Raw genomic sequence first — 144,179 nt, 5'->3', positions numbered from 1 at the left:
GGCAAGATAGTCCCTATTACTGTAATGCTCTGGGTAAATGGGAAGCCTCTTAAGATGAAAGTTGATACAGGGACATTAGCTGCTGTGATCGGTGAGCGTACATATTGGTAATTGAGTGAAAGAGTTCAACAATTGAATTTGAAGAGTACTGTGGCCAAGTTAACAACTTATACTGGAGAAGTGATAAAAATAGTGGGCACCGCAATGGTACCTTGGGCAACAGACTGTCCAACTCCCACTGATCATAGTGACGGATGAAAGACCAAGCCTTCGTGGCTGTGACTGGCCTAAGAAAATCAAGTTAATTTGGACCGATATTTTCCAAGTGCAGGAAGGAAGATTGCTCATACTGATGAAGAAATATGAGAGCGTCTTCAAGGATAAATTAGGCAAAACAAAAGCCTGCAAACAAAAATTTCTGTTGACCCAGAGGTGACTCCTGATTCTTTAGGGCAAGACCAATACCATAAGCTTTATGAGAGAAAGGAGACACTGAGTTAAAGCAATTAAAAGAACGGAGCATTATCCAGCAGGTTCTGTTCTCAGAATGGGCAGTACCAATAGTTCCCACATTGAAACTAGACAAGACCATCCATATGTGTGGTGATTACAAGTTAATAGTAAATCAGGCTGCCAAATTGAATAAATATCCAATCCTGAAGATTGAAGACCTGGATGCAAAGCTGGCTGGAGGTCAATCTTATACAAAGCTGGATATGAGTCACGCATATCAGCAACTCGATTTAGATGACGTTTCCCAAGGTTATGTCACGATAAACACACGCAAAGCGATGTTCCAATGCACACACCTGCCTTTTGGCGTGTATCAGCACATGCAATTTTCCAGAGGACAGTGGAGTGTCGGCTGTCGGAGCTGCCACGAGCTATAATATATCGTGATAATGTTCTCATAACTGAATCAACAGAAGCTGAGCACCTAGCTAACTTAGGGGAGGTGCTAAAGAGACTTCAAGAGGCTGGAGTTTGCCTCAAGAAGGAGAAATGTACTTTTCAAGCCACTGAGGTAACCTACTTGGGGTACCCTTTAGATGCACAAGTATTACCTCATGGAGGACAAGATCAAGACCATAAGGGAGGCACCGGCCCCCCAAAAAATCTGAGCTCAAGTCAGTTTTGGGAATGGTAAATTACTGAATTTGTCAAAGTTATTGGCCCTCTTGGATATTCTGCTAAAGAAACACCAGCATTGGCTCCCCAGATAGAAACTTTCAACAGAGTAAAGCGATTGCTGCATTCTTCAAACTTGTCACTACATTTCGACCCATCTAAGGAACTGACATTTACCCGCAGTACAATGTTGTCCCATGAGATGGATGATGGATCTGAAAGACCAATAGACCATGTCTCATGAACCCTCTCAGAGGCCAAAAAAGGCTAATCACAAATGGAGAAAGAAGAATTATCAATAGTTTTTGGTGTCAATAATTCTGCCAGTATTTATTTGGTGGGCACTTTACCATTGTTTCTGACTACAAACTGCTCTTGGGTCTTTTATGTTACTACAAACTGCTCTTGGGTCTTGTGCCTTCGCGACACACGACAGCGCAGAGTCGCTGAGCAGAAACTGATAGCCAAGTTCCGCACACACGCGGACGGCCTCAACCGGGATATTGGGTTCATGTCACACTATTTGTAACGCCCACAGTTGCGTGGACCTGCAGAGTTTCACTGGCTGTCTTGTCTGGAGACAATACACATCTTTTTAGCCTGTCTTGATGCTCTCTCCACTCCCATTGTTTTGTTTCTTAAAGACTTGATTAGTTGTAAGTATTCGCATTCCAACCATTATTCATGTAAATTGAGTCTGTGTCTTTATAAACTCTGTTTGTGAACAGAATTCCCACTCACCTGAAGAAGGGGCTGAGAGCTTCGAAAGCTTGTGTGGCTTGTTGTAGGGAAATATCCCTTTACCAGTGCAGAATAGAAGTTGAGTCGCAAATCAAGGTTCAAAGCGTGTCTTTATTGTACAATTGCTAGGATCCTAGGGAGATCCAACATAACCCGCTCCGTAACAGTGGGCTGGTCAGCTCGATCTCAATCAAATCACATCAGCGGTGTATCTTTATAGAGTTTCAAATTCGAGCGGGAACATTTAATTTGAGCGGGAACATTGGCTATATGTGTGTTATCTTATGTATTAAAATGGTCTATCAGTTTAAAAAGTCCCCAGGAACTTTCATCGATTAGCATTTGTATGGTGTGTGTTCGTGTTAATGGGATTACTTGGTCCTGCCCCGGTGTCTAAATGCGTTTCCCATTATCTTCTCTATGTGTCCTCTTATCTGAATTGATCTTATTGTTTCGTGTCTGTGTTTCCTGCTTGTGAGATTGAGTGTTAATGTCATCCTGTCCTGTTGGATGTCTGGAGTATTTCATTCTAATCTTTTATTTTTATATCTTAGTTTATCAGATTTTTATGTCTGCCTTGGCCGAATTTGTAATATTTCAGTGATAGCTTGGTTTTGATAACCCACTCTATGTCTCGTTTCGTAGAGATCTTGATCGTCCTTGGCCAGTTTAAAATGCAGCTGCGCGCTGTTGCTAGGCAGATTAGGGATCTTCCGTAGTCTTTGAAATTCGCGAGTCTCTCAGCTGTGCAGGGGGGGACCCGATCGAATATCCATCCGGGGGTGCCCCTCTGCATTGTTGGCCCGTTATGAGTGGTGCCAATTAGTCCAATAAGTAAATATGTTTGATGATACAAAATATGGTTTTCTGGAAAATTTCCTCCTTCAGGCTTTTGCTACCAAATAAACCTGTTGGACTTTAACCTGGTGTTGTTAAACTTCTTACTCTTTTAAAGAAGGCAAGGTCATTCCCCCAATCAAATCAGTAAGAATTCAACATTGGGTGTTAATTTGGTCCACCTACGAATAAACATTCAAACACTAACCTGGAACATACACTGCAAATGCAGACGTACTTAGCCACCTACCTTTACAAGAAAGTGTTACAGCAACTCCAGTACCACAGGAAGTTGTCATGGTGTTGAATTTTATGGACACCTTGCCAGTCTCGGTGAAGCAAATCAGGTATTGGACCAGTCGGGATCCATTTCTGTCCAAAGTAAGATGCACGATACTCAGATTGGACCCAATGAGCCAGTCTCTGAAGAAATGAAACCATTTGTTCCCCACAAGGGTGAACTGAGTTGCCAAGATGGCATCATATTCTGGGGAGCAAGAGTAGTCGGTCCTGTATTAGGCTGAAAACTGCTTCAAATGGAATTACACAGTGCTTATCCAGGCATCTCAGAGATGAAGATGCTCACCAGAAGTTGTGTGGTGGCCTGGCATTGATGCCAACATCAACAACCTAGTCAAGCACTGTGTACAGGGCCAGCTGCAACAAAAGGTTACCTGCTGCAGCTCACTGCACCCTTGGGAATGGCTTGGATGGCCATGGGTACGAGCCCAAATTAATTATGTTGGTCCATTCATGGGCACAACATTTCTGCTCATTGTTGACACATGCTCTAAGTGGATGGTCGTTTTTGCATGCTACCATTGATCGATTACGCCAATATTTTTCCACCCACGGAATAGATGAAGTAATAGCGTCTGACAATGGAACAGTATTCGCAATTGCTGAGTTTCAAAACATCACCACACTCAATGGCATAAAGCACATTAGAATAATACTGTACCATCCAGCATCCAATGGACTAGCTGTTTGAGCCATCCAAACTTTTAAATGTGGCCGGAAGAAGCTTCCAGGAGGGTTTCTGTACTCAGAGTCACCTTGGGAGCTGATTGCAGCCATGAAGCTGCAACCTGTAAACAAACAAGTTGTCTTTTCTCTGAACTGGTGAACGAACATCTTTACAATAACCTTTTGGACCCAAATATATCGCAAGCTGATGAGAGTACACCTGACACACTGAGAAACTAGAAAGGTGCAAATGTAACAATTTAAATATTGACAAGATTGTTTCATTTATCACTGCAATGCACAAGTTGATCACGGGGTGGGACCGGAACAGCTATAAACAGGCCATGCACTGAGTAGCGAGTGTGCGTTGTCATAATGTTTAAGGGCATTACTCTCAGGGCACAGTAAAATACAGATCTATCATAACTCTTTAAGACAATGTATTGGGTGGCCATCCCTGTAAAATGTTTTTCTGTTGATAAGAGATTGATTTCAGAATGTTTGATCGTTTAGATTTGGAGTTTGTGCCACTGTTTCATGTGGTTTAACATGAACATTATTGAAAATGAATTCAATCTTCCAAGGCTGAGTTGTGCACTATTTCCAAAAATATCAGTATTAAAATTTCTGCAGGAAATTTGTAACGCAGTGGATCCTCAGCAACCCTTCAGTCTGTATGGAACTGAATTGTGTTGGAGTGAGATTCAGTGATCAAGTCAGGCGTAGGAGGAACAAACATAGGTGGATTATTTGACAGCCATGAACAAACGCTGGCTAAACCCTGCATCCAATGATGGAGATACACTGACAGAACTAACAGTCAGCTGGAGGAAAACATTTCACAAGCAGTGAAAGTAATTAGATTCTTTTGTTAAAAAATGTCAAAACATAAACTTTACAACTTTACGCAAGGTAATGTTTTGACAGGGGAAACAATGTGTACAAAGGGTTGTTTAGTTGTGCCATTCGCATAAGCAGGGGCATATCTTCCCCTCACAGTCATGTGACCATATATCTTCAGATGAGTTCAATAAAAATCTTTCACTGAGCACACACCGATGAAGATTGCTGTCCTTATACTTGCAGCATGGTGTCAGGAGAGTGGCAAAAATAGATTTTTGAAACTTGCAAAAGGAGCAGAGAAGACACTGAGATCATAGGAGCACAAAAGTTCAAAATCTGCAAACAGTTGCTGAACAGAACGAAGGAAAACAGATGAAGCCTGCAAGAGACAAAAGAAAAGCACAAACAGGCTGCAAGTAAATTTACTGTCAGTAGAAAGAGGGAAACACAGACAAAGGCTGCAAGTAAATACTGAGCGAGAAAACATGGCTGCAGTAAATTTTCCAATCCCACCTCCAGTGTCAGTGAAAAATGGTGCATGGCAAAATTAGCAGTTTTTGCCGCCACAACGGCAAAACTATGAGATTGCAACAAACTTAATTTAGAAGCCTGAAATAATTACAGTAGCCACATTTTTAGCACTGCCAGGGAGGGATCTGCTATAAAGTGTATACTACCTTAAATCTAACATCCTCGGAAAGAAAAAAAGGAGCAGGGATTTTGAAAGCCTTGAACATACATTTTGAACCCTGAATGAATGTTACATATGAAAGGTATGTATTCAACACTAGAGATCAGACTGAAAATGAGACCATTGAATGATGGTACATCACGGCAATAATGCAGCTAGCAGAATCATGTGAATTAGTTTACATGTATTACATACATAGGTGAATAGCAGTCAGACATGCTACACTCTTTTAAAAAAAATAAAGTGACAGATGCCAATCAAAGCAGATGCTCTGGATTTCCTATCATGCAAACATAAAAATAGGAGCACAAGTAAGCCATTTGGCCTTTCAAGTTTGCTCCGCCAGTCGATAAGATCACGACTGATCTGTGTGTTTGAGTTCTACATTCCCATCCATCCCCAATAATCTTTCATTCCCTTGTTGAACAAGAATCAATCTACTTCCACCTTTTAAAAAAAATTCAATGATCCCGCCTCATAGCATTTATGTCTAGCCCAGTTCAGTTTCTGGTCAATGGTACCCCCCCAGGCTGCTGATAGTGGGGATTCAGCGATAGTAAAGCCATTGAAGGGCAAGGGGCGATGGAGTGAATGTTATTTGTCACTTGTCAGCCCAAGCCTGGATATTGTCCAGGACTTGCTACATTTGGACATAGACTGCTTCAGTATCTGCAGAGTTCCAAATGGTGAACATTATGCAATCATTAGTGAACATCCCTACTTCTGACCTTTTGATGAAATGAAAGTCATTAATGAAGAGCTCAAGTTGGTTGAGCTCTTCATTAGGACACTCCCCTATGGAACTCCTGCTGTGATGTCCTCAAACTGACATGATTGACCTTTAACCAACACAGTCATTTTCCTTTGTGCCTGGTATGGCTCTAACCAGCAGATGATTTTCCCCCTGATTCACATTGATTCCAGTTTTGTCAGGGCTTACTGATGCCATACTCTGTCAAATGCTGCCTTGATGTCAAGGGCAGTTACTCTTACCTCACCTCTGGAGCTCAGCTCTTTTGTTTGAATCAAGGCTTTAATGATGTCAGGAACTGAGTGACCCTGGGGAAACCCAAACTAATCATCAGTGTGCAGGTTATTGCTGAATAAGTGCCGCTTGATAACACTGTTGATGACCCTTTCCATTGCTTTACTGATGATCGAGACTGATGGGGCAGTAATTGGCCGAGTTGGATTTGTCCTGATTTTTGTGTACAAGACATACCTGTACAATTTTCCCAGTCAATGGATAGGAGGCCAATTTGCATGATGCAAATTCATGCAAACCTCCCATCCATTGACTCTGTCTATTTAATCCTTCATTTTGATGAAACAGAGGGAGCTATAAGTGTGGTTCAATCCAGCAGATGTCCTTATTACTGCAGAGCAGGCTTTCAGGGAGTGTTCACAAGGTTTATTCCTTCTTGCTTGAGGAAAGTGTCACTGACAATGAGGGTCTATGCGTAACAGTTAGTGCCGGAGCTGTACTATCAGAAATTCCAAACCCTCAGAAAACGGCCTGACCAGACATACCTGGAATTTGAAAGGCTTAAGCAACTTGCTTTTGACCAGTGAGTGTGGCACTTAAAATAGAAGTCACTTACGAAAACTTCTGTGAAATAATTCTCCTCAAGTTTAAAACTCCATATCCCTTCCAATAAGAACACACCTGGTGGAGTAGAGGGTCACAGGGGCCAAATAGGCAGCCACACTGGCCAACAACTGTGAGCTGATCCACAAAACCTTTGTTCCAGAAGAGACCCCCCCCCCGCCCCCCACCCCACCGTTCCCAAGCACCCATGAGAGGAGGAAATTCTGTTGCCCTCCTCAGAACAGAAAGTCCGGTGTTGAAATGAAAAGTGAGGCCGAGAAGTGTGTATGTATTCACTGCCGAAAGGTAGGGCACATCCAAGCCAACTGCTGGAGGCTATAGGAATAAAAAAACAGTGGGATTTATCAGTGCACCGGATTTATTCTGTGCAGAGAATGGGAGTCGATCAGAGAACGTAGCAGATCAGGCAATGTCTCTGACTGCAGCTGTGAATCACTGTAGGGGCATTCCCAAGAATGCAGATGAAGTTAACTAAATCCCTCAGATTTACCGGTATTCTGTATCCAAAGAAAGGGTGGCCACATTTCCCCAGGGTAAGATGGGAAAGCCTTTAGTGATACTGGGGGACACAGAGGCCAGCCAGACTCTGCTGCTGGGAAAAGGCATGACCCTCCCACATGAGAGTGCAGTAAGTGCCAGGGTGCTGGTAAATGGGATTGAAGGAGGGTACATGCCCATCCCCTTATACAGGGCACATCTCGAATGTGACTTCGTATCAGGGCCAGTGACCATAAGAGTTGTCCCCAGTTTGCCTGTGGATAGGGCAATGGCCTGACAGGATCAAAGATAATAGCATCCCTAGTGGACTCAGAAAAGCCCACTGAGGTCAGGGAGTTAGAGCTGCTTGACAAAGTGCCTGGCATTTTCCCTGACTCTGTTTATGGCCACGCAAACTATGTTAGAGGAAACTGAAGTGGCGGCACTGCAGACAGAAAACCCTTCAGTCTGATTATCTGAAACTTTTTTCCCAGAATCGAGACATCCCTAAGGAGATGATAAATAAACCTTCTGTAGTAGCAGCCCAGCAAGCTGACCCACAGTTCGGAACATTAGATCAGACTGCTCACACTGAAGCTGAGGCACAGGCACTCCCTAAATGGCACTATATTAAAAATGAGGTGCTGATGAGGGAATAGAGACTCACTCTCAGGTGTTGTGGCCCGCCCCACAAGTTAACATCCCTATCATCCAGGCCTGGAAAAGTTGACCCAGGTCCAGGAGGAGATTAACTACATGCTGGAGAACCAACTAATAGCGGCTAGCAACAGTAGCTGGATCTCCCTAGTGGTGCTTTTCCCCAAGCCAGATGGCTCCACAGGTTCTGCATTGACTATCAAAAAGTTAACACAGTGACTCAAGCTGACTCCTACCCAATACCCTGGCTGGAAGACTGCATGGATAGGCCAGGTAAAGCCACTTATATCACAAAGGTAGATTTGGTCAAGGGATACCGATAGGTTCCCTTGAGAGCTCGCAAGAAGGAAATCTCCACTTTTGTAACTCCAGACAGGTTATACCAGTGTCAAATTATTCTCCTTCAGCTTGAAAATGTCCCACCTACCTTTCACAGGCTGATGAACCAGGTAGTGGCGAGCTTGACCAATTGCGTAGTGTACCGAGATGAATTCTGGGCAACACCTGGGGAAACCCACGTACAGCAACTGGACGCCCCTTTCCAGAGAATACAGTCAGCTGACCTAGTGCTTAATCTCACAAAGACTGAGTTCACTAAGGACACAGCGGGGCAAGGACAGATATTGCCCAGGTCTGCTACATTACAAGTCATAACCCAGTTCCCCCTTCCCAGCACAAAATGGGAAATCATGAGATTCCTGGGGATGTGTGGGTTCTGCTGTACGTTTATCCCAAATTTGAACACAGTAGCTGTCCCACTGATAGACCTTCTACAGACAGGAGCAAAAGTTAGTGTGGACTGAAAACTGCCAGACAGCTTTTGAAAAGCTGAAGGTGATTTTGATAGGCAAGCCCCAGATTAAACTAGGCATTAAAAGCAGCAATTGATAGTAGTGACATCGGGGTAAGGGCTGTTCTCTTACTGCAGGATGAATCTGGAAGAGAGACACCAATCGGGTACTTCTCTAAAAAGCTAAACAAGCATCAGAAACAGTAGTGAAGGGAACCCTTGGTTTATTACTGGCTCTCAAATCATTTTGTGACACATGTCCAAAATGGGTACCGAGAGACCACAGTCTGCTCCAACCACTATCCATTAACTTCTGTGGAAAAGCTAAGGCTCAAAAATGACAGGTTAGAGTTGACAGAGTTTGTTCCTCCAATCATACCACTAAAATATCACCCACATTCCTGGGAAATCAAATGTAGTTGCTGACACCCTCCCCAGAACGCAAAGAAGCCCAGTTTGGACTGAAAAAGACAAAACTGACCATAGCACAGAGAATGAATGCCTTGGAGTGTATTGTTCTTTTATAAATTGGTTTTCCCTTTCCTAATGAAATGAGAATGAATCTCATTCCATCCCAGGGTGGAGGGGAAGTGTCATAATAATGAAAAAAGCACCAAATTACATCTGGAAATATTGGACTTTAAATAAAACCTGAATTTTATTTTTAAAATGTACACAAAAGCCACTGGCTTAATTGCTGCAGGGTAATTCTCTAAGAGACAATAGAACCCCACCCTATTACAGGACAAGGTACTTCTAGAAGCATCCAGAAACTAATTGCCATCTCTGGTAGAGACGATGGAACATAATGGCCATCTCATCAAGAGATTTTGCGTGTAAATGCACAGATGGATTTCTGTGGATTCACCTTCCCACTTGGAATGTACAAAGAATGGATTAAAAGCCACAAAAAGGTTGCCCCTGTAGTCTTTTAGTATGTGCACTCTGTGGGAACAAGTTCTTGAAATTATGACACAGAAATAAAAGCCAATGAGCGCGTTCACGGTACCCCTACAAAAAGCCATTTTGTCAGAATCTCTCTCTCTGACTGTGGAAGTCAGCAAAGTCCACACTTGAAAAAAGAACTTTTCAGCCAAACTGCAGAATTCTAGAGTCGCAAACCTGAAGTCAACTCTACTGGAATCTCTAAACTGATTATTCGCCTACTGAAGTCAATTCCACTAGACTCTCAAGTTGCAACCTGCAATCCTCTACTCCTCATTAATCAAGGACTGTTCTGCATACCTTTTTTATATAAATCTTGTTACGATCACAGGGCAGGGGGAGGGGGGGGTGTTGAATAAAGACAGGGAGCCAATTCCTCCTCCTTCAACCAGGTTTGTAACAATATGGGGATATCCCAGCTGCTCAGTGACAAATTGAGGGGTTTCACCTGGATCAACAACTTTGGGGCATCTTACCTTGACAGTGGGTCGTAACAAAATGAATCTTATGTGCACTCACAGACCAGCTGTTGGCTGCACATGCGCAGTTCTACATTTTTACATTTCTTTGGGCCCAGAACTTCTGTGCAAGAAGAAAAATGGTGTGAAAACCCAGGTCAGGTGACCAGGAACAGGGCGTCATAGAAATATCCCAGGTAGGGAACAGAGAGTGGTCCCAAAAGTAGAGTCCCAGAAAAGGGATAGGGACAGGAACAGATAAAGATCCCAGTTCAGTTAAAAAGAGAGTAGAGAAATGGGCTCCAAAAAGGAAAAGGGCTGTGGGGAGCAGACCTTAAGAGACAGTAGCAGCTGAAAGTTGGTGACTCTGTGTTGTGGATCCTTGGGATAAAGGGATGTATCCCTTTGGAGCAGTATTAAAGTTTATTTATTAGTCACAAATAGGCTTACATTCACATAAGAACATAAGAAATAGGAGCAGGAGTAGGCCATCTAGCCCCTCAAGCCTGCTCCGCCATTCAATAAGATCATGGCTGATCTGATAGTGGGTTCAGTTCCACTTACCCACCCGCTCCCTATAACCCTTAATTCCCTTAATGGTTAAAAATCTATCTATCTGTGACTTAAACACATTTAACGAGGTAGCGTCTACTGCTTCATTGGGCAGAGAATTCCAAAGATTCATTACCCTCTGGGAGAAGAAGTTCCTCCTCAACTCTGTTCTAAATTGACTCCCCCGTATTTTGAGGCTATGCCCCCTAGTTATTGTTTCCATTGTAAGTGGAAATAACCTCGCTGCTTCTACCCTGTCTAACCCCTTCATTATCTTATATGTCTCTATAAGATCTCCCCTCAACCTTCTAAACTCCAATGAGTACAGGCCCAGTCTACTCAATCTCTCCTCAGAAGCTAACCCCCTCATCTCCGGAATCAACCTGGTGAACCTTCTCTGTACCCCCTCCAAAGCTAATATATCCTTTCTTAAATAAGGGGACCAAAATTGTACACAGTACTCTAGTTGCGGCCTCACCAGTATCCTGTACAGTTGCAGCATGACCTCCCTGCTTTTATACTCCATCCCTCTCGCGATAAAGGCCAACATTCCATTTGCCGCCTTGATTACCTGCTGCACCTGCAAACTGAGTTTTTGTGATTCATGCACAAGGACCCCCCAGGTCCCTCTGCAGAGTAGCATGTTGTAATTTTTCACCGTTTAAATAATAGTCCATTTTACTATTATTCCTTCCAAAGTGGATAACTTCACACTTACCAATGTTATACTCCATCTGCCAGATCCTTGCCCACTCACTTAGCCTATCCAAATCTCTCTGCAGACTCTGTGTCCTCCACGCAATTTGCTTTCCCACTCATCTTTGTGTCATCCGCAAACTTTGTTACCCTACACTCGGTCCCCTCCTCCAGATCGTCTATGAATATGGTAAATAGTTGAGGCCCTAGCACCGATCCCTGCGGCACGCCATTAGTCACTGATTGCCAACTGGAAAAGCACCCATTTATTCCAACTCTCTGCTTTCTGTTAGATAGCCAATCCTCAATCCACGCTAACACTTTACCCCCAACTCCGTGTACCTTTATCTTATGCAGCAACCTTTTGTGAGGCACCTTATCGAATGCCTTCTGGAAATCTAAATACACCACATCCACCGGTTCCCCTCTGTCAACCGCACTCGTTATATCCTCAAAAAATTCCAGTAAATTAGTCAAACATGACTTTCCCTTCATGAATCCATGCTGCGTCTGCTTGATTGAAACATTCTTTTCCAGGTGTCCTGCTATTTCTTCCTTAATAAGACCATAAGACATAGGAGCGGAAGTAAGGCCATTCGGCCCATCGAGTCCACTCCACCATTCAATCATGGTTGATTTCAACTCCATTTACCCGCTCTCTCCCCATAGCCCTTAATTCCTCGAGAAATCAAGAATTTATCAATTTCTGTCTTGAAGACGCTCAACGTCTCGGCCTCCACAGCCCTCTGTGGCAATGAATTCCACAGACCCACCACTCTCTGGCTGAAGAAATTTCTCCTCATCTCTGTTCTAAAGTGACTCCCTTTTATTTTTAATGATAGATTCCAACATTTTCCCAACTACGGATGTTAAGCTAACCGGCCTGTAGTTACCTGCCTTTTGTCTACCTCCTTTTTTCAAACAGTGGCGCTACATTAGCTGTTTTCCAATCAGCTGGCACCTCCCCAGAGTCCAGTGAATTTTGATAAATTACAACTAATACATTTGCTAATACTTCTGCCGTTTCTTTTAGTACCCTGGGATGCATTCCATCCGGACCAGGGGACTTGTCTACCTTTAGTCCCATTAGCCTACCCAGCACTACCTCTTTAGTAATAGTGATCGTTTTAAGGTCCTCACCCCCTACAGTCCCATGATCGTCAATTATTGGCAAGCTATTTGTGTCCTCCACTGTGAAGACTGACACAAAAAAGTTGTTTAAGGCCTCAGCCATTTCCTCGTTTCCTATTATTAAATCCCCCTTCTCATCTTCTAAGGGACTAACATTTACTTTAGCCACTCTTTTCCGTTTTATATACTTGTAAAAACTTTTACTATCAGTTTTTATATTTTGTGCTAGTTTACTTTCATAATCTATCTTTCCTTTCTTTATTGCTTTCTTAGTAGTTCTTTGTTGTTTTTTAAAGCCTTCCCAATATTCTAGTTCCCCACTAATTTTGGCCACTCTGTATGCATTAGTTTTTAATTTGATACCCTCCTTTATTTCCTTAGTTATCCATGGCTGGTTATCCCTTTTCTTACATTCCTTCTTTTTCACGGGAATATATTTTTGCTGAGTACTGAGAAAAATCTCCTTAAAAATCCTCCACTGTTCCTCGACTGTCCCACCAATTAGTCTGTGTTCCCAGTCTACATTAGCCAACTCCGCCCTCATCCTATTGTAATCCCCTTTGTTCAAGCAGAGCTTACTGGTTTGGGACCCTACTTTCTCACCCTCCATCTGTATTAGAAATTCAACCATATTGTGATCACTCATTCCAAGAGGATCCCTCACAAGGAGATCATTAATTTTACCTGTTTCATTACACAGGACCAGATCCAAGATAGCTTGCTCCCTCGTAGGTTCTGTCACATATTGTTCGAGGAAACTATCGCGACAGCATTCTAAGAACTCTTCCTCAAGTCCACCGCGTCCGACTTGAGTTGACCAATCAATATGGAGGTTAAAATCCCCCATGATTATTGCTGTTCCATTTTTACATGCATCTGTTATTTGCTTGTTTATAGCCCGCCCCACCTTGAAGTTATTATTTGGGGGCCTATAGACTATGCCCACCAGTGACTTTTTCCCCTTACTATTCCTTATCTCCACCCACATTGACTCCACATTTTGCTCCTTAGAGCCTATATCGTCTCTCACTACCGCCCTGATGTTATCCTTAATTAACAGAGCTACCCCACCTCCTTTTCCTTCCTATCTATCCTTCCAAATTGTCTGATACCCCTGGATATTTAGTTCCCAGTCCTTGGCAGTGCTTGGCATTGCCAAGGAGCAGAAGTTGTACTTGTGAGTTGGCGTTTCGGTGTATACTCAGGAATCTGAGGAATGGAATTTAGAGTGATGAGATTAAAACCCTGCGAGGCGAGCAGTTGTTGATACTTCCCAAGTTGGAATGACTTTGGGAGAGAATTCCAAGCTTAGGTCTTCAAAGGCGAAGACTGGAATCCCTTGTGAGAAAGATGAGTTTCAGTGAGATTAGTTGATGTGTTCTTGATGTCTGGTGGGTTGTTGAGAAATCCGTAAACTCTGGGACACATTCGGCATTTATTGTGCAAAGTGGTACGTTCAACCACAACTTGCCTGTTAATTTATAGATATCTCACCTTCATGCTGAATGTTAGAGTATCAGATATCTAAATTGCTTTATCTTTCTGACCTTGTGAAAGGGAAAAACCTATGGAATCTTGTGGCTATATTTACTGAGCAAGTATCTTAAATCTTAAACTTTTTGTCTACTTTAAACAAAATGTTATTGATCCCAAAAAGATGTGCAAGTTAGGTTGATTGGCCATGCTAAATTGCCCCTTAGTGTCTGGATAAATAAGTAGGGTTATGGGCATAGGGCCTGGATAGGATTGCGGTCAGTGCAGACTCATTGGGCCGAATGGCCTCCTTCTGCACTATAGGGATTCTATGGTTCTATGAAAATGTCTGGGACGATTCCTCCAGACTGCTGCACTGCTTTTGTAGCGGGCCATTTCGTGGGCTTCCCGCCAGGCGCTACAGCCCCTAAGCGCCAGTTTCCAGCGCCTTTAGTTCCGCACCCAAAATTGGTGCGGAGCTGAATAATTCATGCAGATGCTAATTTAAATGTTTTTTAAATATCATTAGCCGGGACTGAAGTCTCCAGGCACACTAGCCTCTTCTCCCCACCCCCTCCTCCGCCGATGGGATTTGGTGTAGCTCCCCACAAAGGGGAGGACATCGAGGCCCACCCAGAGGGCCAGGGGCCAGAAGCATGCCCCTGGGCATTGCCACCTGGCAGTGCCTGCCTGGACCCCCTGGCACTGCCCAAGGGGCAAGGTGCCAATGCCCAGGGGCATCTTTGCACTGCCCACTGGGCATAGGGCAGTGCCAAACAGGCGGGGCTGAATGGGGGCTGATCGGTGGGGGTGTGGGGTCCCGCTGCCACTCTGTACTCAGGCTGAGTGACAGAGAGAGGGAGGCTGGGACTGCGATGTGGGGGAGAAAATCAGGAAATCGCGGCTGCGGGTGGGACGGGGAGATCAAGGCGGGCCGGGGGCAGTGTGGGGAGTAGGGAGGCATGGCGAGGCTAGTCCAGGCACATCCAGGGAGTCAGTAACCGGGCCATTGAAGGGGGGGAGGGGAGCATCACACAACCAGCAATGTGGGGATCACAGGGCTGGCCAGCAATCAAGTTGGCCAGCAGTGAGGAGGCTGGCAGTGCGTGGCTACTGCGCATGCACTGATCTCAGCGCTGACAGATCAGCGCATCTGTCTAGTTCGGACCAGGGAGCGGCGCGGGCTTGGAGGGCCGAAGGGCCTGTTCCTGTGCTGTATTGTTCTTTGCATGCGCAGTGACCCGCTCAGCACTATGCTGCCAGCCTCTCCAGCGGGGATAGGACCCGCTCCCTGGTTTTTAACAGGATCCATGCTAGTGCACTCTGCAATGCACAGTGTAGGAGATTCATTTTGAAAATCCCACTGAAAAAACCCAGCAGGATTTACTCCAGATTTTACGCAAGTTCAGCACTTAGAATTTTTTGGGAGAATCGCCCCATCATCTTTGTGACAATGTTGTTTTTAATTCAACTGCTAAGACCGTGACGCATTAACTTATATTTCTACAGATCTTCTTACAGAATGAGAATGTCATAGAATATTTAATAGGATGGATCGAGCTGGGAGTTCAAAAGAACAACTGAAAAGCAGAGATTAGGAAATAGGGGTATTCCAGTATCAGCAAGCAGGTAAATATAGCTGAAAATACAGTCTTAGAAGATGACTGGATGAGACATTTAAAACTCAGCCCATATTTGGAGGGAACGAAGGTTGTACCATCTTCTAATTTAGTTTGAGCAGACAGAGAAGTTGATAATGTCAAGATCAGAAGTAAATAAAGGTTAGCACTCAGATACAATGGAGCATGACCAAGGAAGGATTTGAAAGTTAGGATGCAGGACATTGGGTATTGGATATGAGCAGGTATTAAGAGGACAAGGCTTTCTGCAGGAATGGAGGCATCCTAAATTATCAAAGTGGTGAATTTTTCAGCAGCAATGAGGGAATTGAAGGAAAATTGATGCTGTCCCTCAGTTCAGGAATGATGTCTATTCAGTGTTATGAGTTTCTGCCTTGCATCTCCATTTGACTGAACAGATGATCCTTGATCTACAGATCTTTGGATCCCGCTATTCATGGCTCATGTGCTCAGAGTGCAGGATTTGCTTCTTTTTCTTTCCTTCTTTACTATTGCTCTTATCATTAAGTCATTGTGACTCAAGTGTGTGCAGCTTGAAGGATAAATTGTCTCCATTCTGAACACTTGGTAGCAAGCTTCTCCCAGTCATTAGTGTCAATGCTGCTGTGCTTCAAGAAGAGCATCAGAGTGTCTTTGTAGTTTGTTTTGTCCTCAGCTAGAACACTGACCATTTCAGAGTTGAGAAAATAGGACATGGTTTTTGGGGTGAGTGCTTTTTGGCCATTGGACATAGTGACCAGTCCATTGACATTCATTTTGCAGGAGTTTTGTCTGAATGCTTGTTGAGCTGGCTTCAAGAAGGACACTAACATTTGCTCAACAATTCTCCCATTGAAACCAGAGGATGAAGGCACTGCTGATGGAATTTCTCTTCCAGTCTTATGTGTCACGTGTCTCACCTCAGGAAAGGAATGCTCTGTACACTAGGGCCTTTATTGATTTGCACAGGTCTTTGTCAAATACTTGCCACCTTAGTTTGTAGAAGGCCAAGCTGGCACAGCTGATCCTGTGTTGGATCTCCTTGTCCATGTGGCCTTTTGAGAGCGGTAGCTACCATGGTATGAGAAGTGTTCAATATATTCCAGAGTCGCTCCTTCAATATACGTGAGAGGTGGAATATTTGGCTGACTAGCTCTGGATTAATGAGCTTTGTTTTGGCAACTTTCAATGACAGGCCGAGGTTGTTGTATGCAGGATTGAAGAGATTAAGTGTGGCTTACAAATCCGGTGCAGAGTGGGCAGTGATACTGCAGTCTTCTGCAAATTGTAGATCATGTATGTCTGTGGTGGTCTGTTTAGTTTCGGCATAGAGACAACTGAGGTTAAAGAGTTTTCCATCCAGGTATTATTTAATACACCAGGGGGAAAATGATCATTGAAGGAGGTGAATAGCCAATGTCAAGTCGAATGTAAATGATTTGGAGGCTATCACACAGCCTTGTTTAACACTAGTCCGATTTTGACAGTCGGTTTCAAATCACCCACTCAAGACAGTTGCATATTTCTGACCACTAACCCATCAAGATCATACAGACACTGACAGCAGCCCAAGGTCCCAATGTTAAACCAAGTCTGGCACAGGCTTCTACCTGGGTCCTTTTACTAAATCTTGTGGCAATGGAGAATTTAGGACGGTGATAGGGAACCTGCTATGGATCGCCACCTTGACGTGAAGAGGCTTGTGCCATCCAACATTCCCTTGAGCAGTGCCGTCCGCAGCTCCTTACTCCCAAGGTCACCCACGGCAAGGTCAGGGGAAAGTACCAGACCAACAGCAATGCAGAATCTCCTTCGTGGCAGAACAAGGAAAAAACTGCATCACTAGCTAGCAAAGATGGAGAATGGCTTCAGCAGCAACAGGATCCTCGTCACCATGGTTTGACAGGTCATTGAAAGAAAATACAGTCTTCAAAGATGACTGGATGAGACATTTAAAACTCAGCCCATATTTGGAGGGCACAAAGGTTGCACCATCTTCTAATTTAGTTTGAGCAGACAGCCAGAGAAGTTAATAACGTCAAGATCAGAAGTAAATAAAGGCTAGCAAGAGGAAGATTTTGGTTATCAACACTGAACTGAAAGAAATTGCAACGTATCCAGGTCATGGTGTCAGTTGTGTTTGTAAAAAGTTTTTAAAAACATCTATTATCTGAATAGAATAGAATCTGCTGCCTTGTTGGGCGAGTAATGGAGCAGTACTGACCCCTGGTGCTGTTACCGAGCAAAAATCTCAAGAAAGCCTGATTACTTAATTCTCTTTTGAATTGAGAACTCCAATATACTTGCCCTGAAATTTCAAGGGCCTGGAACTATAAAGACAATGTTATTTAGCAAATTAAGGCAGCCCTTGGAAAGAGATCCAGTTATACTGGAAGTGTGTTTGGCCACATAAAGCATTTCTGCATATGTGAAAGGAGCTTGTATTATAATCCTATGCAAGTCCAAGAAATATAATAATACATCTCCAACCATATGCACCTGAATCCACCTTGGTGTTTAGTGTTGATTCACCCAGGCTGGGGAAAAGTGTTAAAATTTAATTGGAAAATCTCAGCCGCACAATCAATCCCATAATGACTGAATACATTTGAAAAACTACAGAATGCAGAAATAGACATTTTAATTTTTTTGTGACTGTCATTCCCATGGCTATAGAAGCACAATTACGTTCCAGCAAGTTCATAGAACCATTGAGCAGAGGAGGCCAATGGGTCCATTGTATTTGTACCAAGCTTTTAAATGTACTATCCATTTCGTCCCTATCTTTTCACACAGCCTGTTATCTTATCTTTTCTAAGAATACATAAAACTCGTATAACTGGACACGTGATATCAAGTAATGGCTGAAGGCACTGGATACTGCAAAGGCTATGGACCCTAACAAAGTTCCAGCAGTAGTACTGAAGACTTGTGCTCCAGAACTTGCCGTTCCCCTAGCCAAGCTATTCGAGTACAGCTAGAGCACTGGAAACTACCCAGCAATTTGGAAGATTGCCCAGGCATGTCCTGTATATAAAAAGCAGGACAAATCCAAACCAGTCAATTACTGTCCCATCAGTCTACTCTCAATCATCAATAAAGTGATGGAAGGGGTCATCAACAGCACTATCAACAGCATATGCTTAACAATAATCTGCTCACTGCCGGTCAGTTTGGGTTCCACCAGGGTCACTCAGCTCCTGACCTCCTTGCAGCCTTAGTTCAAACAAGAACAAAATAACTGAAATCCAGAGGTGAGATGAGAGTGACTGCCTTTGACATCAAGGCAGCATTTGACCGAGTAAGGCAGCAAGGGACTTGAACAAAATTGGAGTCAGTGGGAATCATGTGGAAAACTCTCTGTTGGTTGGAATCATACCTCGCACAAATGAAGATGGTTGTGGTTGTTGGAGGTCAGCCATCTCAGTTCCAGGACACCACTGCAGGAGTTCCTCACGGTAGTGCCCAAGACCCAACCATCTTCAGCTGCTTCATCAATGACCTCTCTTCCATCATAAGGTCAGAAGTGGGGATTTTCGCTGATGATTGCATGCATAATGCTCAGCACCATTCATAACTCCTCAGATAAAGATAACGAAGCAGTCCATATCCAAATGCAGCAAGATCTGGACAATGTTCAGGCTTGGGCTGACAAGTGGTAAGTAGCATTTGCACCACACATGTACCAGGCAATGACCATCTCCACAAGAGAGAATCTAACTATCTCTCCTCGACATTCAATGGCATTACCATCGCTGAATCTCCCATTAACATCCTGGGGGTTACCATTGACCAGAAATTTAACTAGACTGGCTATATAAATGGCTACAAGAACAGGTCAGGGACTAGGAATCCTGCAGCACATAACTCAGTTTGTGACTCCACAAAGCCTGTCCACCATCTACATGGCACAAGTCAGGAATGAGATGGAATATTCCCCACATGTCTTTGTGAGTACACTCAAGAAGCTCAACACCATCCAGCACAAAGCTGCCCACTTAATTGGTACCCTTCCAGAAACATTCACTTCTTCCACCATCAATAAACAGTAACAACAATGTACCATCTACAAGATGCACTGCAGGAACTCACCAGGACTCCTCAGGCAGCACATTGTCCTTCTCGATAGCAGTGGTTATAGGTTTACAAAGGCAGCAGATACATTGGAAAACCAACATCCAGAAGTTCCTTTCCAAGCCGCTTACCATCCTAATTTGGAAATATATCCATTGAATTTTTAAAATATAGCCTCCTTGTGCAGCTCAATACCAGGAATAGAGTAGGTTCACTGATATTATGGATGCTGGATAAAGAATTCCCCATTTGGAACATTTGGTTCTGTCAGAAAATCCACTCTTGTTTCACACTGAGCTGTATATATGTACCAACCTCCCAAATAAAGGAAAGTATAGGTGAATGTTAACGGGGACTGACCTTTCAACTCCAGTGATGCATTCATACATTCCTTCAATGCGTCCAGGCAGCTTCTTTTCCCCCTCATGTTTCCTTTGTCTTCCTTCCCTCAGCTTTTGATGGCAGATCCACTTCTTTTAACTTTTGAAGACTGAGGTGAATTGCTGGTCTTGGTCTCTGTGACTCTGCTGTTTTATAGAGTGATGGACAGGGCTGTGATTATCCATCACTCTCATTACTCAACCATTAAACTTTGTTTTCACTCATACAAGTGACTGTGTTTTCCTTTCTGTGAGGGGACTAATGCCACAAATTGTATATTTTTTATAAAATATGCAGATATCCTCATGGCTAGATCTAAAATTAGATCCTTCAAATGGCTGAATTTACATCAATCTGTGACCTCTGAACAAAATCAGGGAAACTCGCACATTATCTCTGGGGAGCCACTTTCAAAGAGTTACACAATGGCGTCTGCATTTCATAACCTGGCCAACAGGGGTCTGCTCATCTGCCAAGACAAAGAGTGACACAAACTTCCTTTTACTTCCTAATGGTTGAAGCATTTAACAACCTCAGGAACCCAGATGAGGGATACATACCCCTTGTCAAGGACAGTGTGGAGGGGCTGTTATGTGACATGGGTCTCTGGTTTGTTGAACAAATAATGCTGAACTGCAAAGCTCAGTCTGTTGTTTATCTTCTAACTGGCAGCTCAAAGAAAAGTAACTCTGCCCAGGTTGAACTGCTGGAAATTCTGTACCATCACCATTCATCACTTGTGTACGTATCGCATGACATGGGGTCAACGCCACTCATAGTGAGTAAAACTGCGTGAAGGAATACCTCATTGGACTTGGATTCTAGACTCTGGAACCCATATGAAAAAATAATTCTTTCCTCTATTGTTGGTTTACTGTAAATCTTTATTTATTTTCAGAATACAAGGGGGACATTGTAAACCCTCATTCAAATTTTGATGAAGTGCAAATAAACTAGCCCTTTTGAGTTCATCCTACTTCATTTTTCCTGTGGGATTAGGAATAGAAAATTGGATCATACCAAAACTGAGGGTTTAGGAAATATACCACAGCCTATAAAATCAGAAACAAATTAAACTTGATTATGGATGAGTGGTGGGAGAAATTTGTGCTCTTTAAATTAGGTGAGAATAACCGCCCTTTATATTAAGGCAACACTTGACAGAGCACATAATGTGACTACAAGAGCAGGCCAGAAGCAGGGTATTCTGCAGTGAGCAACTCACTTCCCAATTTTTGCCAATTCTTCAAGATTGTTGGTAAATCTTATGCTGTACATAGGCCATTTTGAAAATAACACTTGCTAAATGTCATCTAATGCCAGTTGCAAAGGTATCTGTAATTTAGTTTTGCTGTGTGTTTAATCTTTCCACTTAACACACTTTTCTTATTTTCTTATCCCACGGGATAATTTTTTTTACTGGTCTTTCTCCCAAGTTGTTTTTCACCAACCAGCACAGTGATACATTGAGTTTTAAACACATGCCTAGACAAAGTAGGTTCAGAACAGTATTTAAGTTGTCACTTAACTGTGAATGTGCTCCTTGCCTTAGGATATACAAGTGACTTCTGTAAAATGTCAATCCGTACCTCAGGTTTCTGTAATTTACAGACTTTGTTGCATCTTCAAATTACCTTTTGAAAGTTACTATTGGATCTTCTTCCACCACCCTTCCACAACTAAATTTAAGATCATAACTCACCACAAAAACAATTCTCATCTCTTCCTGGTTTTTTTGTTATTTATGTTGAATCTGCGACCTTCCAGGTAGTGGTTTGCTCCTCCCTGTCTACTCAATTATAACACTTCAGAAGTTTGAAGATCTCTATTAAATCTCCTCTTACCCTACTGTGCTTTGAGGAAAGCAATCGATCTTCCTTCATCTCTTCACTCACCCTTGCAACCAATCCAGTAGATCTTTGAAACTTCTTCAAACCATTTACATCCTTCCTAAAGTGAAGAAGCAGGACTGAAAGAGAAAGCAACTGCCTCCATACGAGATGGACTCCCAAAATAGTACCTAATGTGGATTTAGCTTTTGATATATATGTAGGTGATTTACTGAATGTAGAATAAAGCCTGCAAACTTCACACATCTCAGTGTAGATCAGTCTTAGATTTAATAGTACAATAACGGTGGGGCTTCAACATTGTTTCCAGGTTACTTGGGTATCAAAGCAAACAAGAATCGAGTGGGTTATGCGTCAGGCAGAGAAACTGAAAATCCATCCCACCATCTCCAACTTTGCAGATTGAAGAATTTAGAAGTGAACCTTTCCACTTCCTGAAAATAGTTAGTTCTTTTACATCCATCTTTACATCCATCTTAACATCCACCCTGGTTCAACTTATCTGAAAAACCATACCTCTGCCAGTGTAGTACTGAGGGAGAGCATCTCAGTACTACATGAATGTCATAAGAACACCAGTGGGCCTCCACCTTGTTCAAATCATGCTTAGTCCTCTACCTCAGCTCCACTTTCCCACCTGATCCCAATATCTTTTGATTCACTTATAGTCCAAATATCTATCAATGGCAGCTTTGAATGTACTCAATGACTGATCACCCACAGTGCTCTAGAGCAGAAAATTACAAAATATTCACAATCCTTTGAGTGAAGAAATTTCCTCCTCATCACAGCCCAAAATGATTGTCTCCTTATTCCTGCGACTATATACCCCGGCACTCTCCGACCAGAGGAAACAGCCTCTCAGATTCTATTCTGTCAAGTCCTCTCAGAATCTTGTATGTTTCAGTAAAAACATACAAAATAGGGTAGGTCATTGGTCCCTTCAAGCCTGCCCTGCCATTCAATACAATCATGGCTGATCCTCAATCTCAACACCATACTCCCACGCTCTCCCATATCCCCTGACGTATATGGAATTTACTTTTAAATATATTCAGTGACTTGGCCTCCAAAGCCTTCTGTGGTAGAGAATTCCACAGGTTCAGAACCCTCAGCAGAAATTTCCCCTCATCTGTTGTAAATGTCTTCTTACTCTGTATCCTGAGACTCTGACCTCTTGTTCTAGAACCCCCAGCTAGAGGAAACATCATCCCTGCATCCAGTCTGTCCAGCCCTGTCAGAATTTTATATTTCAATGAGATCCTCATTCATTCTTCTAAACACAAACAAATATAGGCCCAGTTGACCCAATTTCTCCTTGTGTGATAATCCTGCCATCCCAGGAGTCAGACTGCTGAACCTCTGCTGCATTCCCTCCATGGCAAATATCATAGATGTTTCTGCACTGTAGAATCTCTACAGTGCAGAAAGAGGCCATTGGGACCAGCGAGTTTGCACTGATTCTCTGAAAGAGCATCCCACCCACACACCTCTCCTCCACCAATTCATATAATCCCACACATTTACCATGGCTAATCCACCTAACCTACAGATTTTTGGACTGTGGGAGAACACAGAGGAAACCCACATATACATGGGGAGAACATGCAAATTCACAGAGTCACCCAAGGAGAGAATCAAACAGCCCTTTCTTAGGTAAGGAGACCAAAACTGCATACAATATTCCAGGTGTGGTTTCACCAAGGCCCTGTACACCTGCAGTAAGACATCCTTGCTCCTGTATTCAAGTTCTCTCGCAATGAAGGCCAACATATCATTTGCCTTCCTAACTGCTTGTTGTACCTGCACACTTGCTTTCAGTGATTGGTGTACAAAGATATCCAGGTCCCTTTGTGCATCACATTTCCCAATCTATTTTAATACTCTGCCAGTATATTTTCCTACCAAAGTGGATAACTTCACAGTTATCAACATTATCTTGTACATGCCATGTATTTGCCACTCATTAAACTTGTCGAAATCACCTTGAAACTTCAGCATTCTCCTCACCATTCATATTCCAATCAAGTTTTCTGTCATCAGGAAACTTAATTATTAATAGTGTGTATAGCTGGGGCCCAAGCCTGACCCTGGCAGGACCCCGCTAGTCACTGCCTTCTACTCTGAAAAAGACTAAGTTATTCCTACTCTGTTGTCTGTCCATTAAATAATTCTCAATCAATGCCATTACGCCAATCCTATGTACTTTAATTTTTCACACCAACCTTTTGTGGGACTCTAGCAAAAGCTTTCTGAAAATCCAAATACACCATACTGGTTCTCCCTCATCTATTCTGCTAGTTACATCCTCAAAAATCACCAGGAAGTTCATCAAACATGATTTCCCTTTTGTAAATCCATGTTGACTTTGTCTAATCCAGTTGCTATCTTATCAATGTCCTGTTACCACATCCTTTATATGACTCCAGCATTTTCCCTAATACTTATGTTAAGTCTCTAATTCTCTGTTTTCTCCCACCCTCCTTTTTTAACTAGTGGGGTTACATTTGCCACCCTCCAATCTGCAGGACCATTCCAGAATCTATAGAATTTTGGAAGATAACAACCAACACATCCGTTATTTCTATGGCCACCTCCTTTCGTACACTGGGATGTAGATTATTAGGCCTTGAGGATTTATCAGCTTTCAGTCCCATTAATTTCTCTAGCACTATTTTTTCAGTAATACTAATTTCCTTCAATTCCTCCTTCTCATGAGACCTTTTGTTCCCTAGAATTTCTGGGAAGTTATTTGTGTATTCCTCTGAGAGGACAGAACTAGCATAGTTAATTGCTCTGCCATTTCCTTGTTCTCCATTATAGATTCTCTTTTTGGACTGTAAGGAACTTCCATTTATCTTCACTAATCCTTTTCTTTTTACATACTTCTTGAAGCTTTTAATGTCCACTTTTATGTTACTTGCAAATTAACTCTCATACCCTATGTTCCCCCTCTTAATCCTCCTTTGCCAAATTCTAAAATGCTTCCAATCATCAGGCTTGCTTTTTTCTTCTAGCAGTTCTAAATGACTTTCCTTTGGATCTAAAATGATCCTTAGTTTTTGTTAGCCATGGTTGGGTTTCTTTTGTGTGTTTTTGCACCAGAAACACATGTATAATTATTACAATGCAAACATTCTTTCCTTAAATATTAGCCATTGCCTATCCACCATCATGTTTTAATGACATTCCCCAATCTAATCTATCTTAACCAATTGACAATACCAAATCTAAGATAGCCTGTTATGGAGTTGTCTCCTCGACATAGTGGTCTAAAAACTCTCGTACACACTCCAGGAATTCATCCGCCATAGTATTATTGCTAATTTGGTTTACCCAAATCTGTATGTAAAGTCATCTACGATTACTGTAGCACTCTTATTACATATATCTTTAATTTCCTGTTTAATGCCACTCTTGCCACTACTGTTGAGACCTATATAGAACTCCCACTAATGTTTCCCATCCCTTGCTGTTTTTTAGCTGCACTGAGACCAATTCGACATCTAGATCTACTGAGCCAATATCCTCTCTCACTATTGCACTGCTTTCATCCTCAACTAAACAATACCATCCCACTTCCTTTTCCTTTTTGCCTGCCCTTCCTAAGTATCAAGTACTCCTGGATATTCAGTTCCCATCTTCGGTCACTCTGCAGTCATGGCTCCGTGATTGCAATTATATCATACCTGTTTACATTTATTTGTGCAATGAATTCATCTACTTCAATGTGAATGTTCTGTGCATTCAGATACATTGTTGTTAGATTGGTCTTAACATTTTTAGTACAGTGGAACCCTGATTTTACGCGCCCCGATTTAGTGCGAATTCGGATATAACGCGATGAATCATTGGACCCTTTTTTTCCCGCTCATGATTGGCAAATCTCGTTCGTCCCGCTGTTTCCACCATGCTCCACCAGTCAGCTCGTCATGTGTAGAGAAATGCTGAGAAAAGGGTCTGGGGCCAGCCTTTTCATCATGCCAATCCACCATGGAAGATGATGATGATCCTTCACAGAGGAAGATGTGCGTGAGGCAGAGAAGCTGTCTGAATGCAGCAAAGAGCTACACCAGTGGCACTCTGCCAACGACGAATGCCCAACATTCACGGTAGCACAGTGGTTAGCACTGCTGCTTCACAGCTCCAGGGACCTGGGTTCGAATCCCAGCTCGGGTCGCTGTCTGTGTGGAGTTTGCACATTCTCCCCGTGTCTGCGTGGGTTTCCTCCCACAGTCCAAAGATGTGCGGGCTAGGTTGATTGGCCATTCTAAATTGCCCCTTAGTATCCTGGGATGCATAGGTTAGTGGGTAAATATGTAGAGATATGTGGATAGGGCCTGGGTGGGATTGTGGTTGGTGCAGACTCGATGGGCCAAATGGCCTCTTTCTGCACTGTAGGATTCTATGATTCTAACATATGAGCATCTGACGGACGCCGAGATCGTCCGTAACATAACTATAGCACCGGTGGAGGCAAGTGTACCGGTTCTGGAGACCCAGGAGGTGGATCACATAAAACTCCTCCAACTCAGAAGCATTCTAGATTTCACTCGCAGCCAGTGAAATGCTACGTTCAAGCAAGGAGCACTAGATCACTTTTTTTAAGAAATAAACTGTTGTTTTGTTTATTAAAAAGCTTTACTAAAAGTTAATTTGTTTTAATTTCTACTGTAACAACGATTTATTCGTGGAATTCTTTAATTAAAAGGTCATTTACTTGCCAGATGGTAAACGTGCAAAAAACAGGTCAAATAGGGCAATAATAGGGGTGTTTTAGGATGTTAGGTCAACATGGATAAGTTTGAACGCTGATTTTCTTGAACCCTGATTTAGCGCGACCCCGCTTTTTTTTCACGATAACATTTTATGGACCCCATCGGGTTATAACGGGGCCGCAGTACTATAGTCCTATTTACTGTTCGCCCTCGTTTCTGCTGTCTTTTGCTTTCTATTTTTATGTCTTACATTTTTACGTTTGCTTTGCAAGTTTATTAGTGTCACAGTAGGCTTACATTAACACTGCAATGAAGTTACTGTGAAAATCTCCTAGTCGACGCACTCCGGCGCCTGTTCAGGTACATTTGTAAAAAGCTAGGTAAGTTCAATTTTTCCTGGTCAATAACTATATAAGCCCTTACTTCCACGAACAGGTCTTCTACTTGTAGTATGGTGTGTAAGAGATCAGCATCTTAATATGGTACAAAAGGGTATCCTGAGGCAGCTTCACTAAAAGTGGGACTGGAAACGTGAAACTTCTGTGAGATTCCACAGAAGGTGCAAAACATATGATAAATACTAAACATTGCTTAACAATACAATGGTCAGTATTGATATCTGTGAGATACACACTAAAGTTTGGTTTAGATTAGGTCTGCTACTCGACAAGATTTTACAACCCAAAGCAGGTTTAGATGAGTACAAGTTTAAGGCAACTTAAGAAAGTAGCTTTCACCTCTGCGTGTTCCCGAAGTCTCTCAATGTGTTCGATGCCTATCCAGATGAATCTTCTCCATGTAGCTCTGTTGCATACCAAGGATTCCTAGGAGTTGGTAAGGATGTTTGATCTCTTCAAGAATACTTTCGAGGGCAAAGTGTTTCATGTCTAGGCTAAATTACTGATACCTGGCAAATCTGAGAGTTTTTACAATCCCAAAGTTATCTCATCTTCCACTGATAAGAGAAAGAGTCACCAACATTCCACCAGAATAATGCATATGGGGCACAACATTGCCACCCAGTAATCCAGTAATGTGACACATAAGGACCCCACAAAAATAATCTGGTAAGTTTGACAGGTTCAGAGCAAGTCACATAATTTTTGCTTTGGAACTGCCACTTGACTGGTATAAACATGGGCCAACGTCAATAGTTCTTGCAGTATTTAATACGGAGGTAGAACCATGAGTTATCTCAAGGCCCTGATGGGTATCCTACTTCTGGTTTACAGGCACATTAGCACTTTGTCCAACATTGAATAAACCAACGATTCATCTCTGCCATCCAAATTGACAATTTAAACAAACCTACTCAAGTAAACCAACACAGCTCATAAAATCCAAGTTATTGAAATATTGCAAAATAAATGGGGAATGATGTGGGGTCAAATGGAACAAGTGTCAGAAGAGAAACATTTAGGTAACAGCATTCAAAGTACCATAAAATCTAGATTAGCTATGGGAAAGAGCAGGAGCAATCTAAATAAAATACTTAATTGAAGGAGAGTCAATTTTAGGTGGTTGAAAATGGATTGGGCCAGATAAATTAAAATCAAAGTTTGACAGGGAAAACATAATTTAGAATTAGGTAGTCTTCAAAAAGAGGTGGTGAGTACAATCAAGGTACTTTCCCATAAGGGGGAAGGTAGGCAACCAAAACGAGTGCGCTGTGGGTAATAAAAGAGATAGGAAGAGTAAAAAGCAGAAAAAAGAACAAACAATAGTAGATGTCATGTTGATAACATAAAAGAGAACTAGGTTGAATCTAAAATAGTTCAGAGAAGAAAATAGAAATGAGGGGGGCAGGGCATAACTATGAGAATAGACTGGCAGCTAATATAAAGGAATACAAAATTATTTTATAAGCATCTAAGTAATAGATGGGTAATAAGGGGAGGGGGAGGGTGGGGTCAATTAGCATCCAAAAAGGAGACCTATGCATGGAATCAGAGGCATGGCTAAGGTACGAAATGAATACTTTGCATCTGTCTTTGCCAAGGAAGATGCTGTGGAAGTCATGGTTAATAAGATTGTAGAGATACTAAATGAGCTACAAATTGATAGAGATACTGGAAAGGTTGACTGTACATAAAGCAGATAGGTCATCAAGCCCAGATGGGATGCACCCTATGTTGTTGAGCAAAGGTCGGAATTTCAGAGGTACTGCCCATCATCTTCCAATCCTCCTTTGGTACGGCAGTGCTATCAGAGAATTGCAAATGTTACACTTTTGTTCAAAAAAAGGTGGGAACTAGGAAGATAGGCCAGTCAGTTTCATTCCATTGTTGGGAAAGCTTTAGAAACAATACTCCAGGACAGAATTACTAAGTCATGTGAACAAGTGTGGATTGATTGAGGAAGGTCAAAATCAATTTGTTAAACAGAAATCTTGTTTTATTCATTTAATTAAGTTTCTTGCTGAGCTAACAGAGAGAGTTGATGGGGATACTGCAGTTGGTGTGATGTACATGGACTTTCACAGGGCACCTAATAAATTACCACATAATAGGTTTGTCAACAAACTACATGCCAATGGAACAAAATTGGCGATACCTGTATGGATACAAAATTGGCTAAGTGACAGGAAAGAAAATAGTGGTGGTGAACTTTCTTTTGCCTGGAGGACTGTATAGTGGAGTTCCTACTGGGTCAGTACTCAGCCAACTTTGTAGTGTTGCTGCTAGCTTCTATTTTATTGCATGGACTTCAATTTTGCTGGCAGTGGAAGCTGGTAACAACATTGAAGGAGCTCAGGTGAACAGAACTGAGAAATCTCCTTAACCAGATTTAGGGATTGGGAAACAAAACACAAAGGAAAAAAGAGTGGATTAACGTGATGGAAGAAGTGTGGGGAATCTGCAATCAAATCAGGTACAGAATGGGAAATGAAAGAAAAAGTTTGAGGCACTGAAAAAAAATGATAAAAATATTTAGCTCACACTTCTGGCAGGTTAAGGGGCCAAAGAAATGGAGCAAATGGTGCAAGAAAAAGTCTAAAGGGGTACATAATCATATATCTTGCTGCAGCGATGATTTTTTTCAAAAACTGGGCAAATTGCTTTTATACATTAAAACCAGAGTGGATCAGAGATGAAACTCAGGGAAAGAAAAACTTCCAATTTGAGGCTCAAATAGTCAGCAATATATTTATAATTGTTAAGTCAAGAAAAGTGTGTTTTCTGCCATGTCCTAACACTGAAAACATCGCATTTGCTAACGTTCTGTTTTTTAATCTTTCTTGTATTTCCTTACTAAACAGGCAAGAACATAAGTGTCAAATACACTGCAGAAAGTACTTTTTTTTAAAAAATAGGTGCCAAGTTGCTTTCAATTATTATAGCACCAGGAAAATGAAATTAGTGAAAAATGGTTCAGGAGAAACTGCATTGACAAACATTTGATCTGAAAAGTTACAAGATACAAGTGAGCCAGTCTGATCACAACTTTACATAGTTCTTCCTTACACAGTTCCTCGGGATTGAAGGTGATTTGCTTCCACTCCAGTTCAATGAATCCAGAATTGGTGCAAGTTCAACATGTGATCTGCATTCTCTGCCCCATGTGGGGCAAGTTTGCTTGGAGGATCAGGTGGGTTGGCTATTTGGAGATCTTGTATGATTTCTATGATGCCTCAATTTCAACTCTTTGTTCCTGAAGTCTCTCAATTAGTTCTTTGTCTTCCTAAATGAATCTTTTCCAATCTATACAGTCACATACCAAGGACTCCAATGAATGGCTTGGGATATTTGACCCCTTCAGGGATGCTGTGAGGACCCCTAAACATTTCAGCTTTCCTCCTGAGAGTCTCCTGCCACTACCAAATCCCAAGTAGAGCAGTTGCTTCAGGAGTCTGGTCTCAGGCATACAAACGACATGCCTTGCCTCGAGGAGCTGGTTTTGAATAATCAGTGCCTTCATGCTGGGCGTATTGACTTGGGAGAGGCTGAAGTTTGACCACCTTTTTTGCCACTGTAGTTGGAGCATCTTTTGAAGGCAATGTTGGTGGTACTCCTCCAGTGTTATGGTGTCTGCTGTAGGTTGTCCAAAATCCAAAGCAAACAGAAGCACAGGGATTACTTCTGCCTTGAAACTCATGAGCCTAGTCTCAGGTTTAAGTTCCTTATCCTCAAATACTCTTTTTCTTTGTCAGTCCAAGGCTGAGCTGGCACAATGATTCATCATCTATGACAGTGTTGTAGGGAAATATCCCTTACCAGTGCAGAATAGAAGTTGAGTCGCAAATCAAGGTTCAAAGCGTGTCTTTATTGTACAATTACTGGGATCCCAGGGAGACCCCCGTAGCCAGCTCAGAAACAGTGGCTTGGCCACGTTGATCTCAATTAAATCACATCAGCTCTGGATCTTTATAGGGATCCAAAATTCGCGCGGGAACATTTGATTATGCCTTTTTTTACACAATGTATAAAGTGGTCTGTCAGTTTCAAAAGTCCCTAGGAAGTTTCATGGATTAGCATTTGTATGGTGTGTGTTCGTGTTAATGGGATTACTTGGTCCTGCCCCGGTGTCTAAATGCGTTTCCCATTACTATCTCTATGTGTCCTCTTATTTAAATTGGTCCTATTGTTCCGTGTCTGTGTTTCCTGCTTGTGAGATTGAGTGTTAATGTCATCCTGTCCTGTTGGGTGTCTGGGGTATTTCATTCTTAACCTTTTATCCTTATCTCTTAGTTTATCAGATTTTTATGTCTGCCTTGGCCGAATTGGTAATATTTCAGTGATAGCTTGGTTTTGATAACCCACTCTCTGTCTCGTTTCATAGGGATCTTGATCTTCCTTGGCCAGTTTAAAATGCAGCTATGCGCTGTTGCTAGGCAGATTAGGGATCTTCCGTAGTTTCTGAAATTCGTGAGTCTCTCAGCTGTGCAGGGGGGGACCCGATCGAATATCCATCCGGGGGTGCCCCTCTGCATTGTTGGCCCGTTATGAGTGGTGCCAATTAGTCCAATAAAAATATGTTTGATGATGCAAATATGGTTTTCTGGAAAATTTCCTCCTTCAGTCCCTCCTCTCGTCCAGGGGGTGCCATTCATGGCTGACCCCCCATGGACGACCTTCAGAGGAACAGTGATTTGTACAGCTGTTGTCCTTGCCGTTGTTCCTCCTCTTCTGGGTCGTTGTTAAGTTCTTGCATCTGGATACTGGCAGTGGGTAGCATTCTTGATGTAATATTTGCACATATCACTTTAATACAGGTTAGGCCAAGGCAGAGTGTGAACAGGATGGCTACTACTAGGATTAATCCCTTCATAATATATGCTCCCCAAACTGTGTTAAACAGCCATCCTAACCACCCATCAGTCCCTGTTAACCCCTGTTTAAAGTTATCCAATTGCTTTTGTATCCCGGACATGGCTGCTGTTATGTTTAGTGTCTCGTCGTGTACGTATGTGATGCATTTTTCCTTGATGATGGTGCATACCCCCCCTTGTCTGGCTAGCTGATAGTCCACCGCATATCTCGTTTGTTGTGTGTATAGTCTGAGTTCTGCGAGTTCTTGGTCAATTGCGCCTAATGCTTGTAGGGTGTTGTTTCCTAAAATGGTCAGTCCACATATGAAGAAGTTCCTATTACTGGCACTGATCACCCCTGCGGCGCCTCCCAGGGATAGTGTCCCCAGAAATCCATATCCTAAAGAAGACCCTAGTGTGACAGGGGCCTGCCAGTCGGAGCAAAATTCTGCGCTGATGGCCCTGGTCACTATGCGTTTTTGGACATGCCCTTCGCTTGGGCATGGAACCGTGAGAGGTCTGATTGTCCCTACGGAAAAGAACCTTGGAGGCCTGTCTGTGGCCGTCATATATACATTTTTAAATAAAACACGTACCCGTCTTTAACCCGATAACATGCATTACCCCGGTGTCGTTTGACCGCATGGCCCCATCTTGTGGAACCTTCCCTCCCCCTGGACTGTCCACTTGATTGTACCTCTTGGTGAGAATCAAATGGATATGTCCCTGAGGCTGAGCTTACGTGGGTGCTGTTGCACTTGCCACACATAATCTGCCTACCCGCGGTGACTGCAATGCATTTTTGTTGCTTGCAGTCACAAGTGAAGTGTCCTTCCCGGACCCGGCACTCCTGGAGAGCACAATGTGCCTCAGCGCACGAATCATTTTTAGGGACAAAGGCATGCACGCACCCCCATCCCTCTCCCTTAAAACATTGTGGGTAGTTCCCAAGTGTCTCCTCCGGTTGGGGTCCCGTCCCCCTTAGAATTCCCGGCTCAGTGAGCTCTACACACCTTCCTTGTATCCCTTGCTTAAAGTACCCAATATGTTCTTTGCAGGGTGCCCCCGATGTGTCAATAGTGAATAACTCTTGTGGGAGCCACCCTGGTGTTGCGATGAATAGGGAGTTTACTGATCGCGCTGAGGGGTAACAAGCGGTCCTATTCCCATAGATCTGGATGTGTGTTTTCAGGAATAGGTTTCCTTCCATGATTGGTGGTTCTGCTCCCCTAACCCCCATATGTTGGAGTGTATTTACAATGGTCAGGGTTATTATCAGATATGTCCCTGTTCCCATATCGCTCTTTTTTTTTTTCAACAGTATTTTACAATTACAGTATATACAGAAAATAAACAGGCAATCAAATTAAAAGTAGTTGGTTCCGACGTCTTGATAGTAGATCTGGTCCTGGTTCCTGTTGAAGTTGAATGAGCAAAACGGTATCTTTTAGTTCATTTGTTCTCATATAGTTTTAATTGGGTCCAGTGTTTCCAGACCCCCTGTCCCCTTATATCTATACAGGCACAGGTATCTCCGCTAATAATGACCTCGTAAGGTCCGTGCCATCTTGGGGCAAATCCTGGTTTTGCAGGAAGCACTTTTGTTAATACCCGGCTCCCGGCTTTTGGGACTTCTGGTAATATTTCTGAGTCCCCCTCTGCGTCGACCTGTGCCTGATTAGAAATTACGGACCGGCGCATCCCCTTCAATTGGGTGCTAAGGTCTCGGATGTATTGTCGGATCCTATCTTTTATCGGACCCACATCTGTCCAGCCTGTAATAATGTTTTCGGGTAATTGCATTGCTCGCCCGGTCATCAGCTCGTATGGAGTCAAGCCAGTAGTTCGATTTGTGGTCGCCCTAAGCCTCATCAGAACTGCAGGTAGGACTTCTGTCCAATTTCTACCTGAGGATTGCATTGCTTTTGCCATTGTTATTTTTAGAGTCCGATTCATCCTCTCCACCATCCCGGAACTTTGTGGGTGATAGGGGATGTGAAATTTTTTGTTTTATTCCTAATAGTTGGCAAATGTTTTTCAGAACCTTTCCTGTGAAATGTGTTCCCTGGTCCGAATCAACTTGAATTGGCATCCCCCATCCATAGCAAGCTTAGTGTGAATTAAATAACACTTTGTACTGGCCTTTTTTGGCTGCAATTGGACATCCATTCATTTGTATGTAATCTTATCAAAAGACATCGCTTTCCCCATTAAAATCACAGGCCATACAGTTCCGATCTTTATATGAGTACTCTTACACTATCTCTAATTTGATCATTTGTTTGCGTGCAAGCGCTACACCACAGTACTTCACAAAATAATTATGTCTTTATCAATGCCCAATATAGTATATGAATATATCATACAAAGTTGGTTAAGGCTTTTCAGGATTTGATGTTATTCTTGTGTCTATATGGCAGTGCTATACTGTATAATAAAAATAATCAAGCGGCAGTTGTATCATACCACTTTACACATCGTACCCGTGATATCCAAACCCTTTTAATTTAAGCCGTTTCTTTTTTTAAACTGAGCTCCAGATCGAAACCCCCGCACTCTAGGAAAAGTAACAGGCGCCGAATCAAAATCAAAGCAGGTACAATACATACCAGTTATTTGATTAGGAACATTTTGGTTTCTTAACTGGCTAGGTTTTAAGCTTTGCAGTGCTTTTATATTTGGCAAACCTTGAACCTTGATGGCTCATGAAATTCCGACGGCAGTACATAATTTTAACTAGTTCAGAATACTAAACTATCTGACGTTCGCAAATCGCGATATTCTGCGATTAATACTGTATTTCACTGACTTGATATACTTTAAACTAATTCATAGACCTCAGTCTTTTGTTCCTGCTTTTCTACCTTTCCACAAAATAACTTATTTTCTTCTCTTAACTCCTCAACTAACTCTTATAATTTCTACTTCAAGACAAAGGAAAGAGCACATGCTTCCTTCCAAGGTTTAAATCCTTTCTTAACATTAAAACAAACAACAACAAAGCATCCACGCAACCACTTTGTTTAAACACACACACACACACACATGGAAGCTTCCAAAAGTCATTCCACAGTACATCCTTTTTCATTCAAACTTATCATTTCAGACTGGGATGAGTGTAAAACATTCAAAGAGAATACAGAACATTGATTAAGACAATCGCTTTTATTCTTCTTTCTTCCAAACTGTAATTGACTCAAAGCAGAAGTAAATTCAAGAAATCCTATCACTTGAATCTTTACAGTTTTAACACTCTCCCAGCCCCCCTGAGGCTAAACCAAGGTGCAATGTACTGCACCCACTGCCTGTAGCAAACATTCCACAGGAACAAAGAGCTCCCTGCTCTCAATCTAATTACAACAACAACCACCTACATTCGACAAGCTACCAGATCTCACAAACACACTGAAATACAAAAACTAAGATCTCTCCTATCCATCTGCTGCCTTTCCCCTGGCGTAAAAGGCTTATAGGTTGCCTTTGGTTGTGCTAATGTCCCTCCTCTCGTGACTGGCGCTAGATTATAATTTTCTACGTTTTCTTCTGATGCTGGAGTGGCTGTATGTTTCTGCACTGACTCGTATGGGCGCCGAGGGTCCGTTTCCTCTGATCTCTGCGTTATCTCCGCAGTGTGGCTTCTGTGTTCTAATTCCCTCACTCTCTCCTGTAATACTTTAATTTGTTCTGTCTCTTTGTGTCTCTCCTCCATTGAGGCATTTACTTCCTCAATTAGTCCAGCTAACTGGGTCACTAATATTACTCCCATTACTTTTGTTTTGTCCCGTTTAACTCCGTCTACCCACTTTCTTTGATCTTCTAAAGTTTGTGATGCGTTCCACCCGTTCCGTTTCATCTTTGCAACAATCGCTTCTCTGGCTAACAGATACTTCAAAATGAGAGCTACTGCAGTTTCTCCCTTAACAACGTGGTCTGCCATTTTTCTGTCTAGCAGTCCTGCAACCCCCGTATGCTGGCTGCTACAGTAAAAGTGCCTCAACTCTCTCCCTTATCTCCTGTCACTGATACTGCCCCAGCACCGTCTGTATTGCTGTAGGTTCTCGTAGTGAGGTTCCAGTGGGTCTCTTTCCCCTGGGCTCCCCCAACTATTCCTGACACCTCACGCTTGGACTATTTTGTGTTGTCTTATTGGGATGTGTGCTGGTTGTTTAGTGGGTTTGTCCGCCCCTGTTCCCAGCCCCTCTAAGTACAACGCCTCCCGCTCGGCCACCACCCCACTAGCAGGGTTGATCCGTTACCCCAAAACCGGGTATCCTGCTATGGGCTGTGGTGTTCCCTACAGACGAGCAAGGTTATCAAACTCCGCCCGGGTCCCTAATGGATCCTCCGTCGTCGTGTCTCTTGGTCAGGATGGATCGGGTCCCCTTTTCCTCAACACTTACACACATGTATTCTGTTATCAAAGCCCCTGTTATAGTTAGTAACTGTATCGACTCTGAGGTTGTTCGTCCCTTCAGAGTCAGTGTTGTTACCCGATTTACACTGTCCGTGCCTTGCACCCTGAGTGCCTGTGCCTCTTAGCGCCCGCTTCAAAACCCAACCTTAGCGTGGGAGATTTCTCCTCTTAACGTCCAGTTTAGGGTAGGGCACCTTGAGTCAAGCACTCCCTTGTCCTATTGCCTTGGCACAGACAGCGGTTTCATTTACAATCCTGGGTTAGTTACACCAATTAGTTCTGCATGCGGTTCTTATCTTTATATTAGTCTTAATTCCTGTTATCAAATAGCCCAAAACCTGTTATCTTTACCTCTGGTCCTTTACTCCTATTAAAGTTAAAAGTTACTTACCTTCTTCCACGCGGTCGTTCTGACCTGTACCTCTTTAGTGCGGACTTCTGTTTCAATTTAAAAACTTAGGCAAGATTATACAGTTCTACAAGACAACAATACCTAAAACAGACAAACCCTAACCCTTAAAGGTACCTCACTTTGAACGGAGACCTGCACTCGCCTTTGACTGCTCTGGATTTGTATCAGATTCGTTTAAATTTGATCCCGACTTTCAAACTGTGGCCATCAGTCAGAAGTCAGATATCAAATCCTGCCGTGACTACGCCATTTTGTTGTAGGGAAATATCCCTTACCAGTGCAGAATAGAAGTTGAGTCGCAAATCAAGGTTCAAAGCGTGTCTTTATTGTACAATTACTGGGATCCCAGGGAGACCCCCGTAGCCAGCTCAGAAACAGTGGCTTGGCCACGTTGATCTCAATTAAATCACATCAGCTCTGGATCTTTATAGGGATCCAAAATTCGCGCGGGAACATTTGATTATGCCTTTTTTTACACAATGTATAAAGTGGTCTGTCAGTTTCAAAAGTCCCTAGGAAGTTTCATGGATTAGCATTTGTATGGTGTGTGTTCGTGTTAATGGGATTACTTGGTCCTGCCCCGGTGTCTAAATGCGTTTCCCATTACTATCTCTATGTGTCCTCTTATTTAAATTGGTCCTATTGTTCCGTGTCTGTGTTTCCTGCTTGTGAGATTGAGTGTTAATGTCATCCTGTCCTGTTGGGTGTCTGGGGTATTTCATTCTTAACCTTTTATCCTTATCTCTTAGTTTATCAGATTTTTATGTCTGCCTTGGCCGAATTGGTAATATTTCAGTGATAGCTTGGTTTTGATAACCCACTCTCTGTCTCGTTTCATAGGGATCTTGATCTTCCTTGGCCAGTTTAAAATGCAGCTATGCGCTGTTGCTAGGCAGATTAGGGATCTTCCGTAGTTTCTGAAATTCGTGAGTCTCTCAGCTGTGCAGGGGGGGACCCGATCGAATATCCATCCGGGGGTGCCCCTCTGCATTGTTGGCCCGTTATGAGTGGTGCCAATTAGTCCAATAAAAATATGTTTGATGATGCAAATATGGTTTTCTGGAAAATTTCCTCCTTCAACAGCCCCTCAGAACAAAGACAGACAAGATATGGAAAGTGGTCCACATTTTCCAGCACCGTGCCGTCAATCTTAATTAATGGAGGTGACATGTTTTGTTCTGGAAACTGTTTGGAGAGCCTGAGCTTTTGGGTGCTAAATGAAAGGCCCAGAGAAGAAGTAAACAACATCTACATACTGGAGCTCAATGACTGAATTTGGGTTTTGCATTGAAGGTAGGTTGAATAGTTGCCTGTCTGATCTGCAATTATCGCTATGCCTGTAGGTGGTTTGCTGGAGAAGTTTAGCATTGCAGTGAGGAAGATGGAGAAGACTGGTGCGATGGCACAGTTGGTTCAGATCATGGTGTACATGTCATTGTGGAGAAGGCCAGTGAATAGTAACAAATTGAGGTCAACAAGGAGGATACCCATTAGCTTTTATCATTGATAAGAGTTCAAAGGCTTTCATAGGTTCAAAGAGGCCATGTACAGCATTAGTACTGTTCCATGCATTTTTCATGCATTTATTATGCAGTGAAGATCATGGTGATGTCTCTTGATAGGTAATAACCACAGCATGACTATGGCCATTTTCTTTTCTTCATTAATGGGATGTGGGTTGAGCCGGATAGGGTACACAAAGGGATGGAGTTGATGGCATTCAGGTCAAAGACAAGATCTACAAAATGCTCTCACCAGCAAGACCTCCTTGCCCTTGAGCTCTCCTTCATGCTCGACCCTCAGCAGAGTAGGCCTTTGAGACATAGATCATCTTGACAGTGAAGAAACCATATGCAAGCCATTGGTGTCCACGAATTGTTGAATCCCCACACTCTTTCTAACCATCATTTACTTATGTTGTGGGTTTTATGCTGTATCATTGCATTCAAGCATCTGTAGGACTGCTGCTTTTCTCGAGGTGTGTTTATGCTTCCAGTCTACAAAAACTTGGCTCTTTACAAAGTTACAGATTATACAATTGATTATACAATTATCCAGACACAGTTTTTGGCTCAAAGTCTGACAAGATTATACAAAGTAAACCAAAATTAATACTGGCACAGATGGGATAGCTTGCAAAGTATTAATGGCCAGTTTCGGAGTCGCACTCATAGGATTGAAAGATATCATTCTAAAATCATCTCCAAATATTTTACTTCAATTAATTTTGTGCTTCTTGATGCCAGTACTCAGAATAATGTTGCTTTTGGCATTCACCATCAGTGTTAAATAACGGTCAGATAGGAAGAGCTAGGAGCGATGCACATAAAAACCTCATCAATCCTAATGTGAGCAATTCCAACCTGTGAAGTTACCCCTAACTCATTTGTGTAGTTATTGCATTTCCAGTCTCTTCGTGTGGCCTCTACAGTACTAATTAGAGGCTGGTTTCTGCCTCAGAATCATGCTCCAAGATTTGGACTGAGTTTGCAACAGCTAAACTCACTTAGAGCCTGTACAGTTGGGAGAAACCTTTCAAATAAATTTCAAAGCGGTAATCATGGGGGGGTTTCAATTTACATATAGACTGGAAAAATCAGATGGGCAAAGGTAGCCTAAATTACTTCACGAAATGTTTTGGGATAGTTTCTTAGAAAAACACGTTCTGGAGTCAACAAGAGGTCAGACTATACTAGAACTGATAACAAGATAGGATTCATTGGTAACCATAGTGAAGACACTCCATGGTAGCAGATCATAATATGATTGAATTTTGCATTCTGTTTGACAGCGAGAACAGTAGGTCTAAGACTAGTATTTTAAATTTAAATAAGGGCAATTACATGTGAACGAAAGCAGGGCAAATTAAAGTAAACTGGCAAATTGAGGGGAAAGGTCAATAGTGGTGCAGTAGCAGACAGAGATGTTTCAGAATATCAAACTTAAAGAAAAAGCATATCTAATTGCACAAAGGTAGTTCAGAAGATTGAACAAAATATAAAGAACAGCAAAGAATGACAAAAAGAATAAGGAGAGAAAAATTAAGAGTACAAGAGAAAGCTAGCTAGAAATACAAAGACAGACAGTAAGCAGGAGTTTATATAGATACTCAAATAAGCAAAGAGTTAACAAAGTGAGCATTAGTCCTTTCAAAAGTGAACCTGAGGAAATTACTAACAGAAAAGAAGATGGCAGGCGAATTGAACAGGTATTTTGTATCAATGTCCACTAGAGAGGATACAAGTAACATAGGTGTAAATCAGAATTGGAAGAGGGGGAACTCAGGAAAATTATAACCACCGGGAAAGTGGTACTTAGCAAACTGTTGGAGATGCAGGCTGACAAATCCCCAGGTCCTGATAGACCTCATCTGAGGGTCTTAAAAAGTGGCTAGCGAGATAGTTGATGCATTGATTTAATTTTCCAAAACTCCTCGAATGCGGGGAAAGTTGCCATATTGGAAAATAGCAAATGGAACTCCTTTATTCAAAAAAGGGAGCAAGACCGAAAGCAGGAAACTATAAGCCAGTTAACATCTGTCACAGGGAAAATGTTGGAAGCTATTATTATAGCAAGGTACTTGGAAACATTCAAGGCAATCAGGCAGAGTTAACGTGATTTTGTGTACAGGAAATTGTTCAACCAATTTTTTGGAATTTTTTGAAGGCGTCACATATGATTGTGGATAAAGGGGAACCAATGGATGTACTGTACTCAGATTTCCAGAAGATATTTGATAAGGTGCCAGATCAAAGGTTATTGCGGAAAATAAATGCTTATGTTGTAGTGGGTAACATACTGGCATGAATAGAAGTTTGGTTAGCTCATGGGAAACATAGGGTAGGCATGAATGGGTTTTTTCTGGTTACCAGGATGCAATGAGTGGTGTGCCAGAGGGATCAGTGCTGGCCCCTCAATTTGTATAAACTTGGACAAATGGACCAAAGGTATGGCTGCTTCATTTGTTGATAAGACAAAAAGGTAGGAAAGCAAATTGTGAAGACAACATAAGGAGAGTACAAATAGACATAGATAGGTTTATTGAGTGGGCAAAAACCTGCCAAATGGAGCAATGAGAGAAAATGTGAAATTGTCCATTTAGGTAGGAAGAATAAAAAAGCATCCAATCTCTCACCACTGAGATAAGAGCTCTGTGATTCAGGGTGTCTTAGTGCATGAATCACAAAAGATTATACAGGTACAGCAAGTAATTAAGAAAGCTAATAGAATGTTGTTTAATGTGAGGGCAATCAAATATAAATATAGAGAGGTTGTGTGTCAGTTGTACTGGACACAGATGAGACCAAACCTGGAGTACTGTGCATAGCACTGGTCTCCTTAATAAAAGTACATTCAAAGTAGTTAAGAGGATTTACAAAAATATAAGGAATGGGAAGGTTGTCTTGTGGTGAAGATTGGACAGGTAAGGCTTGTATCTGCTTGAGTTTAGAAGAGTAAAAGGCGACTTGTTGAAACAAGATAAATTCTGACAGGTCTTGACAGGGTGGATGGGGAGAGGATGTTTCTTCTCATTGGAGAATCTAGATAAGCATCACAGTCTAAAAATAAGATAGGTGAGATGATTTTTTTTCTTTCAGAGGGTAAAGTGTCTTTGGAACTCCCTTTCTTAAAAGGCAGTGGCAGCAGTGTTTGAATGTTTTCATGGCAGAGGTAGACAGATTCTTGATAAATATGGGGGTGAAACCTGAGGGGTCAAGTGACTGACTCCTAATTCATATGTTTGTAAATGCTCTCCAGGTACGAAATGTAAAAGGACAAACAATACAAACTATCTTAATATAGTCCTTAAAAAGAGAAATACCAATGTATTAGAAATGGTTGTAAAATAAGATAAAAGTTAAAACACTTGCTTAATTTATGCTTTCTTTAAAAGATAATGCATCTTGATCAATTGGGCCAGTGGACTGACGAATGACAGATGGAGTTTAATTTAGATAAATGCAAGGCGATGCATTTTGGTAGATTGAACCAGGGCAGGACTTACTCAGTTAATGGTAGGGAGTTGGGGAGAGTTACAGAACAAAGAGATCTAGGGGTACATGTTCATAGCTCCTTGAAAGTGGAGTCACAGGTGGACAGAGTGGTGAAGAAGGCATTCGGCATGCTTGGTTTCATCAGTCAGAACATTGAATACAGGAGTTGGAATGTCTTGAAGTTGTACAAGACATTGGTAAGGCCACACTTGGAATACTGTGTGCAATTCTGGTCACCCTATTATAGAAAGGATATTATTAAACTAGAAAGAGTACAGAAAAGATTTACTAGGATGCTACCGGGACTTGATGGATTGAGTTATAAGGAGAGGCTGAATAGACTGGGACTTTTTTCCTCTGGCGCGTAGGAGGCTTAGGGGTGATCTTTGAGGTCCATAAAATAATGAGGGGCACAGATCAGCTAGATAGTCAATATATTTTCCCAAAGGTAGGGGAGTCTAAAACTAGAGGGCATAGGTTTAAGGTGAGAGGGGAGAGATACAAAAGGGTCCAGAGGGGCAATTTTTTCACACAGAGGGTGGTGAGTGTCTAGAACAAGCTGCCAGAGGTAATAGTAGAGATGGGTACAATTTTGTATTTTAAAAAGCATTTAAATAGTTACATGGGTATGATGGGTATAGAGGGATATAGGCCAAATGCGGGCAATTGGGACTAGCTTTGGGGTTTTTTAAAAAAGGGCGGCATGGACAAGTTGGGCCGAAGGGCCTGTTTCCATGCTGTAAACCTCTATGACTATCTTTGACTAAACACTCAAAAGGAATGCGTATTGCTATGACACAAGTTCTTCAGTTGTGCGTTCAGGCTGGTCAGAAATATCCTTGGGCAGAAAGTATGAATGAATGCAAGATCTTCTTCAATTTCAGAGAGGTGGATAGTTTGAGCAATACACTCAATTCATGAATGCTAGCAAGCTGCTGCAGTGTAGGGGAAATTACAGCCACGTTCAAACCAAACTGGAAGAACTGAGAAACAAGAATTTTGACTACAAAATGTTCCTCCTACAGTTATTTTCCTTTAAGCAATATCAAGTCTGAGATGGTCAGACTTTTGGAAATGAAAGTTTGTTACCTTCTAAACTGTTGTGAAATGTTTTAATGACTATATACCATGATTTTATTTACCCATAAATGTTAACACTACTGAGTTTCAGTCTTGATTTTTAATGCAATTATAGCTTAATTTACCATAAGATTTACAAGGCCCTGATTAGACAAAATAGGATATAGGAAATAACATAAACCAAATACAGTAGAAACAAATATGCAAAAGTAGCACTCAAAGAAAACCCTACATACACAATCTGTTTTATATTTGTGCAGCATTTCAGGCCCATTTCCCAAAACTGGATTAGGAAAAAAACTCTTAAAACATATCTAATGAGCAGTTTATATCATATTCAATTTTGCAAAAAAAGTTAAGATTTCCAAATTTGCTAAATTATTCCTAGTGTTTGCCATTTCTGAAAATAGTTACATTTAGTGCAATCTTAGATTTTAACAGTACAACTTAATTAGCATTTACCTCAGACTAATATTTAAGAGAATGCTGTAGAGTATTGAGGTCATTTTAAAATTAACCACAACATGGAATCTTAAACACACAGTGCCTCTTATTGCTGGTAGAATTGCTGCTGAGGGTATGGGTATCCTGGTTGCGGAGGTTGTTGAGGTTGCTGGGGTCTTGGGAAAGGTGGCTGTCCAGGAGGTTGATACATGTATGGCATGTTGTACTGGCCATAGGCATATTGGTTATATGCCATTGGCATAGGCACTGGGTAGAACCTGAAAAATGAAACATGAAACTTAAGACTAGGTCAATCAACTTAATCACATGGCGTTCAATGTTCAATCTAACACATTTTATGTAAAAGGTCAATTACAGCAGCAGACACTTGCATCACTGCTCTGAACTCCTCCCAAAGTATCCTTCTGAATGCAGCACGTGAAAATGTGACCCAACTTCTGATCTATACAAGGTCAGAATGTATTACATTAAATGCCCTCAAAATGTCATGACTGAAATTTGTCACAGATTCACAGACTTGAATAATCAAAAGTTGACTTTTGTTTAAACATTTGCTCATGCATATCTTTGCTGGGTTTTTTTTGCAACATACTCATGTTAAAATCCATGAGCATTCTCTTATATCATAGTCCTCATGTTTAAATGGTTAATATTCCTAAACATAGATCAAAGACATTTTGATGAGAGAAAAAGACATGACAACAGAAGGAACAAGATTCAAGATGATCTGCTAATGCACAGCAAACTATATGGAAAATACAAATACATGATCAGGAATTTTTTTTAAATCCCTTCGCTATCTCAATTTGGGGGGGGGGGGGGGGGGGGGGGGGGGGGATGGTGATGTCACTGGACGAGTAACCTAGAAGCCAAGCTGATACTCTGGGAGCAGGGGTTCAAATTCCACCATTGCAAGTGGTGGAAGTTAAATGCAATTAATAAGTTTGGAATACAAATCTAGTCTCAGTAATGGAGGCCATGACAATGATCATTGATTGCTGTAAAAGTCCATCTGGTCCAGTAACATCCTTTGGGGAAGGAAATCTGCCATCCTTACCTGATCTGGCCTACGCCCGACTCCAGATCCACAGCAAAATGATTAACTCTTAACTGCCTTCGACAATGACTGAACAAGCCACTCATTTCAAGAGCCATTAGGGAAGGGCAACAAATGCTGGCCTTGTCAGTGTTGCCCATATCCCATGAAAGACTGAGAATATTCAGGTTTACGTTGTTTACTTACTTAGTAAAATATTAAACGCAAATTTCCAATCCAATAGCCAATTATGTAATATTGCACAGAAAAAGTCTCAAACAGTATCAATTCACATTGTAATTAGTGGATCCATTAATCGCTAAAGCTATGCCAGGTCTTGCTTTAATTTTTTTTATACATTCGTGGGACATAGGCATCGTTGGCTGGCCAGTATTTATTGCCCATCCCTAGTTGCCCTTGAGAAGGTGGTGGTGAGAAGATGGTGGTGAGCAGTCTTCTCGAATCGCTGCAGTCCATGTTCTGTGGGTTGACCCACAATGCTGTTAGGGGGGAATTCTGGTATTTTGACCCAGCGACTGCGAAGGAATGGTGATATATTTCCAAGTCAGGATGGTGAGTGACTTGGAGGGGAACTTGCAGGTGGTGGTTCCCATGTATCTGCTGCCCTTGTCCTTCGAGACTGAAGTGGTTGTGTGTTTGGAAGATGCTGTCTGAGGATCTTTGATGAATTGCTGCAGTGCATCTTGTAAATAGTACACACTGCTGCTACTGAGTGTCGGTGGTGGAGGGAGTGGATGTTTGTAGATGTGGTGCCAATCAAGAAGGCTGCTTTGTCCTGGATGGTGTCAAGCTTCTTGAGTGTTGTTCGAGCTGCACCCATCCAGGCAAGTGGGGACTATTCCATCACACTCCTGACTTGTGCCTTGTAGCTGGTGGATAGATCAGGGGAGTCAGGAGGTGAGTTACTCGCTGCATTATTCCTAGCCTCTGACCTGCTCATGTAGCCACTGTATTAATGCGAGTCCAGTTGAGTGTTTTTTTTTTTAATTGTCTCCTTTTGTTTGAACTTGGATACTGCAAACACTGTGCAAACTTCTCATACCACTATTCCTGAGCCAAATAAATGTACTCTGTCCAAAGGAAGGCCAAGTCCACAGGACAAAGCTACACAGATAATTCTTGCAAAGTTAGCCCATATCATCACACTAAAAGCTCCAAGTTTTATTTCAGATCACTGATCAATGCCCTTCTGAAAGAAGCATGCCGATAAGTGATTGAACTAATGATTTTGAACTCAAATTTTCCTGATATCACAATGAAATACGTCAACTTGTTAAATGGCTATTTTCATCTGCTGCAAGTGATACCGGATATCTTGTAGCTTATGGGAGATTTAATTGGTGCTCCTTTAGTCTCTCTTTTGGCAGAGTACATTTCTTTACCTTCATAACAATGACTATACATAACAAATGATCCACTTGGTATAAAATGTTTGGCACATACTAAGGGAATTAGAGGGCATGATGTAAATAGAAGTTCTTTCTATAATAGAATACACTTGTCAATATGGAGTCACTTTTGGATTGTTTTTGCGGGGGGGGGGGCGGAGAAAGAGTTTACATTAATTTCTCTCTATTTATAATTGATCCACATATCATGTTGGCATTGGCTAGCTGTTGAAGGTCCAAACATGGTCTACTTTCAGTTTTAAATCAACAAGCTGCACTTAGTTCAATAAAATGTTATTAAACCTCACTGATGAACCAGTTAACGGTTGGAAATTAAAATTCTCCATTTTATTTCTCTTTTGTGGCAGCATGTCCAAAATATACTTCAAGTGACTGAGGGAAACCAAAAACTCTTAAATTAGGCAGTACTTAATCATCAAGCTTTGCAAACTGTTTTCGGCTTTTTATGTTTCAACGTAATTTTTTACTTACAAAAATCAAATAGTTAACAGTTAGTTAGGTTGACAATGCAAATTCCATCACGACTTACCCAGGATATCCTTGATATGAGGGATATGGAGGTCCCTGTGCTTGTGACAGCATACCAGTGCCTCCAATGGAAGCAGGCATAGAAGCAACTGGAACAGGAGCACTTGCGGTTGCAGGAGCTGCAGCTAATGGTGCAGCTGGAAAAGTGGATCCAACCGATGGAGGTGGAGGCCGTGCAGGAGGCTGAGGTTTAGGTTGCTATATGATAAAAGAAAAGGGGCTTGGAATGAGATTGAAGAGAATGTTAAAAATAAAGACATTAACATTTATCTATCTGGATGCAGAATGCATATTAGAGCTGGAATATTATCAGTAAACCACAATTCTGACATACTATCCACCCTAGATTTTCTCTAAATATATTAACACCAACCACATTAAAGCTAGCTCAAGCAGCGTGGTCCAACTTTGGTCCAATTTCATTGCAATAAATTATTTCAGAATCTTATGTCTTTATGAAAAATAATCACAGGTGTCTGGAGTAATTTGGAGAGATCAGGTAGTCATAATTCAGTGTTAGCCATCGAGCATTTGTCATCGGTCCATTTGGAATAATTTAAGAAAACTTATTCAGTATTGTTGATGGATGCAATTCAAATTGCTACAATATAAAGAGGACTTTTGGTATCAAAATAATAATCATAAAGTAGCAAAGTTGGACACAAGTATGCATTGTAATACAGAACCATTTCAAAGCTCTCCAATGTACGTTTCATGTTGCAATAACCAAACCTGTTTACACCAAGCAGAAAGAAAAATAGTTTGCATCCCTGCACAACAAAATGGCAATATTTTATACATTAATTATTGGGTACTTTTGTTGTGTGTGTGTGTGGATTAGTAATACAGTGAGCGTTAGAGACCATGAAACAGTCTCAATTAACTTGCATTGTGTGGTTTTCAAAAATTGGCATGAATCTCACGCAGAGGGAGCTTGGGGGAACTTAAATTTTTAAATTCCACATTTCCCCCCTCCCCATTTCATTATGTTACCCAAGACGAACAGCAAACTGAACCAGATGACAAAGGGAAAAGAAACACAAAGTGAGGAAAATGTGGATTTAAGTTGGACTGAAAGTGAATGAACAGACTAGAGGACAGAACATTGGGATGGGGTGCTGGAGGATTGGGGGCTCGGGTAGTGAGGGAGAGATGAATCTGGAAATAAAGGTTGAGGATGGGGGCTGGTTGTGGGTGGATGGAGGGGCAGGAATTTGGAATCAGGGGAGGAAATGAAACCAGGAATTACATGGAAAATTGTGCAGGTTTGGGGCCCAGCATTTCATACCAACCCAAGAACAGCAGCAATGTCATGTGAGAGAATGTGGACAAGTGAAGAGCAGTCCTTGAAGGAGTGCACGAAACCCAAGGCTTTTACTGTGAAGTTTTTATTCATTCATGGGATGTAGGCATCGCTGCCAGTCAACATTATTGTCCATTCCTAAATTGCCCGCCTGGAGGTGGGAGTAAGCCATCTTCTTGAACCACTGCAGTCCATCCAGACTGGTTAAACCCACTGTGCTGTTAGGAAATGAGTGTTCCAGATTTTGACCCATCAACGGTTAAGGAATGATGATATAGTTCCAAGTCAGGATTGTGCACAGCTTGGAGGGCGATTACGGGTAGTTGTATTCCCTTGCATCCGTGTCCTTCTAAGTAGTACAATTCATGGGTTTGGAAAGTGCTGCCGAAGGAGCCCTGGTGCGTTGCTGCAGTGTGTCTTATATATGGTACACACTGCTGCCACTGTACCACAATAATGAATGGGATGCTGACCAAATAGGCTTCATTGTCCTGGATGCTGTTGAGTTTCTGGAATGTTGTTCAGCTGCACTCATCATGGCAAGTGAAGAATGTTACATGATTATTCTCTAGAGGTAAACAGCCTTTAAGGAGTCAGGAAGTGGCTTATTTGTATAGAATTCCCAGCCTCTTATCTGCACTCAGTCACATATGGCTGGTCCAATTCAGATTCTGCTCAATGATAACTCAGATTCAGCGACAGGAATGGCATTGAATGTCAAGGAAGATGGTTAGATTCTGTCTTGTTGAAATTGGTCATTGCTTGCACTGGTGTTGCACAAATGTTACTTGCCATGTATCAGCTCAAGTGAAAGATTGTTTCCGCTGTTGGGCAAATGGAGAACAAAGGGACAAAGGCAGATGAGAGATGAATTGCTATTTCAATTTTACTAGGGCTCTTTGATGCCACACTCAAATGTTGTCAGGGGCAGGTTTTACTCCTTACTTCTGGACTTCACCTCTTTTGTCCAATTTTGGATCCAGGTTATAATAAGGTCTGGAGCCAAGTAGCTCGGGCAGAACCCAGACTCAATATCGTTGAGCAAATTATTGGCGCACAAGTGCCACTTGATAGCACTTGTCAGCAACACCTTCCAGTTGCTGATGATAGAGAGTTGACTGACCTGTATTTAGCCAAATTGGATTTGTCCTGCTTTACGAGGACAGGGCATCCTGAGCAATTTTCCACATCGTCAGGTAGAAGCCAGTTATGGAAATTTACTGTAACTGTTTGCTGACCTATCACCATTAAGAATGGGATGCTTCTAGAGACGACTCCTCCCATTGGTTGTTTTATTGCCCAACACCATTCATGTCTAGGATGTGACAGAACTGCAAAGCTGATTGGATCTGTTGGTTCCAGGATCCTTCAGTATCATTGGTGCTTCCACTGTTTTAAGATGTGAAGAGCAAGAGGATAAGATGCGAAGGAGTAGGACCCATCAAATGTGATGGTGGGAAAGTCTGTATTGAACCGGTTGAATACTTTGCTTCAGTATTCACAGTGGAAAAGGATCTTGGTAGTTGCAGTGCAGACTTGCAGTGGACTGAGAAGATTGAGCATGTGGGCATTAGGAAAGAGAATGTGTTGGAGCTGTTGAAAAGCATCAAGTTAGATAAATCGCCGGGACCGGATGGGATGTATCCCAGGTTACTCTGGGAGGCGAGGGAAGAGATTGCTGATCCTCTGGCGATGATCTTTGCGTCGTCAATGGAGACAGGAGAGGTTCTGGAGGATTGGAGGATGGCGGATGTGGTTCCGTTATTCAAGAAAGGGAGAAGAGATAGCCCAGGAAATTATAGACCGGTGAGTTTAACCTCAGTGGAGGTAAGTTGATGGAGAAGATCCTGAGAGGCAGGATTTATGAACATTTGGAAAGGAATAGTATGATCAGTAGTAGCCAGCACGGCTTTGTCCGAGGCAGATCATGCCTTACGAGCCTGATTGAGTTTTTTGAAAATGTGACTAGACACTTAGACGGGGGAAGAGCGGTAGATGTGGTTTATATGGATTTCAGTAAGGCGTTTGATAAGGTGCCCCATGCAAGGCTTATGGAGAAAATGAAGGGGCATGGGATACAAGGGGACATTGCTTTGTGGATTCAGAACTGGCTTGCCCACAGAAGGCAAAGAGTGGTTGTAGATGGGTCTTTTGCAGAGTGGAGGTCAGTCACCAGTGGGGTGCCCCAGGGATCTGTTCTGGGACCCTTGCTCTTTGTGATTTTTATAAATGACCTGGATGAGGAAGACGGGCTGGCAAGTTTGCTGATGACACAAAGGTTGGAGGTGTTGTGGATAGTGTAGAGGGATGTCAGCAGTTGCAACGAGACATGGATAAGATGCAAGACCGGGCGGGGAAGTGGCAGATGGACTTCAACCCAGATAAGTGTGTGGTGGTTCATTTTGGCAGGTCAAATAGGATGGAAGAATATAATATTAAGGGCAAGACGTTTGGCAGTGGAAGAACAGAGGGATCTTGGGGTCTGGGTTCATAGGACGCTCAAAGCGGTGTCGCAGGTAGAGGCTGTGGTTAAGAAGGCGTATGGAATACTGGCCTTCATCAATGGAGGAATTGAGTTTAGAAATCGGGAGATAATGCTGCAGCTGTATAGGACCCTGGTCAGACCCCACCTGGAGTACTGTGCCCAGTTCTGGTCGCCTCATTACAGAAAGGATGTGGAAGCCATAGAATAGGTGCAGAGGAGGTTTACGAGAATGTTGCCGGGATTAAGTGGTGTGCCTTATGAGGATAGGTTGAGAGAGCTAGGTCTATTCTCCTTGGAGAGGCGAAGGATGAGAGGTGACCTGATAGAGGTGTATAAGATGTTGAGAGGTATTGATAGAGTGGATTCTGAGAGGCTTTTACCCAGGGCTGAAATGGTTGCCACAAGAGGCCACAGGTTTAGGGTGCTGGGGAGTAGGTATAGAGGAGATGTTAGGAGTAAGTTTTTAACTCAGAGGGTGGTGGGTGCGTGGAATCGGCTGCCAGTAGTGGTGGTGGAAGCGGATTCCATTGAGTCGTTTAAGAGACTTTTGGATAGGTTCATGGAGGTTAGTTAGATAGAGGGTTATAGATGAGCCTAGAAGGTAAGGAAATTGTTTGGCGCAACTTATGGGCCGAAGGGCCTGTTTGTGCTGTAGCTTTTCTATGTTCTATGCATGTAGTCCTGTGTTGTAGGTTCACTAGGTTGAGCCAGGTATGGAGGGACTTTCTTACGAGAGGTTGAGTAGAGTGGGCCCATACTCATTGGAGTTTAGAAGAATAAGAGGTGACCTTACTGAGACATATGGAATTAAAACATATAGAATAAAAACAGGGGACTTGACAGGGTAGATGCAGATAGAGGTCCTAGGGCTAGAGGGCATAATCTCAGAGTAAGGGGGTCACCCATTTAAGACAAAGATGAGGAGGAATTTCTTCTCTCAGAGGGTAGTTATTGTGTGGAATTCTTACCACAGGTGGTGTAGAGGCTGGGTCATTATGTTCAAGGCTGAGATAGACAGATTTTTAATCAGCAAGGAAATCAAGGGTTATGGGAACAAGGCAAGAAAGTGGCATTGATGATTATCAGATCAATCATGATCTCACTGAATGGTAGAGCAGTATTGATAGACCAAATAATCTACATCTGCTCCTATGTCTTACGATCACTACCCATGAGCCATGCTGCAGTCAAAGCCAGCATGTCAAATACAATGAGTCACACGAAGGTTGTGCACAGCAAAGGCCTTGTTCACGCATGAACATGCATTCTGGTGGAATTGCAGAGAAGATTGTTCGCCTGTTGACAGAATCCAAAATGGCAGAGACAGGTAATGTGAATAATACAGGGAAGGAAATTGGCGAGATTAATCATCAGTTGATGTGCTGGATGGCAAATGGGCGAGAAAGGGAGTTGTTGTTCGTACGCATATTACAACAGCTGACTTGATGTGGCCTTTGGAGAATACAAAAAGGCAAACAGAGAAGCTTCATTCTAGAAACTGAGATTTAAGCCTGAAAACTGGCAGAAAAGTAGAACAGCAGAGTAGCAACAATGATAGGGACTTGCAGTGATGGGGAGAGTTAGCGGACAAAGTATCCATGAAAGGATAAAATAAAAGATGGCATGACTGGTTGACACAAAGGGGAAGAGACATAAGAAGGGCAAGACAGAAAAAATGATAGAAATAATGGGCTGAGGAAAGGTAAATGTGAATTTGGAGGTCATTGGCCCTACACAGTACTTTTGGCCATTGGCCATTGTACTTTTCATATATCCTTTCATATTCTTCCTTTCAAAAAAACTTCAGACAATTTGAGTTCTTGGAGTGTCAATTCTCTGGTCTAAACACCAACTTCAAAAACTTCACACCTGAGCTGTCTCCCCAATATTCCTGGTATATTCTCGCACTAAATGGCTATTCACATTCTGCTTCTTTCTCTTTGTCACTTTGAGGCCATTGACATTGTACTACTGCTGTTAATAACAAAAAAACTGGAACTTGCAAACGTGGCAAGCTTTACCTCAAGTAATAATGGCAATAATTCTAGATCTGTATCAAGAAATACAGCTTTACTAAAATGCTTGTGCTTTTTTCTTTCATGTATCTGTTCAAAGTGAAGATAGTATACTGCACATACACTTCTCAGCATTTTAATCTCCATCAGTAGAATTATAATCCAATTTGTTCTTCCTTTGAAGCAATTAACAGCGTAGTCTTGGCTTTTTAGCCATTTTTCCCTCCTTTGTTTTGTCAACCAAGACAAAGGCTTCTCTAATCTCGCCGTATTGTTTCTGAAGTGTTAGACAACCTAATTTTCCTTTTCAGATGCTGATTCACCTGTTGTGTATTTCCAACATTTTATTTCTGTTCATAAAAACTATTCATCTAACAGTATACACTGTTACTGAACTATGAATAAAAGCTATCTGGTGCATTCTCCAGAAAATGAATTACTGCATTTTTTTTGTATAAATCATGAGATGTTTTTAAATCTAGAAATATTAAAAGAATTTATCTCATCTTTCAAGCCCAATCATGTGGATCATGATTCATCACAAACCCTTATACAACCACACATACAACCAACAAAATATATGTATTAAAATAAACTACAGAGTAAAAAAGAACTACATTTTCACAACCACCAATGGATGAAGGTGCGGCATGTTCAGGAGGTTGAGGTTCGGATGGCTGGAAAAAAGAACAACTTTGAATGGGACTAAAGAGGAATGTTACAAGACAAAGACACTATAACATCCAAGCGAAAACTTCATGAGGTTGCCGGTACAAATAGTTGCTGGACACAGCCAGAGTTTGCACTGTTTTGCTTCAATGTTCCATGTGTCATTAGTGGGATATGTGAAATTATTCTGATGTCTAACCATACACAAATAATACATGCAGTCAAACCAATAAATTACACTGTACAATGGACATGTAGAATCAAAAAGTTGATCGTGTTGGTCAAAATGGACAAACACTTAATCTAAAGACAAATTAACGTCACTGTCAACTTTATGTCAAATTATATTTGGACTAAAAATACAATTTGGGAAGAGGCTCGCAAAACAACTAAAAGCTCGGTCGTGATATTACAGTCATGTTCCAGTTAATAAAGAAATCTTTGAAACAATGGGATTGCAGTGAAAAACTAGTTATAGGCCAGGATTCTCCCCAAAAAATTCTAAGCTCCCAACGTGCAGAAAATGGGAGTAAATCCCGTTGGTTTTTTCCAGCATGATTTCCAGAATGATTCTCTGACACACTGCGCATCAGAGTGCCTCAGCATGATTCTCTCTGTGGCAGGGCCTCATCCTGATATAGTGTGCAATCTTCCCGCTCATGTTTTATCCCCCGCTGGGACAGGTTTCCTCCAGCGAGGATTAAAGCTGGTCCCCATCAACAGGCACCAGGCACGATGGCCTCGCTGGTGGAGACAGAGGCCATTGAGGCCCCTCTGGGAGGTTGGAGGCAGGTGGGGGGTGCTCCTTGGACAGTGCATTAGGGATCAGTGGGGGAGGTAGGGAGGAAGACGGCTGTCCATCGGGGAGAGGGAGTTGTTCAGAGCCCAGCAATGGGGGATGGCCCAGTGCGCATGCGCTGATCTCCCTACTGATAGATGGCACAGTGGCCCGCTCAGCACTGTGCTCAGGCGGGCTGGATTTGGCCCCACCCGGGCAGACTCTGAAACACAGAGTGCCGGAAGTTCATTCAATTACATGAGCCCAATTTGGTGGTTTGAGTAATGCAGGTAAAAATTAATCTAGCATAAAATTTAGCATTTTTAATCAGTGTCAAAGTACAACCTTGAATAACCGAATTTTAAATGACTGACAATGACAAAACGAGGCAGAATCAATTTCTAGTTGTGGGCACAGTAATCAATTCCTTAGCAAATGTGAAAAAAAAATGCTTAAAAGTGACTGTCTGCCCAAAAGAAGCCTTGTAAATTATACATTTTGGAGCCCCTCCCAACCCCCACCCCGCTCGCCCCCCTTGACTGCAATGAACAAAAACTCAAAATAATGATTATTGTATTGAGTGATGACTAGCTTAATGATCAGGGCCTGAATCCAGTGCAATGTTTTTATGCCGTCATAAAAGATGCTGTAAATTCATTTCAAACTGAATATAATCTGGCCTTCAAGTAATGTTGACTTTGGACGAAGTGCACCAACAACAAACAGCATAATGGAGCCAAAACTTTCTTCCCCGATATTTACCTTTGTTCCATATAACGGAGTTTACATACTTGCAGCTACTTTAAGGTCTCAAAAGAGATTGATCATAAGGATTTTGATTAGTATACTTACAAATACATTTCTGGGTGCAGGAGTTGGAACAGCAGGTGTGGTTCCTCCAACAGAAACAGCAGACTGGTATGCAGGTGCTACTGGAATATTAGGTGCACTGGGTTCTCTAGCTATGCTTTGTTGTAAATCCCTAAAAGGGCAATAAAATTATAAACCTTAACATTTAAGCTTTCCTTTGTGTTCACAGAGTTCTGCAAAGTTGACAACCACATAAAACTATAGATTCAGACATAGTGGAAATAGTTGTGCGCACCATCTCTAACATCTGATAAATGTTTTAAAGGGGCTTCATCCATTGTGACTGTTTGGCAATAGAATGAGGGTGCTGACAACTCACTAGCACCACTGGAATAAGTGTAGCCATTCAGCTTGTTAAGCCTGTTCCACCATTCAATTGGATCTTGGCTGATCTGCAATTTAACTTCATCTACCTATTTGGGCTCAATATCCTAGTGCAGCAAAAAAAAAAATCAATCTCAGATTTAGAATCAATACTTGAGCTACCATACACTTGTTTTTGTCCTAAATCCATAGACCTACTCTGTCTACTACTGCAGTTAGCTCCGCTGTCTACTACTACAGTTAGTTCCATAAAAGATTCAATTAGGTTTGTTAGGTATGAACTGCTAACCAAGTACTCCGGTTCCCTCCGAAGTACTGCAGGATGGCCAAGCTAGATTGCCCCTTAGTGTCCTAAGGTATATAGGTTAAGGGGATTAGCAGGCTAAATGTTAGATTACAGGGGTAGGGCCTGGGAGAGTTTTGGTGCTGCCTTGGTGGTCCGAATGGCCTCCTTCTCCACTGTAGGGATTCGAGGATTCTATGACTGTTGTAGGAAAATACAAAAATCACTTACTTTAAAAGTTCATCTCTTTCAGTCTTGCGGGCAAACACAATGTCAGAACATTTTGTTTGGAATTTCAGGAGAATTTCAGTAAATCCATTGTAGAACTACAAAGGAGAGATATTTATACAAACTATTATGACAATACACTGACAGCCGCCCTAATCTTGTCATAGCAATGTTGCCACTACAAATTCACTAACAGTTACTCACTGTTGCAAATATATATGAAAGTAGAAAAATTCTACAAAAATTGACAGTTAAGTCTGTGCTGCTTTTGAAATGGGATTTGGGGTCTTTGTGCACCAATTGTTGCGTATTTGAAATCTGCTTTGGAAACTAATTAAAGTGAAGGTTGTGCCCCTCATGGATGCTTTCTGCCATTGCACATCAGTGAATATCTCCTATGGTCAGGTAAGTTCTTTTGAAACATTCTGTTCAATGTTTGAAGTGTCTGAACAGATGCTCCTTATCTGTAGATTATCCCACATTTTTAAAAAAGTGCTCGAGGGCTCAACTGTTTTCAGACTCTTCTAATTTCCTGTTATTAAATGGTGTCCTCTGAACCCTTGAAAGGGCACAGTTGCAGCCACACAAGTTCTGATCATTTTTGTACCTCCATATCTTCTCGGGTTAGCTTTGTTTTTTTTGAAGACAGGAACTATGAAACCAGCTTTTCTACCACTACATTTTATGCACTTTGATAATGTTTCATGCAAGCCAATCTTGCCTTTTACAACAGAAAGTTAAAAATACAAGAAATGTAGTACAACAGTGAAAATTTCCAGTTAAGATTGTGTTAAATCACCACTTGAAAATGTTTGAACTGAAAGCTTTAAAATGCTGTGCAAATTCAAAACTGATGTAAGTTTTAAAATGACAAGTTCACGATGTGAAGTGTTTAATGACTATTATGTGATACAAGGATGAAATTACTTGAATCATTTTTTTCAGAAAACAAACAAAAAAAACTCACCTTTGTTCCTTCTTTCAAGTTATTAACAAGTTCAACAAACTGATCATGTCCTGCTGCTAACTTCTTAAGAATTTCCTCCCTCTGATTCGCATCAGTGCTTGACTGTGTTGACTTTGAAAATTCCTCATGAGCAGCCTAGGCAAAACAGATGCAAGTGTTAAATTATTTGTTTCAAACTCATGTTGGTAAGAGTAGGCCAACTTATCTAAAGAGTGTAGTGAAAAAAAGAGGGACAATCAACAAGCATTTCATTAGTTAAGCAATGTTACAATAATACTTTTAAACAGTAATTTGGTTCCTAAGATTACTCATGGACCTGATCTTTCGTAAAAATAATTCACAATTAGGAGTAATGTAACAGATATGTGCTAAATACATGGCATATTTCTGTATCAAGTGCATAAATAAACTATTGATGATTAGTATGAAGCTCTGGGAAATAAAAGGAAGCTGATCCCATGTTACTTGTGATTTAACACATCTGTTATTATCAACCAACATATTCTGTGTTGACCAATTCATTCAAAGTCTTTAGGAGGCCGACCTTAAAACTGAAATCACAAGTGATTGGAGATTAGGCTGCTACTTTAGTGGTACAAAACAAAAACTGCTATTTTGTAATGTTAAAAAAAAGAGACCGGGTCCAACATGACTCCAGGAAAAACTAATGCAAGACTCTATGGCAACAACTTAGATTTGAAAGCATATGCAATGCAATTCTTGCCGTCTCAAACCAGATTTAAATACCCTACGCACTTCAAACCAACCTACAGTTAATTTCAATACATACAGTACAAAGTATAGGTATAGTATCTCAAAACCAGTAACCTGGGAACCGATCTTGCCTGCTTTCAGGTTGGGTGTTTCGGGCCAGATATACTAGTGTTGAGGGTATTTTTTTAAGGATTGCAAAGGACACTTTTGAAAAAGGAGACACAATGCTCCAAGGTAAGCCAGAGAAAATTTTAGGAGCTAAAATCATAGAATCCCTACAGTGCAGAAGGTGGTCAGTCAGCCCATCGAGCCTGCACCGACAACAATCCCACGCAGGCCCTATTCCCGTAAGCTCCCATATTTGCCCTGCTAATCCCCCTGGCACTAAGGGTCAATTTACTTTAGCCAATCCACCTAATCCACATATCTTTGGAATGTGGGAGGAAACCGGAGCACCCGGAGGAAACCCATGCAGACACGGGAAGAACATGCAAACTCCACACAGACAAGCACCCAAGACCAGAATCAAACTCTGGTCCCTGGCGCTGCAAAGCAGAAGTGCTAACCACTGTGCCATCGTGATGCTCTGCTGCTTCAGATCTGTCAGTGATACACTGCAGGTATGAAGAAGTGTTGGTGATGAATGGGAGCAGCTCCAACGAACTTCCCAGCCACACAGTTAAACCAAAGATGTCAGTGAGGAAGGAAAGTCAGGTGGTTGCAGCTTTAAAAAAAATGGCCCGTTTTTGGACAATGGTGGTTTTCAGACAGCCAGATTTGAGATACTGTACCTGTACCGACACTACTGTTCTCACTCTCTCGAGCACTTCCACTTCAATAGGCAGAGAACACCAAAAGTTTAACTTGTTTGTGTCTTTTAGATGCTATCTCACGAGCTGTGCACTCATCTTTATTTCAGATCTTTGTAGAATCAGAATGATTAGAGTACAGAAGGGTGCATTTAGCCAGTCCATCTGCAAGAATAATTGACCTAATGCCAATCTGGTGCCTGCTCCCTGCAGCCTGCAAATTATTTCTCTTCAGATAATGATCCATTTCTCTTCCAAAAGCCACAACTGAATCTGCTTCCACCACTCGCAAGCAGTACATTCCTGATCGTAAGCACTTGCAGCATTAAAAGAATTTCCTCAATCCCTCTACATTTAACAGTTTCTCCTCATCCACTCCATCCAGACCACTCATGACTTTGAACACCTCCATTAAACCTCCTCTTGACTGCCTCCTGCCCAAGGAAGAATTACAACTGAAATTCCTCATCTTCGGAACCATTCTTGTGAATATTCTCGGAGCCTTCTCCAATGCATTGGCATCCCTACCAAAAGTACAGTGCCCATAAATGCATGCAACACTGCAGTCAAGGTCAGTGTTTTATAAAGGCTTGTTAGAACTTAACTGTTCCTGCATTCCATGGCCCATGTGCTCTTTTAACTATGCTCTCAATCTGTCCTGCCAACCTCAGTGACCTGTAAACATATACCCCGAGGTCCCTCTGTTCCCACACACCCTCCAGAATTGCATCCTTGTATTTTATATCATCTCTCTGCACCAAAGCTGATCCACCTCTTGTCTGCCCACATCCTTCTGAAATTGAACTCCCTCCCCTCGGCGTTCACAATAATTATTTTTTTAATTCCAGGGGATATGGGCACCGACATTTATTGCCCATTCCTCATTGCCCTTGAAGAGAGTGCTTTGCAGACAACATTTAAAAGTCAATCACGTTGCTGTGGGTCTGGAGTCAGACCAGGTAAGGGGTAGCAGATTTCCTTCCCTGAAGGACATTAGTGAACCAGATGGGTTTTTACGACAATCAACAATTGTTTCACGGTCTTTAGGCTTTACTTGCAGCTATTTTCATTGAATTCAAATTTCACCATCTGCCATGGTACGATTCAAACTCAGGTCCCTCAGGCATTACCATGGGTCTCTAGATCACTAGTCTAGTGACAATACCGCTATGCCACTTTTGCTTCCCTCCAGGTCTCACATCATCCACAAGTTCTGCAACTTTGCCCTGTACATCAAAGTCTAGGCTATAAACATATATCACAAAGAACAGCAATGATTCCCAGAGCACCCCATCATAAATCATCCTCCAGTCCAAAAAGCAACTGTTCACCACCAATCTCCATTTCCTGTGACTCAGCCAACTCCACATCACCACTGTCCCTGTCATGAGCTCTTAACTTTGCTCAGAAATCAATTGTACAGTATTTCATCAAATGCCTTTTGGAAGTTCATGCACATCAGATAACTACACTACCCTCATTCATCCCCTTTGCTACCTCAAAAAACTCAAACGAGCAAGTTAAATACAACTTTCCCTTAACAAATCCAAGCTTGTTTTCTGCAATTTATCCACATCTGTCCAAGTTACTATTACTGTGGTCCCAAATTATTTTCTCCAAAAGCTTCCCAACTGACTGCTCTGCAGTTGCCAAGTTACATCTTACAACCCCCTCTTCAACAAGGATACAGGTATAACATATAAAATTCTGCAATCCTTGAGCACCACCTCCACATCAAATGAGGATCAAAAAGCCCCTTCAACCTCTGCCCTTACCGCCCCGAGCATTCTTGGATGCATTTCATCTGGTCCTGATGACTTAGTGCACTGCATCCATCTAACACCTCCTGCTTAGACCCAAGTGTATGAACTACCTCTACTTTCACCATGACTTGGGCAGTATCTTCTTCCTTGGTTAAAAACAGATTCAAAGTACCATTTAGTACCTTAGCCATGCCCCTTGCCTCCTCCATGCACAAATGCTTTTTCAGTTCGATAATCAGCCTTACTCCTTTGACCAACTCTATTATTTACATGCCGATAGAAGGCTTCCTTTTTGTGTTATCTGCCAGTCTGTTTTCATCACCCCTCTATTTTCTCTGATCATTTTGCTCAATTCCCCTCTGAACTTTCTATACGAGACTGATGTGTCATATGTACCCTTATTCTACTTCATCTTACTTCCCATCTAGTTTGTTATTCAGGGAGCTCTGGATGTGTTTGCCTTATCTTTATTGCTCATCGAAGTTACCTTGACTGTACTCAAACTACCTACTTTTTAAAGGCAACCCATTGGCAGGCAAACCTGAAACTGAAAAATCGTCGATCCCAATTTATGTGCCTCAGATCCATTCTCACTCCACTGAAATCAGCCCACCCGCAATTAATTATTCTTACCCCAAACTGTTCCTTATCCTTTGCCACAGCCAATCCTCATGATACAATGATCACTGTCCCCTAATGTCCCCCTACTGACACTTGATCCACTAGGTTTAGTTCATACTTAATTTTTCAATAAACAGTCACAATATCTGTGAATTCTTGTAACTATAATTTTAAAATGTATCATAAAAAGTCTCAACACCAGGTTAAAGGCCAACAGGTATATTTGGTATCATGAACTTTCAGAGTGCTGCTCCTTGATATGATGAAGGAGCAGCGCTCCGAAAGCTCACAATACCAAATAAACCTGTTGGCCTTGAACTTGGTGTTGTGAGATTTCTTACTGTGCCCACCCCAGTCCAACAGTGACATCTCCACATTATGGCTACCTTTAAAATGTACTGTCAATTTTTTTTTTTAAAAAAACAATGCAGGAACAAAGGACTACATCACGGCAGCACATTTTTGTAAGCCCTGTTTACATGTTTTAAACCACTAATGGCATACTAGTTTGCAGAAGATTATTGGAAGGCAATGGCCTGGTGGTGTTATTGCTTGACTATTAATCCAGAAACTCAGCTAAAGTTCTGGGAAGCGGGTTCGAATCCCGCCATGGCAGGTGGTAATTTGAATTCAATTAAAAAGTACCTGGAATTAAGAAGCTACTGATGACCATGAAATCATTGTCGATTGTCGGAAAAACCCATCTAGTTCACTAATGTCCTTTAGGGAAGGAAATCTGCCATCCTGACCGGTCTGACCTACGTGTAACTCCAGACCCACAGCAATGTGGTTGACTCTGAGGAAAATTGGGAATATTATCTGGGAAGCTCTTAACCTTGTGGCTGATGGTGTAAAGCAATGTCAGCAGAAGATGGAAGTGGAGGGTGTACGAGTCCTACAAGACAGTGCTGTCCCTACAAACAACATTGGCATAGAGCCAAAGGACACAAATCCCTGCCAAGCAATGTGGCATTCAGCACAACAGGAGCAGTGCACCACGATGGCAGGTAAGCCATGTCTGTTGCACTCCTCCTTAGTCTCAAGTAAACTGAAGTGTGTCTTGTGCACACCAATTCTTTTCAAATGGGTTTAAGGCTGACGCGATTTCCCACCGGCTTAACACAAGATTGTTCACAGCTCCAGGGACCTGGGTTCGATTCCCGGCTTGGGTCACTGTCTGTGTGGAGTTTGCACATTCTCCTCGTGTCTGCGTGGGTTTCCTCCAGGTGCTCCGGTTTCCTCCCACAGTCCAAAGATGTGCGGGTTAGGTTGATTGGCCATGCTAAAAATTGCCCTTAGTGTCCTGAGATGCGTAGATTAGAGGGATTAGCGGGTAAAATATGAAGGGATATGGGGGTAGGGCCTGGGTGGGACTGTCGTCGGTGCAGACTCAATGGGCCGAATGGCCTCTTTCTGTACTGTAGGGTTTCTATGATTTCTATTTCTATGATTTCTAAGATTGGAAGGCGTGGGGAGACTCCAGCGAGCAGTGATTTTAATGAGCATTTATGAGATGCAGATGAATGCAAAATGACACACATGCCATCAGGCAGCAGGATAACTGACCCTGGGAGAATTGCAACCTATTGTGACGCCGGCAGGTTTCCAATTTTTTGGCTCCAGCTAGATTCTCCCCTCCCAGCAGCCACGAAACCCACGATGAGCAGAATGGGAGAATTCCACCCAATGTCTCTTTTTATAGTAAAACTCAACTTCTGTTGTACTAAATGACAATTTAAATCAATTACCTTCACTTAATTCACGTGTTAAATTTGTCCCACATACAATGTTATTTGAGTATTATATTCAAGTTCTTAAACAGTTTGCCAAGCTTTATTTTAAATAGGAACAGAGGTAGGCCAAAATTCTTTTGATCATGTTCCACCATTGAATTAAATCATGGTTGAACTGCATCTTAATTCCATAACCCACAGGAAAACAGATTCAATTCTGGTGAATCAGCGCTGCATCCCTTAAAGATCAATATATCCTTCCCAAGTTATGGTACACAGAGCCGAATGCAGTACAACAGGTGGTTTTTCAGCCAGTGTCCTATAAAGTTATAATGTAGCTGCTACCACTTATTCAATCATCTTGAAGTAAAGGTCAACACTCCATTAGCCCTTTTAATTATTTTTGTGCCAGCATTAGCACTTTATAGAATGCGTCGCCTGAAAGCGTGGGGGAAACAGATTCAATTGTGGCTTTCGAAAGGCAAGCACCTGAAGGGAAAAAAAATGTACAGCTGCAGGAAAAGTATATGGGAATGGGATTAACTAAACTGCTCGTGCAGAGAATGGCACGGGCCTTTACAGGCCAAATGACTTGCATGTTTGCTGTAGCCATTCTCATAGAATCATATTCTACAGCATGTACAGTTTAATTACCTGAATTTTAGCAAGCAACTCCTCCTGCTTTTTCAGATTTTGTTGCACATTCTCGGTGTGACCTCCATAAAAATGATCAAGTTCAGTCACCGAGATAGCCTCCTCATTTATGGCACCATCCTGAGCCAATGCTGTCAGAAACTTATTTGTCATGTCAAACTGTAATGACTTGATGTCATTCTCAAAAGTTTCTCTCTCCTTCTTGACTTCATTTAAAGAAGCGAGAAGTGTCTTCAGGAGCATAACAACCTAAAGAAGATCAGGAAAGTCAACTGTCAAAAGTAGTTCAAATAATTCAACATCTATAAGCTATTATAAACAAAGCAACATTGTTTTTCTCTGCATATGAAACGGTTCTGATGAAGCAATCAGAAGTTAATTCATTTCCAGACATTCAACTTACACAGAAAAAAGACAGGTACAGTTTCAAAGTTAGCCAAACCAAAAATACAGAACAACATTTTGACTTCAAAGTTTGTAAACACAAGTCAACGCCCATCGATTGTGGAGATTCCATTCCTGCAAAATCTCTGAAGGAGCAAAATTGCCAACGGTGAACCTGTGCACGTGCAGAAATCGCACTATGTGGGAAAGGTGAGAATACGTAGGTTCACACCAGAGGTGGAAAGAAGTCACCATAAAAGCCATATTGTAGTAAAAAGCCAAATGGTCCACTTTGGACTTCAGGAAAAGGACCGGTCACCCCTACCAGTTTTGGTCAAGATGCAACTCCAATCCCACATCCGAAGCTGCTCAAACTGTTCTCAGAGCAACTACAGGTGAGGAAATGAATACTTCCTTGGTCATACTGTCAACAATTCAATTAATAAATTTAAAAAACATTTTCATTTCATTCCGTAGCTTCATAGATCAAAGACAGGGCTAAAATACGGTTAACTCTGTAGTGCTGAGAAGCTCAGATGCATAGCCAGTAAGGACTTCAAGTTTAATTACGGTTCTGTGGTTAGGTAGCCCATATTAACCAAGAAGAGGTTCATATATATTACAATCAGTGCTGGGACCCTTGCTGTTTGTATAAATGATTTGGAGGAAAAGTAATTGGTTTGATTAGTAAGCTTGTGAACGACACAAAGATTGGTGGATTTGCGAATAGCAATGAGGATCAGAGGATACAGCAGGACGTAGATTGGTTGGAGACTTGGGCGAAGAGATGGCAGATGGAATTTAATCCGAGCAAATGTGAGGTAATGCATTTTGGAAGGTCTAATACAGATAGGAAATATACAGTAAATGGCAGAACCCTTAAGAGTATTGAGAGGCAAAGGGATCTGGGTGTACAGGTAACAGGTCACTGAAAGTGGCAATGTAGGTGGAGAAGGTCGTCAAGAAGGTAGCATCGGCCGGGGCATTGAGTTTCAAAATTGGCAAGTCGTGTTGCAGCTTTATAGAACCTTAGTTAGGCTGCACTTGGAATATTGTGTTCAATTCTGGTCGCCACAGTATCAGAAGGATGTGGAGGCTTTGGAGGGGGTACAGAAAAGATTTATCAGGATGTTGCCTGGCACGGATGGCATTAGCTATAAGGAGAGGTTCGTGAAACTTGGTTTGTTCTCACTGGAATGACGGAGGTTGAGGGGCGACCTGATAGAAGTCTCCATGATTATGAGAAGCTTTTTTCAGGGTGGAAGAGTCAATTACTAGGAGGCATAGGTTTAAGGTGCGAGGGGCAAGGTTTAAAGGAGATGTACGAGGCAAGTTTTTTTGTTTACACAGAGGGTGGTGGGTGCCTGGAACTAGCTGCCAGGGGAGGTAGTGGAAGCAGATACGATAGTGACATTTAAGGGGCATCTTGACAAATACATGAATAGGATGGGAACAGAGGGATATAGTCCCCGGAAGGGTAGGGGGTTTTAGTTCAGTCGGGCAGCATGGTCGGTGCAGGCTTGGAGGGCCAAAGGGCCTGTAACTGTGCTGTAATTTTCTTTGTTCTTTGAGAGAATGAGGTTCTAAAATTATTGCCAGTATTCCAGTGTGAATCGTGTGAGCATTTTGATGTGATTATCCAAGAATTAAATAGCCACCTGAAACTGTCAATGCTCACAGGAATAGCAGCTATTTAACGTTTAAAGCACCAACAAAACTTTACCTATGCAAGGAATTGGAAGGGGAAAAAAAATCTGCCAACAGGTTACACAACTCTACAGTTTCATTTCCATTTCATGGCATATTTTTGTTCTCAAAACAGGAGGATTGAGGGCTTACAGCAGGTCTTACTTTACCTCACTGCCTTGAAGGGATTTGGTAGGATTTCCAGACGGTATGGCAGCATTCAACTCTGCTTCAGGTTTACAGAGCAGCGAAATAATTTCTCTGTGAGTTGCATAACGTTCTCTGACCACTTTATCTGCTTGGACAGCTCGGTCCAGAGTAGTTCTGAAATTAGCTCCCTCTTTGAAAGAAAACACAATTATTTTAAATTTTCAGCATCATCTTTTCAGAGTAGTAAAATCTGTTTGTTTGGGTCACCCCAAAACCACTGAGCAGACTTCTTTCTCCAACTGACAAACTAAAGAAGCAACGCCCACAGTGCAGACAGCCAAAACAAAGTTTAAAAAACCAAGAGCATTAAGGCAGCAACAGGTGAGTCAAACTAGGTTTTGAGAATGTTGAATTAATGAGTCAGGATTGGCACCAATATGAGGATTTCAACACAATGGATAGAATAATCTTACAGGATTTGATTCAAAGTATCTTGAAATTCACTGACTATGGTAGCATTGATAAAGTGGAGACATAAAGATTGTAATGGAGAAAGATTTGCTAGTCCAAGAAATGTCTACTCAATCTGGCAGTGACAAGTGCCTGAAGAGGCTTTCTAGACATTTCAGAAATACTGAAGCTTTTGATTAATTTGAATTTTATAGCACATGATTAACTGAAGGCAATTCAGTATGTATTTTCCCATCAAAAGGGAAATCAAGTTCAAGGAAGGTATCTCGAACACACAGATAATGTTCCAGCTGAAGACAAAGGAGATAATGAAGACAAAGTCATTTGTGGATTATGAAAGACAAAAAGGAAAGCACATTCAAAAGTAGCTATCAGTTTGATCAGTGGAGAAAATTCGCAGCCACTGGAAATTGAAAAACCTTTGGCCAATTTAAAATCAGAGGAGATTTAAGGTGTATGCGTTCAGCGATTCACTGTACAAAACACTGCACTATTCTAATGGATAGTAGAGAAGAAAATTGTGATACATTAGCATTGAAGGCTTAATGAGGACAGCAACAGAAATCTCATGTCTGATGAGGGAATCTGCTGGGTTAACTAGCTTTATGTCATACAAATGTAAATTTTAAACTTTTCTTTTTCAAATTAATAATAGCTATGTCTTATCATAGAATCTCTACAGTGCAGAAGGAGGCCATTCGGTCCATCGAGTCTGCATCGACCACAATCCCACCCAGGCCCTATTCCTGGAACCCCACATATTTACCTGCTAATCCCCCTGAAACTAGGGTCAATTTAGCATGGCCAATCCACCTAACCTGCACATCTTTGGACTGTGGGAGGAAACAGGAGCACCCGGAGGAAGCCACACAGACACAGGGAGAACATGCAAACTCCGCACGGTGACCAGAGTCCGGAATTGAACCTGGGTCCCTGGAGCTGAGGCAGCACTGCTAACAACTGTGCCTCATTAATCTTTTTCAGTTGATTGTAGGCTTTACTTTTAAAATATGCCATGAAAATGCTGGAAAACTAAGCAGGTAATGCAGCATCCGTGCAGATAGGGTATGTGGGTAATTGAGGAGTGGACCAGGGTGTTTCGAAGTGTCTTCAGACTTCTGAGAGGAGGGGAGAGGAAACTGTGTTTGGAACACATGCTTCCCAATGCTCCCAACGAGACCTTCCCATGCAAGAATAAGTGGTGTAACACCTACCCTTTTACAACCTCCCCCTTCACCATCCAAGACCAAAGTATTCCCTCCAGTTGAAATAGTGATTTACGTGTATCATTATAATTTTGTATACAGCAAGTCCCGTTTGACATTGGTAAATTAACAGGTCTGTAATCTCATTGAGCGTCAAGAGACTGCTTTCAAAGTCGTTGCCCACATATGTCATTGATTACATGTTGGAGTGGCATCTACCACGTTAGCACTTGGTCGCCTTCTGGACTCAACATGGAGCTGAACAATTAATTTGCGCCATGATTTTGTTTCCTTTTCCTTGCACGTTTTCTCTTAACCTTGCTTTCTTCCTGTTTTGGCTCTCGAGTGGCAGCAATTCTTTAATCTGTCAATTACACCTCACTTGGATACATCTTTTGTTTCTTTGCTTCTTCCATTATCACTTCCTTTGGCTCTACAAACATTTGCCATTTAATGTCACCCCAAGGTTCTTGTTCCACCCTCCCCCATTTCACCAGCTTAAAACCTGTTGCACTTCTAACTTGTGTTATTTCCAGAGTAAGGTCAAAAACCTGAAATGATAATGCTGTTTTTTCTCCAAATGCTGCCTGACCTGCTGAGTATTTCCAGCATTTCCTGTTTTTATTTCAGATTTTCAACAACCACAGAATTCTACTTCTGTTTTATTAATAGCAGAAGGCAATTATGCAAAACACACAGATTAGGTGAAGGATAATTTCAATTTACAGCAATATCCATAATTTTAGAAAGCGTCAATTTAAGTCTAAGAAGGATATGCTGTGAGATTTCACTGGGATGAACATTTTCAAGGATCAAGAGGTAAAAGATCTGACATCAGAAAATGTTGCTGTGAAAAATATCAAACACAAACTGCATAGGATGGTGTAGCAATGCAAATGAACATATTAAAAAGTAAAAAAGTAAAATTTATTAGTCACAACTAAGACTTACATTAACACAGCAATGAAGATGCTGTGAAATTTCTTTAGTCGCCACAGTCAGGCACCTGTTCGGATCAATGCACCTAACCAGCACATATTACTGACCCATCTGATGTGTTATTTTAATTTCTTCAGTTTTGTTATTGGATCGCACTTCAGCTTTATGGCCACCCTTGCCCCAAAACAGCATTGTGGTCAATCATAAAACTGCACATTAAGTTAGTTTTAAGTCTGGTCATCATTAGGCTTCATGCATAAATGGGAGACATTTTTAATTTCATTCATGTGTAGAATAATGCAATGGTAATCATAGAAATGTACAAGTGGTGCTGTAGCTAAACATGTGTAGTGATTTTCAACACTTCCACGCTCAAGAGACAACCCAAAGACATCCAAAGTCTTGAATCATGGCATTTCTTTCAGAATGGGCCGACTGCAATCTTATTGCAGAGTAAGAAAATGCATACAGCACCCTAATTGTACCAGGAACCAGTGTTACATTATCAGTGACCATGCAAGTACTGTCAGAGCCCACAAATAGCAAATTTAAAAGAGTGAAGATCATGCTATCCAGTTTCAACAGCTAAACTCTAAAGGGCAGAAACTCCAGCAGTAAATGTTAAACATTGTTACTGGCACGCTGGAACAGATTTAAAATTAAAAATGGTACTTGAGGACTTTTTCTTACCTGTTCTTAGGGGTTTGTACAGTTCACTTGAAGGCGTCCTTTTCCACCGTTCTTTAAATTTTGCTTTCAGGTCATTATCAGTGATTTCCTCTTGATCAAGTACTTTCAGTGCCTAAAGAAAAAACACTTTTCCATATAAAATTTAGTACTGCAGCAAGCACCGTTCGATGAGCCATAAAAGGCTACAAATTGTTTTTGGAAAGAAAACAAGATTCCTTTGTCAACTATTACAATGGGGGAAATTAACCCGTTTGAATTACATTAAACCGACAAAAAGTGCAAGTGGGTTATCTGATGAGGCTATCTTGCAACACAAACCCCATTTATTTTACAGAACATTAAGAAAAATGTTTATGCATACTAATTAACAAGATACCCACATTCACAAAGTGACCATCTTGTAACTGGGGTTTAACATTTCAAAAGAAAGCACAAAAACATAAAGCAGAGAAAAGGTAGGAAAAAATAGGTTACCTCATCCAGAATTTCTCTGTTTCTTTGCAGAAGTTCTGGAAGATCCCTCATAAGTTGATCTATCGTCTGTAGACCACCCTGCTGAATAACAACTTTGGACTTCTCCAAAATAGACCCAGGAATGGTGTCACCAGAAACATCCTCTACGGCAGCTGGCAAATTCAAGGAAGCCAGCACACTGAAAGATGAAATTAAATATAACTATAATACAATTAACTATTGCTACTCTGTCATCTCTCCTCTGATATGCAAAAATACCTGGAATAAATCTAATGGTCTTACTCTTGTTCATTGGTGAAGCTTCCCCACTTATGCTTTCATAAGTAGATTGGAAGTGTATTTCTTCTCTAATTAGCCAATAGTAACCTTCAATCTCCCTCACCTGAGTGTGCAACTCCATGAGCAGCAATTGCCTGGTAACATCAGCCCCTCACAACTAATCTTTGTATCCATAAACTGGCTGACAGAGGGGTTATCACAGCTGAGTTTGATATATATTTTTATTCATACTATGATCGACTTAGAGTTGGTGAGCACTTTCATGCTTTTCAAGATGGCCTGTGGGGCCAAGCTCCCCCCAGCAGCATGTGGCAGACAGTGCTCTGGATCACCCTGGCCAAGATGGCGTGCTGTGTGTTGTAGTGAATGAAATGTAACACATCAGAGGCAATGCACTTGAAAAGGTTGATGACAAAGGAGTTCATGACACTCATGGCCTTGGACAAGGTCCTGGTTGAAGAGTAGACCTGGGTCACCACAGAGTACACCTAAGTGGAGTAGCTCAGCTTGAGATCTCTGCTTCTTGGGCAACTTCTATGTGACTTTAGTCAGCAACTGCTTGGACACCTTGCGGAATGCACCATCCTTAGCCAGAGCCGCCACCTCAGGCATTCCGCTCAACTTCAACGAACTTAACATGCACATACTTTCCAGCACAGATTACCAGTTGGCTTTCAGGAACATAAACCCTGACTGGGCTTTCTATCCTAACTCAGGGTCGAGGCAGTCAATTGTAATGTCCGACTTATTTCCTTGAATGAGACTAGTTAAAGCAGCATAAAAATCAGCCTTGGACCTCTCTGGGGTGTACAACTGAGTTTTACAGTCAAAAGTGCTTTTACTGACTCAGCCCAGAAAATCAATATTCTTGATCTTTGTTCTATGACACACCCAAGTTCTCACCAGCATACATTTGACTTTTTTCCATCTTGCTTTACAAACACACACTTCTTGGCAAGATATACATATTGGGGGACAGGAATGAAAGGCTTGTGCAGAGGACAGAAAACTGACCAACTGGCATGACTGCTCTCCAGTTGATTCAGCAAAGACAGATAAAGTGGTAAACATTAAAATTTCACTAAATTTGGTTGCTATGGACAAAAAAATGTTGCAAATTCAAGATTTTGAAATTAATTATTTCACAAAGTGATAAAAAAGTTTAAACCTGTATTGCACCCTAGTGCAGAAAAATATAGTGCACTCACTGATTTGATATTTAAATTGAAACTATTGATTCATCCATAAGGTATTTACATGAATAGCAATATCAGCTTGGAATAGAAAACAGAAATATTCTGAGATCCTCATTTAATAGAGGATTCTCCAGTTAGAGGCACAGACAGACATTTCTGTGACCGCGATTGAGACTCCAGGATGGTGTGCTGCCAACCTAGTGCCAGGGTCAAGGACATCTGAGCGGTTGCAGGATATTCTTAAGGGGGAGGGTGAGCAGCCAGAGGTCGTTGTGCACATTGGTATCAATGACATAGATAGGAAAAAGGATGAGGTCCTGAAGAGTGAAGAGAGAGTTAGGCAGAAGGCTAACGTGCAGGACCTCGAAGGTAGTAATTTCTGGACTACTGCCGGTGCCACATGCTAGTGACAGTAGGAATAGTAGATTAGGCAGATGAATGCACAGCTTGAGAGCTGGTGCAGGGGGCATGGATTTAGATCAATGAGATCTCTTCTGGGGAAAGGTGACCTGTTCAAGAGGGATGGGTTACATCTAAACAGGAGGGGGGCTAATATCCTGGCGGGGAGATTTGCTGAAGCCACTCGGGAGGGTTAAAACTAGTTTGGCAGGGGGTTGGGACTCAAAGCAGTAGGGAGACAGAGAAGGTGGTTGAGGACAACACAGAAGTTAAAGAGAGCACATTAAATAGTAAAGACAATGTCAGTAATCCTAGCACTAGACAGGTCAGGCAAATCCAGATTAAACTGCATTTATTTCAATGCAAGAGGCCCGACAGGCAAGGCAGATGAACTCAGGGCATGGATGGGTACATGGGACTGGGATATTATAGCTATTATTGAAACATGGCTAAGGGAGGGTCAGGACTGGCAGCTCAATGTTCCAGGGTACAGATGCTATAGGTAAGATAGAACAGGGAGAGAGAAGGGGGGGGGTTGCACTTTTGATTAGGGAAAACATCACAGCAGTACTGAGAGGGGATATATCCAAGGGTTCGCCCATATGGGTAGAACTGAGAAATAAGGGGGAAAGGAGGCCCCAAATAGTCAGCGGGAAATTGAGGAACAAATACGCAAGGAGATTACAAATAGCTCCAAGAAAAATAGAATGGTAAAAGTAGGGGATTTTAACTTTCCCAACATTGACTGGGACAGCCATAGTATTAGAGGCTTGGATGGAGAGAAATTTGTTGAATGTATTCAGGAGGAATTTCTCATTCAATATGTAGACGGTCCAACTAAAGAGAGGACAAAACTTGACCTCCTCTTGGGGAATAAGGAATGGCAGGTGACAGAAGTGTGTTAGTGAGGGATCACTTTGGGACCAGTGACCATAATTCCATTCGTTTTAAGGTAGCTATGAAGAACAATAGGTCTGGCCCAAAAGTTAAAATTCCAAACTGGGGGCAAGGTCAATTTTGATGGTATCAGACAGGAATTTTCAAAAGTTAATTGGGGGAGTCTGTTGGCAGGCTGGTAAGTGGGAAGCTTTAAAAAGTGTGTTAACCAGGGTTCAGAGTAAGCACATTCCTCTTAAAGTGAAGGGCAAGGTTGGTAGAAGTAGGGAATCCTGCATGACTCGGCCCTGGTCAAGGAGGAGACGACACATGACATGCATAGGCAGCTGAGATCAAGTGGATCCCTTGAAGAGTATAGGGGGTGTAGAAGTAGAGTTAAGAGAGAAATCAGGAGGGTAAAAAGGGGACACAGGATTGCTGTGACAGATAAGGCAAAGGAGAATCTAAGAGATTCTATAAATACAATAAGGGCAAAAGAGTAACTAGGGAGAGAGTAGGGCCTCTTAAGGATCAACAAGATCATCGATGTGCTGATCCACAAGAGATGGGTAAGATCCTAAATGAATATTTCTCATCAGTATTTACTGTTGAGAAAGGCATGGATGTTAGGGAACTTGGGGAAATAAATAGTGATCTCTTGAGGAATGTACGTATTACAGAGGAGGTGGTGCTGGAAGTCTTAAAGCGCATCAAGGTAGATAAATCCACGGACCTGAAGTAGTGTACCCCAGGACGTTGTGGGAGGCTAGAGGGGAAATTGCGGGTCCCCTAGAAGAGACAGTTGAATCATCGACAGCCACAGTTGAGGTGCCTGAAGATTGGAGGATGGCAAATGTTGTGCCTTTGTTTAAAAGGGCTGCAGGGAAAAGTCTGGGAACTAGAGGCCGGTGAGCCTCATATCTGTAGTGGGTAAGTTGTTAGAAAGTATTCTGAGACAGGATCTACAGGCATTTAGAGAGGCAAGGACTGATTAGAGGTAGTCAGCATGGCTTTGAGTGGAAAAATCATGTCTCACAAATTTGATTGAGTTTTTTGAAGGGGTAACCAAGAAGGTAGATGAGGGCAGTGCAGTTGATGTTGTCTACATGGACTTTAGCAAGGTCTTTGACAAGGTACCGCACGGTAGGTTGTTGCATAAGATTAAATCTCTCAGGATCCAGGGTGAAGTAGCCAAATGGATACAAAATTGGCTTGATGACAGAAGACAGGGGGTGGTTGTAAAGGATTGTTTTTCCAACTGGAGGCCTGTAACCAGCGGTGTGCCTCAGGGATCGGTGTTGGGTCCACTGTTGTCTGTCATTTATATTAATGATTTGGATGAGAATTTAGGAGGCATGGTAAGTAAGTTTGCAGATGACACCAAGATTGGTGGCATAGTGGACAGTGAAGGTGGTCATCTCGGATTGTAACGGGATCTTGAACAATTAGGTCAATAAGCTGATGAATGCAGATGGGAGTTTAATTTAGATAAGTACAAGGTGATGCATTTTGGTAGATTGAACCAGAGCAGGACTTACTCAGTTAATGGCAGAGCAACGGGGAGTGTTACAGAACAATGAGATCTAGGGATACATGTTCATAGCTCCTTGAAAGTAGATTCACAGGTGGACAGGGTGGTGAAGGCGGCATTCGGAATGCTTGGTTTCATTGGTCAGAACATTGAATACAGGAGTTCAGACATCTTGTTGAAGTTGTTCAAGACATTGGTACGGCCACACTTGGAATACTGTGTACAGTTCTGGTCACCCTATTATAGAAAGGATATTACTAAACTAGAAAGAGTGCAGAAAAGATTTACTAGGATGGTACCAGGACTTGATGGTTTAAGTTATAAGGAGAGGCTGCATAGACTGGGACTTTTTTCTCTGGAGCATAGGATACTTAGGGGTGATCTGATGTTACTCCTTTGTTTAAGAAGGGTAGCAAGAATAATCCTGGTAATTACAGGCCGGTGAGCCTTACATCAGTGGTAGGGAAATTATTGGAGAAGATTCTTCGAGACAGAATTTATTCCCACTTGGAAATAAGTGGATGTATTAGTGAGAGGCAACATGGTTTTGTGAAGAGGAGGTCGTGTCTCACAAACTTGATCGCGTTTTTTGAGGAAGTGACGAAGATGATTGATGAGGGTAGGACAGTGGATGCTGTCTACATGGAGTTCAATAATGCCTTTGACAAGGTCCCTCATGGCAGACTGGTGCAGAAGGTGAAGTCGCATGGGATCAGAGGTGAGTTGGCAAGGTGGATACAAAACTGGCTCGGTCAAAGAAGACAGAGGGTAGCAGTGGAAGGGTGCGTTTCTGAATGGAGAGCTGTGGCAAGTGGCGTTCCTCAGGGATCAGTGCTGGGACCTTTGCTGTTTGTAATATATATATATATATAAAATGATTTGGAGGAAAATGTAACTGGTTTGATTAGTAAGTTTGCAGACAACATAAAGGTTGGTGGATTTGCGGATAACGATGAGGACCATCAGAGGATACAGCAGGATATAGATCAGTTGGAGACTTGGGCGGAGAGATGGCAGATGGAGTTTAATCCGGACAAATGAGAGGTAATGCATTTTGGAAGGTCTAATACAGATAGGAAATATACAGTAAATGGCAGAACCCTTAAGAGTATTGATAGGCAAAGGGATCTGGGTGTACAGGTACACAGGTCGCTGAAAATGGCAATGCAGGTGGAGAAGGTAGTCAAGAAGGCATACGGCATGCTTGCCTTCATCAGCCGGGGTATTGAGTTTCAAAATTGGCAAGTCATGTTGCAGCTTTATAGAACCTTAGTTAGGCCGCACTTGGAATAGTGTTCAATTCTGGTCGCCACACTACCAGCAGGATGTGGAGGCTTTGGAGAGGGGACCGAAAAGATTTACCAGGATGTTGCCTGGTATGGAGGGCATTAGCTATGAGGAGCGACAGAGGTTGAGGGGAGACCTGATAGAAGTCTACAAGATTATGAGAGGCACGGACAGAGTGGATAGTCAGAAGCTTTTTCCCAGGGTGGAAGAGTCAATTACTAGAGGGCATAGGTTTAAGGTGCGAGGGGCAAGGTTTAAGGGAGATGTACGAGGCAGACTTTGTTTTTTTACAGAGTCGTGGGTGCCTGGAACTCGTTGCTGGGGGAGGTAGTGGAAGCGGCTACGGTAGTGACTTTTAAGGGGCGTCTTGACACATGAATAGGATGGGAATAGAGGGATATGGTCCCCGGAAGCGTAAGGGGTTTTAGTTCAGTCGGGCAGCATGGTCGGTGCAGGCTTGGAGGCCGAAGGGCCTGTTCCTGTGCTGTAATTTTCTTTGCTCTTTGTTATAGAAGTCTATAAAATAATGAGGGGCATAGATCATCTAGATAGTCAATATCTTTTCGCAAAGGAAGGGGAGTCTAAAACTAGAGGGCATAGGTTTGAGGTGAGAGGGGAGAGAAACAAAAGGGTCCAGAGGGGCAAATCTTTCCACACAGAGGGTAGGGAGTGTCTGGAACAAGCTACCAGAGGTAGTAGTCGAGGTTGGTACAATTTTGTCTTTCAAAAAGCGTTTAGACAGTTACATGAGTAAGATGGCTATCGAGGGATATGGGCCAAATGCAGGCAATTGGGACTAGCTTAACCATTAAAAAAAAGGGTGGCATGAGTTGGGCCGAAGGGTTTGTTTCCATGCTGTAAACCTCTATGATTCTATGATTGTAAGTACAATATTGTTAAACTTGACTGGGAGAAAAAAAAAATCATGAAATTAACAATGCCATCATCATACAGAACTATCTTATTTGTGAACAGCTTGTGCTCTTCTGTCTAACGTAAAGGAAACCACAAACATATCAGTATGTAGTACAAAGTACACTGTGTAAAGAATGTGATTTGAGCAATAATAGCTGAACTGGAGGTTTCTAACTTACCCATTGGCTAGATTTGTGGATTCTCTCATTTGTGCTATCAGTCTGTTCACCAGGTCAGCCCTTCTCTGATTATATATACTCAGAGCTTGCTGCACTGCCAAAGGAACCATCTTCGCAAAGAGATCTAAATGTGAAAGTTAGTTTTAAAAAGTGTTCTTCATAATTCATCCATAGCAACTGCAAGTGTAAAAATAGTCAATAACACTTCGATTTCATCCCCACCTGAAAAACATTACTTTAATATTTGGGGGGGGGGGGGAATGATCTGCTAAAATTGCAGATAATGGTTAAGTGAACATTATTTAGATAGCTGGAATTAATTTCACTGCTGTAAGGATAAGTCACCAATGTAATTTAAAAACAAGTGCAAATCTTCAAACAAGCTGAGCACTGAAGCGAAAACCAAGCATGCCTGCTACCTTACGACACATTTCACTTTTTAATAACTGAACAGAAGCATGTTAAAAATCAAATTGGCAGAAGACTATCAGTGAGCATCACTTCAGTAATTGTTTTGCTTTTTTGTTCTTCAAATGTGCACAGTGCTAACAAGGCCACAATCATTTCCCAGACAAGTTGCTTCAAAGTGGTGGTGGTCTACTTCTCTCAATCGCTGCAGTTCTTGTGATGATGCTCCCCACCACAGCATTAGGTGGGAAATTTCAGGATTTTGTCCCAGCGATGATATTTACCACTTCTCCTTTATGAGTGTTCAAATTGGTGACTAATTTAGAGGAGAATTTGTCAATATTGGTGTCCACATGAATGCTGCCCAGGTTGTCCTGAATTCTGTAGGTATTACATCTAGTAGTGATATTCAGTTCAATGTCATGGGGATAAATGAACTGGGCCACAATATCCTGGACGGTATAGAGTTTCCTTAGTGTTGATGCAGCTACACCCATCAAGACAAATAGTGAGTAGTTCATCACATTTCTCTTCCAGGTATTGTAAAAAGTTAAAAGTTAAAAGGCTTTGAGGGATCAGGATACAAGTCATTTGTTGCCAAGTACCAAGTCAACTGTGCTGTTCTTGTCAATATAGTGTTATGACTGGTGTTAAGTTCTGGTTAATGTACACCCCAAAGAAATTGACAGGGAATGAGGCAATGACAATGTCTTTGAAGATCAGGACAGTGTGGTTATGCTTTTTCCAACCCAAGATAGTCATTACCTGGCCTTATGGGACACAATTGTCATATGTCACTGATAAGCCAAAATCATCTTCACCACATCTTGTGACAGGCTGGCACTGGTTGCATGATTACCAGAGAAGTTGTGAATGATATTGAACACTGGAAAACTCATATCCCCAATCCAACAAAAGGGTGGATCATTGATGAAGCAGTGCAGATGGTTGGCCTGTCAATGTTGCCCTGATGAACTCCTGCAATGATATTGTGAAGTGGCAATGATAAAGATGTGTGTGTCAAGTATTTCTGACAGAATCCAAACTGAAGTTCTTGGTGAGCTTATCAGCACTGTTGATGATCCTTTCCATCACTTCAACGATGATTGGGAGCTGGTCAACACAGCGGAATAGGCTAAGTTAGACTGCAGATAGGACATGAGCAATTTTATTTTACATCGTCAATTCGATGCAAGGTCATACTTGCATGAGAAGACCTTGGTTTCTGGGATGGCCAGTACTGAACAGTCACACCCATTACCATTACTGTGTCCAATTTAGTCAGCTGTTTTTCAATGAAACATGGAGTGAACCAAATTGGCTGGAGAGTAACAACAATGGTAGGGCCTTGTGAGGTGACAGACTAGAATCAAACCTCACTTTTCAAAGAATTTTAAAAGCACTGAAGGCCGTTCAGCCATCATGAAAGTCACCCAATTAGGTCCAAACCACTGCTCTTTCCCCTAGCCTTGCAAACTTTCCCTTTCACAGAAAAATATAACTCATTTTTATAAGTTAATGTATCTACATTCACAACACTTTCGGGCAAATTCATTCTATATCAGAAGTTGTGACATTTAAAAAGTTCTCATCTCTCCTCTGGTTTGTTTGCCATCTGCACACTCTGGTACCAACTATGCACCAGAAAAAGTTTCTCCTTATTTACTTTGATAATTTTAACACCTATTAAATCAACTTTTTGGTTTCTCTGCCAAGGAGAAAAATCCTAGCTTCTCCAGTCTTTCTGGATAATTCAAGTCCATCACCCCAAGGTGCTAAAGTGCTTTCAAGAACTTGAACCTTTACTCATTTGCTCCATGCTATATTGTTATGCAAGAAGATATTGATCCCCCTCTTCCTTCCCCTCTGCTCCACCCACATTGCCAAATCTGACACCATCTAGTCAACCAAAGTGGTAGCACTCCAGACACATAAGCCAAGTTCACATTTTAGTGCAGCACAGCGATGCTGCACTACTAAAGCAAGGGCTTTCATGTGAATATAAAGGATTCCACAGCGATATTTTAAGAAATGTAGGACTTGTCAATATGCCCTCGTCAACGTTCATTCCTCAACCAACATCACCAAAACAGATTACCTGGTCATGGTCTCAATGTTTTTCGTGGGACAATGCTGTGCATAAAACTTACACATGTGAAGCGCTGTGGGATGACCCAAGGTTATGAAAGGTGCTAACTAGTGAAAAGTTCTCTCTTTTTCTGGCTGCCTTCTACCATTCTAAACAACGTCCGTGAGTGCTGCAGAACTCTGCTCACATCCATTGGTTGATGGTCTGCTCAACCCTGCCTGCTTTTAGTTATCATGCAGTTGCTTTGTGCTGTTGCCTCAATAGGTAGCCAAAATATTCCAAGGACTTTAATGCTGCTCTGGTACAGGTGTTGTGTCTTGATTTTTGTCTTTCCCAATTCATCTGGAAATGAGGCTTGCTGGTCCTGCCATTTAATCCTTCATCCACTTTTCAGTGAAATCAAGAGTCAGGGCTACCCCCCAAATTAGCACAAATGAAGCTCTTTTAAAAAATCATTCATGGGATATAGCTGTTGTTGACAAAGCCAGCATTTACTATCCATCTCAAATTGCCCAAAGTAATGAGCTGCTTCTGCGAACAGCTGTAGACAGTGCAAGAAAGATACACCCTCAATGCTGTGGGGAAGGAACTCCAGGATTTTGAATCAGTTGAGTTTCAAGGAACAGTAATGAATTTTCAGAACAGGAGAATGGGAGACTTGGAAGGGAGCTTGAAGGTGGTGGTGTTTTAATATCCTTGTGTCCCTGTTTTTGTCAGGCTGCAGAGATCACATGCTTGTTTGGAAAGAGCTGTCAAAGAAGCACTGGCAACCATAGTGCGCCGACTGTGGATACTTAGGAAATGTTCAAGATGGGGTGCTAATCAATCTGCTTTGTTCTGAACAGGGTCAAGTTCCTCACATGTTGTTGGAGCTGCACTCATCCAAGCAAATAGAGCACATTTCATCACACTCTCGACTTCGGTCTCGTGGACGGGCTTTAGGGAATTGAGATCCTCATTGATCCACTGGAGCAAGCTGAGAGGGGTGATTGAAAGCAGCAGTGCTGGTGAGAGATTAATTGAATTGTTTATTTATTTAATTAGTCAGCTAGTGTGTGTATTTTTTTTTGGCCTTTACTTTAACAGCAGTTTTTCAAGTTTAAAGTGAAAACTAGAAGTGGGCAGCAAAGGAGTCTGGGAAGGGTTTTTATTTTAACTTTAAAAGTCAGTTACCTGGGAGGTTCCCCCTCATTGATCCACTGGAGCAAGCTGAGAGGGGTGATTGAAAGCAGCAGTGCTGGTGAGAGATTAATTGAATTGTTTATTTATTTAATTAGTCAGCTAGTGTGTGTATTTTCTTTTTTGGCCTTTACTTTAACAGCAGTTTTTCAAGTTTAAAATGAAAACTAGAAGTGGGCAGCAAAGGAGTCTGGGAAGGGTTTTTTAAGCACGTGAAGTATAAAAGGTAGGCTGCAGTATACAGCGGGCAGCGTCGGGAGCGGGCAGTGGAGTGTGTGGGAAGCAGAGTGTGAGCTATAAGACTTTGGCTCACAGGGCTTGAGTGTGTGGGAAGCAGAGTGTGAGCTATAAGACTTTGGCTCACAGGGCTTGAGTGTGTGGGAAGCAGAGTGTGAGCTATAAGACTTTGGCTCACAGGGCTTGAGTGTGTGGGAAGCAGAGTGTGAGCTATAAGACTTTGGCTCACAGGGCTTAGGCTGAAAGGGCGAGCAGGGGTGAGTTGAATTCATTTTTGCACCTTCTACCTGGTACTGGCAAGGTATCTAGAGGGGATGGGTGTGCAGGCAGTGCAATGTTCCTCTTGCACTATGTTTGAGGTGAGGGACAACGACAGTGTCCCTACTGATTACACCTGTGGGAAGTGCACCCATCTGCAGCTCCTCCAAAACCGTGTTAGGGAACTGGAGCTGGAGTTGGATGAACTTAGGATCATCAGGGACGCAGAGATGGCCATAGACACAAGCTTTAGGAATACAGTTACTCCGAGGATTGAAAACAGATGGGTGACGGTGAGAGGGGCTGGGAGGAAGCAGTCCGTGCAGGGATCCCCGGTGGTCGTTCCCCTTAGCAACAAGTATTCCGCTTTGGATACGGTTGAGGGGGATGACATACCAGTGGGGAGCCGCAGTGAGAGGATCTCCAGCACTGTGTCCGTCTCTGTGGCTCGGGAGGGAAAGGGGGAGAGCGGGAGGGCGATAGTTATTGGGGACTCGTTAGTTAGAGGGATAGATAGGAGGTTCTGTGGCAGCAAAAGAGACTCACGGATGGTATGTTGCCTACCGGATGCCAAGGTCCGTGATGTCTCAGACCGTGTTTTCCAGATTCTGAAGGGGGAGGGGAAACAGTCACAAGTCGTGGTGCACATTGGTACCAATGACATAGGTAAGAGAAGGGACGGGGATTTAAAGCAGGAATTTCTGGAGCTGGGCTGGAAGCTGAGAGCCAAGACAAAACATGTGGTCATCTCTGGTACGTTGCCGGTACCACGTGATAGCGAGTTGAGGAACAGGGAGAGAGTGCAGTTAAATATGTGGTTGCAGGGATGGTGTAGGAGGGAGGGTTTCAGATACGTGGATAATTGGAACACGTTCTGGGGAAGGTGGGACCTGTACAAACAGGACGGGGTGCACCTGAACCAGAGGGGCACCAATATCCTCGGAGGGAAATTTGTTACGGCTCTTCAGGGGGGTTTAAACTAATTTGTTAGGGGAGTGGGAAAGGGAGTTGTAGTCCAGAAGTCAGTGAGGGTGGTGAGGTATTGGGGAAGGTATCAGGGTCAAGGGTGGGTATTGGTAGACAGGAAGGTGGGTTGAAGTGTGTCTACTTCAATGCAAGGAGCATCCGGAACAAGGTAGATGAACTTGGGGCGTGGATTGGTACTTGGGACTACGATGTTGTGGCCATTACGGAGACATGGGTAGAACAAGGACAGGAATGGTTGTTGGACGTTCCAGGGTATAGATGTTTCACTAAGTGTAGGGAAGCTGGTAAAAGAGGTGGAGGAGTGGCATTGTTAATCAAGGATAGTTTAACGGCTGTGGAAAGGCACTTCGAGGGGGATCTGCACACTGAGGTAATATGGGCTGAAGTTAGAAATAGGAAAGGAGCGGTCACGTTGCTAGGAGTTTACTATAGGCCCCCAAATAGTAATAGAGATGTGGAGGAAGAAATTGCTAAGCAGATTATGGATATGTGTGGGGGTCACAGGGTAATTGTCATGGGGGACTTTAACTTTCCAAATATTGATTGGAACCTTTGTAGGTCAAATAGTTTGGATGGGGCAGTTTTTGTGCAGTGTGTGCGGGAGGGTTTCCTGACACAATATGTGGATGGGCCGACTAGAGGTGAGGCCACATTGGATTTGGTACTGGGAAATGAACCAGGCCAAGTGTTAGATTTGGTTGTGGGAGAGCAATTTGGAGATAGTGACCACAATTCGGTGTCTTTTGTTATTGCAATGGAGAGGGATAGGGCCGTTCGGCAGGGCAAGGTTTACAATTGGGGGAGGGGTAATTATGATGCGATTAGGCAAGAATTAGGGGGCATAAGTTGGGAACAGAAACTGTCAGAGAAAGGAACTAATGAAAAGTGGAACTTTTTCAAGGAACAAATACTGGATGTCCTTGATAGGTATGTTCCTGTCAGGCAGGGAGGAAATGGCCGAGTGAGGGAACCATGGTTCACGAAAGAGGTGGAATGTCTTGTGAAAAGGAAGAGGGAAGCTTATGTAGGGATGAGGAAACAAGGTTCAGATGGCTCGATTGAGGGTTACAAGTTAGCAAGGAATGAGCTGAAAAAGGGGCTTAGGAGAGCTAGGAGGGGACATGAGAAGTCCTTGGCGGGTCGGATCAAGGAAAACCCCAAGGCTTTTTACTCTTATGTGAGGAATAAAAGAATGACCAGGGTGAGGTTAGGGCCGGTCAAGGACAGTAGTGGGAACTTGTGTATGGAGGCAGTAGAGATAGGCGAGGTGATGAATGAATACTTTTCTTCAGTGTTCACCAAGGAGAGGGGCCATGTTTTTGAGGAAGAGAAGGTGTTACAGGCTAATAGGCTGGAGGAAATAGATGTTCGGAGGGAGGATGTCTTGGCAGTTTTGAATAAACTGAAGGTCGATAAGTCCCCTGGGCCTGATGAAATGTATCCTAGGATTCTGTGGGAGGCAAGGGATGAGATTGCAGAGCCTTTGGCGTTGATCTTTGGGTCCTCACTGTCCACGGGGATGGTGCCAGAGGACTGGAGAATGGCGAATGTTGTTCCTCTGTTTAAGAAAGGGAATAGAAATGACCCTGGTAATCATAGACCGGTTAGTCTTACTTCGGTGGTTGGTAAATTGATGGAAAGGGTCCTTAGGGATGGGATTTACGACCATTTAGAAAGATGCGGATTAATCCGAGATAGTCAGCACGGATTCGTGAAGGGCAAGTCGTGCCTCACAAATTTGATAGAATTTTTTGAGGAGGTAACTAAGTGTGTTGATGAAGGTAGGGCAGTTGATGTCATATACATGGATTTTAGTAAGGCGTTTGATAAGGTCCCCCATGGTCGGCTTATGATGAAAGTGACGTGGTGTGGGATAGAGGGAAAGTTGGCCGATTGGATAGGTAACTGGCTGTCTGACCGAAGACAGAGGGTGGTGGTCGATGGAAAATTTTCGGATTGGAGGCAGGTTGCTAGCGGTGTGCCGCAGGGATCAGTGCTTGGTCCTCTGCTCTTTGTGATTTTTATTAATGACTTAGAGGAGGGGGCTGAAGGGTGGATCAGTAAATTTGCTGATGACACCAAGATTGGTGGAGTAGTGGATGAGGTGGAGGGCTGTTGTAGGCTGCAAGGAGACATAGATAGGATGCAAAGCTGGGCTGAAAGATGGCAAATGGAGTTTAACCCTGATAAATGTGAGGTGATTCATTTTGGTAGGACAAATTTAAATGTGGATTACAGGGTCAAAGGTAGGGTTCTGAAGACTGTGGAGGAACAGAGAGATCTTGGGGTCCATATCCACAGATCTCTAAAGGTTGCCACTCAAGTGGATAGAGCTGTGAAGAAGGCCTATAGTGTGTTAGCTTTTATTAACAGGGGGTTGGAGTTTAAGAGCCGTGGGGTTATGCTGCAACTGTACAGGACCTTGGTGAGACCACATTTGGAATATTGTGTGCAGTTCTGCTCACCTCACTATAAGAAGGATGTGGAAGCGCTGGAAAGAGTGCAGAGGAGATTTACCAGGATGCTGCCTGGTTTGGAGGGTAGGTCATATGAGGAAAGGTTGAGGGAGCTAGGGCTGTTCTCTCTGGAGCGGAGGAGGCTGAGGGGAGACTTAATAGAGGTGTATAAAATGATGAAGGGGATAGATAGAGTGAACGTTCAAAGACTATTTCCTCGGGTGGATGGAGCTATTACAAGGGGGCATAACTATAGGGTTCGTGGTGGGAGATACAGGACGGATATCAGAGGTAGGTTCTTTACGCAGAGAGTGGTTGGGGTGTGGAATGGACTGCCTGCAGTGATAGTGGAGTCAGACACTTTAGAAACATTTAAGCGGTTATTGGATAGGCACGTGGAGCACACCAGGATGATAGGGAGTGGGATAGCTTGATCTTGGTTTCAGATAAAGCTCGGCACAACATCGTGGGCCGAAGGGCCTGTTCTGTGCTGTACTGTTCTATGTTCTATGAATTCCCTGCCTCCTACCTCCTCTGGCAGTCACAGCACCAGTGTGGCTGAGCCAGTTAAATTTCTGGTCAATGGTGACCCCCAGGATGTTGATGGTGCAGGATTTAGTGCTAGTAAAACCATTGAATGTCATGGAAATGTCACTGCTTGGCACTTGAATAGTGTATGTTACTTGCCACTTATCAGCCCAAGCTTGAATATTATCTCGGCTTTTTTGCATGTGGTTACAAACTGCTACGTCGCTGACGAGTTACGATTGGAACTGATGGACTGAACATTTCAGACCTTAGATCATTGTTAAAGCAGCTAAAGATGCCTGAGCTGAGGACATTATTGAAGAACTCCTGCAGCAATGCCCTGGGGCTGAGATGAATGGCCTCAAACAACAACATCCATCTTCCTTCCAACTCCCCCAACCACCCACAATTCACATTGATTTTAATTTTGCTCTGGTTTGTTCATGTCATCTGGTTAAATGCTGCTATAGGTTAACGGCAGTCACTCCTTGCAATAAGGTCTTGAGACAACTAATCCAGGCAGAGCCCAAACTGAGGAATTGTGGTGAGTTTATTCTGTGAATGGGTGTCACTTCAGGGCAGTGACTACAATATCTTTCGTCACTTTACCTACGGCTAAGAGTAAACTGACTTGGCAGTAATTGACCACAAGAGATGACCTGATTTTTGTGGACAGGCCATATCTGGGGAATTTTTCACATTGTTGGGTAAATGCCAGTACTGTAGCTGTACCACAATAGCTTGGCTCAGGGCATTGGTGGTTCCAGTGTACCAGTCTTCAGCACCACAGCTTGGATGTTCTCAGGGGTCATTGCCTTTGTTGTATCCAGTACATTCAGCTGTTACTTGACATCATGTTAGGTGAATCAAATTGGCTGAAGACTGGCATCTGTGACTGTGGGAATCTGAGGAGGGTAATCACTCAGCACCTTAAGGCTCAAACAAAAGCAGAAAATGCTGGAAAATCTCAGAAGTCCGACAGCATCTGTGGAGAGAGAAAACAGAGCTAATGTTTTGAGTCTGGATGTCAGGCTTGAAACATTAGTGCTGTTCTCTCTCCACAGGTGCTGTCAGACCTGCTGAGATTTTTTTAGCATTTTCTGTTTTAGTTTCAAATTCCAGCATCAGCAGTAATTTGCTTTGACATTCTGGCTGAAAATTGCAGATGTTTCAACCTCGTCTCCTGCACTCAGATAATGGGCTCCACCATTATCATAGATGATGCTCATGAAGTTTTCACCTCCAGTTATTTATTTAACTGTGTACCACCAAAAATGACGAGCTATTGCAGGACCACAATGCTGTGATCTGACTTGTTGGCTGTGGGAGACTTCTTTTTACAAATGAAACCAAGGACCCTTTTAGCTTAAAACATCAACAGTCATCGAATACAAAAAATTCAAGATTGGTTTCAGAATGCAGACTTCTGAAGGGCAGAAAGCTAATGATAATTTGCTGCCACAAGCGCCAAATGTGGTTCCTCTCACTATGAGCTTACCATTGAATTTCTGGCTCATGGGGACACTGACAGGAGTGGGCTTCACCAATGTGGCTTTTCCTACTGGCTCCAAATCTTTCAGATCAGGAACACGGTCATGGTAAATGAAGTCATTATCCTTTTTTGCGGCAGTTAATGCCCGAGCGATTTTGTCCGACAGGTCCTTCACATTGATATACTCATCATACCGAGAAGCAACCGTCTTCACCAAATCAGATGCATGCTGAGTTATAAAAATAAAAACCATGAGTTCGTCATGAATAGCTAAAACCAGAAGTTTTGAATCTTAGTGTTCAAAGTCTTTTACCTTTAATTTACAAAGAGAAGAAATTAAGCCATGGCAATCTGCAAAGTTATTCAAATTCATCAAATACAATTTTAAAACTCTGGTATTGAAGCTTTATTGTATGGAATTGAAAACCACAAATTTAATTATTCTGTATTATTTTGTAATGTATTCACACTGAACCCAAGATATATAGTGGAGACCCATTTGAAAGTGACGTCACAGGTGGAGAAGGTGGTGAAGAAGGCATATGGCATGCTTGCCTTTATAGGACGGGGCATAGAGTATAAAAGTTGGGGTCTGATGTTGCAGATGTATAGAACGTTGGTTCGGCCGCATCTGGAATACTGCGTCCAGTTCTGGTCGCCACACTACCAGAAGGACGTGGAGGCTTTGGAGAGAGTACAGAGGAGGTTTACCAGGATGTTACCTGGTATGGAGGGGCTTAGTTATGAGGAGAGATTGGGTAAACTGGGGTTGTTCTCCCTGGAAAGACGGTGGATGAGGAGAGACTTAATAGAGGTGTATAAAATTATGAAAGGCATCGATAGGGTGAACGGTGGGAAGCTTTTCCCCAAGTCGGTGGTGACGTTCACGAGGGGTCATAGGTTCAAGGTGAAGGGGGGGGGGGGGGGGGGGGGAGGTTTAACACAGATATCAGACGGACATATTTTACACAGAGGGTGGTGGGGGCCTGGAATGCGCTGCCAGGCAAGGTGGTGGAGGCAGACACACTGGGAACGTTTAAGACTTATCTAGACAGCCATATGAACGGAGTGGGAATGGAGGGATACAAAAGAATGGTCTAGTTTGGACCAGGGAGTGGCGCGGGCTTGGAGGGCCGAAGGGCCTGTTCCTGTGCTGTATTGTTCTTTGTTTGTTCTTTGTTTGATATTTACCCAGGATGTACATACAACCAAGCGTATGCACCATCTAATTTTACATCAGTGATGCAAGATTCGCCTGGAGTAGTCAGCCATGTTGTATGCTGGCGTGTGGTTGAGAAAGATGAGGAGCAATTATGCACAATAGTCACAAGTCATTTGTGACTTTAATCAGGCTAATTTCAATACTGTGGTGCAGAAACTTGAGTTGGAAGAAAGATGGATTTGGATGGCATCAACACCCTCAAGAACCAGGGGTGTTTTTGAGAAGCAAGATGACTAAAGCGTATTTGAAAGGGGGGAACCATTTACAGCAACAGCTAATATGGGGGCCAGATAGGCAAGTTAAAATGGTTAGCAGTATCTTAGGAAATGGGTCTAATCACAGAACATTACAGTACAGAAAGAGACCACTCGATCCTTCATGTCTGTTCTGATTCTTTGAAAGAGTGGTTTAATTGATCGCCACATGCCAGCTTTTCCCTTATAACCCTGAAAATTAATCCTCTTCAAGTACATGTTCAAACAGCTTTCGAAAGTTCCTGTAGAAATCTGATTTCTGCACAACTCCTGGTCACGTGCTCCACATCTCAACAGCCCTGCATATGGACAAAATCGCATTTCCCCTCGGGTTCCTTTGATAATTTTAAATCATTTGTCAGAAGGAACAGTTGCACCCTACTTGCTCTATTAAAAACCCTGATAATTCTGAATACCTCTATGGGTTCTCCCTTTAACCTTTGTTGCTCAAAGGAGAACATTCAGTTTCTTCAATCTCTCCACATAACTGAACTCCTTCATCCATATCATCGTAGTATTTCAAAATCCTCTCCAAAGCTTTAACGTCTTCCAAAATTCTGCACAATACTCTTTCTACCCGAGGCCTAACTAATAATTTGTAAAGAATTGGCATTGACTTTCTTGTTTTTGTATTCAATTCCCTTATTTACAAAGCAAATTACACCTCCAACCCCCAGCACCTACCATGATTGCCTCCCAATTCAAAGCTTCCCACCCCAAACCACTGACTTAACTGCTGGAAACTGTTTCCTCAGGGCCTGAGTGGCAACTTCCTGCCATTCACCAGCCAGGTGGTCAGTTTCAAGTGGAACAGCTGCCTGCAGAATTTAGATGGGATCTTGAGATTAAAATGGCCTAGACCATCCTGGTGGCAGTTTTTACTAATCCCAGTACTCTCCTGGCATAGCACTCATGCTTCAGGATGAGATGCATCTGAGGCTGCTGACAGAAGCAAGCATAGAGACACCAGAAGCTCTGACCACAACCTTTTAATTTTCCTTCGATGCGAGAGAGATAGTAAAGGACCAGGAGATTGCAGATGTTACGGACAGAAGCAGAAAGGGATAAACCTGGTAATTACAGGCCAATCAGCCAAATGTCAGTGGCAGGAAAGCTACTAAAGACTATTGTCCAAGACCAGACTAATTCTCACTTGGAGAAGGTAGGTTAATAAGGGAAAGCCAGCACAAATTTATTAAAGAGAAATTGTAACTGGTTAAAGTATTCGATAAAGCAATAGGAAGTAATGATGAAGGTGGTGCAGTCGGTAGATATGGACTTTTTAAAAGGAACTTGATCAAGTGCCACATAACATATTTACTCGGAAAATAAACGTGCATGAGACTAAAGGGACCATGTTAACTTGGGTACATAATTGGCTCAGAGAAAGGAGGCAAAAAATGAGTTGTTAACAATGCTTTTCTGACTGAAGAAATAAGCAGTGGACTCCCCCAAGGGTTGTATTAGTTTCATCGCTTTTATCATTTATAAAATGGTCTTTGGAATTAGGTAGAGAGAATGTCACTTCAGAGTTGGCAGATAGTACAGAACTTTGCAACACACCAAATAACGAGGATATTAGCAAATGTCAATAGTCAAATGGCAGATGCAATAATAGTGAAGTGCTGCACTGTTGGAGAGCCAGCAAAATATAAATAGTATTATTTTGAAGTGCAGGGGAACCAAGGGTTCTCGTGGGGCCTGGATGAGCGTTTCTGCCTCTCCTGGCCAATAAAGAAACGATTTGAGCTTACAATAAACACATTCAGAGAGGGCATAATGAAGATAGTAGGAAAAAGATGAGAGCTCAGGATTAGGGCAGAGGAGAAGACTGGCATGTGCAGTGGGAAGAGAGAGATGCAGCTAAAAGGATGGTCTCAATCTTACCGACAACCAAGTCCATGTGTTATTTGCACTTGTTGACGATTGTAACAGGATAGTTGACAATGGCAACTTCTTGCGTTCGGTCTCCAGCATATCCTCTAATTCTATCTTTCACTCTTGTTCTAAGCTCTTAAAACTGAACTTCTCTATACCTGTGACTGTAACACTACATTCTGCACCCTCTCCTTTCCTTCTCCCCAGTGTACTCTATGAACGGTATGTTCATCTGTATAGCACACCAGAAACAATATTCACTGTATCCCAATACATGCGACAATAAATCAAATCAAAAATGGGGAAAGAACCCTGGAATTAGCTTGGATTCTCAGATAATCACAGATTAGAGAGAAGTTTTAGCAAAGAGCAATTTGGCCTGATGTTCTTTGATGCGCTCCAAATTTGGGGGTAAACCAGTTAAGTGCTAACTAGTTCAAAGTGTTCTCCTTTGGACTTAAGAAACTGAAGATGGGACCATTCCAGATAAAATGACCAGGGTCAGGGAGAACAAGTGACATCAAAGGAAGAGTGATTGAGCAGGCTGATAGCTGCAAAGATATAATGGAGAAGAGGGTCAAGGGTCAATTTTCAAGTGCTGTTCCAAGTCACTGGTAAGATATGTTTTTCCCTGCGTCAGAGACAGAGGCTTACAAGAAGTGATCACAGATGGCTTTCTCGGTACTGAGACAATAGGAATAGAAAGATAACACTAGATGGCATAATTAAGGGGATGGCCATTAATTTGGGGTTGGAAGCTTTTATTTAATAGCAAATGAAAAGATCCTTCAATTGATGAGAAACATCAAAACTTAACCGTAAACATTCCATACCAGGATTGCAAGCATTTACGAGAAGATTGCACGCTGCAGAGAGCAATTAACTTAAAACGGAATAGCACTTCTGTTAGATAACAGTTATTGGGCATATAATTTAAATATTCTGTCAAAATCTTTGCAACTATAAATTCCAGCTGATCTGTACAGCCCAAATGCATTTCATAATTGGGCCCATGGTATCATGATAAATAATATCTCCATAACTATTATAATGCCACTTTGAGGTGACCTAAAACTTACTTTTTGAAAAGAAAGAACAATGCATTCATGGTGTTTATAGAAGGCTTACCTGCAGTCTGCCAATCTCCTCACCAAATTTCTTCTGTTGTTTTGCCAGAATTGATTGATGGTACTCTGCGTTGGCCTGCATCATGCAATGTTTTGCAGCTAGAACAGGCAGCACTTCCTGGAAATAAAAATACTGACCAGGGGAAAGTCCAACCACAAACAACCACAGACAACAAGGGAATCAGGAAAGAGAAGGAGAAAAGAGAGGAAATTAGAATCACATCAATGGTTTTTAGAAAGTCAGATAGGTTAAATAATTTGAAATGTAAGTTGAGCAATAAGGTGACTATGAATGGCTTGAATTTTGAAAAAGGAAAGCAGTTGTATCCTATAAAAAAGTAAACACTAAACTAAAAGCACAATTTTTAATATTCTGGTAACAAATGAGTCACTTAGAAAAATCAGAATAAAATCCAAATCTCCGTGTATTGAATTTAATTGAATGAGTGCAATTACTTCACTCTCAAATTAAATTGTCCAGTCGTTCATTAAACTGGATTGCCATGGGCACAAGAATTTGGTCCCAGAAAATCCAAATATGTATGTAAAAGGGTGTGAATTGGCAGCAAGTTATCTCCTCAGCTGAATATCAGGACGACATATAGTGTGGTCTAAAGGGAGAAAAAAAAAATATAGGAATAGTTAATGCAGGAGCGGAGTCAAAGTATCTGCGGAATTGAATGTCAAAAGCTCAACTGCCCAAGAACATTGACCCATTTGCTTTCAGAACTGAAGTTAAATTTGCTTGCATGCAACTTATAAGCACCACAGTTAACCCTAATACTCAATCCAAGCCAATACATGCCACTAGCAGTGGAATTATTTTAAAATCAAACAAGTTCCTCAGTTAACGTTACAGTATTCTGCTGCTAGTCATTTGGGGCAATAGATGTCAGATTACCCATTGACCATAATTTCTAACTACAGTACCACCCACTTGAGCCGACACAAGCAATTTTAACAAATGTACTGAAGGTATACTGAGCAGTTGCTTCACCTTTTCAATACTGCAGACAAATGTATTTTTAACATCACAGCCTGAACTATTACCTGTACCCAAACAGGAAAAGGAGGCATTAAGATCAAAAGTCAGCCACTTGGCCCTTCAAGCCTGCTCCAACGTTCAACAATATCATGGCTTATCTGATTGTGGTTTTAATTCCATGGTGCTGCCTGCATCAAATTAGAAGCAGTTCTGTGCTATGATTCGATGCCCACTTACAGCCAATCAGTTTAAGCAGGATGGAAACCTTGATCCCTTCAGACAGCAGATTGTGAAATTCAAAACACTGACCAATTGTTCAAGAGCAATTTAAATAATGCCAGTCCTTCAGACCCCAGCATTGCTCAATCATCATTTTGTGCCAATAATCAGTTTCAAATTCACCATTAGAAGAATTCTATTTTGCCCTTTTGACACAATAAACCCTTGCTTCCTAAGATAATTTTCTGGCTTGATTAATGAGAATTTTGCACAGCTATCGTTTATGAGCTGCGAATCTGTACAATTTTATACCATGAATCGATTGTCTGAACTAATTTCACAAAAGACTTCCACAGCTAGAAAATGAACGTGCAGCTGCATCAGATTTCAGTGGATCCAAACCCAGCTCCTGCAATAGTCACAATGCTAACTCTGTACAATAACCTGTCCCCAAACTTGTTGAACTGCTTTATCGTGCTTCAACACATTAAATACCTAACTGCCTACTTGAGATATACATTTCCATTTCTTGTTACTCTTCATATATATCGTAAAGTTTTCCTGAAAATTACAACACAATTGCTCAAGTGCAGTCAGAATCTGGTATTGGTGTACTGAAGTTCATAAAATAATAAAATATAGCCCAGACAGCATTGAACAGCATCCTGTAATAACTGTGAACATGTGGAGTTGTTCTGTTGTAGATACTACAATAGGCTGCAGTGTCCACGCTACATTGGAGAGAAAGGCAGAGAGAAGACAGAAAGGAGAACACCTGAAGCAAACAATCAATTGGATCAAGTGGATCCATCTCGAAAGGGGGGTGGTTAATCTGCAAGACAAATAGTAATGTGAAAGTTAACAGATCAAAGGTAGCAGAAATCAGGAATATCCAGAACAAGTATGGTCACTGGAACATTATCTTTAGTTTATATATATCAACCGTCATCAATTTCAGTCGAGTTATTGCTTAAAGGAAGCAAAAATGCATTAAGCGCTCAGAAAATTCACAGAGGATGAAAAATGTATTTCTCAGAAACACTTTCTATGATGTATGCACATTTAACGAAGAACAAGCAATGGGTACAGATACAATCCACACAAATTTGCCAATTCCTTAAAGCAATCAGCTGTGACAAGTACAGAGGCATGAAATTGAAATAGAAAAGAATCTCTTCAGCTTCTAAAGAAAACAGGATTAAATATCAAACATTTCATTTACAAATCAAGTAACATTCCTCATGCAAAATATTCACTGGGGAAATGTTGTCTTTTGCATTTTAACATATTCACTGAGGAAAACTATGCTGGATAATGGGAGTAAGAGAAGCAAAACTCAATTACAATTTAGTTGGTGTGTTGAAAACATTTTATTTATTCATTAATGGATCATCAAGCGCACCACTCAAAGTACAGGCCTTGTAAGCAGCTTCTTTGAGCTGGCACAATTTAAGCGTAGACATTTTGGGGTAAATTTTGCCATTTAGCACTCCTGGAACAGAACTTCAGACTTTGTCCATCCCACAATTTTCCATGTATCAAGGCTGGGTGTTGGGCATACTGACATCTGCATCCCACATGCAATCCACTCATAAGCAGCTTTGCACCAGAATTGATAAGTTGAAGAATATAACCCATTGTCTACATGTGAGCAACTGAGTACAAAGTAAGCTATTTTATTGCAAATACCTTCAATTAAATATTTAGCAAAAAAACTCAACATTTAACTAATTTAGCGTTAACAACGTACATATAAAAGCATAGTAAGATTAGAACAAGTCAACATGGTTTTAGTAATGGGAAGTCCTGTTTAACAAATTGATTGTAGTTTTTTTGAGGATGTAACAAATAAGGTAGATAAAAGGAAACTAGTAGAAGCTGTATATCTGGATTTCCAAAAGGCTTTCAACAAGGTGCCACACAAAAGGTTAATAGGCAAGGTAAGTGTGCATGGAGTTGGAGGTAATATGTTATCATGGGTAGAGGACTGGTTAACAAATAAAAAGCATCAGACTGTAGGTAGTGAATAGTAGAGTACCACAAGGGTCAGTGCTGGAGCCTCAGCCATTTACAAACTATATTAATGATATAGAAGAAAAGATGGAATAAGTACTGTAGATGATACAAAGCCAGGTGAAAAGATAAGATGTGAAGAGGATATAGAAACTGCAAAGAGAAATAAACAAGTTAAGCGAACAACAAGTTGTGGAACTGTAGTGTACAGATCTGTGAAGTTATTCACTTTGGTTGAAACAACAGAAGTGCTGAAATTTATTTTTGCTGAAAGACATTTTGTCCAAGTATTTTGTCTTCCACTCATGAAGACAATCACAAAAATACCAATGTTAGGGGAATCAACAACTTTATACTGTATGAGAGAATACTGCTGATTGGTTGTTGCTGCCATGGAGAATGCACCAGTTAATGGTGACTGGCAGTTAACTAGCAAGCATGGTTTGAAATTTAAAGTTGGGCAGCTTGACTGATCTATTAGGATCAAAAGTTACGGGGAAAAAGCAGGATTAGGCTATTGAGTTGGACAATCAGCTATGATTGCAATGAATGGCAGAGCAGACTCGAAGGGCCAAATGGCCTCCTCCTGCTCCTATCTTCTATGTTACTATTGGGATCAGTTCAAGGCATTGGATTAACGAATGAACCAGCAAATGGCTATTACTTATTTTGTTCAGCTGAATCAGGTGCATCATCTTTGCGTTTGCAAAGAATAGAAACCTGTGCATTAATATATAGTTTCCGTACATGCAAATGTGCCACACCGCGAGCCAATCAAATTGGTTCTCAGCATGACTTTTAGCACACTGAGAATTATTTAGAAACTGTTATTCAATAGCAGAAAGACATATAATGTTGGAGACTGTTTTGAGTTTTGCTAGCATGGACAGGTTGGGTCCAGTCTGTACCTTGCTCATTCAACAGCGGAAGGGACACGCTGTTTCACACAATCTGTCAGTCTTGGGGATGTACGGGCTACAAAACTAGCATAAAATGGGCACTGAAGTTCATAAAACCACATTACTCATTTGTGTGATAGGCAGAACATCTTTTTGGCTTGACAGCAGCATCCTGCCAGTGACAAATGATTGTGTTGCAAGTCACAGCATCAAACTGCGAGCTTCATCTGTTGCTGAAAGTTTTATGATACCTTGTTCTTCCGGGGTCGAGGTAGGCTGGGCATTTTTCAGGGCCAAAAGTGACATTTTTATGCCGATGCCTGAGTTTGCATGATATACAGTGCAAAATGATATGATCAGGATAGCCATTATCCCACAGAATGCCATTGATGTGCCTTATTTCACCATCAAGCTTCGATGGAGAACAAATGACTTGCACCCTATTTACAAAGTTGCCAATGAGGCCAATCACATCGCAAATGGAACTATAAGAATCGTGGTATATTTCTCAACTAGTACGTAGATCACATCATGGTGATCTTGACCCACCACCACTGCATGAATCAACGTTCATTGAGCTTGTGAAGTCAGCAACTCTCACATTTGAGTTCAGTTTTAACAACACCATGTCTGCCCAAATAGATGGTGTTGCCACAAGATCTCCTCGGGGCCCAGCTCTCTCAAACAACTTTGTTGGGTTCCATAAGAAACATGTCTCCAATAGAACAACGACAAATCTCCTACCACTTGCATATTTCAGATATATGGATGACACTTTGCTATTTTTAAATCCATAGCAATATAGAATTTCTTTGCATGTCACAACGGGCTCCATCCTGTGCTCAAATTCACTTTTGAAATGGAGCAGTCAAATGAACTTTCTCTTCTTGATGTGCTAGTTGAGAAATCTGCCAGTGAGCTCTCTACCACAGTCTACCATGAGGCAAGTCAGGTCAGGCCTACATGGTGGGGTCGGGCCTGCTGGGAAGTGGGGGTGGGTCCAAATTTGCAATTTAAAATCACAATTTCAGATGATGGTTCCCAGTGCATGGCAATTGCCCAGAGGAAGTCTGTGCCATTAGCCAATTACCATGCAAAACCTTACCTGTGAATTCTGACATGGATTACCCAGTGCATCTTTGGGGAAACCTTCCCCCATCAACCCAATGTTAGAGAGCTCGGAAAGTCTGGCTCTTTATGTAAAGTAGCACATAAAGAAACAAAACTTTTGCAAACAAAACTTTTGCATTGGCAAAGTAGAAAGTAGCTCTTATAACTTCAGCTGAACATACAGCAATAGCCAGTTTGGTGTAGGAAAGTAAACACCTAACTTTATTCATGGATCAAACGAAAGAAACGCGCTTGGTTAAGGTATTAAGTTATTGCCTTACTAAATCACTTTCAGCAGGACAATTAAGAGAAAAAATAGTTAAGTTTGAGATAGTCTATACTTACGACATTCAATTTTAGAGATTGTGACTAGGCACATTGTTGGATTTACACACCTTTATAGTTAATGAAATTATAACATCATCCCCAAAGTTCAAAAACACAAGCAAAGATGAAAAAAACCTGAAATTATTTTTTGGTCGGGTTTAGACCTGAAAAAAAATTTCATTCCTCAAAGGTCTCAAAAAGCAATTTTAAACATGGTTTTTCAAATAAAATATTATTTGATCTCAAGTAACAAAACAAACTATTGAACTAGGAAAGATTAAAGTTGATGGTATAAACTCTTGGGACCAGGTTTATTGCAGTTTAATTCTGCATCCAAATCCTTGTTAACAAATTAAATGCCAAACACCACTGCATATACTTGGAACTTACCTTGGGTAAATTTTCCTTATACTGGCACTGTTTGAAGGCATCTCCATAGTAATCTGCAGCTTGATTAGCAAGTTTAGCTATTATTGCATCTTTCATTTTATCTGCAAGACAAAGTTGTCAATAATGACATAAGCATGAACTACTGCTTCAAATTCCCATCTCAATTTTCTCCCTTTATACACCCCAATATAATCTAAAAGGATACCCCTAAAAGCTGTTTAAACTGTCAAGTCTATTTGTTCCAGGAAATGCTGACAAAATTCTGAAGACATAATTATTAAAAGCTGTTTCATTATACTCAATAAAATTGTTTACCAAAAGTTATCAAAGGCCAGAAACTCCAAAGTATTTTATGAAGTTAGCCTAAACCCTAAGTTTTAGATTTGATTTTGGCATGGGTGAGCACAGGGTGTTTCACTCTAGGTATGATTCAAGTGACCCACTAGAAAGTTAAGGAAGTTTAACAACACAGTTAAAATATAATAAAAAGAATTAGCATAACGTTTACTATTTACAAGACTTAAACATAACAGTACAACTCGTAACAGTTAGCTATCCCTGATCTTCCAAGTTGAACGCCATCCCACAGACTTTGCACAGAAACATGTATGCTCACATGATACTAGATTTGCAGCTTTTAACACCTTAGTGAATTGGTCCTTTGAATGTTAGGTCAAATCTCCGAGGTTCCAAAGTCTTGGAACTTTCAAAAAGCCTCTGGAGAAAGAGACAGAGACACTGCCGTCTTCCAGCAGCTTCTGGCAGCAACCGAGAAACAAAACTAAAAACTGGACTTTTCTGTGAAGCACAGCTGTTCCGAGCCACATGATAAGACCGGTCAATCAACCTCTCCACTCAGCAATCCCAAGAGACACATTAAAACCACAGAATACTCCATTAGTCCAGATTAAAAATAAACATGATGTCATTTATACTGCTTCAGTAACAATAAAAGACACCGGCTGCAGACAACACTGGTGTAATCAGCAAGTTTGCGGATGACACGAAGGTGGCTGGACTTGCGGATAGCGAAGAGCATTGTCGGGCAATACAGCAGGATATAGATAGGCTGGAAAATTGGGCGGAGAGGTGGCAGATGGAGTTTAATCCGGATAAATGCAAAGTGATGCATTTTGGAAGAAATAATGTAGGGAGCAGTTATACAATAAATGGCAGAGTCATCAGGAGTATAGAAACACAGAGGGACCTAGGTGTGCAAGTCCACAAATCCTTGAAGGTGGCAACACCGGTGGAGAAGGTGGTGAAGAAGGCATATGGTATGCTTGCCTTTATAGGACAGGGTATAGAGTATAAAAGCTGGAGTCTGATGATGCAGCTGTATAGAACGCTGGTTAGGCCACATTTGGAGTACTGCGTCCAGTTCTGGTCGCCGGACTACCAGAAGGACGTGGAGGCGTTAGAGAGAGTGCAGAGAAGGTTTACCAGGATGTTGCCTGGTATGGAGGGTCTTAGCTATGAGGAGAGATTGGGTAAACTGGGGTTGTTCTCCCTGGAAAGAGGGAGAATGAGGGGAGATCTAATAGAGGTGTACAAGATTATGAAGGGTATAGATAGGGTGAACAGTGGGAAGCTTTTTCCCAGGTCGGAGGTGACGATCACGAGGGGTCACGGGCTCAAGGTGAGGGGCGAAGTATAACTCAGATATCAGAGGGATGTTTTTTACACAGAGGGTGGTGGGGGCCTGGAATGCGCTGCCAAGTAGGGTGGTGGAGGCAGGCACGCTGACATCGTTTAAGACTTACCTGGATAGTCACATGAGCAGCCTGGGAATGGAGGGATACAAACGATTGGTCTAGTTGGACCAAGGAGCGGCACAGGCTTGGAGGGCCAAAGGGCCTGTTTCCTGTGCTGTACTGTCTTTGTTCTTTGTTCACACAGTGCCAACAAATTCCAGGGCCTGCTAGAAACATGATCAAAATACACCTCAAGCGCACAGTAACATCAGTGTCAAAAAAGCCAACCATTTTCAGGATGAGGTGGCTTTGTGGTGCAGTGGGCAGCATCCCTGTCTAATTCAGAAGCTTTGGATTCAAGCCCATTCCGGGACTTAATGGCCAAGAAAAGCGCATTCATAATGTGGCCAAACAGGCTATCAACTGGTAAATCCTGCCAACATATGCCAATGGCAAGCAGTATGAGCTGGAGACTCCTGGTCAGCCATGGGATGGAAAGAAATTGAAGGCTCGACTACCATAATCCATAGTTTCAGGATGCAAAATGCTTGTAAAAAATTATATCGCCAAAGCAACTCTGACTCCTTGGGGTTCGGTTGGCTCAGTTGGCTGCATAGCCCATTTTGGATCAGATACGTGTCTACAGCAGGGAGTATGACCCTTTTACTGACCGGGACAGATTTAGGACATGCCTCCTTGCCCTACCCGTAGTGGGGTCATGGCGTTGAGGGTCAGATCTCTTCAGGCAGAGAACTCACGAAAAAGATAATCTCAAAATGCAATACTGGGTTAGCCAACTTGTGGCGCTAAGGCTGCATGAAGCTTCCAAATCTTGGCAAACTGACCTCTTCAAGTCCCAACAATTTAGCATTTTACATCTTTGTGTTACTTATGCTTAAAAAGAACAATCAACTCACTTAATAGGTGGTTAAAACTTCCTGGTGTTTTGATTGAAGTTCAGGTATGCACAAATTCATGATAACATGGGGATAAACTTTATATTTGTGTCCCCAAAGACCAAAATCATGCAGCTTGTTACAGCAAGATCTGTCACCCTGTTGTTTTTGTAAGATATATCCAATCCACGTAAATTACAGACCAGATTTGCTCAATCACAGAGTGACAAAACATTTCATTTCATCAGCTTACTGAAAAAATGTACAATGAAATAATAATCAAGCAACATAAGTTAAGAGCAGGTTTTCAAACAAGAGCTATACTTCGTGATTCCAAATGTTCCCGGAATTATTTTTTCATCCTATCAAAGAGAACAAAGAACAAAGAACAGTACAGCACAGTAAACAGGTCCTTCGGCCCTCCAAGCCTGTGCCGCTCCTTGGTCCAACGAGACCAATCGTTTGTATCCCTCCATTCCCAGGCTGCTCATGTGACTATCCAGGTAAGACTACCCAGGTAAGTCTTAAACGATGCCAGCGTGTCTCCCTCCACCACCCTACTTGGCAGCGCATTCCAAGCCCCCACCACCCTCTGTGTAAAAAAATCCCTCTAATATCTGAGTTATAATTCGCCCCTCTCACCTTGAGCCCGTGACCCCTCGTGATCGTCACTTCTGATCTGGGAAAAAGCTTCCCACCGTTCACCCCATTTATCCCCTTCATAATCTTGTACACCTCTATTAGATCTCCCCTTATTCTCCCTCTTTCCAGGGAGAACAACCCCAGTTTACCCAATCTCTCCTCATAGCTAAGACCCTCCATACCAGGCAACATCCTGGTAAACCTTCTCTGCACTCTCTCTAACACCTCCACGTCCTTCTGGTAGTGCAGCGACCAGAACTGGACGCAGTAGTCCAAATGTGGCCTAACCAGCGCTCTATACAGCTGCATCATCAGACTCCAGCTTTTATACTCCAAACCCGTCCTATAAAGGCAAGCATACCATATGCCTTCTTCACCACCTTCTCCACCGGTGTTGCCACCTTCAAGGATTTGTGGACTTGCACACCGAGATCCCTCTGTGTTTCTATACTCTTGATGGCTCTGCCATTTATTGTATAACTCCTCCCTACATTATTTCTTCCAAAATGCATCACTTTGCATTTATCTGGATTAAATTCCATCTGCCACCTCTCCGCCCAATATTCCAGCCTACCTATATCCTGCAGTATTGTCCGCCAATGCTCATCGCTATCCGCAAGTCCAGCCATCTTCATGTCATCCGCAAACTTGCGGATAACACCAGTTACACCAGTATCAGATAACATCAGTACTGGTTTAAAAAAAAAAAGGTACTCATCTCCTTAAAACATCGCCCATAAAGTAATCCAGATACGCAAAACATTTTTGAGGGAAACTGATGGGATTGAAGATGGATAAATCTCCAGGTCCAGATAATCTTCATCCCAAAGTACTTAAGTGACCCTGGAAATAGTAGATCCATTGGTGGTTATTTTCCAAAATTCTTGGGACTCTGGACTGGTTCCTACAGATTGGAGGGTAGCTAATGTAAGCCCGCTATTCAAAAAGGGAGACAGAGAAAAAACAGGGAACAGGCAAAAAACACGTTGACGAAGGAAAAGCGGTAGATGTGGTTTACATGGACTTCAGCAAGGCGTTCGATAAGGTCCCCATGCAAGACTTCTCGAGAAAGTGAGAGGGCATGGGATCCAAGGGGCTGTTGCCTTGTGGATCCAGAACTGGCTTGCCTGCAGAAGGCAGAGAGTGGTTGTAGATGGGTCTTTTTCTGAATGGAGGTTGGTCACCAGTGGAGTGCCCCAGGATCTGTTCTGGGACCCTTGCTGTTTGTCATTTTCATAAATGACCTGGATGAAGAAGTGGAGGGATGGGTTGGTAAGTTTGCCAACGACACGAAGGTTGGTGGTGTTGTGGATAGTTTGGAGGGATGTCAGAAGCTGCAGCGTGACATAGATAGGATGCAAGACTGGGCGGAGAAGTGGCAGATGGACTTCAACCCGGATAAATGTGTAGTGGTACATTTTGGCAGGTCAAATGGGATGAAGGAGTATAATATCAAGGGTAAGACTCTTAGCAGTGTAGAGGATCAGAGGGACCTTGGGGTCCAGGTCCATAGGACTCTTAAATCGGCCTCGCAGGTAGAGGAGGTGGTTAAGAAGGCGTATGGTGTGCTGGCGTTCATCAATCGAGGGATTGAGTTTAGGAGTCGGGAGATAATGATGCAGCTTTATAAGACCCTCGTCAGACCCCACTTGGAGTACTGTGCTCAGTTCTCATTGCCTCATTACAGGAAGGATATAGAAATTATTGAAAGGGTGCAGAGAAGATTTCCAAGGATGTTGCCTGGATTGGGTGGCATGCCTTATGAGGATAGGTTGAGGGAGCTCGGTCTTTTCTCCTTGGAGAGACGAAGGATGAGAGGTGACCTGATAGAGGTGTACAAGATGTTGAGAGGTATAGATCGGGTGGATTCTCAGAGGCTTTTTCCCAGGGCTGAAATGGCTGCTACGAGAGGACACAGGCTTAAGGTGCTGGGGAGTAGGTACAGAAGAGATGTCAGGGGTAAGTTTTTCACTCGGAGGATGGTGGGTGAGTGGAATCGGCTACCGTCAGTGGTGGTGGAGGCAAACTCGATAGGGTCTTTTAAGAGACTTCTGGATGAGTACATGGGACTTAATAGGATTGAGGGTTATAGGTAAGCCTATATATAGGCCTAGGTAGGCAGGGACATGACTGGTGCAACTTGTGGGCCGAAGGGCCTGTTTGTGCTGTAGTTTTTCTATGTTCTATGGGCCAGTGAGCTCAATGTCGGTCTGGGGAAGTTGCTAGAGTCAGTTATCAAGGATTTCATAACTCAGCATTCGGAAGCCAATGGTATAATCAGACAAAGTCTGGATTTACAAAGGGGAAATCATGCTTGACGAATCTATTGGAATTCTTTGAAGATGTAACTAGTAGAGTTGACCGAGGAAATCCAGTGGATGGGTTTATTCAGACTTTTAACGAGGACTCTCATAACAGACTATGTAAACTCAAAGCACATGGGATTGCAGGTAATGTTTTGAGGTGGATAGAAAACTGGTTAGCAGATACGAAGCAAAGAGTTAGCATAAATGGGTCTTTTTCAGATTGGCAGTCAATGACCGGATCTGTGCGAGGACCCCAACTGCTCACATTAATGAATGATTTGGAAGAGGGAACTGAATGTATTATCTCCAAATTTGCAGATGATACAAAGTTGGGTGGGAGGGCGAGCTGTGAAGAGGATGCAGAGATGCTGGAGTGTGATTTGGACAGGTTGAGAATGTGGGCATATGCATGGCAGATGCAATATAATGTGGATAAATGTGAGGTTATCCACTGTGGTAGCAATAAGAGGAAGACAGATTATTACTCGAGTGGCTGTAAACTGAGAGAGGTGGATACTCAGCGAGACCTTGGTGAACGTAAGCATGCAGGCAGTAAAGAAGTCAAATGGTATGTTGGCCTTCATAGTGAGAGGATTTTAGCATAAGGATAGGGATGATTTGTTGCATTGGTGAGGCCACACCTCGAGCATTGTATGCAGCTTTGATGTCCTTATCTGAAGAAGGATGTCATTGCTATAGAGGGAGTACAGCGAAGGTTTATCAGGCTGATTCCTGCGACAGCAGGTCTGTCATATGAGGAGAGATTAAGTTGGTTAGGATTATATTTACTGGAGTTTAGAAGAGCGAGGGGGGATGGCATAGAAACTTACAAAATTCTAACAGGGTTATTCAGGGTAGATTCAGAAAGAACGTTTCCAATGGTAGGGCAGCCCAGACCTAGGGTTCATAATTTGAGGATAAGGGGTAAAACGTTTAGAACTGAGGCGAGGAGAAATTTCTTCACCAAGAGGGTGGTGAATGTGTGGAATTCACTACCACAGAAAGCAGTTGAGGCCAAAACATTGTCTAATTTCAAGAAATTAGATATAGCTCTCGGGGCTAAAGGAATTAAGGGATATGGGGGGAGAAGGGGGAGAATCGGGATATTGAACTTGATCAGTCATAATCAAAATAATTGGGGAGCAGGCTCAAAAGGCTGAACCTACTCCTGCTTCTAGTTTCTAACTAATGGAATTTTAAAACTTCATTCATGGATGTGGGCATCACTAGTTGGACTAGCATTTATTACCCATCCCAAACTGTCCTTGAACTGAGTGGCTTGTGAGGCCATTTCAGAAGGCATGAGAGTCAATGGTTATGGATCTGGTGTCAGACCAGGCAACGATGGCAGATTTCCTCCCCGAAAAGACATAATGAACCAGATGAGTTTTTACAACAATTGACAATGGTTTCATGATCATAATTAGACTTTAAATTCCAGGTTATTACTGAATTCAACTTTCACCATCTGCCATGGTGGGATTCAAGCCTGGGTCCTCTGACCATTACCCTGGGTCTCTGGATTACAAGTCGTGAGAGAATGACACGATGCCACCACCTGCCTGATCAGTACTCCTTTCCAAATAAAACAACAAAATAATTCAATAATTTGGTGTCTTTCACCCGAGAGGTTGCTTGCTTTTTTCCTACTCCAGCCTTCACATAAAATTCAGTTGGAAGGATGTGCAATGTGTTGTCAAGTTACAGTTTCAACAACTCAGCAGCTTTTTGGAAATCAAATGCATACCTAATTTAGAAGTCAGCCTGGAACTTGAGCTCCTAAGACCTTGGTTACAGTGCAAGCAGCACAAAATCCTTTACACAGAGTGTCATAACTCACTCTATCCAACAGCACTAAGGTCCCTTCTCAAGCCTCTCTGGTTACAGCATTCTAGCATTATCAATCAACATGAACTCAATGCAGAGGAGAATATTATTCCCAACAATGGGCAATTCGAACACATCTTGGAGCCCTGAATAAGATTCATGAAAACACATCCAACAGGTAATTTCTCTTGCGCCTCCAGGTTTCAACTTACCCCTGTTTGAATCCTTGTCTCTATTTTCTAGATAGTAGCATTTTGTTTCTTTGAGCTTCAAAATGTTCCATACAAGTCCCAAATGTCTTATCCTGCACATTTTTCCACCTCATTGGTGTAATGGTGCATTCTCAGTGCATTGAAATAAAAACTTCTATGAAGCCTCCCTTTTCAATTCAGGATCTCAAAATGTTGATCTCTCTCAATCTTTAAACATGACAACTTCATTATTGCCTTTTTTTACAATTGATTCAACATTGGTAGTTCCAGTATTATGGGCTTCAGTCTTTCAACTTGATTCACAAACAAAAAAATGTCTCCACAGTCAGACTAAATCTGCCTCTTTACTTTTGCATGGAACAGCATATAACATAACCATGTTCAAAGGATGAGCAATTAATGTATAGAGTAGTATGAAGAAAAGGGCTACATTTGAAGGAAGGTCAGATGGAAGCTGACATGTCAGGAAGATGCCTGAAGCCATAACACCCGTGGGCAGGCTAATCTAGCTGAGAATGGAATTTCTGTCTCTCGATGGGAGTAAGTTCCACTCTAGAAAGCTGCAGGTTAATCTGATTGGAAGTCCTGGAAGGACAAGAGGTCATGAGTAAGTGCTGCCAGGACTGCAGGGAAGAGCACAAAGGAATGTGTCACAGAAAGGTAATTTCCAGGCTGTTAGGGTGAGGAAACATCTAAGTAAGAATCCAGGGGTGTGGCGGGGCCGGATTTTGGAGGACAGGCGACAAAGAAGGGGAGGGGGTAATGATGACATTTCAGTAGGGTGGCCCTGCCTTCACTCATTTAAGCCACACAAAAAAAATGACCTTCCCGTTCCTGCCCACGCCAACTGCTTTATGGCATTGGCAGCAAATTATCCTGGAGAAAAGACTTACTAATACAGTCTATCAGGGAGATTTTGGTTGATTGGAGCTCAAGTGAGAGGTTAGCAGTTAAGAATTGTATGTTATCATGTTTAAGTATTGTTCAATTGGTAAATTTAAGGTAATTCATTTGTTAGAGTTAAATTGTATTGTTAAATAAAATTTGTTTTGGTAAAGGTTCCCTGGTTTGTCAGTTGAATCATGCCTGGAGTGAAATATTCTATCCTCACAATGCCAAAATAGAAAAATTCTTGGAATCTAGTCTGGCTTCTTAATGTACCTTAGGGTTTCTGACCCTAACATTATTACATAAAAATCTGAATGCTAGTGGGTGGCATTACATCAGGGGCAACACAGTGGCACAGCAGTTAGCACTGCTGCCTCATAGCTCCAGAGACTTGGGTTCAATTCCAGACTTGGGTGACTGTGCGGAGTTTACACGTTCTCCGTGTCTGTGTGGATTTCCTCCGGGTGCTCCTGTTTCCTCCCACAGTACAAAGATGTGCAGGTTAGATGGATTGGCCATGCTAAATTGCCCTTTAATGTCCCAAGATGGCTAGGTTAGATGGATCAACCATGGGGAATGTGTGGGGTTACCAGGATAGAGCAGGGGAGAGGGGCTGGGTAAGTTACACTTTCAGATATATTTTGTATTGGTAACGTCGCTACCATGAGAGCTGCCCTTGAAGCTTGCCACAAGGATTGGGGAACCAGTGTGATTATAGGGGTGGCACCCGTTGGACACAAAATTTTGAAGTTTTCAAGTGCAGACTCGATGTGCCAAATGGCCTCTTCTACCACTTGTAGGGATTCTATGATTTTATGATGAGAAATTACTTAAGTCTCAGCATTAGGAACACACACCATTTTTATTTCCACAACCAGCAAGTCAAACACTGAATGCAAACTGATTGTCATCGGGTTAAATAAAACTGATTTGATAGCATTTAACTTAAACGACACAAGCTAAAATTAATTATTCCAAAATATTAACTTACTAGAAAGAGCATTTAACAAGAATTGGTGAAATTTCTTAACATTTTATCAGTACAAGCTTCAGAATGAACACGTGAAAGAAAACATTTAAATAGTCATAATTACCAGCCGTTGCTTTCAGGAAAAATACCTCCTGTGCCTGAGCCAACATAATCACACTGAGGGTTCCAACTGTGTCAGGAGAAATATCCATAGAGGGCTCTCGATTCAGTGCTGACAGTACAGTGTCCTTGATGTGCTGGAAAACTCCACTGGCAAGCTATTAAAATAAAAACATCACATTACTTCTCCCAACATCTGTCCGCGGAATGAAACTTGAAAAAGTTAAGATTACTTCAATTTTGTAAACTTACAAATTCCTGACTCAGTTATGAATACTGCTTCCAGTTACAGTAATCTTAAAATTAAGGCTAAAGGAGAGAAATCAGAAAGCCGACCTTTTCCCCATACAAGAGCAGTAGAAATCTGGAACTTCTCTACCCCCAAAACTCCGAATGCTCGGACAATTGGAACTCTCAAGATTAAGCCTGATCCTTGAAGTCTTGATAACAACCTATCTGGAGCAATGGTGGGTACATGGATAGATCATTCGCAATTTAACTGCATGGTAGAATAGTTGAATGGCCTTCTCCTGTTCCCAGGGTTAGCACTTTAGTGCTCAATCTTAGGGCCATTCAATACATTACAAATACACCCACCTACCAGAAAGAAACAAACAGCTCCAAAGTGTTTTGGATGTTCCACTTATCAATAGTGCTGCAACTATCAACCTGCTTGCCAATAATATGGGAGAAATCGGCAATCTAGAAATTTTCCAGCTTATGGCCCCCTTGCTGCTTTATATTATTTAAGTTAGAAATAGAGTAAAATAAAGGATCACATGTGAGACATATACAAGGAAGAAAGAATCAAAAACAAGTGTTGAGAGAGACAAAGAAAAAGGAAGGACCAATGGCTGATAGAAATCATAAGTGAGAAAATAAAGTTAGAGAAGAAAGGTGTAGAGCAATAGTAGAAGGCTAACATCAAAACAAGAGTCTCAAAGGATGAGAGGAGGAGTAAATTATTTTAAAATCCTGTTAGTATTGACAATGACTTTTTCAAACACTAGAGGGCATTAACATTTTAGTTTCTGATTTTGGCACACAGAAAACTATAGCAGTTCTTTAAAATTATTTTGTAATAAATATGTCATCTTTAAAATGCCTTAATTCAAATCTGGAGCAGCCCTAATATGATGGGAGGGCAAATCAGAAAGGAATTACGCCACGGTTCACATAAAGTGGATTTTGAGCAGAGGATTTACATAGCTAGCTCCTAATGTTTGGCATGAAATTAAATTTAAAGACACACCACAGATGGGTAAAATTTAAAAACAAAAGCAAGTTTAAACCAAATATCTGTTTGTAATCCTCATCACTTGGCCTAGCTACCTTCTTGGTCAGGAAATTGTTTGCAGCGATTTTTGACAAGTGGAAATCTTTTTTTAAACCACAGCATTCTCATCTATGGAGGACATTCGCAGGATAGGGAGTCCCCTGGCATCTCAATTAAGTAGATATCCCTCATGCATGAGCCCATGTAATAAGTTTCCAACAACGATGAATGAATAGAAAACAGTAGCAGAAACCCAAGCGATTTACTTCCTCCTTCACAGCTGAGACCAATGATGTCAACTTATTAACTTGATCAAGGTCAGTTACTCATCACCGCCCCAAAGATCAAATTGACGCAATACTGATTGCATGACTCAGGATAACACCAGATGATGCATTTCCCCAAGAAATCATTAAGGACCTCTGGAGAAATAAAGATTCATTATACTCTAATCCCACATATTTGGGGTTGGCAGAACCGACATTTCACAAAACACTTAAGAGGCGATGATCCTTTGAAATGTTTGTGAGAAGTGTATGACATTATCCATGTGAAGGACATGCTCCTTCAGTGATGTGCCAAATTGGATTCATAGGAAAGAACATAAGAAATAGGAGCAGGGGTAGGCCATCTAGCCCCTCAAACCTGCTCCGCCATTCAATAAGATCATGGCTGATCTGATAATGGGTTCAGTTCCACTTACCTGCCCGCTCCCCATAACCCTTAATGGTTAAAAATCTGTGACTTAAACACATTTAACGAGGTAGCCTCTACTGCTTCATTGGGCAAAGAATTCCAAAGATTCACTACCCTCTGGGGGAAGAAGTTTCTCCTCAACTCTGTTCTAAATTGACTCCCCGTATTTTGAGGCTATGCCCCCTAGTTCTTGTGAGGACACAAATCTAGATTCAATGTTCTTTCCAGCAAGGACAAAGCTGTATCATATTTTTGATTTTATGACAGACAATGATCACTCAGCATTACTTTTTGGTGGTGACTGAATATCCTTTATTTCGATGCTAAGATTTTGACTTATGTTTTGATAAAATTGCATTATGCTGGCTAACTGGAGGCCTGTTGATCTTCACAAATGTCAATGGGCTGTTTATTTCTAGCATTTTCTCATTTTACTAATGCTTTTACAAATATTTTTAGGTTCTCTCCTGAACAGATTTTCATTTCATAACAGGAATGAAAATCAAAAATCCTGGCAGAAATTAGAAATCTTGGCCCATGATTGCTTGCCTGTAATTTTACAGGATTTTCTCAATATTACAGCCGAGGGAGAAATTTGCATGATGCAAAGATTTAACTTACTGCTGCAGAGCTTTAAACAGGGTACTATGCTCTGTAACATGAAACCAATTTGGGTTTTGTAGCACTCCAGTGACTCCACTGTTAAAAGTCATTTAGCATTGTATGTTGTGCTTGCAGCAAGCTTTCACAAACAGGAGAAATTAAATATCTCCATTGAGAAAGTTCATTAGGCTGACTCCTTGGGTAAACAGGTTGCCATATGAAAAAAGGCTGAGCAAGCTGCAGCTATACTATTTGGAGTAGTTGAAAAATGAGAGGTGATCTTATTAAAATAGACACGGTTCCGATGGGGCTTGTCAGAGGAGATTCTGAGAGGACATTCATTCCATCTTGTGGGGAAATCTAGAATTCAGAGGCACAGTTGAAAGGTGGGTCTCCAATTTAAAATGGAGGATTTATTTTCTCAGGGGGTCATTTATGTTCGGAATTCTATCCCACAGAGCATCAAGGCGGGGTGATTGAATGTATGCAAGACTGTATTCGACAGATTTTTGATCACCAAAGGAGTTAAGGGTCGTGGAGTCAGGCAGGCAAGTGTAGTTCAAGCCACAGTCAGATCAGCCACAATCTTATTAAATAGCAGAGCAGGCTTGAAAGGCCAGATAACATAGCCCTGCCCCTTTTCCTCATCTTGTGATTATGACCAGAAACTTATTTTCTTTACAAATACTGACCAACCTATTGTGCATTTCTCAGATGTTGTATTTCTTTCAGGTTTCCAGAACTGGTAACGTTTTCCTTTCATTACTATGTTATATTTGAAAAGTGCAAGTCGATTACAATTTGCTGCCCTTAAAATGCTGGTCAGTTTTGCCCATTGAGCTTGGGAACAAAAAATGGTCGAACAACACAGCAAGTCTTGCCTCATCTGTCAAGAAACAGTCAACATTTTGAGTCCAATGTGACTCTTCTTCAGAAATGTCCTGAAGTGTTCCAAAGAATTGTCATATTGAATCTAAAACATGAACTCAGTTTCTCTTTCTCTCAGACCTAAGTTTTGCAGCGTTTTGTTTATATTTCAAATTTGCAGTATCCACTGTTCTTGGCTTTGATCTTATTTTAGCATGACTGATTGAACAGGACTTGATAAACTTAAATCCATGTCTTTAAAAAGTGGAACTGAAAACCAAAGACAAAAGGATCAACATAATGGATCTGCAATGCATGTAAAGTCAGTATATAACATGCTCACACAAAAATGTAATATTTGCATAATGAAATAAAACGTAGGAGGAAATTAAATAAACCTAATGTTGAATTAACTATGGCTCCTTTGTTATGGTATCAAGGAAGTTACTGCTAAACTACAGCATGCCACCCTCAAAATGCAAAGTTTGTTCTGTTAAGTGCACTGATTCTGAAAATCAACCTCAGCGAATTCTTCAATGCTTTACAGAAAATTTATTGATCATTTTGACAGGAACAAGAAGATTTTTTTTCTCTTCACTTTTTCAATGGCAGGTTAAAACTAACAGAAACTAAGGGACAATTAAGCTCTCTGAAGTATCTGCTCAATTTAGTACGTTGTCACAAATAGCATTTTTGGAGGAGACAGAGCAAACCTAAGGCAGCATTTCACCCCAGCCCTACCCGATGCACCTTTGAGGTGCTGAGCAGAAAAAACAGAACTTGATTTTGTACAGATTTGTATATTTTCTAAACAAGAGAGTATGGTTCTCCATTTGTAGCTGATCACCATCATGTCGTCAGTTCCTCACCGTAAACCTCAACGACTTCCCCTTGATAGGCAAAACTGGATTAGACATGTTAAAAGCTATAAGAGAAATTAAATTTTCAAACTTTGAAGATCTTACCGCCACCCAGTATCCTCTCAGCAGTAGGATATTAGTCATGGGTACAAAATATAAGGCAGATACTTCTGCCTAGATCCACAAGGCACATGCAAATATTTACTCATTTTCAGCATCAAAGGCTCCCTGATCAATGTTAAATCGGTCAATATTCACAGTCAGAAAGAATTCAGTTCCAATTTTTTTCCAAGAGCAGCACAAATTTAGCCACAAATAGCCTGGGAACATGGCATCTGAATCAGGTATTAAAATTGGATGAAATTAAAAATTTTAAGGCAGCAGATCACCCCCTTTAAGGTGTAAAGGAAGCACTCTATCAAAGATAACACTTGTACTGGTTTAGTGGAAATGCACCTCATATTGCAGTCATTTTAGTGCTAAAGAACTTATCAGAATAGCACTTTGGAAGAGATGTGGAAGGAAGCTCAAACATCCAGCACAGGATAAATGTGTAACTGAATTCAACTACTCTCAATGTTAACGTCAAAATAAATAGTGCCAGGAATAGAGTCCTTCCATAATTATTATTTGTACAATATTCTTTTATAACCCAGATCTTTCAATGCAGGTCTTTCAAATAAATGGCTGTGTTCAAATGATAATCAGGTCACCTCGATGAAATTTGAACTCTTTGGAATGATCAAGTTAAAACCCAAAAATTCAAAGAGTGTCAAATCTCCCACTTCTTTTTCAAAATTATAAAGCAACAAAAACAAACTTCTAAATTTTCGTCTTTCTGTGGCTGTAACAAATTAATTCAAACAAAAGGCTCTCTATTCGCCACAGAATACGGAGACAAACACATTATCAGAAGTAATCCAAAGGATTTATGACCAATCCCAGCCTTGTTTCCACTGTCTGAACCATTGATCCCCCTTTTAGATGCAATCCTCCATTGCAGTTTATCACTTTTGGGAGATCATGGCTAAGTCAATGTTTGATGACAAAGGAACAGCCAGGGGCAGAGAGCTGCCTCTAATTGTCACCTTGCTGCTCACTCCAACCTTAAGTTCTAAGAGAAGTTATCTTGGTTGGATGCACAAATTCTGCATCATTTCCTGGATGACAATTGAAAAGCTTTCCAAATTCCTCTTCAAGCGCTCTGGTGTTATGCACAAATGCACTAAATACATGCCTGGCAAGCAAGCAATCAACAACTTGCAGAGATTATCCCAAAACAGGAATATTTATGGCAAAAAAAGGGCCTGAGCCAAAGTCAGGGCTCTGGCTCCCAATGGCGAAAAGGTCAAGAACCAGAACACAAATTCATAGCGATTGGAAAAAGAACCACAGACAATGAGGAAAATGATTTCTTTGAGAGGAGGTAGGGGAGAGTTTCCCAAATTTTCTCTCATTGTGACTCCATTTTAATACCTGAAAAAATGGTGCAACCCCAAAGTGAAGACAGAGGTGAGGGAGGGGTTGAAGGGAAAGAGAAAGAGTTTGTTGAGGGGGGCTGGAGCCAATGGCTTTGTCCACAACATGTTGGAAGACTCTGATCGGACCTTAGATGCATGTGATGAGCAGAGAGTGTAAGAGAAATATGAAGCAAAAAGACTGTAGATAACAGATGTCAAGTTTCTCAGGCAAGCTCCAACTGGTTGAGTAGCAGAAATTCAGAGGGAAAGCAAAAAAATGCTCAAGTCCATAAGAGTCAAGTATCTACCAAAACAAGGAACCCAAAATTATTTAATCGACATATAAAATAAATGGGTGGCAAAAGAAGGATGAAGCAATTAGAAACCAAAAAAGGGGATTTACACACAGAGGCAATGGGTCTGACTATGGTACTAAGTACTTGACATCAGTCTTTACCAAGGAAGATGTTGTCAAACTCAGTAATGGAAGTTTTGAACTATTGAATGGACTAAAAATTGATAAAGAGGCGTAATGGGAAAGGCTTGCTGTATTTAAAAGTGGATAAGTAACCAGAGGGAAGTAAAGGTGGAAATTGCAGTGACACTGGCCATAATTTTACAATCCTCTTTAGATACAGGGATGGCACCAAAGAAGTGGAGAATTGCAAATATTACATCCTTGCTTAAATACTTGCTCAGTATTCCCAGCACTTGCTGTTTTTATTTCCAATTTCCAACATCCACAGTACTTTGCTTTTACCGGAGTGAGAAATAAAAGGCAGACTCAGATAAATTTGCCATGCATAGAGCATTGCAAGTTGCAGGTACTAGTTTCCACATGGGATTACGAGATCTTGACAACAACAGAGATCTGGTTCAACACAAGGGAAAAACACAAACTTAATATCTCTTGCTACAATGTATTCATGAAAGGGTAGAAAAGGGAGACAAGGAAGGGGAGTGAGCAGGGAAGAGAATGGCAGTACGAATCAAAGGTTTTCTTACAACACTGGAAAGGAGGGTGGTACAAAGCGTTGTTCTGTTTGAGGGTACAAAGACTGAAGTTATTTATGCAGACCTAACAAAAAGAACTATTCAAATACGGGGAAGGATGTCGAGAAGCGATTTTGCAAATAGACTTCAGAAAGATGCAAGAAAAACAGCAATTATTCTGATACAGATTAGGAAAATAACAGTATGAAGGACAAAGTGGGAAAGAATTCCTAAGATGCGTAAAAGAAAACCTTATCAGCATGTTGCCATTCCAACAAGCAAGCTAATCAACCTGAAAAGCTCTGCACAGTTGCTATCCTGTCATGTTGAATATTTCCAGCATTTTCTGTTTCAATTTCAGTATCTAGCACCTGCAGCATTGATTTTTTTTTAAAAAGGATGGAAGCAGTGTGGATTTAACTCTAGAGTAACTTTAGAAAAACAATGACTGCACCATTCGGTTTCAAGGGCTTCAGGCAATTTGATTCATTCCATGTGAAATCAAGAAATGGCTGAAGGCACAGATAGTGCAAAAGCTGTGGGCACTGATAATGTTTTTCAGTAGTACTACAGACTTCTGTTCCAGAATCCAAAGATGCGCAGGTTAAGTGGATTGGCCATACTAAATTGCCCCTTAGTGTCAGGAGGACTAATTAGGGTAAATATGTGGGGTTATGGGGATAGGGCCTGGGTGGGGTTGCAGCCGATGCAAACTCAATGGGCCGAATGGCTTCCTTCTGCACTGTAGGATTCTATGATTCTATCTTGCTGTGCCCAGAGCCAAGCTGTTCCAGTGCAGCTACAACACTGGCATCTACCGAGCAAAGTAGAAATTTGCCCAGATTGGTCCAGTCCACAAAATGCAGAACAAATCCAACACAGCCAATATTCCTCCCATCATTCAATTCTCAATCATCAGTAAAAGTGATGGTTGGGGTATATCTACAGCCCTATCAAGCGGCACTTGCTTAGTAAAAACTTGCTCACTGACACTCAACTTTGGTTCTGCCAGAGTCACTCAGCTCCTGACCTCATTACAGCCATGGTTCAAAGAGGACAAAAGAGCTGAACTCCAGATGGGAGGCAAGTGATTGCACTTGACATTAAGGCCTCATTTGACTGGATGTGGCATCAAGGATCCCTAGCAAAACTGGAGTCAAAGGGAATTAGGGCAAAGGTTGCAAAACACCTAGCACAAAGAAAGATGGTTGTGGTTATTGGAGGTCAATCATCTCAGCTCCAGGACATCACTGCAGGGGTTCGTCAAGGTCGTGTCCTACGCCCAAGCATTTTCAGCTTTTTCATCAATGAGCTTCCTTCCATCATAAGGATAGAAGTGGGGATGTTTGCTGTTGGTTTCACAATGTTCAACAACATCTGCAATTCCTGAGATACTGAAGTAGTCTATGTCCAAATACAGCTAGACCTGGACAATATACTGCTAAGTAACATTTGCACCACAAGTGTCAGGCAATGACCATCTCCAATCAGAGAGAATCTAACCCATCTCCCTGACATTCAATAGCATACCATCACTGAATCCCCCACCATCAACATCCTATGGTTACCATTTATCAGAAATTGAATTGGACGAGCGACATAAATACTGTGGCTGCAAGAGCAGGTCAGACGCTAGGAATCCACTTGCCTGGATAAGTGCAGCTTCAACAACATACGAGCAACTCGACACCATCCAGGACAAAGCAACCCACTTGATTAGCACCCCTTCCACAAACATTCATGCCCTCCACCATCAATGAACAGTGGCAGCAGTGTAAACCATGTACAAGATGCACTGTGGTAACTCAATGCGCTGCACTAACTCACCAAGATTCCTTAGACAACACCTTCCAAACCCACGACCATTAAGAGCAAGGGCAGCAGACTCACAGGACCACCACCACCTGGATGTTTCCTCTAAACCACTTGTCATCCTTACTTGGAAATATATCACTGTTCCTTGACCGTCGCTGGGTCCAAATCCTGGAACGCACACTCTAACAGCACAATGACTGTTCGTACATCAGGACTGCAGTGGTTCAAAGCGGCAGTTCACCACTACCTTCTCAAGAAAAATTAGGGATAGGCAATAAATGCTGGTCTAGCCAGTGACACCCATTCAGTAAATGAATGAAAAAAACAGATATGGGTAATTGACAGAAGAACCCTAGCTGAAATGGCACCTTTGTTAGAAATGTAGCAAATTGTGGATACACTGCATGAGTGTGCAAAGAAAATAAATTTTAAAGCAACTTTAAAAAAGGAATTGAATAAATAGCGAAGCAAGATAAAATTGCAGGATTAAGTCGAAAGATCAGGCAAATGAGACACACTGGGTAACTTTCAAACAACCGGCACAGGCAAGTCGGCCTGAATTGCCAACTTCTATCTTGAAAGATTCCATGATTCTAAGATTGCACCACTTGGACTGGAGGGAATAACCAAGATCAATGAGGATGAGATGTATGAGCATTGAAAGGTGGAAATGACCAAGTAACTGTGATTGAAATTACTGAATGAGAGTCATTCATGGAGAGGCTGATGGGGAAAAAGAGTAAGAACATACCAGGGAAAAACACGGCATGGGGCTTGGTGGCAAGAGAGTGAAGCTGCCATCTAAAAAAAAAATCACAAAGGAAAAATATGACAACAGATTTTATGAAAGTGACCCCCGCATACCTGGTAATACTTAGCTGCTGCTTTCAACCCTTCGTCATTCTCCAGATTCTGCTCTGCTGCAATCTGGCTAGCAAGAGCTCCAATGTTGAACAATACACAGCTCTTTTCATATCCCAAACTTGCAAGAGCTGAAATCAAATGAAAGAAACACAGGATAGCTAAAATCCTCTAAACCATGTAGCTTCCCAAATTTTGAGTCGCAGAATCCCCAGTGATATACCAGGAGCATCAGGCAACCCCAACCACACTCAATGTCAACGCCTTTTTTTTGTGTCACAAAATAGATACAAACACAAACCAAATGCAAACAAGTCTTTTCTAGCTATATCTATGTAGATATTAATCTGGTAATTAAAAAGTTCTGGTCATAAATACAGAATCCCAACAGTGCAGAAGGGGCCGTTGAGCCTATTTAATATGCACCAACCCCACCCCCGCCCAGCTCGCCATGTCCCATTTGCGCACCCCAGCTCACCTTTCGCCCGCTCCCGTTCGCCCCCTTTTGCCACTCGCCTTTCACCTGCTCCCTCTTGTTCCTGTGCTCCCGCACTCACCCGTACCCCTCTGTGTCTCTTGCCCCTCCCATTCGTGCCCTCCCTCCTGCACTCGCGCCTGCACCCGTTCACATCCTCTCGCACCTCTCTTAATACCTCCAGGTCTTACCTTTGTTATTTTTAATGTGAGAAATAATGCAGGAAAGCAGATTGTAATATACACAAACACACAAGACACGCATCACTCCTTTATTCTGGCCCCTCACCCACTCCCATTTGCTCGCGTTCACACCCTCTGCCATTCATGCCCTCCCACACGCACCCTTTCACAGGGCACCTCCTACCTCTCATCCACTCACGTCCCTGCGCCACCTTTTGCCCTCATCCCTCCCCTGCTCACACCTTCTCACCCTCTCCCCCCTCACCTTATTTATTTAAAGTTTATTTATTTGTCACAAGTAGATTTACATTTACTGTGAAAATCCCTCGCACCCCGGCACCCCCTTTTGTCTCTCGCCCCCTCACCCTCCCCTGCTCCCGTTCACATATCCTCTTGCCCGTTCCGGTTTGCGCGCCCTCAAGCCTCTTGCCCATGTCCATTCGTGCCCTGGCGCCCCTTCCCCCGTACACCACCCCCCCCATTTGCACCTCCTCACCCTTCGCCTGCTCCTGCCCTCTCGCCTCTCTCTCCCGTTTACACAATCTTGCACATCTGTCTCTTACTTGTGTACTCTCATTCCCGCGCACCTCACACTCCTGTCTCTCTTACTCATTTCACAAACACTCATGTCTCTCAGTCGGTCGCTCTCTGTTTCTCCCATTCGTACACTCACGTGTTGCTCACGCATTCACTTACTCAAACATTCAGACCCCACATCTTCACCCACACAAAGAGGCAGGAATTTCCCCACACCTGCCACCCAAAATTCCACTCTTCCCCCACCAAATCTGTCTTTCCCAACCCCCCTTTTGCCACCCCCCTCCTCCTCTCACCTCGCCACCCTCCTCAACTAGCAACCCCCGTCCCCCTCCTCCTCTCACTTCGCCACGCTGTCCCCTTCCTCCTCTCACCTCGCCATCCCCCCCACCTACCAACCCACCGCACCCTCCTCCTCTCACCTACCAACCCACCCCCCGCCACCCCCTCCTCTCACCTATCAACCCACCCCATCACCCTCTCTCACCTACCAACCCCTTCCCTTGCCAAACCACCCCGCATCACCTTATCATCCACACACCTAGCCTCCCCCCACACCCATCCCCTCTTCCACCCATCCACCACCCACCCTCCCAGCCCCTCTCTTTCTTGAGAGTTTTGGAGAGCTCAAGTGAGAGGTGACCCAAACTGCAAGGTTACATTGCAGACCGAACAAAGCAATCACCCATTCTGCATCTGGTCGCAAAATAAAAACTGCACTCTGACTAGTGACTCAAATGTGCATCAATCAAGTGCAGGTTACATGTTTGCCACAAAAAAAGGGAACAAAAATAATAGGGGATGAACTCGATAAATTTCTGGGATTCTGGAACTATGGAGCCAAAAGTCTATCACCAGGAAATAGCAAAAGACGAGATGGGATTTTACACTGGAAAAAAATCCAGAGGAGGGGAGAGTTTGGGGGAATGAGAGGTGAAGGGAGGAGAAAAGGGAGTATTTGTCGGAATAGAACATGTGAAATAATTGAAGGGGGAAGGGGGGAAAAATTAAGCTTTAAGCTTTTCCCCCCCAAATTTTGTCCCCAAAATACCATAACATAAACAAGTACTTACCAAGCTTAACAGATCCTCCAAACAGGGACCCTTTATCAAATGCATCTTTCCAGGTGAAAGTTAAACAAAGCTTTAAAAGGGAGGGAAAAAATCATTTAAGTTTTAAATTGGCACATTTCTTGTAATATCAATTGTGACAGGTTAAAATTTCATTGCTTGCACAATCAGTTAATGCACATTTTGCGACTCAAATCCCAGTGATGTTCAGCATTTGCCATTATCACACATTGAGCAACCTCTTTAAAAAACTGAGCAATTTTGTTTCAAGGTCAGCTGTAAATTGAAACGAATTAACATTATGTACATACATCAAAACAATGGAAGTCTGATAAATCTTAGTCAAATCTAATGACCTATACAGGTTTTAAGTTAAATATATATGAATTAAGCATGATTTCTCAGACTTTATATGTTTCAATGCATATCACACAAAAGATCTGATTTGCACAAAATATGTATAAAAGCAAATCTGATCCAATTATCAAAGAATTTAAAAATATTTGCAGTGTTAATTTGGAAAATGAATTCAATCAATATGATTTAATCCTTTCGTACAATGCCTTTTTATTGTGGGAGCCTGGTTTATACAGATTTGATGATAGTGACTGGAAATTACACCCACAACTATCCTCCTTCAAACCCAAATTAATCACGTGCTAACTGCAGTCAGCACTTTGATTCAAGGTTAGCTGTGAGTGCCACAGCCAACCGTGAAATCAAGGCAAATATCACTTATTCACATCAAAGTTGTATAAATAGGCATTTGGAAAATGACCAACACTTAGAAGACTTCACCTGCTCTATCCTTAACTTCACTTCACTAGGCTGGAAATTTGGGCAAAGAAATGGCAGATGGAGTTCAATCCAGATAAATGCGAAGTGATGCATTTTGGTAGAACTAACGTAGGGGGGAGCTATACGATAAATGGCAGAACCATAAAGGATGTAGATACGCAGAGGGACCTGGGTGTGCAAGTCCACAGATCCTTGAAGGTGACGTCACAGGTGGAGAAGGTAGTGAAGAAGGCATATGGCATACTTGCCTTTATAGGACGGGGCATAGAGTATAAAAGTTGGGGTCTGATGTTGCAGTTGTATAGAACGTTGGTTCGGGTGCATTTGGAATACTGCGCCCAGTTCTGGTCGCCACACTACCAGAAGGACGTGGAGGCTTTAGAGAGAGTGCAGAGGAGGTTTACCAGGATGTTGCCTGGTATGGAAGGGCTTAGTTATGAGGAGAGATTGGGTAAACTGGGATTGTTCTCACTGGAAAGACGGAGGATGAGGGGTGACCTAATAGGGGGGTATAACATTATGAAAGGCATAGATAGGGTGAGTGGCGGCGGTGGGAGGGAAGAGGTTTAACACGGATATCAGAAGGACGTATTTTACACAGAGGGTGGTGGGGGCCTGGAATGCGCTGCCGGGCAAGGTGGTGGAGGCGGACCCACTGGGAACGTTTAAGACTTATCTAGGTAGCCACATGAGTGGAGTGGGAATGGAGGGATACAAAAGAATGGTCGAGTTTGGACCAGGGAGCGGCGCGGGCTTGGAGGGCCGAGGGGCCTGTTCCTGTGCTGTATTGTTCTTTGTTCTTTGTCTTTTAATGCTGTTCAAATAAAAGTATGCTATCTTTCACCTCTAACTGATTCAACACATCTATTGCTTAAAACATTACCAAAACAGAGAGTATATTTCCTAGCGAATTCACTTGCTACCAGGATCTCAGTAAAGTGCTGTGAATATCCCAGGAAAACTACATAAAATGCTGTTTGCCATTTCTTCAGTTTCTGCCAAGCTTCACAATTAGAATGCCCAACTAAGAGAAACTCAACTTCAAAGATACTCTGGTAACATGTTGGTATACTGGAATCCTCACAAATGCAACTCCGGAGGTGATAACTAGATCAGTAGCAGCTAAATTAAGAGTGATATAGTTAGTCATAGTAATGGAAAACAAATTTTAAAATTGTTTTTTTTTAAAGCTGTGGTGTTGGAGAGACAAGGTCTTTGATATAGGTCCTGGTGATGATGCCTTCATTTAAAATATCCACATCAGGGAAGGCATGTTCCTTCTTTTGCCAGGATCAAGAATGTCACAAAGTGAACATTCTGCTGGGGAAGAGTAAAAAGCCAAATGCCATGGTCCACATTGGTACCAATGTCTTAGACTTAGATTGGAAGGGGAATGGGGTCCTGCAATCAGAGTTTAAGGAGCTAGGTAGAAAATTAGCAAGCAGGAACTCAAACGTGGTAATATCTGGATTACTGTCAATGCCATGTAAAAGTGAGTACAGAAATAAAGAGGATAAAGCAGATGAATGTGTGGCTGGAAACATGGTGTAATTCCTGGGACAGGCTCTGGGAAGATGGCACATGTACAAGCTTGACAGGTTGTACCTGAACAGAGTGGGACTGAGCCCGTCATGAAGCATATTGCTTGTGCTGTCGAAAGGACTTTAAACAAACTCGGCAAGAGTGCGGGAACAAAGAGGAAATATTGGAGAGCAACACCAGGATGCACAAAACACTGGGAGAAACAGAAAGCATTATAAAAATTAGTAAAAATGAAGAAATTAGTTAATAAGTGAAGTCAGAGTAAGGGAGAAAGTAATGATGTCTAAATCAGCATTACTGTTCATGTATGTGAATGCACAAAGTATAGCAAATAAGATTAGGGAGTTACAGGCGCAGACTGAGTTGAGGATGTTGTGGCAATAACAAAGACCTGGCTCAAGGGGCGGCACGGTAGCACAGTGGTTAGTACTGCTGCTTCACAGCTCCAGGGACTTGGGTTCGATCCCCGGCTTGGGTCACTGTCTGTGTGGAGTTTGCGCATTCTCCTCGTGTCTGCGTGGGTTTCCTCCGGGTGCTCCGGTTTCCTCCCACAGCCCAAAGATGTGCGGGTTAGGTTGATTGGCCATTCTAAATTGCCCCTTACTGTCCTGAGATGCGTGGGTTAGAGGGATTAGCAGGTAAATGTGTAGGGATATGGGGGTAGGGCCTGGGTGGGATTGTGGTTGGTGCAGACTCGATGGGCCAAATGGCCTCTTTCTGCACTGTAGGGTTTCTATGATTCTATGATTCAAGGAAGGGCAAGACTGGGCGTTAAATATTCCTGGGTACAAGATGTTCAGAAAAGATAGAAAAGGAAGGAAAAGGGGAGAGGGGGATGTTTTTCATGCGAGAGAGCACTGCAGTGCTGGGGAGAGAGAGGATACCCCAGAGGATTCAATTTGGAATCAATTTGGCTAGAGCCAAGGAACAAAAAAAGGGTTAGATTACATTGATCAATGTAGTCTATAGACTACCAACTAGTGAGGCCGATGTAGAAGAACAAATCAGCATTCTATGATTCTTCTATGGGAAATTACAGAGAGATGCAAACATTATTGAAGGCTGTACCCAATGGGCCCATCTGAGTTTGTGTCTGTTTCTTAATTAGAGATTTAATTTCCTCCCCAACAAGGTGAAATGGGGAGAAGTAGTTTTGTTATTTTGGGGATGGATTTTGTAATTTAAGGACGTTCACAGGAGCAGGTCCCATGTGCCCAGGTTCCCGTGGATCCAGGCCTGTCAGTTCCTGTTAATGTAATGAAAGAGCCCAGTCCTGTTTGTCCAGAGAGTTTAATTCAACACTTCACTAGTTGGGAACAGATCCCCAATAAGTAACCCCCAGGAGGAAAATGTAGCATCAGTTAACATCCAGAAACACTTTGCAATGAAGCATTCGCTGTACCTTTTTAAATATAGTGAATTTACCTGTCTTCTATTGGAAAAAGAAACACTTGTAAATTAATGAATACTCCTGTTTTAGACAGGTAAATGTAATCTAAACCTGAAATGTTTTAAATATTTTAAGTTAGTGTGTTGAAAGCCCACACCTTGGGCGTACATCAATTTATTGCAGAGTGTCTATATCAGGGGGGTTAAACCAATCATGATTTTGAGAGCGTGATTTCTGCTCAATGAGGGATTTTCTATTAACGATTAGTTTTTGCAATACTCCAAGGCAGTCGCAACATTTGTTCATTGGTTTTCTGTATTGTTGACAACAGAAAATGTAAAGTTGCTCATTTAGACAGTAATAGAAAATGGAGATGGCAGATCGACACCTAGAATGAGTTTAATACAAAATATTAAAATTTCCAATTGACGTTTTCAGTTATTGGTTTGTTCATTACTTAGTGGATCTGATTGATATATTCACATGTATACTTCTTACCTCAAGATAAATATATTGTAAATTGTCTTTTGCTATTGAATGGGATGGTTAAAAATCCTTTCGTTCATTGCAAGTGCCAGCAACAGGTTCCTCCTGATCCTTTTCCTGTGTTAGTTTTTACTTTGAAATGTGGAATATTTCAATTGCCAAGCTGTTATTTTTAAATGCTAATTTTATTTTTGTGATGGTTAACATGATGAAAGTGGAAGTATCCACATTAAAGAATGTAATATTAACAGCAAGCTTTCTTCAGAGTTTATCCAATTGACAACATTATAGCCCATATTATAATTCGGCTGGCAATGAACACTGAATAATAATGCGATGAAAGTTTCTCCTTCCTCAGTGCAGATGGATACATTCTACCACGTTTGTTTTGTGATTTAGATCTGAATGTCCATGTGTAAAACATCAAGGACACTTTGGATTCTGTGAATTGGAAAGAATTAAATGAGCTGATTTAAACTGAAGGCATGAATTGCAGTGGTGTTTGGAAACCATCACTGAGGTGGATTTATCAGTGAAATAGGATATTGCAGACGGAACTAGGAAGATTTCTTGGAAAAAAAAGAGGTGGCATTTGGAACTTGTAATGGTAAACAAATCAGTGAAGAGGTCTACAGTCCATTACAACAGATAGATAATATATACAAGACTACTTCAATGCAGAATTTGCTGACCATGTACAGGGATAAAAGGGCTTCACGTCAATGCAAAACATCGACTAAAAGTGCAAAAAGAAATACAGACTTGAATACCTGATTGTCGGCAAATGGAAACTTGAGCTCAATGGAACACAGTTGATCATAATACCTGAAAGAAAAGCAAATCAGTTAGGACTAAATACTTGATGTTTTCAGTACATGTTTCGTCACCCGTTCTGAGATGTATTCATAGAACATTAAGAAAACACTGCCCCAGATCTTCTTTTGATAGTGTAATGGTATCTTGTACACCCACATACGAGGCAGATGAGGCTCCAGTTTAATGCTTTTTCCGAATAGGGTACTCAAAATGTCAAGTTATGTCCTCGTTTATACAATCAATTAAGCAAAACCCTCACTACAGTTGGATAATGGCTTTAAATTCGAAGCCTAAGATTGCTGAACCACAATTTTGTGCACAAAGATTTCAGAAAGCTTCTCAAAGTAGCAAACTGCTTGAATGAAGAGTTTCAAAACTCAAAACAATGAACTGAAAATGACAAAAAATAATTGAATATTTTACTCAGAACTCACATAAATGTGAATTTGCTTCTGGTCACATGACCTTGGGTTTGATCGTAGCCTCCCTTGGGTTGCATACAAGATGCTCCTAAACACTCACTCTACATTAATATTTGCTGCAAATTATTCAGTATTTGCTATGATCATTTATTAACTGCTTATTATAAATGACACTGATGGAAGTCCTGTTTTTTTTTCCAGTCAGACCCTGAGTGAGAGGGAAACCCTAAGATTTTGATAGTTGCTGAAACAGAAAATTCAGTTTTTGGGTTAAGTGAAGCTGGTTGAAAACAGATTTGAAAATAAGAGTAAGTTCACCAAGTGATAGAATAAAAGCAAGCTAATGATTGGATCCAGAAGTTGACAATAGACAAATATAAGGTTGCTGCAGCTGTTTCTATAGCTGAAGTAATTCATTTTATGGAAATTGATTTCATATGAAGTAATCTGTTTCATACCTCAGCGATGCCTTTTGCCTCAACCACTTATTATTTTGGTCACTAATAGATTCTCTTGTATGTTAGCCACAAATTTCTTTTCTTGCTGTCTCTTTGGTCCTGTCACTCAATTTATCACTTCTCTGTCCTTCTATATTCCACCTCATTTTCCTGACTTCGCCAATGGGCGTTTTTGTGATCGAATGGACATTTCTCATGTGCAACCATAGGTTTCTGCATCGAGTCCCTTACTTTTCATGATATGCATCAAATATTCAGACTTGCACAGATTTAAGAAGTTTGCAGATTATACAAAAACTAGCCATGCGGTTGAGTGAGGAAAAAAGCTGTAGATTTGCCTGGTCAGATGGGCAAAAATGGCAAATGGAGTGGTAATGAATTTGGCAAGGAAAAACGAGGCAAGGGAAGAGAGAATAAAAATGGTAGGATAGCGAGAAATGTGGACGGAAAGACATCTACCTTGGTATACATATTTATAAATTCCTGAAGGTAGTAGAACAGGTAAATAAAGGTGCTTTAAAATGGCATATGGAATACTTCCCTTTATTAACCAAAGCATATAAATAACAGCAGGCAAGTTAAGCGAAAGCTGTCTAAATCACAAGTAAGACTACAGTTAAAACATGATGCATAGTCGAGGTCAACACCTAACTGGGAGGATATGTTTGTACTGGAGTGGGTACAATGATTTACAGAGCTATGACCCAGGAATAGCTACTGCTTGAAAGGAAAGATTGGATAGTATTTGGTTGATTTCCTTTGAACATTAAAGAGGCTGAGGGCAGGTGTGTAAAATTATGAATTGTCTAAAGTGAGTGGATAAAGGAATCTATTTTAGTGGAGAGGTTTATGACCTTAGCTCATGTTACTGGATTGAGAGACCCAAACTTTTATTTTGTTTAGAAACATGGAGGACAACTACCAAACAGACATACAGACTTTCTAACAAAAGGACAAAACATTTAAACAAAAAAAAGACTACATTTACGAGATAAAAATGTCAATGGTTTCATACAAACACCAGTGAGTCAGCCTAATTACACTTCACCCCAATGACATATTTGTAATGATAACACGTATCTATCTTCATCTCCAATAGTCATGGCAAGTAAGCAGTACATGCCAACTAATAAGTGAACAGCAGCGAGTCAACTTGTCTCACGGAAACCCTGCCTCTCTCATGAAGGGTTCCAATCGCAATGCTCAAAGAACTCGTTTTGGAATTCTCTTCCAAACAACACTTTCTCGTGAACATCTTCCACAAGGATTCAAACTCTCCTTCCAATGTTCCTTCTTGTTGTGCAGTCATGCACTCTCTAGATATTCAGCCAAGCAGAACACATTTTCACAATAACTTAATTGCAGTGTTAATGTAAGCCTACTTGTGACACTAATAAATCAACTTAAATCTTTTAAAACATTGATCCAAAAATCCATTGTTATAGAGTTTCACAACACAAACAGAGGCCCTTTGGCCCATTGTGACTGTGCCAGCCATCAAGCACCTATCTATTCTAATCCCACTTTCCAGCACTTGGTCCTTAGTCTTGTATGCTATTTCAAGAGCTCATCTGAATGCTGAATTGTTGTGAGGGTTCCTGCCTCGACCACCATTTCAGGCATATTCACCTTCCAGGTGAATCCCCTCAAACTCCTGTCCCTTACCTTAAATCTATGCACCCTGGTTATTGACCTCTTTACAAAGGGGAAAACATTCTTCCTATCTATCCTGTCTACGTTCCTCAATTTTGTACGCCCCAATCTGGTGCCCCCAGAGCCTTCTCTGCTCGGAGGAAAGCAACCCCAGCTGAACCAGCCTCTCTTCATAGGTGAAATGCTCCAGCACAGGCAACAGCCTGGTGAATCTCCTCTGCACCCTCCCGAGTGCAATCACATCCTTCCTGCGTGTGGCAACCAGAACTGCACAGAGTACTCCAGCTGCTGCCTCAAGTGCTTTATACAATTCTGTACCTCGGCTAATAAAGGCAAGCATCCTATGTGCCTTCTTAATTAGCTTAGCTATCTGTCCTACTGCCTTCAGGGATCTGTGGACTTGCACCCCAAGGCCTCTGTCTTCTGTACTTTCTGGAGTCCTGACATTCACTGTTATTCCCTTGCCTTGTTACTCTTCCAAAAATGTATCATCTCACACTTTTCAGGCCTACTCCTGCTTCTAGTTTTTATGTTTCTTTGGCTCTAGAGGCTAAAGGGATCAAGGGATATGAGGGGAAGGGGGATCAGGATATTGAAGTCGATGATTAGCCATGATCAAAATGAATGGCGGAGCAGGCTCAAAGGACCAAATGGCCTACTCCTGCTTCTAATTTCTATGTTTCTAAATTCCACTTGCCACTGCTCTGCCCATCTGACCAACCCGTCTATATCATTCTGTAATAAAAGGCTTCCTCTTCGCTATTTACCATTCCCCAATTTTTGGGTTATCTGTGAACTTGCTGATCATACGTCCCACATTTCCATTTGGATCATTAAATGTACATTACAAACAGCAAGGGACCCAGCACTGATCCCTGCAGTACACCACAGGACACAGGCTTCCAGTCACAAAAACAACCTTTGACCATCGCCCTATTCCTCCTGCCACAAGGTCAACTTTGGATCCAATTTACCAAGTTGCCCTGGATCCCACGTACTCTTAGCTTACTGATTAGTCTCCCTTTTGGAACCTTTTCAAAAGGCTTACTGAAGTCCATGTAAATTACATCAACTGCACACTGCCCTCACCTACACACAAGTCACCTTCTCGAAGACTTCAAATTTGTTAGACATGATCTCCCCCTCACAAAGCCTTGATGACTATTGTTGATTCATCCTTGCCTCTTCAAGTGGAGATTAATTTGGTCCCCTTAACTGATGTTAAGACTCACTGACCTGCAAGTACCCGGTTTATTCCTACTTCCCTTCTTGAGCAGTAAGTCACCAAACTTCAGCTGTCTCCTTAGCTTTTCTAGCTTCTCTCAACTCCACTCTGCCTTATGTCTGCTCCCTGCAGCTGTCTTTTAAATTCAGAGTCTTTTCTTCTTCTGCTTCATCCTTTCAATTTTACTTCACAGGATCAGTTTTAAATTTCTATTCTTGTTCCGTGACCATCTTCTTGGGACCTCTTTCTGCCCCACTCCGTAGATTGGGACTTGCTTCTTTGTTTTGGGACCTCTCCCTGCCCCACTTCTGTATCTTGCTTCCAAGTGATGTTCCATTCCTGGTCACCTGTCCTATTGCACTGTTTCACTTTCTTCCATTTTTCTTCAGCGCAGGCACCTCAAAACAGTTCTTCGCGAAAAAGGGCCATTTACCAGCCTGAAGGCATGAACATGCGCCAACAGCATGTGTGGCCATTCTCTTGGTTGGCATATGCACATATATCAAAGATCACAACAAGAAACAATCTGCACGTGTGGCCTTTTCAGGACCAACACATATATGCAGAGACCATTGAGGCCCAATCTTTGATTTGAAGGTACACGTTTTTCCCTCTTTGGGTTTTGTCACAGCAGCCAACAACTGGAGACATAGGCTTTAAGTAGAAGGATGATGGCAAGAAATTAATGAGGGCCTGAAAAAGATTGGGGAGTCAGAAACCCTCATCACATTTTTAAAAAATACTTGGATATGCAAGTTCTGCAAGTTACAGGGCTGCAACCAAGACCTAGAGAGCAGAAAAACAAAGAAAAACTCAGTGGGTCTGGCGGCATCTGTGGAGGACAGGGGGAAAGGTGATGGATTTTATATTGATTAAGTGGGGTGGAGCAAAATACACGGTCAGGATCAGCTAAAATGTGGATAATGCAGATAACTATTTTTGCTGGCACAAACATTGCAACAAGTTGTCTTCTTGTGCTGAATATTTTCTGCTTCTATGTTCTAAACCCTATCTGGCCATTTACTGTCCCATCAACAAAGCAATAGAAGGTTTTGTCAACAGCGCAATCCAGTGGCACTTACTAACCAGTAACCTGAACAATGATGCTCAGTTCAAGTTTCAATAGAATCACTCATCTGCAGATCTCAATGCAGCCTTATCTCAAACATGAAGAAATGAGCTGAATTCCAGAAGTGAGATGAGCGTGATTGCCTTAGACAGCAAGCCTGTAATTGACGTAGTGTGGCAGCAAGGAACCCATGCAAAGCTGAAGACAATGAAAAGCAGGGAAACCGCTCAACTGGATGAAGTACCACACAGCACATAGGAAAATGGCTGCGCCCACTGGAAGTCAATCATCTCAGCCACAGGACATTGCTGCAGGAGCTCCTCAGGGCAAGGGCCTGGACCCAACCATCTTCAGTTGTTTCATTAATAGCCTTCCATCTGATAATTGCACATTAAACTCCTCAGATAATGAATTAACATTCAGGCTGGGGTTGATGAGAAATGTTGTTTGCCACTCAAGTGCCAGGCAATCATAATCTCCCACAAGATAATCTAAACATCTCCCTTTTACAGTCAACAGTTTACCATGCTGAAGCCCTTACTATCACATCTTTGGGGTCACCACTGACCAGAAACTGAACTGAAAACCAGCCACATAAAGACTGGTTAGAAGAGGTCAGAGGCTGGTTATTCTGCAGCAAGGTTCACTTTCTAATTCCCCAAAGCAGAAGCTTGGCAATATTCAGCACAAAACAGCCCACGTGACTGGCACCCCAATCTCAATGGTAAAATTAATTCCTAACACCAATGATGCACCGTAGCTATAGAGTGTCCCAGCTACAAGATTCACTGCAACAACTTGCAATGGCTTCTTCAACAGCACCTTCTCAATTGCTACCTCTGCGATCTGAAATAGTAATGGCAACAAACACATGGGAATATCAGCACCTGTAAGTTACCCTCCATAACATACACCATGCAGTTGGAAATACGTCACTATTCCTTCATTGGTGTTGGGTTAAAATCCTGCAACTCCAGTATGACTGCCCTATGGAATGCAGCATTACAAAGGAGGAAATTAAGGCGGGGCAATAAATGCTGGCCTTGACGACGATAGCCACAGCACATGAACAAATTTAAAACAATTATATTGGTCAGGTTCAATATAAATATGGGATTCAGCACAGGTGATATTTATACGGAAATTGAAGTTTTAAGAATATAAAAATCACAAGTAGATTCAACTGTACCATGTATCATGTAACAATTAAAGTAACAAGTGTGTAATACTCAATTCATCCCCACTTGATCAATAATTTAAAATTTCAGTCATAGGTTCCCACCACCCCACAATTTGGAACATCAACTGTCAGATCAAGGTGATTGGACAGATCAGCTATCAGTCACTAACTAACAAGAAATTTGCAACATAACAGCCCAATCAGTTATCTAAATGTTACAAGGAGACAACCCACACAGAGGCTGCAGCACAAATAGAACTCAATGTCAGGAAACTGGAGAGGGAAAGTTCAATAAGCAAAAGTTCCTGAATACAGCAAGAATGACAGTAATGAACATTATGATAACATAAAATAAGCTAGCAGAGAACAATAATCTGAGAAAGGAAACATTTACAATGAACTATATTTTATAAAAATGCCCAAATGTTTTTGAAACTGAAGGAATCACAAAGCCTGAACTGTATAGCATTTCACAACACTACCCATAATGAGTGTTAAAATGAGATAACAAGGTGGTTGGAATTGGGCTTTCAAAGTCATACCAAGTGCAATATTTGGGAAAGGATGAAGTTAAATGAATTGAAAACAACACAAGTAACAGTTTCAAAAAAAAAGTGCAGGCAGTGCCTGCACAAAGCATCAGATATCTGCTATGTTTGTTTTTATTCCAATTCAATCAAATCAAGTCCAATTCAGAGTCTGAACAAGTTGAGACATTCCCGATCCAAGCTGACAAGACAGGGCTCTCACCTCCTGTCTTGGGCTTGATCTACATGATCCAAGCTGATTGGACTAGGCATAGCTCCTCTTCCAAGGCTTGATCTCATTTGCATCTTAGCCAAAAGGCCGAGATGCCGCTTTAAAAATTGCTTCAAATGAAGCTAAAATGTAACCTGATGACTTCAACCGAGCACAGCATGTCGATACTACACTTGATCTTAGCCAAAAGGCCGAGAAGAGATCTCTGCTATGTTAGACAACAAAAGTTTTCAAGTGAAAGAACAAAAGATGCAATGCCTAAAAGCTGACAATAATTCTTCTTCCAAAAGTATTGTTATCACATGACAGATCATTGGAATTGGCTTTTGTTCCTAACTTTGAGACAATATTTCCACTGATATTCTACAATTAAAAATATTTCTCCTCCCCCAGCCACCTGCAAAACAAAAAAATTAATTAACTCAAAAAAACAACATTTAACAGAAAACAGACACCAATTTAAGCATCAGAATGGCACACTGGGAGTTGAGACAAAGTAGGGACTGAAGTACAGTTCAGTACACAATTTCCAATCCTAATCATGCATTATCACTATAACCCTTTGGCACACATTAAAAGCAAAATAAACTAGCACAGCTACGTGGCACATTAAATAAAATTTATACAATTTTCTCCCTTTCAGACTCCACATTATTTAACCTCAAGGAAAGGAACTAAAAATCTCAAGTGATTCAATTCAAAACAACGCTTAGTCAATTGTTAGAATATGTTAATGCATAGAATTTTAGCCCTGACCAATGCATTCCATTCTGTACCTCTAGTCTCATGAGCACATAATCCATTCTTTTCTGTGGAGCTTTTGATCATCTGATGCTCCTAACCTTGAATCTATTTCCAAACCTTTGTGCAGGTGTTGTTGAAAAGAGCCCATTGAGAATAGCACCAAATGTTTTTGCTGGCACTTTGTTCCAGATATTCTAACAATCCCTGCAGAGACCAATAATTTTTGAAGAGGGATTTGAATTTCCATAGACTGGCTCCAAAGATCACACATCAGGATTTCATGTTTTATGATGTTTATTGTAACAAACCAACCAAAATATGCATTGACTAACCATTATTTAATGAAAAAAAACCAAACAACTACAGAAAAGATATCCCCCCCCTTAACTTCCTAACACAACCAAAAACCCTGCAATATATTTCTCTGTTACACTGCACTCGAGAGATTTGTCATCTTTCCATGAAGCAGGCCAAAGTTACTCCCAGCTTCCACTGGGCTTACTTCTCCCTGTTTCTCTAAGACACAATGTTCAGTAGCTGTCAATGGCAATTTCCTGCAATCTTCTGAGAATCCTGGCAGCCAGGCCCACTCTGGTAGCCCTTCTCCTAGTCTGTCTTCAAATCATAAGTTCCATCTCTTCAGAGAATGAGTTCCCCATCCACATTCTGCCTGGTGGCGAATGGAGAACAGCCTTATTTCTTGCTGTTCACCTGTCTCTCCAAATGGGACTTTCCCTCTCTCTGTCTGAGGTCTCAGAGTCAGTATGTCTGCACAAAGCAAAGCAAGCTGCTCCTTTCTTAGGTGTCGAGGTATGAAAGCCGGCACTTGGGTGATTTCACCGATACTCCTTGTTCCCATTGCAACCAGGTCACACAGGCTTGTCAGACAGAACTAGTAAATCACATGCCCCTCCCTCTCCATTACACCTTGAATGAAAGGGGCAGATTAAACATCTTTTAAACCTTGCACTCATAAGAATATCCCTTGATTGAGGGAAGAGAAGTAGAAATTCCAAACTTGCTCCAATTTTGTTTAGTTTCAAACTGCATCCACTGAAAACAATGCTAGCTAAACATGTGTGTTTGTCATTGGTGTCTTTTATAATTTTAAGAGGACATGGATCAAAGCATCCTTCAACCTTTCCATGAAAACAAATCTGATGCTTAGAATCTCTTTACAACTTCAGTTCCTAAGGTCCAGAGTCATCTCAACATCAGTGCCCACCAAAATTAACAAAGCATTGTAAATATGTCCTTGCCAACAATCGTCAGTTCAAATAATTTGTTTCTACTTAAGGCATTGAAGCAGTTGGTCCAACCTTCCAGCCAAAACAGGTACATGAAAATCAACGACAGAAATCCAAAGTTTCATCTTATTAAATCAAAGCATTGAGAATATAACTAAACTGTACTGACAACTAAATAAGATTGAAAAGGGGGTAAGAACAGAAATTTATATTAACATCTTGCAATTTTTCTATGTATATCCCAAATCACTTACACTAAATTACTGCAGACATGATTGTTATACAACATCGACTTAGCATATGGGGAGACTGTGACAATGGTAATGTCACTCACTGAACTCATAGCCCAAAGGGGAAAACTAAAGTTCTGCGGGCACGGCTCTATGGAACTTAAATTCGAATAATAAAATCTGGAATATAAAGCTAATTTCAATAAAAGTGGCTGTGAAACTATCATTGTTCATCTTAAAAACCCATCTGGCTCACTAATGTCTTTGAGGGAAGGAGATCTGCCACTTGCTCTGGCCTAAATGTGAATCCACATTCACAGCATTGGGATTGACCCTTAACTACCCCCTGAATAGGCCTTATCAAGCCACTCAGTTCAAGGGCAATTTGGGATGGGCAGCAAATGCTGCCCTTGCCAGTGATGCCCACGTCCTATTAAAGAACAAAAACATGATGCCTGACCAGGTAGTCATGGTCGGTGCAGGCTTGGAGGGCCGAAGGGCCCGTTCCTGTGCTGCAATTTTCTTTGTTCTTTGTAACTGAAGTTTGGTGCTATCCACCAAGGAAACAACACTGCCCAGGACAATGAGAAAACTGGCTGCTCTTCTTCAAATAGTGTTGCAGTGGATGCTTAACCACTTGGATCATGCAGACAGGGTGTTCGGTTAACTGATCCAAACACAAAAGGAGATGGAAGAAAGTTTACCAAACCAGATTAAAGCAACATATGGGGCAAGTGATCCAATGATGGAGAAGTGACCAAGAACAGAAGGAAGGATGAAAACCCAAGCAAAGTTACACCATAAAGAGATAAGCATGACAAGAATAAGCAAAGAATGAAGTTGACCCTTCTCCTTTACCATGTAGACTTTAACTCTACACACAACCTCAGATAGAAATCTAGGAACATAATTATGCCATTACTTAACATTAACCAATTAGTCACACTACATTTGTTACATGGGATCAAGGCATCTTAAACCAGAGCTTTGGCAATCATATTTTGCAACTGTGCCCATTTATAGCCATATTGCGATCAAATAATGCAGGTCCTGATTAGGTCCAGAGAAAGCTATGATTTCAACTGATGCATTGAGATGACATTCCACGATTTTATCAGCTTTGCATGCCACCACATTGTTTTACATTATGACTATCCACTTCAAGTACACTGTTCTCGTAAAAGAGAATGCACTCGCGTCACAGTGCAACATTTCACATTTAATGCTTTTTTGTCCTCTCCAATGTTAAACTATATTTCTCAGGTTAATAGAAACAGCATTCACCTACTCTTAACCAGTGATTAACATGAGTCAGCATTGACATGGTTGCTGTCACATAAAAACATACATTAAACCAGTCTATGCTTATGTCCAATATGATTCTCAATTTAATGGATGCCACTTTCGTAAGCATGCGTGACAAACCATAATACGAAACCCATCAACATTTATATATTCATACCTTCTTTGGGCCGAACGTTACATTTATAGTCAATAAGCTTTACTTCCCTTAAAAAATGGCCTTTTATCTGATCCTCTTGTTAGAAGCAGATCCCACTACCCAAGCCCAGAGAACGTAAGCAGTGTTACATATCAAGGCTGCAGATGCTCCAAGATACATAAGCATTACTGCAACTTAATCATATAGATAAATCCAATACAGCTCAACAGCTACTGGCCAGTAAACTTACTGTTGTTTCTCCAATTCGTATCACATTTCAGATTTGGACATCAGCTTGCAGCACCAATTGGGGAAAATTCCCACTTTTCGTGGGAGGGCAACACCTCCTGATGCCAGATAGAGTCAGAGGTTTACAGCATAGAAACAGGCCCTTCGGCCCACCTTGTCCATGCCTCCCAGTTGTTACCATTAAGCTGGTCCCAATTGCCCACGTTTGGCCCATATCCCTCTCCACCAATCTTACCCAACCAATCTTACCCATGTAACTGTTTAAATACTTTTTAAAAGACAAAATAGTACCCGCCTCTACCACCACCTCTGGCAACTCGTTCCAGACATTCACAACCCTCTGTATGAAAGAATTGCCCATCTGAACCCTTTTGTACCTCTCCCCTCCCACCTTAAATTTATGTCCTCTAGTTTTAGACTCCCCTACCTTTGGGAAAAGATGTTGACCTTATCTGTGCTCCTCATTATTTTATAGACCTCTATAAGACCACCCCTAAATCTCCTAAAAGTCACAATCTATCTTTGTTCTATAGCTCTCCCAACGCCTGACCATTAACTGAGTAAGTCCTGCCCTGGTTCGATCTACCAAAATGCATCACCTCACATTTATCTAAATTAAACTCCATCTGCCATTCATCAGCCCACTGGCCCAATTGATCAAGATCCCGTTGCAATCCTAGATAACCTTCTTCACTGTCCACTATGCCACATATCTTGGTGTCATCTGCAAACTTGCTAACCATCCCTCCTAAATACTCATCCAAATCATTAAAATAAATGACAAATAACAGCGAACACAGCACCGATCCGCGGCACACCGCTGATCACAAGCTTCCAGTTTGGAAAAAACCCTCTATAACCATCCTGTCTCCGGTCATCAAGCCAATTTTGTATCCAATTAGCTACCTCACCCTGGATCCCGTGAGATTTAACTTATGCAACAATCTACCATGCAGTACCTTGTCAAAGGCCTTGTCCATGTAAACAACGTTGACTGCACTGCCCTCATCTACCTTCTTGGTTACCCCTTCAAAAAACTCAATCAAATTCGAGAGACATGATTTTCTACTCAAAGCCAGGCTGACTGTCCCAAATCAGTCCTTGCCTCTCTAAATGCCTGTAGATCCTGTCTCTCAGGATACCTTCTAACAACTTACCCACCACAGACATTAGGCTCACCGGCTTGTAGTTCCCAGACTTTTCCATGCAGCCCTTCTTAAACAAAGGTACAAAATTTGCCATCCTCCAATTTTCAGGCACCTCGCCTGCGCTGATTCAATGATTTAGAATCTCTTCCCTAGCCTCCCACAACATCCTGGGATACACTTCATCAGGTCCCGGGAATTTATCTACCTTGATGAGCTTTTAAGACCCCCCAGCTTTCAGACCTGCTAGGTCTGCAGCAGGATGGTGAAGGAACTGTGAGGTAAAAATGGACACATCCTCACAAACCTGCCTGTTGCAGATGCAACTGTCCATGATAAGTGTTGGGAGCAGTGACCACCATTTAATCTTTGTGGAGACAAGACCTTCTTCACATTCAAGACACCCTTCATCATATTGTGTGGCACAACAGCCGTGCAAAATGGGGTAGACTTCAAACAGACGTAGCAACTCAAGACTGTTCAACCATAAGGTGCTGTGGGCCATCATTGGCAGACTTGCACTCAACCACAATCTATAACCTCAGAGCCCCACATCCCCCACTGTATCAGTACCACCTAGCCAGGCAATCAACCCTGATTTAACGAAGAGCGCAGGAGGGCATGCCAGGAGCAGACCAAGCATACTTAAAAATGAGATGTCAACCTGGTGAAACTACAGCACAGGACTACTTATATGCCAAACAGCATAAGCAGCAAGCAAAAGACAGAACCAAGCAATTCCACAATCAGTGGATCAGATCTGAGCTCTGCAGTCCTGCCACATCCAGCGATGAATCGTGGTGGACAATTAAACAGCTTCCTGGAGGCCGCTCCATGAATAACCCCATACTCAATTATGGAGGAGCCTAACACACCAGTGCAAAAGATGAATCTGGACCACAATCTTCAACTGGAAGTGCCAGGTAGAGAACCATCAGCCTTCTCCGAAGGTCGCCAGCATCACAGAGGTCAGCCTTCATCCAATTTGATTCACTTCACGTGCTATCAAAAAACAGTAGAAGGCACTGGATACTGCAAAGGCTATGGGCCCTGACAAAATTCCGTGCAATAGTATTGAAGACTTGCGCTCCAGGACTTGTTGTGCACCTAGCCAGTTATTCCAGTATAGCTGCAACACTGGCATCTACCCAGCAATGTGGAAAATTGCCCAGTTATACCCTGTACACAAGGAACAGAACAAATTCAACCCTGCCCATTACTGAACCATCAGTCTACTCTCGATCATCAGTGAAATGTTGGATGAAATAATCAAAAGTGCTATCAAGTGACACTTAAACAGCAATAACCTGCTTACTGATGCTCAGTTTGGGTTTTGAAGACCACTCAGCTCCTGACCTCATTACAGCCTTGGTTCAAACATGACAAGAGCTGAATTCCAAAGCGGAGGTGAAAGTGACTGCCCTTGACATCAAGGTAGCATTTGACCGAATATGGCATGAAGAAATCCGAGGAAAACTGGACTCAATGGGAATCAGGGGGAAAACCCTCTGCTAGTTGGAGACATACCTGGCACAAAGGAAGATGGCTGTGGTGATTGGAGGTCGACCACCTCAGGACATCACTGCAGGAGTTCCTCAGGGTAGTGTCCTCAGCCCAACCATTTTCAGCTGCTTTATCAATAACCTTCCTTCCATCACAAAGTCAGAAGTGGAGATTTTCTTTGATAACTGCACAATGCACAGTACCAATTGTGACTGCTCAGATACTGAGGAGTCATAAATGGTGCTGAGCATTGTGCAGTCCACGTCCAGATTCAGCGAGATCTGGACAATATCCAGCCTCAGACTGACAAGTGGCAAGTAATATTTGGGCCACACAAGTGCCAGGCAATAATCGTCTCTGGCAAGAGAGGATCTGAGCTGTGTGCATTGATGGTTCAGTGGGTAGAATTCTCACCTGCCAGGTGGGTTCAATTCCCAGTCAATGCAAATCACTTCTTTTAGGGACGGCACGGTAGTTAGCACTGCTCCCTCATAGCACCAGGGACCTGGATTAGGTCCCTGTCTGTGTGGAGTTTGCATGTTCTCCTCGTGTTAGTGTGGGTTTTCTCTGGATGCTCCAGTTTCATCTCACACTCCAAAGATGTGTGCAATGTGCAAAATTGCCCCTTAGGGTCAGGCGGACTAGAATCATAGAAACCCTACAGTGCAGAAGGAGGCCATTCGGCCCATCGAGTCTGCACCGACCACAATCCCACCCAGGCCCTATCCCCACATATTTTACCCACTAATCCCTCTAACCTACGCATCCCAGGACTCTAAGGGGCAATTTTTTTTTTTTAACCTGGCCAATCAACCTAACCAGCACATCTTTGGACTAGCAGGGTAAATACATGGGGCTACAGGGGTGGGGCCTGGGTGTGATTGTTGTCAGTGTGGGCTCGATGGGCCAAGTGGCCTCCTTCTGCACTGTATGGGTTCTATGACCGTCATCTCTTGACATTCAATGACATTACCATTGCTGAATCCCTATCAACTTCCTGATGCTTACCATTGACCAGAACCTGAACTGGACTAGCCATATAAATACTGCAGCTAACAAGTCAAATGCTAAGAATCCTGCAGCAAATAACTCCCCCAAGCCTGTCCAACATCCACAAAGCAGAAATGAGGTGGAATACTTTCCACTTGCCTGGATGAGTGCAGCTCCAACAACACACAAACAGTTCGATGCCATTGAAGACAAGGCAGCCCACCTGATTGGAACCCTTCCACAAACATTCAATCTCCCCACTACCAATGAACAGTGACAGCCATGTGAAAATATTTGCAAGATGCATTGTGGAACTCACTAACGTTCTTTAAGCAGCACTGTCCAAACCCATGAACACTACCATCTAGAAGGACATTGTCAGCAGATACCTGGGAACACCACGACCTGGAGGTTTCCCCTCAAAACCACTCACCATCCTGACTTGGAACTATAATCGTTGTTCCTTCAATACTGCTGGGCCAAAATCCTGGAAATCCCTCCTTAACAGCACTGTGGGTGTACCTACACTTCTTGGGCTACAAAAGTTCAAGAAAGCAGCTTACCACCACCTTCTCAAGGGCAAATAGGGATGAACAATAAATGTTGGCCTTGCCAACAACACTCACATCCTGTAAGTGAATTTTAAAAACTTAAATGTCAACACATCCTTTCATCCTCTGCAGCTGCTGAGAGTCTCCCACATCACAAGCACCCACTATTAAGAGAATGAAGGGTGCAGCTTAATTCTATAGGTACTAAATTTTAAGATCATGGGGCCACCTTATGACCAGGAGAAAGAAGTTACAATGCATTGAACTTAAATTGCTCTTTGACATCTTCAAAACTCTTGGTATTGTAAGCATTGTTCACCCAGAAGTAAATGTACACAGGAATATTTTAAAAAATCAAACTAGCTGAATTAATGTCAGCTTGATTCAATGATAGGATTCACTGATAATCATAAGGATGGGGGTTCAAGCTCCACTTAAGATCAAGTACACAATCTATAATAGCATTTTAAAGAGGGAGCAATGCATTATTGGAAGGCTGGTCTTGAGGTGGGCTACTTAACATCTACCTAGTTAGAAATAAAATATCCTGTGGCGCTAATTGAAAAGCAAAGACTCTGTTTATAGATTCGTGTTTACATACCTAACTTTGGAAATGTATACATTGTTAAATACTCTGCCAAGTGATAGAGACGACAAAAATGCAAGTTATTTCTCTCAATTAATTCACACAGCCCTCGCAATCATCTGTATAAATATCTCGAAAATCTCAAACTTATATTCTCTTGGTGGACTTTGGCTCAGAGTTAAGACTTTCAGCACCGGACCGATGACTATGAGATGTGGCGAATGCGACACGGAATCGGGCCGTTTCGCCAAACAAACCATGTCGATGGCTGAGAGGTAGCAATATAATCTGTACGTCCTGACAAACCGATTAGCACACAAATTAACTTTCAGGAACTCAATTCCCAATGGTTCAGAGATCACATGCACAATCCTTTTCGACGGGATAGACAAATAAGTTGGAAGGTTTTTTTTAATGATAGCAAAATCCCACGGATTTGGGGCCAGGGCAGAAGGCCCCTCGATGCCAAATTAAACAGCAGGTCGGCGTCCAGGCCAGCGTGTAGGGCCCCGCGGCCGCCCGCCTTTCCTTCCTCCCTCTCCGCAGGCCCAGCCCCGAGTCAGACTTACCTCAGCAAAATTTCCAGCGAGCTGTCGTGCTTGTCGAGCGGCCTGCCCAGGGCGCTTTTCCGCAGGTTGTTCAGCTCCTCGGCCGCCTTGATGTACTCGGCCTGTGTGTCCACGCTCGGGCAAGTGGCCTGGATGAACTTGGAGAGCGGCCTCGCCATGTCCACCTCGGACGCTTTCTTAAACGGCACCGACACGAAAGTGGTCGCCATCGTGTCCCGCACTCAAAGCCCCGGGAAGCTGGAAAGAGTCAGGCGCTCGACACTAACTCTCCGCCACCCCCGCGCCCCGCCACTCACTTCCGGAATGATGTCAGCACGTCCCCAGTCTCTGCAACAGAAAGCAGCGAGTGTGAGCAACAGGCAAGAGGGAGGGGGACAGTGGCTTGCTCCTGAGGTATAGGTCACTGCATTAGTAAACCACAAACCTATGGTGTTCAGGTTCAAATCAAATAAAAGAGTGGGGAAGGAGGACAGTGCACTGCCCGAGTCACAGGCAAGGGGAGGAGGACAGTGCACTGCCCGAGTCACAGGCAAGGGGAGAACAGTGCACTGCCCGAGTCACAGGCAAGGGGAGAACAGTGCACTGCCCGAGTCACAGGCAAGGGGAGGAGGACAGTGCACTGCCCGAGTCACAGGCAAGGGGAGGAGGACAGTGCACTGCCCGAGTCACAGGCAAGGGGAGGAGGACAGTGCACTGCCCGAGTCACAGGCAAGGGGAGGAGGACAGTGCACTGCCCGAGTCACAGGCAAGGGGAGGAGGACAGTGCACTGCCCGAGTCACAGGCAAGGGGAGGAGGACAGTGCACTGCCCGAGTCACAGGCAAGGGGAGAGAACAGTGCACTGTCTCAGTCAAAGGCAGGAGGAGAACAGTGAGTTTCACGAGCTCAGTCACAGGCAGGGTGAGGAGGACAGTGCACTGCACTGGCTCAGTCACAAGCAAGGGGAGGAAAGCACTGCCTGAGTCACATGCTAGGCTTGTCTTTTTTTTGTAGTCGTTTCTGCAAATTAGATCATGAAATAGATTTGCTAGCACAGAAATTTACAGTATTGAGCTTTCAGCCATAAACTAAAGTAAACCATCAGTGTTTGAAAAAGTTTAATATTTAAGGGTGCCTGAGGAAACCGGAAGAGTGTAGCGTCGGCGGAGAAAAACGCTAGTAGAACGTAAAATAGGTTTAGTTGTAAACACGGAAACAAGCCATAAGAGCGAACCAGTCCATGTTAGTGTTTACTCTTCACGTGAGCAAAAAGTTCCAATCAAATTTACCTATCCTGTACCCATATACCTTCAATCCCTTTTCACTCATTCACCATAATTCCAAAGTAAACATTGCTTCCATAGTTTTTGTCCTTCCCACTAACCTGGAAGTGAGTTTTATAAATCTGTAGGAATAATTTTTTTCTTGTGTTTTAAATCTCTTGCATTGGCCGCACGTTCTTGATTCCTCAACCACCAGGAATCAGACTACTTCCTGCCCCAACCTTTGAGCTATGTCACCGTTTCTGTGCGGGAGAATTCCATGACTGAAATTCACAGAGGACCTTAACTTCTGCAAAGAAAACGTTGCAAGTTTCACAATGATACTCTGTCTATACATATTATTCCAATGACATAATAATACAGGTCATGTTTTAAACCAAGTTACCACCACTCCATACTACAAAAATCTTCTCGGCCTTTTGGCTAAGATCAAGTGTAGTATCGACATGCTGTGCTTGGTTGAAGTCATTAGGTTACATTTCAGCTTCATTTGAAGCAATTTTTAAAAGCGGCATCTCAGCCTTTTGACTAAGATGCAAATGAGATCAAGCCTTGGAAGAGGAGCTGTGCCTAGTCCAATCAGCTTGGATCATGTAGATCAAGCCCAAGACAGGAAGTGAGAGCTCTGTCTTGTCAGCTTGGATCGGGAATGTCTCAACTTGTTGAGTCTCTGAATTGGACTTGATTTGATTTGATTGAATTGGAATAAAAGTACAAAAATCGATTTTGCACCCTCCAGTGTTACTTTGGATGCCAATATACCCATGGTGTAGGGTGTGTTCACGTTTACGATGAACGCAATACAAATACAGGAAACTTAAATATTCTAATAATCTGCCCCACCCATTGAAGCTGCTTCCTCATCATTCTCTGGCCGAGAGCACTGACGAGTGAACTCCAATCTTTTGGAGTAGGGACGGGGTGCATACGTTATAGCTACTGACTAGTCCACATTGCAAATGCAAAGCAGAGATCCACAAAATAGCCAAGCAATGATGTAGAAAGCATTCAAGCTCCTCCTTTCTTGCCATATACAAATATTAGCTGGCATCATGTGCCTCAGTTACCTTTTTCTTTTCATTTCGGGGTCTACTGCCAGTGGTTGTCATCTTTTACCATGTAGCTTGGAATTCATGACTGTCTACTGCCCTAATGGTTCCCTACTATGATCTCTGCTACATTTTCCTCCAATGTCATGGCCCAAAATGTGAAAAATAAGGAGTTTCGGTCTCTGTGTTAGCTTGGATGAGATATAGCCCTCTTGCAGCTTCAAGACCCATTCTGGACTTGATACTCAATTATTGGAGGTGTTGTCTTTTAGATGAGACATTAAAAAGTAACATGTTCAAATGAGCATAAAAGATCCCACAGCACTATTTAAAAAAGATTAGGGAGTTCTCCTGCTTTATGACCGAACTGGTGTTTAGAAGAATGAGATGATCTATTTGAAAGTGGCTTAGCAGGGCAGATGTTTGAGAAAACATTTCACTTGGCTGGGGGATCTAGATCATGAGACCACAGTCGTAGGACTGAGATGAGTAGAAACTTTTTCACTCGAAAACTGAATCTTTGGAATTTTCTACCCCAGAGAACTGTGGATATTCAGTCATTGAGTACATTCAAGACAGTGGCTAATAGATTTTTGGGTTATAAGGCAACAAGGGATATTTGAATCCTGCAGAAAGGTGGAGTTGAGGTCGATGGTCAGCCACGGGTGACATGATGGCACAGTGGTTAGCACTGCTGCTTCACTGCCAGAGACCCTGATTTGATTCCGACCTTGGGTAACCGCCTGTGTGAAGTTTGCAAGTTTTCCCCATGTCTGTGTGAGTTTCCTCCGGGTGCTCTGAGTGCTCCGGCTTCTCAGTCCATCAAATGGATTATACAGCGGCCTCAGGCAAGGCTAGGGGAGGTGGGGTCTGCTTCCTAATCAACACCTCGTGGTGCCTAAATGTAACAACACTGGCAAGTTAATGCCCCCCATTCCTAGAATAACTGATGCTAAAATGGCCCCCCTACTACCTCCCGTGGGGGTTCACCTCCGCTATCCTGATGGCAGTTTACATCCCACCGCATGCGGACGTGAAGATCGCACTGGATGATATATACACAACTACAAATAGCCTTGAGACAAAACATCCCGAGGCCTTGTTCATTGTGGCCAGGGACTTCAATCAGGCCAAGCTCAAGAGCGTACTACCAAGTTATCACCAATACGCTCTTGTTCCACCAGAGGCCCAAACATCCTAGACCACTGCTACACAACTATCATGATGTGGAGATGCCATCTGTGGTGTCTGTTTGCACTGTTTGAGAGCACATTTCCACTCCATCTGACGAAGGAGCAATGCTCCGAAAGCTTATGGTATTTTCTACCAAATAAACCTGTTGGACTTTAACCTGGTGTTGTGAGACTTCTTACTGTACACAAATATCAAACATGCCTACCACTCTATCGCACGCCTACACTTTGGTAAATCAGACCACAAGGCTGTGCTCCTGCTCCCAGCTTACAAGCAAAAACTGAAGCGGGAGAATCCATCAAAGAAAGTCATGCAATGTTGGTCTGATCTCCTACGGGATTGCTTGGAGTCAGTGAACTGGTCAGTATTTAAAAACTCTGCGATCAGCCTGAACGAGTACGCCACTACAGTAACTGACTCCATTAGTAAGTGTGTAGAAGACTGTGTGCCAAAGAAGCAAATCCGTGTGTTCCCCAACTGGAAACCTTGGGTGAACAGGGATATCCCCTGCTTGCCGAAGTCCAGGTCTGAGGCGTTCAGGTCAGGCGACTCTGACCGATACAAGAAAGCCAGATACGATCTAAGGAGATCCATCAAAGATGCCAAAAGACAGTACCAGACCAAGGTAGCGTCCCAGGCTAGCCACACTGACCCCTGCCAACAATGGCAAGGTCTGCAAGACATAACAGGCTACAAGATGAAGGCATGTAAAATCGTCAGCTCCAACACACTCCTCCCTGATGAGCTCAATGCATTCTCTGCCCATTTTGAGCAAGAGGTCAGCGAGAGCATGTCCTGCACCCTGGAAGCACTGGATGAACCTGTATCTGGGATCACCATTGCAGTTGTCAGAGCAGCTTTCTCAAAGGACAACCCATGGAAAGCGACTGGCCCGGATAGAGTACCCGGACGAGCACTCAGGTCCTGCACGGATCAGCAGGCGGGTGTATTCGCAGACATCTTCAACCTCTCTGTACGATAATCTGAGGTCCCTATCTGCTTTAAGAAGATGACCATCATCCCAGTACCTAAGAAAAACTAAGTAGCATATCTTAATGACTATTGGCCGGTAGCTCTGACATCCATCATTATGAAGTGCTTCGAAAGGCTAGTCATGGCACGAATCAATTCCAGCCTCCCAGACTACCTGGATCCACTACAGTTTGCCTACCGCCGCAACAGGTCCACAGCAGACACCATTTCCCTAGCCCTGCGCTTAACCCTGGGAAACCCAGATAACAAAGACACCTATGTCAGACTCCAATTTATTGACTGCAGCTCAGCCTTCAACACCATTATTCCCACGAAACTCATCTCCAAACTCTGTGGCCTGGCCTCGGCTCCTCCCTCCTGAACTTCCTAACTTACAGACCACAATCAATAAGGATAGACAACAACACCCCCACAATCATCCTCAACACCAGTGCCCCACAAGGCTGTGTTCTCAGCCCCCTACTATACTCCCTATATACCTATGACTGTGTGGCTAAATTTCCCTCCAATTCGATTTTCAAGTTTGCTGACGACACCACCGTAGTGGGTCGGATCTCAAGCAATGAGGAGACAGAGTAAAGGAATGAGATAGAGAATCTGGTGAACTGGTGAGGCAACAATAATCTCTCCCTCAATGTCAACAAAACGAATGAGATTGTCATCAACTTCAGGAAACGCAAAGGAGAACATGCCCCTGTCTACATCAAGAGGGACGAAGTGGAAATGGTCACGAGCTTCAAGTTTTTAGGTGTCCAGATCACCAACAACCTGTCCTGGTCCCTCCCATGCCGACACCAGAGTTAAGAAAGCCCACCAATGCCTCTACTTTCTCAGAAAACTGAGGAAATTTGGCATGTCAGCTATGACTCTCACCAACTTTTACAGATGCACCATAGAAAGCATTCTTTCTGGTTGTATCACAGCTTGGTATGGCTCCTGCTCTACCCAAGACCACAAGAAACTACAAAAGGTCGTGAATGTAGCCTAATCCATCACGCAAACCAGCCTCCCATCCATTGACTCTGTCTACACTTTCCGCTGCCTCAGCAAAGCAGTCAGCATAATTAAGGAACCTAAGCACCCCGGACATTCTCTCTTCCACCTTCTTCCTTCGGGAAAAAGATACAAAAGTCTGAGGTCATGTACCAACAGACTCAAGAACAGCTTCTTCCCTGCTGCTGTCAGACTTTTGAATGAACCTACCTCGCGTTAAGTTGATCTTTTTCTACACCCTAGCTATGACTGTAACACTACATTCTGCACTTTCTCGTTTCCTTCTCTATGAACAGTATGCTTTGTCTGTATAGCACGCAAGAAACAATACTTTTCACTGTATGCTAATACGTGTAACAATAATAAATCAAATCAAATCAAATTTCCTCCCACAGTCCAAAAATGTGCAGGTTAAGTGAATTGGCCATGCTAAATCGCCCCTTAGGGTCCAAAGATGTGTAGGTTAGGTGGATTTGACATGGGCAAGGGATGGGCCTGGGTAAGATGCTTTTTCAGAGAGTTGGTGCAGACTCAATGGGCTGAATAGCTATGGTGATTCTATGATTCTACATTCTCTGATTCTATGGTCTTGCTGAATGGTGGAGCGGGCTTAAAGGGACAAATGGCATGCTGCAACTCTTATTTCTTCTGCTCCTGTGCTTCATCCCAATCAACAGTACCAAAAGCAGATCATTTGGTAATATATTTGATGTTTGTGATAAAGAATTTTGGACATCCTGGGATTTTGAAAGGCTGGATATAAATGCAGGTTATTTCTTTCTGCTTAAATCAACTGGGTTCCAGACATCTTTCAATGGACAATTCCTGATGGAAGCCAAGGATCTGAACCCTCGTTCATCTAAATTCTGCGGAAGCAGTTTTTTCCTCATCCTCCAGCCCATGAAGTGTAAAAAGCTGAGGCAGAAAGTCAATCCAACCCAAAGAACAGAGTGGAAGGTTGAATTAAAGAAGCTTATAAGGTATATTTTGTACAAAGCATATGTACAGGTCCATAATGGGGCGGCACGATGACACAGTGGTCAGCACTGCTGCCTCACAGCTCCAGGGACCCGGGTTCAATTCCGGCCTCGGGTCACTGTCTGTGAGGAGTTTGCACGTTCTCCCTGTGCCTGCATGGGTTTCCTCCGGGTGCTTTGATTTCCTCCCACAGTCCAAAAATGTGCGGGTTAGGTGGATTGGCCATGCTA

At 42.2% G+C, this 144,179-nt stretch overlaps 1 protein-coding gene and 2 non-coding genes across 7 annotated transcripts; 1 reads left to right on the top strand and 2 right to left on the bottom strand.

Annotated features, from left to right (window-relative positions):
- Positions 1–42,865: 42,865 nt before the first annotated feature.
- Positions 42,866–139,035, bottom strand: pdcd6ip (programmed cell death 6 interacting protein). Of its 5 annotated transcripts, none has more exons than XM_078216574.1 (19): positions 138,844–139,035; positions 137,482–137,808; positions 121,415–121,469; positions 116,432–116,501; positions 114,168–114,295; positions 104,738–104,891; positions 95,179–95,279; positions 89,237–89,368; positions 84,761–84,983; positions 75,121–75,244; positions 68,459–68,636; positions 67,985–68,096; positions 64,700–64,869; positions 62,460–62,708; positions 56,166–56,300; positions 55,202–55,296; positions 54,346–54,475; positions 46,245–46,441; positions 42,866–43,506 (listed from the first exon to the last, which is right to left on the bottom strand). In XM_078216574.1, the coding sequence occupies exons 2-19, from the start codon at positions 137,688–137,690 to the stop codon at positions 43,335–43,337; spliced, it is 2,634 nt and encodes an 877-aa protein (XP_078072700.1). In that variant the 5' UTR covers positions 137,691–137,808; positions 138,844–139,035; the 3' UTR covers positions 42,866–43,334. The 5 variants fall into 5 exon arrangements, with proteins under 5 accessions (XP_078072700.1, XP_078072697.1, XP_078072698.1 ...); XM_078216571.1 differs by lacking the exon at positions 138,844–139,035 and adding an exon at positions 52,664–52,723 and having other exon boundaries at positions 137,482–137,790; XM_078216572.1 differs by lacking the exon at positions 138,844–139,035 and adding an exon at positions 52,664–52,723 and having other exon boundaries at positions 89,237–89,353; positions 137,482–137,790.
- LOC144496230 (U2 spliceosomal RNA) lies at positions 128,232–128,429 on the bottom strand. Its single transcript, XR_013498402.1, has one exon. It is a non-coding gene; the product is annotated as a U2 spliceosomal RNA (small nuclear RNA).
- A 110-nt stretch (positions 139,036–139,145) lies between the features above and the next one.
- Positions 139,146–139,344, top strand: LOC144496227 (U2 spliceosomal RNA). The gene has a single exon (XR_013498401.1). It is a non-coding gene; the product is annotated as a U2 spliceosomal RNA (small nuclear RNA).
- The last annotated feature ends 4,835 nt before the right edge of the window (positions 139,345–144,179 follow it).

This window comes from Mustelus asterias, chromosome 7 (genome assembly GCF_964213995.1).
Source record: "Mustelus asterias chromosome 7, sMusAst1.hap1.1, whole genome shotgun sequence".
Lineage (NCBI taxonomy): Eukaryota > Metazoa > Chordata > Chondrichthyes > Carcharhiniformes > Triakidae > Mustelus > Mustelus asterias.
This window is presented reverse-complemented; position numbering and strand designations above follow the sequence as displayed.

Bases quoted from the DNA above. Each gene is read 5' to 3' on its own strand.
- pdcd6ip (XM_078216571.1), bottom strand. From the start codon at position 137,690: ATGGCGACCACTTTCGTGTCGGTGCCGTTTAAGAAAGCGTCCGAGGTG. The intron at 116,502-121,414 runs GTATTCAAGTCT...TCCCTTTTAAAG, and splicing joins TTCCATTTGCCGACAATCAG to CTTTGTTTAACTTTCACCTG. The intron at 52,724-54,345 runs GTAAGTATACTA...TCTTTTTTCCAG, and splicing joins CTGCACCCAGAAATGTATTT to CCATCCGAACCTCAACCTCC.